Here is a 144,179-nt window from a genome sequence, read left to right on the forward strand (position 1 = left end):
TTATTAGAAGGAAACCTGGAACTTTCAAATTCAGGATTTCCCAGATGTGCCAGTATACCTACTCTAATAAAAGGAAACTTTGAGAAAATGCCTGTCTCGGAGTTTTTAATTGGAGTTGGGTTTTTCTGGAACCCTGACAGCAGGTTAGTGGGGTGGGGAGAGAATGGAGATTTTACAGTATTCTTTCCCTGCCACACCCACCAAGCCACTCCCACAAAACCGGTACTAAAAAAATCTGCATCCCACCGCTGGGCTCTATCTCATCAAAAAACCTGGAAAAGATCCAGATTATTAAGGAATCCTGTTATAACATTGTCCAACTTTCAGAATGAAGACTTCAAGAAGGAAGTGAAGACATCTTTGAAGTTGAGGTTTGTGGAGATGGTGATCTATTTTTGGGTAAGTCTATGCGTGCATATAAGAAGAGGATGTTTGCTTCCTAAAGCAACTTATATCGGATTTTCTATAAAACCTAATTATAGAAATTATATTTTGTTTTCCTTCCACTTGGAGGAAAATAGTCAAGAGTTTGTTGACTTAAGAAAACCTATTTGAGGATGTGTAATGCAATGCACCTGATGAAATGCCTCCTTTCCTGAGTTAAAGTCGCATCTGAGCATTTAAAAGAGCGCTCCGGAAAGAAAACTATGTTTTAGCATTTATTTAAAGAAGGGAGTGTATGTCCTGTATTAAAAAAAAAAAGCCCAAGATGTGATGAGATTGTCCAAAAGTTTCACACAATTGGCAACTCTTGTTGTACTGATTGGCCACTTTTACTGCCGTAATGGCCTTATTTTGCAGAAATTACTCTTCATTGTTATCTTTTGAGTATACTTTATTTGAATTTAAATGTTGCTAAAGGACTTGGTGGAAAATCTCAATCAATGGAAATGTTGCTTCGCTTACTGACTTGTTAAGATATTAGTTCCACATTAACACAATCAACATACTGTCACATAAAGTATAATACTTCTACTTCAACTAAAATAGAAATTTACCCTTTTGTTATTAACACGGAAAGCTAAGAGTCAAAAAAGTGTAATATAAACATTATAAATATTTTAGATTCCTTATTTGTTCAATGGCCTTTGCATTCTTCCTTCCTTCTTCCCTCCCTTCTCTCCCTTCCTCCTTCCTGCTTTCTTTCTCTCTCTCTTTGTCTTTCTTTCTTCTCCTCCTTTCTTTCTTTCTTTCTTTCTTTCTTTCTTTCTTTCTTTCTTTCTTTCTTTCTTTCTTTCTTTCTTTCTTTCTTTCTTTCTTTCTTCTCCTTGCTTCCTTCTCCCCCTCCCTCCCTCCCTCCTTCCTTCCTTCCTCCCTCCCTCCTCCTCCCTTCCTCTTTCTTTCTTTCTTTCTTTCTTTCTTTCTTTCTTTCTTTCTTTCTTTCTTTCTTTCTTTCTTTCTTTCTTTCTTTCTTTCTTCTCCTTCCTTCCTCCCCCCTCCCTCTCTGCCCTATTCCCTTCCCTTCCTCATCCTTATGACCACTGCCCCATCCCCACAGTCATGTGATCAAAATTTGAACTGACCCACATTTATGACAGTTGTGGTGTTGCAGGGGTCACGTGGTCACCTTTTGTGACCTTCTGCCAGGCAGAATAAAGCAGAAGCCAGATTCCCTGAGCAACCGTGTTACTAATTGTGCAGTGATTCACTTAACGACTGTGGCAAGGAAGGTCATAAAATGGGGCAAAACTCACTTTACAATTGTCTTGCTTAGCGATAGAAATGTTGAGTGGTCGAAGACTGCCTCTACTTCAGGTATCAATCAACAATTTTACACGACGTTGGTGCCGATCCCGGGCAGAATTCTCTTGCAGTGTTAAACCCTCGGAAGCAGCGCTCTGTGACTTAGATCCACATTTGTTTAGGTACATTATTAATTTTATCTCTCGCTTTTCTGCTTCTGTAACCAGCTTGCAATTAGACCGCAAGGCCCAGTCTCCAGCTTTTGAGGTGCAAGGCAGGGGTGGGATGCAAATATTTTTATGACTGGTTCTTTGGGCGTGGCTAGGTGGGCCTTGGCCATGTGACTGGGTGGGCATGGCTGGGCCTTGGCCATGTGACTGGGTGGGCATGGCTGCTGCTTCTTCTTCTTCTTCTTCTTCTTCTTCTTCTTCTTCTTCTTCTTCTTCTTCTTCTTCTTCTTCTTCTTCTTCTTCTTCTTCTTCTTCTTCTTCTTCTTCTTCTCCTTCTCCTTCTCCTTCTCCTTCTTCTTCTTCTTCTTCTCCTCCTCCTCCTCCTCCTCCTCCTCCTCCTCCTCCTCCTCCTCCTCCTCCTCCTCCTCCTCCTCCTCCTCCTCCTCCTCCTCCTTCTCCTTCTCCTTCTTCTTCCTTTTTTGCAGCACCCTCCTGGGCCTCAGGGAAGCCTCCTGGGTGAAGAAGTAAGACAGAGAGGGGGATCCCAGCACAGCTGATCGTTGGAACAGCTGATCGCCGGGAGGTAAAAAAAAAAGAAATACCTTAAGGGGTGACTGGGTGGGGAGGGGTGGGTGGGCGGAGAAGGGCGGGGCCAGCCAGGGGCACCATTTGATGGTTCTCCGAACTGTGCAGAATCGTAACAACTAGTTCTACAGAACCGGTCTGAACCAGTAGAATCCCACCCCTGGCGCAAGGCATTTGATCCCTTGGCTTGAGAACTTAACAACAGCAGAGTTGGAAGAGACCCTGGAGGTTTTCTAGTCCAACCCCTGCTCAGGCAGGAAACCCTATTCCATTGCAGACAAATAGTTGTCCAATCTCTTCTTAAAAACTTTCAGTTGTTGGATCACCCGTAACTTCTGAAGGCAAGCCATTGCACTGGTTGTTCTTAACAGTCCCAAAATTTCTCCTTAGTTCTAGGTTGACTCTCTCCTAGAATTGTTTAAACCCATTGCCTTCAGGTGCTTTGGAGAGTAGCTTGACTCCCTCTTCCTTGTGGCAACCCCTGAGATATTGGAACATTGTTATCATGTCTCCCCTAGTCCTTCTTTTCATTAAACTAGATATACCCAATTCCTCAGGGACGTGGTGGCTCAGTGGCTAAGACGCTGAGCTTGTCGATCAGAAAGATCGACAGTTCGACGGTTTGAACCCCTAGTGCCGCATAATGGAGTGGGCTCCCGTTCCTCGTCCCAGCTTCTGCCAACCTAGCAGTTCAAAAGCATGTAAAAATGCAAGAAGAAAAATAGGGAGTCTTTGGTGGGAAGGGAACAGCATTCCGTGCACCTTCAGCATTTAGTCCTGCTGGCCACATGACCACGGAGACGTCTTCGGGCAGTGCTGGCTCTTCGGCTTTGTAACGGAGATGAGCACCGCCCCTGAGAGCCAGAAATAAGTAGCACATATGTGCAAGGGGAACCTTTACCTTTAGCCAATTCCTGCAATCATTATTTACATTATACATTTTTGCCTCCGCTTCCCTAATCATCTTTGTTGCTCTTCTCTACACTCTTTCTAGATTCTCAACATCTTCACTCACTTTAGAGAGATAGACTTGCCAAGTGCCAGGATATTTTTTACGATATTCATCTTGGGAATCTGCTCCAGCCCTCAATATTTACTTTTCCTTGCCTGCTAGTTAAAGTTAACATCCTTTTCCTGTATCCTGGCATGAAGGCAGCTGATAAAAAGGGGCTGTGTTTCTCTGTGTTTGTTGATAAGCCCAAAGAAAGTCAAAAGTTAAGATTGGCCCCCCTCAAATCAACTGCGGCTCCTTCCCTCAAATTCACATGCAACCATTGCTCACACGGAGGTCCTCTGCGCTCTTTCACATTGTCATCTGACCCCTGACATTTCCATCAGGGCTGGGAGGGCCCACATGATAGACTTCCGCCCTTTGTTAGCCGTACCATGCCTTGTTCCAAGCTTCAGTTAAAGGAACGGGGCAAGGCAGGTTGAAAGAACAGACCGATCTGAAGACCAGAGAGGTCTCAAGACGTTTGAGAAGACCTGAAGATGCTAACTACACTCTTACTGCTTTGTGGGGCTGTCGGGCTGCTAAAATCAGACCCACATTCCAGGCATCCTGGTTATCACCCTCAGAGACCAGGGCCTGAACTTCCTCAGATGCCTGCACCTCCAGCACTATCTTCTCCAGCGGAAGAATTCTGGAGAGGAGAGTCCATCCAAGGCGAAACTGAGGCAGACGTGGAAGAGTTTTACCCTGCAAGCCGTGAATCCAGAAACGAGTAAGTAATCTCCATTGTAACAATCTGCGGTTGTTGAAATAGTAAGCAACTCTTCCTTCTGGAATTACAAAGAGAATAATAAGAGTTGGAAGGGATCTTGGAGGATCAACCTTCCTGCTCAGACAGGAAGCTATTTCACACAAGTGGCAGTCCAGCCTCTTCTTAAAAACCTCCAGTTTTGGAGCATCCACAACTGGGTGGACTAAAATATCATATTTTGGGGGTGGAGGGTGGGGAGAAGGGATGCTGTTAATTCCAAAACTTTTGATTGCATTTCTTATCCACAGAGCAAGTACAAACATATTGTGGTATGTCAGTCTCTTCATCTTGTAGCCTTATTAGAATCCCAAAACAAGGAGGTAAGGACCCAGAACTAAAACTCTGATTCTCAAACTATTTTTTTGTGCTGGTAGAAACTATCTGTATATTCTTGGTGGAGCTGGCAAATTACTGAAGAGCATCGCTTTCTGTCCCACAATCAAAACGCACACCTCATTCAAGCTGTAATAAGCATAGAACACTCTCCCTTTCCCTGACCTTGTGCCATCTAGACATGAAAACCTATGACATCCACCATCCTTGACCAATGCAGTCAGATGAAGGCATTTAAGCTCTACTTAAGTAGGTATCATGGAGAAAGTCCATTGCTGCCTTCGGATCAACGAAACAGAGCTTAGGTTTATTGGTCTGCAACAGATCATTTTCCTTTTCGTTCATTTGTTCATTTTTTTTTAAAAAAAGGGTTTGGTTGTTGTTTAACAGCCGATTAAGAACCAAAGGAAATGGAAAAGAGAATATGCAGTTAGGGCTTTAAAAAAAGAATCCACTAGATTCTTCTTCTTCTTTGATCAGAATTTGGCTACTGGTCATAAAGATAGCCAAGTGGAATCTGGCCACTGCCAGAGATGTAAAATTGTATTGATCTGCCAATAATAGTTGACTGTAAAAAAAAAAAAAGGCTTGTTTGTTGTGAGAAGTTCACTAAAAAGGGGGTGTAATTTTTCTGTTCTTTATATCCCTGTAGAAGAGACACCATAATAAAACATGGTTTAAGGATTCCATTGTCTTTAATCCACAAGGATATAATTGGTTATTAATTTATGAGAGATCTCTTTGAACTACCTTTCCAAGTCAGCAGGAGGCAGAGAATCAAAGCCGGACAGGCTTAGCAAACTAACATTTAGAATTTTGTTATATAGCAATAGCACCTAGACCTATATAGTGCTTTACAGCCCTCTCTAAGAGGTTTACAAAGTAAGCTTCTTGCCCCCAATAATTTGGGTCCTCATTTTACCCACCTCAGAAGGATGGAAGGCTGAGTCAACCTTGAGCCTGGTGGGATTTGAACTGCCAAATTCTAGGCAGCTGGCTGCAGAAGTAGCTTCTAGTACTGCACTCTAACCACTGCACCACAGAGGCTCCTATATGCGGGTAGTCCACTACTTGTGCCCACATTTGAGCCCACAATTTATGTTGCTAAGCGAGAAAGTTGTTAACTGAGTTTTGCCCCATGTTACGACCATTATAAATACGAGCCAGCTGCCAAGATTCTTAATTTTGAACGCGGGGCCATGGGAACTGCTGCAATAATTGTAAGTATGAAAAAGGTCATAAGTCACTTTTTTCAGTACTATTATAAGTTTGAACGGTCACTAAATGAAGTCAAGGATTTCCTGTGGTTCAGGTAGCACCTGGTTTCCACATAGAGGTGAGGTTGCTTAAGAGAAGATCTTTAGGTATGGCTGCAAAACCTAGCTGGCTCTTCCACAGTATATTCCAAGATGCATTCAATTATCAAATTTTCATACGTGTTCATTCAGTTTTTCACCAGTGTAAACATTCATATTAGCTGCTGTTTGCAATACTTAGGGAACCTGTTATTCATCTCTTGCCTTGAATTCAAGGCAGCTCACAGTGAAAAAGGAATGCAGGAACAACAACAGATCCAGCAAATGGCAGCCCTGTGCAACCGTCTAAAAAAAAAAGGATTAAATGAGTTAAAATATGTGGGAAATCTGAACTGAGAAAAATCAAAGACTTCTGTGTCTCTGTGGTTTGAAGATTGAAGTGCATTTTCGTTGATATCAGTGCTAAATTATGGGTCTGTAGACTTGGTGATGCGGTGGCTTCAGTGGCTAAGACGCTGAGCTTGTCGATCAGAAAGGCCAGCAGTTCAGCGGTTCGAATCCCTAGCCTAACAGAGTAATGGAGTGCCCTCCTTGTCCCAGCTTCTGCCAACCTAGCAGTTTGAGAGCATGTAAAAAATGCAAGTAGAAAAATAGGGAAACACCTTTGGTGAGAAGGAAACAGCATTCCGTGCGCCTTCGGCGTTTAGTCATACCGATCACGGAGATATCTTCAGACAGCGCTGGCTCTTTGGCTTTGTAATGGAGATGAGCACTGCCCCCTAGAGGCAAAAATGAGTAACACATATGTGCAAGGGGAACCTTTACCTTTAGACTTGGTGAGTCAAATCATGATTGTCATATTGGCCAGTCCTCGTCCGAGATGCCTTTGATGGGAATGTAAACAGGTTCCTTCGGAGTTTTCAACAGAGTACCTGTGCTTTATGTACTTTTTTCTACACTGGTTGTCTGTCCACCAGGACAGGACAATCCTACAAGGCATAGAGAACCTATGTACTGCATTAGTTCTGGCTCCATTATTTGGAGAACTTCAACCATAATGTTCGTGGTGACCATCTCTTCTTCCATAGTACCAACTATTTGATGCCCCTTATCTTCTGGACAGAATCCCTGAAGGAAGACACAGGAAGGATCAGATAAGTCGTAGCAATCACTTCTTCTTTCTGGTTAACCCTCAACAATTCTTGGTGCACTCTTCTTGACTAAAAAGTCGGGGCAGGTTAGAGAAGCAACAACGAGGTCCGAGACCTTGGTGGTAAGCAATGAATCTCCTCTTGGACTATGGGTCTTAGCAAGCATTTAATGGTTGAAAAAAAAATGGTAGGAACTATGGAACCCATATGGAATCCATATGGGACCACTAAGAATTTATAATACTGCATTTCCAGAACTAAAAGTTAGAGAAGAAAAGTTGTGCAGAGTTATCTTCAAGGCTCCTAAAAACTGTATATTTGAGACAGATTCTGAGCACGTCCATTGATACCTACCTGACAAAATATAAAAAAATCTTGAGGAAAGATGGATGAATGTTTTATTATAGCATGCTTCATTACCAGGCAACTCTCGGGAAACAACCCACTTCTCTGAATTTATGGTCTGTGCTAGTAAGGCTTTTGGGATTTCACTTTCAGAAGTATGAATTCTTATAACCAAATTCTTCTTTGATGGATATAACGGGCAGAAACCAGGAAGATATTATTTGCTTTCTTTTGGTCTCTGAAAAAAACAAACAAACCCAAAACATACTTCCATAAGTGTGCAATTTTCAGTCAGCACAGCTGGCTGGAGAATTCTGGGAGTTGAAGTCCACAAGTCTTAAAGTTGCCAGGTTTGGAGGCCTCTGATGTAGGCTATAATAACAGGATCTCAAAAGCTTGACACACATTCTCCTTTTTGCTTCTTCTATTTCTTCTATGCAAGAGTGGGGCTGAGAGGGGTTTTCTTATTTTTTACATGGCTATTTTTGGCCATTCAGGTCATGGTTGTCCCAAAGGCGCTTTTCAAAACGCAACTGGATTTTCTTGAGTTTTTTCTTGAAAACGTTCCTCTTCTTATCCAAGACGTTTCTTCAGTCACTTCTGGTTTTTTGTTCTCTTGTGTTGTCCTAACAGTTGCTGCATCTTTTCTTTGAGGCCATCAGTGTAGTTTCCTACAAGCACAAGATCCCACGGGATCGTGTCTTTCTCCTCTTGCAAACCGAAGCATTCCCTTTTAGAAACCTGCAAATATTAAAATCCAGTCCTGGTATCTCATTTTGTCTCATCTCTAAATTATTATTCAGCATGATTGTTGCCCTTGACATTAACCTGCATGGTTCTTTGCAGATTTTTATTTTTTTTTGCAATTTGCAGCACTAAAAAAGCCCAAGCTTCTTTTGTATTATTTATTCTTTTCTGATGACAAAAGTTGCCTTTCTCTGCACAGTAATAAAAAAAAAAGCTATAATTGATGGTATCATCTGGGTGTGAAGTTCCTCACACTTCTTTTCATGATTGAACAGTCCCACGGAAATATTTTATTCATACATTTCTTATTCTAAAGGACTATTGTGCTGCATATATAAAGTCTAAGCAGCTAAGCAATCAACACACAATAGATGAGCAATGACAGCCACATAATCATCCATACAATCTTCTGAAGCATCTTTTCATAATCCAGCTCCTTCCAAATTCTGCTGCTCATCAACTCCAGCCCTCAGGGTTAGCAAGCATGGAAAGTGTAGTCTAAAACAACAGGGGTGCCAGGTTGAGGAAAGCTAATAGAAATTTTCTTGCTTCCCTTTAACCTTGCGATATTTTATAGAATTCTTTATTGGCCAAGTGCGATTGGATGCACAAGGAATTTGTCTTGGTGAAAATGCTCTCAGTGTACATAAAAGAAAAGATACATTTGTCAAGAATCATCAGGTACAATACTTAATGATAGTCATAGGGTACAATAAGCAATCGAATCATACTAGGAAACAGTCCATATAAATCATAAGGATACAAGTGACAAAGTTACAGTCACACAGTCACAAGTGGGAGGGGATGGATGGTGAGGAGAGATGAGAAGATTAATAGTGATAGTAGTGCAGACTTTGTAAATAGTTGCACAGTGCTGAGGGAATTATTTGTTTAGCAGAGTGATGGCTTTTGGGGAAAAACTCCCCTTGTGTCTAGTTGTTCTGGTGTGCAGGGCTCTATAGTGTTGTTTTGAGGGAAGGAGTTGAACCAGTTTATTCTGGGATGTGAGGGGTCTGTAGATATTTTCACAGCCCTCTTTTTGACTCATGCAGTATGTAGGTCCTCAATGGAAGGCAGGGTAGCAATTGTTTTTTCTGCAGTCCTAATTATCCTCTGAAGTCTGTGTCTGTCTTATTGGGTTGCAGAGCCAAACCAGACATTAAAAACCAGACAGTTATAGAGGTGCAGATGACAGATTCAGTAGTTCCTCTGTAGAACTGGATGAGCAGCTCCTTGGACAGTTTGAGCTTCCTGAGTTGGCGCAGAAAGAATATTCTTGGTTGTGCTTTTTTGATGAAGTTTTTAATGTTAGGTGTCCATTTTAGGTCTTGTGATATAATAGAACCTAGAAATTAGAAAGTCTCTATTGTTGATACTGTGTTGTCTAGTATTGTAAGAGGTGGTGGTATGGGAGGGTTTCTTCTAAAGTCTACCACCATTTCTATGGTTTTGAGTGTGTTCAGTTCGAGATTGTTCTAATTACACAATTGTTCCAGTTACACTTTAAAGCAGGGGTGTCAAATTCAAGGCCTGTCGAGTGCTTAGATCTGGCCCGTGGGGTCGGCCTGGAAATAGCGAAGGACTGGCCCACGTTATCTCTGCCAGCAAAAATGGAGCTCTGGGGGAGGGGGGGAAACACCCCCTTTGTAGACCATTTTTGGCTTGGCTGGCCTCCTGCCAGCAAAAACCGATCTTGCGGGGGCGGCGTGCTGCACCCCAGGCCCAGTGTTTGCAGGAGGCTGTTGAGGCTGAAAACGGGGGCCAGGGAGCAGGGCCACACACAGCCCTCCTGAGTTCCATTTTTGTTGGCGGAGGGCTATCAAAACAAGCTAAAAATAAAACAAAAGGAGAAAACTGAGCACGCAAGAAGGGACAGGAAAGGAGAAAGGGAAAGATGAAAGGAAAAGGAGAAGAAGGAAAGACAGGAAGAGAGCAAGGAAGGAAAAATAAGGAAAGAGGGGAAGGAAGGGGAAAGGAGAATGAAGAGGGAAGGAAAAAGAAGAAAAGGAAGGAAGGAAGGAAGGAAGGAAGGAAGGAAGGAAGGAAGGAAGGAAGGAAGGAAGGAAGGAAGGAAGATTATAATGAGAGTAAGGGAGAGTCTCAGGGAAGTCCTGCCTTAGCGCTTGACCACCATCGACATGAGTCCTGTGTCATTCTCACCATGGTCATGTCCACCCCAGCCATGCCCATCATGGCCACACACTCTGGCCACACTCCATGCTCCCTGGCCCTCTGAGGTCAAACACAACCCCGATGTGGCCCTCAACGAAATTGAGCTTGACACTCCTGCTTTCAAGGAACATGCTCGGATCAAGCAAGGTGATCAAAGATGAAACTAGCCTTCCGATTGAAGGACTATGTTTACGTCGGACCACTGGCCAGGCTGCATTGCACCTTAGATAGAAATTCGTAATTGCAAATAGGTGCTTGTAGTTCCTCCTGGATAAGAGGCAGAAGCTCTGGGCTTTCTGTTTATGGGACTTTTCAAAATCTTTTCTCGAATTGGAGTCATCACCTGAGGTAAAGGCAACGCTCTAAATGTGGCTTTTCATATAGGAACATGGTGCTGGTGCTGAAATGGTCTCTCAAGGGTAGGCGTGAGAATATAATCAAAGGAAACAATTCAATGGCCAGATGGAGCCATCAACCAGCCCTATATAAATAAATCCGACCGACGATCACGTTTCCCCATATAAGGTCATATATAGCATTATCCTACTGACATAATCTCACCACAGGTGGTTTGAATGTATATCTGCAGGAGGAGAAGGGATGTCTATTATTTCTATCCATTTCATCTCGGTCTCACGATCACGGACGGACTATCCGGGAGATGCTAAAAAAAACAACAACTTTGTGATGTGACCGGATATAAGGAAGTTCTATATAGTAGCAAGCAGGAAATCTTTGAAGTTTCCCCTTCATGTCTATCACCGGAGTCTGCATTAAATCAGAGGTGCAAGGAAGGACTCTTAGACAATGAGGTTTTCCATCAACAATATCTTCTCATCTCACACCGAAAACAGTGGTGGGATTCATATGGTTCTGTGGGTGTGGCTTGGTGGACATGGTATGGCTTGGTGGGCGTGGCAGGGGAAGGATACTGTAAAATCTCCATTCCCTCCCCACTCTGAGGGAAGGTTATGCAAAATCCCATTCCCTCCCCACCCCACTAACCTGCTTTCCAGCTCCGTTCTCCTGTGCAGGGCAACCAAAGAAGACCCAGCCAATCAGCTGGGACTCAGTGGGAGGCAGAGGATGGATGGGGATGGGGCCAGTCAGAGGTGGTATTGACCGGTTCTCCAAACTACTCCAAATTTCTGCTACCGGCTCTCCAGAACTGGTCAGAACCTGCTGAATACCCACCTCTGAACGAAAACAGAAGAGAGCTCCAGTGGGCTGTTCTTCGTAGGACACCCATGGGCTCCTGTCTAAGTGTGTAGCTCAGAAGCAGAAGAGAACTTGATGGCTTCAGAGCAACAGGGATCTCTAGTCCATCATTTATTGAATCCAATCCAATGTAGTCAATGATGTCTGCTTTGCTCTCTTACAAGAAGTGTAAGCTACCTTCAGCCCTCTTACCTTCACAATCTCCCTGAGAGCTACCTTAAGCTGAATGCATAGACAGGTCAGCCACACTGAATGGGAGTAGAATAACAAGAGTTGGAAGCCCAAAGGTGCTTTTTCAGGAGGCAACTGGACTTTCTTTTATTTTATTATTTATTTGGTTTGTCAATTGCTTACAAGATAATAGGTATAAATAAAAACATAGTTATGAATACATAGATACATGTAAGAAAAAAAAAAAGAAACAGGGACGGTAGGCACCTTGTTGCGCTTATGCACACCTCCTACAGACCTCTTAGGAAAGGGGTGAGGTCAATAGTAGACAGTCTCAGGTTAAAGTTTTTGGGCTTTGGGGTTTTAGTTTAGTTTAGTGTAGTTTACTTTATTGTCATTGCACCTCGTACAATGAAATCAAACACCATCTTCAGTGCACATCATGACCATGAAAATAAACACAAACACACATCCTTCACACTCCACACATTGAATTGAAAACCCCTGACACTGCACCAACACTGCACTGTACAGTAGTATTCAAAAGAGCTACTGACCTGGGATAGAAGCTGTTTTTTCAGCCTAATTGTTTTTATTGTTCTGTACCCTCTGCGAGATGGTAATAGTTCAAAAAAAGGCTGCCCAGGATAAGATGGATCTTTGAGAATGTTTTGAACTTCCTTAAGGCAGCAGGAGCATTAAAGCTCTTCCAAAGAGGGGAGAGGGCAACCCATGATCCTCTGGGAAATGACGTTAACCCTCTGGAGTACTTTCCTATCTGCCACTGTGCAATTGTTTTGTTTTGGTTTCTTTGAAGACGTTTCACTTCTCATCCAAGAAGCTTCTTCAGCTTTGACTGAATGGTGGGGAATGGAAGGATTTATAGTCCTTGCAGACAGCTGGTCATTTGCATCCCTTTTTTTTTTTTTGGAAAAAAAGTTTTGTTAATTTTAGCCACAAACAAAAACACATAAAACATAAAAACATCATCCTCCTTCATAAATTTACAGACAGTGTATCGGTTGGTTTACCACTTTTTTGTGCATCCATTTCATAGTCTCCATTGTAATTATATTACATAATAACTCATATTATCAATAAACAATTATATAGCCTGATATCATTACTAAGCAATCATTTGACTATAATTTTGTTAATTCATACTTTAACGAGATAACTATAATTTACTTAATTTATTTTACAATGAATCATCAAGTCATACCAAGTCTATCTTAATAGAATTTTATAAAAATAGTATCAAAGAAATTTGCATCCTTTTTAGAGGGTTATTGAAGCACTTGGAGGTTGACCAGCTGTCTACAAAGAATATTTTAAAAAAAGTGTGAGAAAGAAACCAGAAATGAGGAAACTATGTGGACGAGAAGAGAAACATTTTCAAGAAAAACTCAAGAAAATCCAGTTGCCTCCTGAAAAAGCACCTTTGGGATAACCATGACCTGGAGGACTGAGAATCTCTTCTAATATAGTTGAAAGGGACCTTGGAGGTCTTCTAGTCACAGAACAACCACCTGCTCAAACAGGAGACTCCATACCATTTTGGGCAAATTGTTGTCCAGTCTCTTCTCAAACATCTCCAGTGGTGGAGCAAATCAAGATGTCTCCAGGTTAGTTCACCACTCAAAGCCCTAAATCAGAGCTCTCCAAAACTTGACAACTTTGTGGACTTCAACTCCCAGAATTCCTCAGCCAGATGAATTCTGGAGTTGAAGTCCACAAGAGTTAGAGTTACCAAGTTTGGAGACCCCTGCCTTATACCGCAGGTTCATTTGCTTCTTATTTGGCTCGAGAGTTGATAGACCAGTCTTGGTATATTTAGTCTGGGATTATTATTTTTTTTACTTTTGATCTTGGATTAAGGAAAGCAAGCAAGATGCTGACTCAGGAAGCAAGAGTTGGTTTGGGTTGGGGATGACCAAACAATTGCAGGAAGCGAGGGCTGTCTGAAAGGAGTTTTCCTTTCCTGAAAGCCAGCCTGTGCTTGTAGCTGGCAGGTTTCCCAAAACGCTAAACCTGTTTCAGAATAAAATTATGCCAGCCAAGTTGGCAACGTGTGTGTGTTTCCATTTCCATGAGAAAGTAGAGGTTATAAAATCGGGTGGGGAGAACTTAATGAGCATGGAAACATTTTTCAGCACAGGGTGAAGCACACGGATGCAACTGTGAGAGCTCCACTTGGGGGCCCATTTATACCAGAACTTCCTTTGTAAAAATATTGCATTTCTGATCACGCCCCAGGTTGTGTCATAAGCCAGGAGTCCTTCATTTATGCTAGAGGGGAGAGAAAGAGAGGCTGGTTGATAGATACATGCAAGTGGGAAATCGATGGACTTCACATTTTACTTCAGTTCTAATCACCATAAGTGCACTTGATTGCACTTGATTGGCAAGAAGGCATTGGGTAGGGTTCAGAATCTATGATTGATTTTCAATCTTAAATTCAGGTACATCTTAAATTTAGATCATTTTTCTTTCACTTTAATAAGATAAGAGAGATGAGAGGCATTTGTGTGTGAGGGAGGATGAGAAAGAAAGAGGAAGGGAGGAAGGAAAGAAAGGAGAGAAAGAAAGGAAAGAAGAGAGAAAGAAAAAAGAAAGGAAGGAAGAAAGGAAGGAAAGAAAGGAGAGACAGAAGAAGAAAGGAAGGAAGGAAGGAAGACAAAGGAAGGAAGGAAAGAAAGGAGAGAGAAAGAAAGAGGAAGGAAGGAAAGGAGAGAAAGAAAGGAAAGAAGAGAGGAAGGAAGGAAGAAAGGAAGGAAGGAAAGGAGAGAGAGAGGAAGGAAGGAAGGAAAGAGTGAGCAGGGGTTGGAAGGTTCTTCCAACTCTGTTATTCTGTTAAAAGAATATTTCTCTTGCATCGAACTGAATTCTGGATGACGACATGGACATGCAATTACTGAGCAAGGATATGCTCATGAAGTTCTTGGTGCTCTCTGAAAGTTCTTGCAAATGTTTCATGGCCCAACTAAGTAACATCTTCAGTGCTGTTGGGAGGGAGGTTTGCTCTTTGTTTATATACTACTTCCTACTAGCTTCCTCTGTCAGTGTTGGTGGGAGTTTCTGGTGATTCCTTGATTAGGCTATTTTTTACTGAGTTGGTAATATCCTGGGTCTACTGCTGTTTCCTGATGTTTGCTGCTTGGTGTTAATCTCTGTTTATAAGGGTGTTGATTATATGGTCTTTTAGCTTAATCAAGGAACAGCCCAGATCATTCCCACCAACACTGGTAGGGCTAGCTACGTGTGTGTGTGTGTGTGTGTATGTGTGCATGTGTGTGTGTGTATGTGTGTGTGTGTGTGTGTATACATACATATACTGTATATAGTTATGTCTTGGTTTTGGGTTAGTTTGCTGCCTGCTTACCACTTTCAGCTGCAAAGCTTCAGTCTCTACTACATAGCCACAAACACAACTCTGCTCCACCTCTGGTGTGATGTCCATTTCCCCTCAGGGGCTTTACACACTTCCCGTTGTTTCGTCCACTCCATTCCAAAGCAGAAAACCTTCCCATGTAAGGAGGTTATCAGGACTTCAGCTCCTCAACTCCCACGCCGAGAGAGTAAACTCCACCGACCATTCTTTGCAGGGTGAAGTTCTTTCTATTCTTAGGAGGCCCACACCCAACGTCCATGTGAGTCCTCCAATGCAGCCATGGGTAAAGGGGCCCCTGACCTTTCAGAGTTCCTCTCTGGAGGCTGGTGGAATTGTATGAGGATTTCTGTTTTGATTCGATCACCTGCTCTTTCAGGAGAAAAGAGTATTTATATCCGCACAATGAGAAGGGAACAAAATACCCCAACTTTCTTGGCATCTTGGCCACAGCTACTGATCCAGGACAATTCTGGGTGGAACTGCCTTCTCATGTTTTCCAAAACACCAACACTTTGGGTAAACAGAGATCCTAACACAATAGATTTGAGTCACTCCATGTGGGATCAGCTGAGGTAGAGATGGAGGTGGAAGCAGAATGGAGGTCAGAAAGTTGGGAGCTAAAAGAGCCAGTTTGTGTAGTGGTGAAGGTACCAGGCTAGAAACCATGAGGTCTAGTTCTATCTTAGGCATGAAGTCAGGCTGGTTGATCTTGGGCTAATCACTCTGTCTCAGCCCTAGAAAGAAGAAGGCAAGGTCAAACCACTTCTGAAAGTCTTGCCAAGAAAGCTGCAGATACTACTTTAGACAGTCACCTGGAGTCAAGTTGGACTCAAAGACCTACCATCACCACCACCGGTTCTGTGGGTGTGGCTTGGTGGTCGTGGCTTGGTGGGCGTTGCAGGGGAAGGATAGTGTAAATCCCCATTCCCTCCCCACCCCACTAACCTGCTTTCTAGCTCCATTCTTCTGTGCAGGGCAATAAAAGAAAACCCAGCCAACCATCTGAGACTCGGGAGGCAGAAAATAGATGGGGTTGATGGGGCCAGTCAGTGGTAGGATTTGCCGGTTCTCCAAACTACCCAAAGTTTCCGCTACTGGTTCTCCAGAACTGGTTAGAACCTGCTGAATTCTGTCAGGATTCCAGCAGTTACTCCAATTAAATCATGAGTCACACTCCCCAAACTTCAAAGGATTTATTAGAAGTTAACATGTCAGCATGACCTGGGTGTAGCCGACTCTGAGATACGTAATTCACTGTCACCCTTGACTCTGCTTTCCTCCCTAACATTTTAATACATGTTTTATAGTTGTCAAATACCACCTCTGACCACCATCCAAAAATGGTTAGATGCAGAAGGTCTCATTTTTGCATACAAGCTCAGTCTTTGGTATTTCAAGTTAGGCGTTGCTTCTCTGAAATTTTTGTTTGGTTGTTGACCCTTAGGACAGAAGATCTAACAGAATAACCGAAGGGACCTTGGGAATCTTCTAGTCCACCTCCCTGCTCAAGCAGGAGATCCTATACCATTCCAGACAAATAGTTGTCCAAGCTCTTCTTAAAAATCTCCAGTGATGGAGCACCCACAACTCCCGAAAGCTTTTCCCATCTTGAAGGTCTTGAGATATTTTGACTGGGGTTGATCCTGTAACTAGTTCAAACATACGGAGGAAATCAGGTTGAGGAGAGATGATGCACAGGGACTGGTTGACTCGGTGCTAGTAGATCTTAGTTTCTACTGGGTTTGTACTACTTCACCAGAGGCAGAGAAGAAGACTCTTGAATGGTCTTGCAAAGCAGCAAAATGACAATTCTCCCCTCCTTTTAATGACAGAGAATGTCATTAATTCTCTTTCTGGGCTGCCACAAAGAAGAAGGGGGGGAGTGTCAACCTATTCTCCAAAGCACCTGAAGGCAGGTCAAGAAACAACGGGTGGAAACTAATCAAGGAGAGAAGCAACCTAGAAATAAGGAGAAATTTCCTAACAGCGAGGACAATCAACCGGTGGAACAGCTTCCCTCCAGAAGTTGCAGGTGCTTCCATTACTGGAAGTTTTAAAGAAAAGTTTGGACAGCCATTTATCTGAAATGGCACAGAGTTTCCTGCTTGATTGGCCCAGAAGACCTATTAATCTATTAATGTGCTTGGATGAATGACTTGCCTGATTTCCGAGATCTGTCTTGGCAAATTCAATCCGTTCTCTCTTTTCCCTTAGGAACTGGTGCTCCTCCGTTCAGTATCGGCATGCCACCTACATTGTAGTTTGCAGGACAGAGAAATACATAATCAGGTCCCAACAACCATGTCCGAATGGAACTCCAGACTGCCAGAAGATCATGTACGTAGCACCATCTTTCTTAAGGGGGAGTCAACCCAACATCCAAAGCAGGCTTGTCTGTTGAGATCCAGTGTCAGGTGTCTCCCTTGATATGGAACAGAGCTTTTGTCCTCTCCTCAAAAAAGGGAATGGGACAACTTGCCACGGCCAACTCACCACGGCCAACTCACCACGGCCAACTCACCACGGCCAACTCACCACGGCCAACTCATCACAGCCAACTCACCACGGCCAACTCACCATGGCCAACTCACCACGGCCAACTCACCACAGCCAACTCACCATGGCCAACTCATCACAGCCAACTCACCACAGCCAACTCACCATGGCCAACTCACCACGGCCATCGCACCACGGCCACTTCACCATGGCCACTTCACCATGGTCAACTTATCACAGCCAACTCACCATGGCCAACTCACCATGGTCAACTTACCATGGCCAACTCACCACAGCCAACTCATCATGGCCAACTTGCTGCAGGACAACTTGCAGTGGGACAATTTAACAATTCTGTTTAATTATTTAAAATAAATAAAAATTATTTTAATTTTTGCCATTCACATTTCATTCTGTCTCTCCTTTTGTATCCTTTCTTTAATGATTATATTCCATCATTTCTTTGATATTAGTGTAACTCTTGTCCCTCAATGAGTTGGCCATGGCAAGTTGGCTATGGCAAGTTAGTTGTGGATGCCAAGTTGGCCATGGCACAGACCCCCTCAAAAAAAAAGGCTGCCCAATGCAGCTTGGAGATTTCTCAGGAGTGAGGAAATATCTTACCTAGCTTAGAGAAACTTGCCTTCTTTGGGAATTACACCTCATCAGATGATCCTTGCTGTAGAACTCAGCTCAGCCCGAATAGGAACACATGGGACACAACCAAGAAAGCCAAATTTGATGAGTTCATTACTGAAAACGTTTGCTATGTAAATGATCCCAATTTGATTCCTTAGCATGCAGCCAGAAATGGACGCTCCAGCCATGCTGAGAGGTTGATCCTCAGCTGCAGCAGCAGTTCCCATGCTAGAAAATGAGATCCGTTGCAAATGTTCAAAAGGGAATGTCAGAGGAATGTTACAGAATTTCCCAAGAATCCAGAGACAACATCTTAGTTCGGTCCAGGGATGGGCTTCAAAAATTTTTAGCAAAGGGTTCTCTGCCTGGTTTCTAGGTGGGTGTGGCCATGGTAGGCGTGGCCTAGTTGGCCTCCTGCACCATGGGGGAGGGGGCATTTTTGCCCTCCTCAGGGTGTGGAGGTCTTGCTTGAGCCTCTGGAAGGATGAAAACGGTCTCCCCAGGCTCCGGAGGCTCTCTGGAAGTTGGAAATGGGCCCATTTCTGGCCTTCTTGAACTTCCAGGAGGCCCATTTTTCACGTTTCCAGAGTCTCCGCACATGCCCTGCACTTACCTGCATCCCAAACAGGCCATGTGGGGACTCCTGGGAGGGGTGGGGTGGGCGAGGCCAGCCAGGAATGGGATTTGGGGAGGGTTCTCCAAACTGCACAGAATCTTATCTAGGGGCTCTCCCGAACCCGTGCGAACCCCCAGCAGCCTCACCCCCTGGATTGGTCTCTCTTTTATGGTCACAAACACCTTGTCCCAAAGGAGGGATGCTTCTCTCTTTAGAGGCATCCTAGGATGGGTTAAAACCAATGGTCTTGTTGACTGGCAGTTCTCAACCTCCTTGGGGCATATTTAAGCTTCAAGTGGGTAACTTTCAAGAGAAAGGAAAAGATGGCGCGGTCTCTGCAGAAGCCCTCCGAGCAGAGAACAGCCTTTTGCAGAAGTAGGTTGACAGTTAAAGAAACCTGCATTTTTTAGCAACTGGGCAGGGACACAAAATCAAATGAAGCCTACAGATGAAGACTAGATCGTAGCAAAGAAGTAGAGCGGGAAAAAATCATAGGGTCACCTGGATTTCTGCAGATAAATTTTGCCTAGCCAAAACGTCTGATAGGTCCCATAATTGCTATGGTTCTTTATCAAGACCTTCAGGGTATGAGATGAGGCTTAGTTCTAATCTATCATTTGTTCCCTTTCTTTTTCTTCTTCTAGGTACAGAACAGCTGTGAAGCCAGTCTACAAGATAAAAGAGAAAGTTGTAAGCTTTTTAGACTGGAAGTGCTGTCCAGGTTATGTAGGCAAGGATTGTGAACAATATGGTAAGAATACATCTTTAAGTAACCTTCTGTAGATGGGTGCACTCTGTGTTATCAACTAATCAAGCAGATTGGCCGAAGTCAGGTCCAAGAATTGGGAGGGTTAGGAAACCTAAAGGGATTCTTGATTGTTGAGAAAGATCTCTGCTGGGTCATTATGACCAAGGCTTCCTGAGACAGTACCAGTCACATGCTTAGTCCCAAAAACCTTTTTATTTCAACGGCTGTGAATTATATGCATTCACAGCCCGTAATGAGTCCCAAACGTTTATGAATAGTCCAACAGAAGTCTGCCACAGTCTTTTGGGGATAAGGCTGATAAGCACCCACCTTTATCTCCCTTGAAATTCTGCCAATAACTAAATTGCCAATAAGCTGTACAAGGCCAAACAGAGCACAAAGTCAACATGGAGCTTCAGAATTTAAACCGATCAGAACGAACAAAGTTGCTTCCTGCAAAGGCTCATGTCCCTTTGCTCCTCCTTTATGTCTTATGGGAGGGGCCAATCATCTCCAAGCCTTACTCCCAAGTTTCCCCATTTGTCTTAACTGTTCTTGCCTTCTGGCAGCTCTGCGCAAGCACGCACTGGGAATAGGCTCTTCCTGTTCCTCTGCCTCACTGATGTCAGATTCTGAAGCTCCAGAGTCTGCACATAACTCCTAGATGGTCCTGGCCCCATCTTTGTATTGGATGCAGATCCCTCATCTGAGTCCTCCCCAGACTCCAGGACTGGCCCATGTTCCTCCCCCATGTCCAACTCTGCTGCCAGCTCCACAGGCCTCCAGCAGACCACAACAATAAGTAGCAGAAAAGCGGAGAGGATTTCAAAGCCACAAAAGTCCTTCTTCCCATCTTCTCAGAATCTGAATTCTTACCTCAATCTCTAAGACTTTCTTGTCCCCTATAATATGAAGATCATCCCGACTTTCCTAATAAGTAAGGATGGTCAAAAATACAAGAGAACTATTTTGAAGGACCAGAAAAACCTGAATTGTAACTAGGTGCTCTCTTAACATTATTACATCAGTGCAGAGGTGGGTATTCAGCAGGTTCTGACCAGTTCTGGTAGTGGAAATTTTGAGTAGTTCAGAGAATTGCCAAATCTCACCTCTGACTGGAGATTTTATAGTATTCTTCACCTGCCACGCCCACCAAGCCACACCCACAGAACCCGTAGTAAAAACAATTGAATCCCACCACTGCATCAGTGCATATATTAGTATTAGGAAATGGGTTGCTCTGTGGGATGACACAGACATGAAAAAATTTTTTTTTTTAAAAGCTTAAATAATTTTGTGTGTGTGTGTGTGGGGGTGTTTCCTGCCATAAATTGGGGGCAAAGGGAAATAAATGTCTCATGGAATTGATTTTCAGATCCAGCTCAGTTTCCAGTGGGTACCAGTCAGCCTGAACACTGGGAAGAAGCATTCTCAAACCGCAGTAGGTTTCAGCTCATCTTTTATTTCCACAACTGGAAGAATGTATCTGTGAAGCTGTTAGTGATTAACTCCATAGTTGTACTTCACATCCTCATAGTATGCACGGAGAATATTTCTGCAGCTTCTTCATTCACAGTACCTGCTGCTTTTCAGATGTGTTAGATTTTCAACATTCTTCTTCTGCTATATCCTGCTTTTTAAGATGGGGGTTGCTTAATCCAACAGTGTCTACAGAGTCTTTAATTACCTATTAAAAACCATGCCTGAAAATTACAAACAGTGTTTATCACTTTCAACTGCTTATCTCTGGGTATTAGCAAAATATGAACAACGGAAGAGAAAGGCAGTAAGAAAAAATAAACAAAATAGGGATGAAGGCATTCCATGTGCCAGTAATTAATAAAAGCACAGATGATACAAACAAGGACTTTAAAGTGATCTGCCATCTAACATAAATCATATTGTTGATTTGAAAATGTATTTCTTAAATGTGTTTCATATTGATTGGCAACATCTAAGCTACATTCCTTGCTGTTTTGAAATTCCATTTCCTGCAACAAAAACCATCCTCCTTCTTCCTTCTTCCTATTAGCAACATACGTGCATGTTTGTTTGTTTTTTAAATGTGGACGTTCACCTTCCATACTAAAGTATATTTAGATGTGTTCTTATCTTGTCTTGCTTCTTTGCAACTAACGTTCATCTTTGTCAGACTCAGGAGATGTTGTAGAAGCCCATCAAAGTCATGAAGCAGTGCTAGAAGATCTGCAGAACGACATTCACCAGGCGGCAAACAGTTTGGGAATCTTACAGAAAGTCCTTCATCACAATAGCACCGACAGAAATGGAGGCACGGACCAGCACCAGTCAGGTAAGAGGGGTACTTCTCAACAGTACCAATAAAGGCACTGGTGAGATTCAAATAATTTAACAACAACTGCCCTAATGACCAGCTGGGTGGGCGTGGCAAAGGTGGGCATGGCCAGGGTGTGTGACAGGCAGTACTCGGCCTCCTGCACCCCCCCCAGGAGTAAAAACAGGCTTTGGGGGGAGAGGAAGGCACCCCCATGCACCCCATTTTGGGCCTAGTGGGCCTCCCTGAAGCCTCTTGGGAGGGTTACCAGGGCCTAAATAGACCATGGGGGTGCTTGCCACACACACCTCTGTGCCTCCTTATGGGCCTAGTAGGTCTCCCTGCACTTACCCTGGAGCCAAAACAGGGTGTGTGGGAACTCCTGGGAGGGGTGAGGTGGGGAGGGCCCAGCCAGCAATTTAACAACCGGTTCGGCTGAAGTGGTGCGATCCGGTTGAATCCCACCAGTGGATCAAGGAGATTATTTGTAGCTCAGGATCGAACTGTGGGATCTTCAATGCTGTGTTGCTTAGTTGTTTACTTGCAGATGTTTCATGACCCAAACTAGATAACATCGTCATTGCTAGAGGGGAGTGGGATTTGAGGAAGAGAGGAGGAGGAGGAGGAGGAGGAGGAGAACTGTGGTGTCCTTGGTGTTCTCTGAGCTTGGGTGTTTCCTTGCAGACATTTCAGGACCCAAACTAGGCAACATCATCAATGCTAGTCCTGATGATGTTACCTAGTGTGGGTCATGAAACATCTGGAAGAAAGCAACCAAGCTCAGAGAGCACCAAAGACCTCTCTCATTTCTCAACAGTGTGAAGCAATCAATCAAGCATAGGAGTAACTGCTAATGTATTTTTGGCTTGTGATGTGTTTCAGAACTCCAGCAAATGCTCTTTCTCCACATAAACAGTTTCCTGAAGGAGCATTTCAATCCTGTCTGGGCCAGTTTCAATAAAAGCCTCCAGGACCTGTCCGTTGCTGTGCAGAACCTTTCCCAGAGCGTGGAAGCTAATCGGAAGAGCATAGAGCGATTCCAAGAAAGTTCTGTGCCCAGAAAAGATTTCCAAGAACTAGGGACAAAGTTTGAATCCAAAGTCCAAGCAAATGTTCTGAGGGCCGACCAGATGAAGCGAGAAATGGATCATCATAATTATCTGCAACAAGCCGTCATCCATTACAATCTTACGATGATCAAAGCAGACACCGACCTGAAGCTCAAGAGGCACCACAAGCTGCAGCAGTCTTTTTTATTCGCTTTAAACAACAGTTTGGCCGACATGAGGCAAGAGCAAAACAAGCTTCGTGGGGAGCTTGAGATCCTAAACAGAAATGTTGCCATGTTCCCAAGGCAATCGGGCAATCAGAATGGGGTGTTTGCTGATACTGATATCCAGAACTTCAATCAGACCTTGGAAAAACATGCTCAGGAGCTAAAGATGCTTTATGAGGAGTCTGAAAAAGACTATGAAGAACTAACTGATTCTATCACAAGGTTAAAAGACAGCTCAAAACGTGACATAGAGGACTTCCGTGTACGATTAATAGAAGGGAGTCTCATGGTCGATGAATACAGAGAAGATGTAGAAAAGAGGATTTTCGCTCTTAATGATAGTCTGGCAGATATTCAAGAAAACTACTGGAGTCTACAGAAGTCCATGAAGACGTGCTGTTGTGAAGATCCGCCTTCAAGTATCCATGTGGAAGACTTAAAGAACACCACTCAGATGCATGGAGAACATCTAAAGCATCTGGAGGCACGTTTGAAAGACCTCGCTGCTGCTTTCCCACTTATCCATCAATCTTTGGATTTCCAGCAAGAACAAAGTTGGAAGCTACAAGATGGCCTCTCTCTCTTAAAAAACCATTCTGACATTTCTTCTGAGGAGGTTAATATGCTCAAAAAAGCCGACGAGAAGATGCGCGACCACGTGAGGTATCTCAACAGTTCTTTCAACTCGTTGCTGGTGGATGCATTGAGACACGAGAAGGCCCTTGAGGTCCTGCTAGGAGAGGAAATTTTGGAACACCTGTATGAAGAAGAAGTCATTCTACCCACAGATCAATTTCCAGTGATGAACATCAAATTAATTTCAGACCATCTCAAGAAGCAAAGTATGGCACTAGAGAATTTTAAGAAGAGAATAGACTTTTTGGAGGCAGATCATGAGGATAATCCACATGATCATAAATCTTTGAAAGAGCCTGATCCTGAGAAACAAACAGACCTCAATCCCCAACATGGTAGAGTAGAATATATGGAGCCAAACCATGAAGCTTTCATGGAGGATGCCTTAGACAATCCAGCATACCATGATATTACAACCCTAAAAAGAGAGATTGGACACCTTACCAAAGAGATGAAGAAATTTGAATTGCAATGGGATTATATTCATTCTTGCTGCAATCAAACTAAAGCCAACGTAGGGGACTTCCTCGGTGTTTCAGTCAAGGAGGTGAAGGAAGATCTTGTATCAGCCAAAAAAAACTTCGAAGAACATCTAGCGATCTTTCATAAATTGTTTGGAAATAGTAAGGACTTGGCTGCCTCAAATGTCAGCCTGGATGTAGCAAAACTTCAGTTGCTGATGAGCAGAAAAACAAGGAAGCACCTCAAGGAGAAAGAACAGCAAAACATGAGGGAGAAGAAAGAAGTCCATGGCCACAGAGAAGCTACTCTGAATGGAAGGAACAAGATAAATGCAGAGATACTAGAGACAGGTAGATTCCTCTAGTTTTTTGAAATGGTCTCATCGTGGTTTCCAAAATTTCGTGTCCAATGTTCCCACTGCATTTGCGAGTGGCTGTTAAGACTTCAGCAGACAAGGTGTTATTTTATTCTTACAATTAATAATTGCTCTGGTATATAAAAAAAATTAGCCACTATTGTGTATCATCTGGACCATGGGTCCCCAAACTTGGCAACTTTTAAGACTTGTGGACTTCAACTCCCAAAAATTCTAGAAGTTGAAGTCCACAAGTCTTAAAGTTGCCAAGCATGAAGACCTCTGATTGGGACTGTCACAGGACAGGTTCTTTTATTTAAATTAATTTAAAACTATTTTAAGAGAGGGATGGTGGATATGAAGAAAGCATAACCCTACAAGGTCCAGGTTGATCCTTACAACTTTTGAACACTTATTTCCTCACCTAGGTTCCTTCCCATTCTCTACTCCCTGCCCTGGACTGCCCTGGACTGTGATGGACTCCCTGCCCTATCTAACAAAATGAAAGTCAATGCAGACAAAATAAGGGTTTACACTTAGGCAAACCCCCACCCCCCAAATATTCAGGTACAGATTAGGAGAAACCTGGCTCAATAGCAGTAATTGTAAGAGGAATCTCGGAGTCCTAGTTCAATGGTCACTTAAATATTGTTTAAGTGTTGCAGGCTAACTCTGTCCACAGTATAGAGTTCGATCCTAATAGGGCTCCATTCTTCCAGGGTTGATGGGATGAGAACCTGGATTGTTGGGGGCAATAGGCTGACATTGTGAGCCTCGGTGGCGCAGTGGTTAGAGTGCAGTACTGCAAGCTACTCCTACTGCAATTTGGCAGATCAAATCCCACCAGGCTCAAGGTTGACTCATCCTTCCATCCTTCCAAGGTGGGTCAAATGAGGACCCAGATTGTTGGAGGAAAGAGGCCGACTCTGTAAAACCGCTTTGAGAGGGCTGTAAAGCACTATAAAGAGTTATGTAACTCTAAGTGTTATTGCTGTTGCTATTGCAGAGGGCTCGGAGAGTGCTCTAAAGCACTATGGAACAGTATATAAGTCTATCTCTGCAACGAAGATGATTAGGGGACTGGAGGCTAAAACATATAAAAAACGGTGCTGGAATTGGATATGCCTAGTTTAATGAAAAGGAGGACTCTAGGGGTGACATGATAGCAACTGTTCCAACATCTCAGGAGCTGCCATAATGAAGAGGGAATCAGGCTATTCCCCAAAGCACCTGAAGGCTATTCTCCAAAGCAATGGATGAAACTGAACAAATATGAGCCAACTGTGTCTGGTGGCCGCCAAAAAAGCCAATGTAATCTTAGGTTGCATTAACAGAGGGATCGAATCAAGGCCAGTTGAAGTATTAATACTGCTTTATAAAGCCTTAGTAAGGCCACACCTGGGATGCTGCATCCAGTTTTGATCACCACATTCCAAAACAGATGTTGAGACTTTGGAAAAAGTGCAGAGAAAAGCAATTAGGACGATTAGAGCAGGCTGGAAGCTAAAACTATGAAAGAACAGTTTCAGGATTTGGGTACGTCCGGTCTAGAGGAAAGGACGACTAAGGGTGACATGATAGCAGCAGCACGCCGACATTTGAGGGCTGCCACAAAGAAGGCGGGGGGTTCAACTTATTTTCCAAAGCACCAGAAGGCCAAGACAAGGAACAACGGATGGAAACTAATCAAGGAGAGAGATTCAACCTAGAACTAAGGAGAAATTCCCCGACAGAACCATTAACCAATGGAATGGCTTGCTTTCAGAAGTTGTGGGTGTCTGACAGGGGTGCGGTTCTACCCGTTCGGACCAGTTTCAATAGAACCGGTTTTTATGATTCTGCGCAGTTTGGAGAATTGACAAATCATGCCCCACCCCTCTCCCTGCCCAGTCAGTCCTTATCATGCATGCGCAACATTGCGCGCATACCCGACAGCACTGACTGCGTTCTTCCCCACCCAGTCACTTCTTAAGGTATTTCCTTAAATAGTTTTTTTCCCCCCTTCCTGAGCCCCAGGGAAGCCTTCTGGGAGCAAAAATGCCACCCCAGGAGGTCCCAAAAACAGGAAGAGGGTGCTGCAAAAAAAAAAAAAAAAAAAGCCACACCCACCTGTCACATGACCATGACCCACCTAGCCACGCCCACAGAACCGGTTGTTACAAAATTTGAATCCCACCCCTGGTGTCTGAAGGGGTACAGGGAGTTGGGCCGGAAGTCCTTCAAGGTCCTTTCCAACTCTTGTGATTCTGTTAAATCTGCTGAAGAGACTGATGGAGGGAGGAGGTGGACCTTCAGTTTTTGATTCTGGATGGCAAGGATCCGGAGTGCTTGGGGGAAATTCGGAAACCTTAGATGTCCATTGCCAAGGGCAGCAGGTTGCATTGAAATCTATGTTTTCCGTTTCCCAGGCTTGGGTACACCAGGCGTGTGGGACCAAGAGCTGTGGTAGGGGCATTTCTGGGAATGTTGGGAGTGGATTTGCACGCTGGATTTTGCCACTGGGTTTTGTCAAGATTATGAAATACTGAGCTGGATGGGCAGACGAGTTGGATGACCCCAACAGAAAAGGCTATCTGTAGCTCAGGGTTGAACTGTGGTGCACTTCAGAGGTGGTATATTCAGCAGGTTCTGACCAGTTCTGGAGAACCAGTAGCGGAAATTTTGAGTAGTTCGGAGAACCGGCAAAGACCGCCTCTGACTAGCCCCGCCCCCATCTATGCTCCACCTCCCATTGAGTCCCAGTTGATTGGCTGGATCTTCTTTGGTTGCCCTGTACAGGAAAACGGAGCTGGAAAGCAGGTTAATGGGGTAGGGAGGGAATGGGGATTGTCCAGTATCCTTCCCCTGCCACGGCCACCAAGCCACACCCACAGAACTGGTAGTAAAAAAAAAATTAATCCCACCAGTGGTGCCCTTGGTGCTTTTTGACCTTAGTTGTTTTCTTACAGATATTTCATTACTAGGTAATCCCATGGGTGCATTCAAGAAGCTAAGGATCCATGATTTATTTAATGACCACAGTGTTTTACTGATGGAAAAAAAAAAGTTGTAAAAACCAGGTGGAACTCACTTAATGTCTTGCTCAGTGAGGGAAGTTCCAGCCTCAGCTGTGACGTAAGTTGAGGACGAGCTGTAGTGCATCTCAGAAGGGAAATGCCGAGGAAATGATTCCGTTAAAAAGGAAAATTTTGTCAGAGACCTGGATCTATTTACCACTAATGCACATTTTCAGTTTCAATGTCCGTTTGGGGAGGTGGGATAGCATGATCAAGTACTATACAATCAAATATAAAGAGAACATGAGCCTTTGGATAACGCACAAATGCACTTTGCTTTGCTGTGATGAAAAAAGCCGTATTATATACAAAAGCCTGTTGTATCAGAGATTCAGAGTGAACGTTGTCCCCTATGCCCTTGGTTAGCTTTCAGTATCTCTCTCTCTTAAATATGGAGAGTTTTCGAAAAGCTTAGGAAAATAACTATTCCGTTTATCAAAAGAGTTGGAGCTTATCAATAAGATGGCAACAGCTAAAAGGGATCTTCAGGAGTCTGAGTTTCAAATATTTTCCTTTTCTGGTGAAGTTATTTTCCTTTGTAGCAGCGACATCTCCTGGCCATCTTCCTATTCCTAAGCTGAACTGCTTCCCAGAAGGGGTTGCAGGAGGCTTTGTTGCAATGCAGAATGGATGCCACCTTCTGGTGTCCACATCCTTCACTGAGACAATGTTGGGTGGGAGCTTTTGAGGACTCCTCACGCTTCGCTTTGATGGTTGAGTTGTGTGTCTAATCCCAGAAGTAGGCTGTGTTTTGTCTGTTTCGTAGAAGCCTTTGTTCTTCTCCTTCATAGAATGAGGAAAGGAAATATCTCTTTTTTCACCCTTGGGATAAGAAAAAAAAGTCCTCTTTGGACATGGTTGATCTTCTTATGGATAAGTCCACCTCTACAGATCCAGAGAAGGTGCGGTAAATTGTTTATTCATCCACTGAGCACCAATAATTGTGCTTTGTGCATCATGTTGTCCAAACAAACTACTTTAACAGGCGTGGCTTGTATTGTTGGGAGAAACCTATTGTCTAAACTGGAGAGGGCCATCAATCTTCACTTATACCCATTTCAAACCCCTCGATAGCTCCTTATTTCTCAACTCTCCACAGCAAAGGTCTCCCAACTTGGCAACTTTAACTTAAGACTTGTAGACTTCAACTTCCAGAATTCTCCAGCCAGCTATGCGATGTCTTAAAGTTGCCAAGTTGGGGACCCCTGCTCTACAGTATAGGGGGGGCATTTAGGACAAACACACAAAAGATGAAGAATTATTGTATTAATCAGTAATGGAAACTGTGCCAAGAGCAGAATCAACTGGAAAAACTGAGGTTGATGAAGCTGCGAGGCCTGCTGATGCTAGGGTGAGATGTTACAACTCCTTGTGACAATGGAGTTCTTGACATCGCTATTAAGTTAAGATGTAGAATATATTTGAAGAGGTAGCAAGAGGGAGACAGACTGCAGACAGTCTTAGATGGCTGGGGAAAACTGAGAATGAAAATCTGGATCAGAGAAAAATTTGGGAGTAAGATTTATCTTGAATGTTGGCCTCTGCTACATGTCCTACTATTCATTTCCAAGCTGGTTTGGAAGAACATCACTTGAATGTCTACGGTTACATCAAAGGTGATACAACTATGTGGAATTCTGTTCACATCCCCTAATTTTTTCTTTTTCTTATCTCCAGACACAGCGGTGGCTTTTTATGTGCAATACGCCGAAGATAAAGAGGAACCCTCCGTCTTTAACCGCACCTACATTAACTATGGGGGAGGTTACTCTCACGAACATGGCTACTTCAAGGCATCTCATAACGGGGTTTATATGGTGGTGGTCGGTGCAGAGTTCCCCCCAGGACCTGCTCTGGGACAACTGGTTTTCAGCAATGGCCACAGAATGACTCTAGTAAACAACAAGAAGAAGAAGTCCAGTGGTGGTTATACAACGGTCTTCGCCCTGGTGGAGCTGGAGAAGGGAGACTTCATGTGGTTTGAACTAGTGCAAGGGGCTGCAGTGAGACAGAACACCGTTGGACTGAGCATGGCAGGATTCCTGCTACTGAAAACCTGAGAAGGGACATCTTGGTGCCAGGGATCTTCCGGTGAGCACAGCCAGCTTGATGTTTCAATGAATGACCTGTTTTGTCGGTGTGAGGACATTAGCTCAGCAATGCTTTCTAGAAGGACTCCAGTAGCTGCTTAGCCACAGCTCAAGCGAGGTGGAGTTGTAGAAGACAATCAGTTATGTGGCCGGTGCTTGTGACATTTTTTTCCCCCTTTGTTGTCCTCGACATTTTTCTGTTGTCAACCACCCCAGAGCTGTGGGATGTGAGATGGGTGGCAAATAAATTGTATAAATAAAATCGCAAGTCTGATCTCCACACCCACAATTTGGAGAGTCAGGCTGTGAGTAGGAAGAGAGAGTAATGCTACTAAAACCCATCCATGGGGAAAAAAAAAACCCAGCTTTGTGCATCACATTATCCAAACAAACTACTTTGTTTAATGGCTTGTTTCTTCCTGCATCACCTATAGCAGGGTATCATACTCACGGTGTTACGTTGTCATGACGTGATGTATCACGATTCCCCCCCACCCTCTTCTCTAAACTGGGTGTAAGTGTGGCCAGCATGTGATGCATCTGGCCCGTGGGCCACAAGTTTGACACTCCCTGATCTATAGTCTACCTGGAGAATTAGAAACTTGGTGCTTGTGACTTTTTTTTCCTTTAGTTGTCCTCAACATTTTTGTGTTGTCACCCATACCAGACTTGTTGGATACGAGATGTGATGACCCGGGGCACGGCACAAAAATAACAAAATCACAAAAGTAGAATAAATTCCCTTTAATGCCTCCAACTTGGCCCCAATGTCCAATTATTCTCGGCTGGATAACGAACTCTTCAAAAAAAAAAACAACAGTCAACGAAGGGCAGAAATGCAGTCTGAACCCAAAGTAAAGATAATTAGAAATTTAAAAAAAACAACACAAACCACACTGAAGTAATTAACACAGCAGGCCAGGAAGATAAATTGAAATAGATTTTCAAAAAATAAGGCAACACCCACAGTTGGGAGATAAGGCTCGACCAAGATAATGCACACTCTGCTTCCAGCAAGGAGCATTGACCTACTTGAGCCAGCAACTTTTTTTTTTAACATCCTGGATTAAAATGTACCTGGAGTGATTATTTCCAAAATTCATGCGCTGAAAACTGTGGGATCAAACTTACTCAATGAATGGAAATCATTTTTCTTAAAAAAAAAAAAAAAATCCTTTTCAGGACAGGGTTCCAATTTATTACTAGTAATGTTTTTAAAAAAAAAAAAAAAGCAAGGATGAATAAAATTGGGGGGTTTGCAAATATACATTAGGAAATAAGAAGCTATTTTTGACGCAATTAATTTGCCTTTGGCCAAAAATGGAAGCTACGCAAAACTGAACTTACCGTAGTTGGTCTTTATATCAAGATACCTCCAGAGGATATCAGGCTACAATTAGGATGGGATTTTTTTAAGGTAATTGGAAAAAAAAACAACCCTATAGATAGTCCTTAACTTACACTATTTATTTAGTGACCGTTCAAAATTACAGTGGCATTGAAAAAAGTGACTTATCATAGTTTTTTCACACTTACAACAGCTGTAGCATCCGCACAGCCACGTAATCAAAATTCAGATGCCTGGCTACAGATTCATATTTATGATGGCTGCAGTGTCCTGTATTTGAAATGTGGATTTATAGGCGGCTGTTCCGTATAAGCTGGGTTGACAAAATCAGAAATGAGGTGGTGATAAGCTGCCTGGGAAAGCCAAGGGAAGTCATCCAAGCCATTAAAAAGTGAAAATTAGAACATTTCGGACATGGGATGCGACACCCGGGAAAAATACGGCATCCTTCACTTAATCCTCTGAGGAAAGACTGAAGACAAATGAGGGCCAGGCAGAAGAAGAACCTCAGGGCTTCAGAATCTAAGGGACCAGTTTGAACAAAGCTCAACAGGACTTTTTCGTGCGGCTGTTGATAAAAATAGGAATTGCCAACATGATCACCAACATCCGATGACGGATACGGCACAGGAAGAAGCAGTGTTCACTTTATAACCTTGTTAGTAACCTAACAACTGCAGTGATTCGCTTAACAAGTGTGACAGGCAAGGTCATAAAATGGGGCAAAACTCATCTAACAACTGTATCATTGAACAGCAGAAATTTTGTGCTCAGTTGTAGTCTTAAGTCAAGGACTATTCCCTACAGATATATAAATATATCTGTGATATATGTAGACTATTCCCTACACTATATAAACTCCCCCTCCCCCCAAATCTCTATCTTTTAAAAAAAATAGTGAAGCATGTACTAATGGAATCTCTGTACTCTTGGCACACCAAGAGATAGGGAATGTTTTTGGGTAGGAATATTGCTGTGATGACCCAGGGCATGGCACAAAGGCAACACAGTCACATAAGCAAGAAGAGTCCCTTTAATATCTCCAACTTTGCCCCCCAGTGTCCAAGGTTACCTTCGGCTGGAAGAAAAAACTCTCCCAAGAACAGCCTTTAAGTGGAGGAAATTCAGTCTGAAAACAAAGTACATGTAAATAAAAATCCACACAAACCACACTGCAGCAATAACTGGACAGGTCAGGACAAGGAATTCCAGACCTGAAAGTCTAGCAAAACATACACAGTTGGGAAGATGCCAGGAACCCAGCTAAGCCTCGACAATAACAGAGAACTCACAATTTGTTTCCAACAAGTTGCTGTGTGCAACTTCCCCTTTTAAACACCGTTCCCAGCTGCAGCTAATGAAGGGAATCAGGGCCCATTCCTCCCCCGTAAGCCACGCAACTCACATTGCTCCCTTCTCCGTTCCTTCCTGCATGCCCGAGGATGAAGAGGGGATGGACCTGGATCTTCCTCTGAATTCCCTCTGCCTTGCTCTACCTCTCCCCTGCTCTGCCCAGCTGGACTTTGCCCTTCCCCAATTTCTTCCACAGCCAACAGAGCCACACTCCCACTCCCTGTCGGCTGTTTGCCCCCCCCCCCTCTGAATCAGATTCCAACAGGGGCACGACAATTGCTTCCATATATGCATTACATAAAATAGCAAATACACTAGCTAGCCCACCATTGAGAATCATTACTGTTTGTCTGAAAATTGTTATCAGCAACACCACAGATGTGTAATATGTTTCAGTCACCAGGGGACACATAAACATGAGGATAAAATGTTATTCTCATATCCCTTCGTAATGTTATTGCGCCATTTCTTGGCAATATACAATGTCCTCCTTGATTCTGAGCCATAATAAATGTGATTACTACACCAACTGAGAATAATCTTTATTATACATGCTGAAGATTACTTTGGGTGTTAATTTCACTGTGTGATGCAGGGCCAAACAACTCCTAGTTGGATTCTGAATTTAAATACATGGACAGCAACTTAGCAAATAATATAAGCAGCTGGGAGTGAAACGGGCACACAATTTTAAGCACCTTCTGTGTAAAATACAGGACTGGGATCCAACTGCTATCTCTTACCGATTTCTCTCTGCTGCAATGAATACCAGGCAATTTAAAAATAAAGAAATTCAGTAAGGGTTCTCTGCATAAAACTGAGTAAATAAAAACTCAGAATTAGCCACACCAAGTTAATAGTACTCGTGTTTTAAGTCCCGTTGAAAGCAAGACTGTGTCTATGACTCAAACGTTTAAGAATCATACCCAGCCAAATTGTCAGGTTTAATTTTTTTGTAGTAAGTGTGACATATTTAAATCCTATGATTTTAGTGACTGACATTGGCGCTGTCTGAGCTTGGTTGTTTTCTTGCAGACGTTTCATGACCCAAACTAGGTAACATCATCAGTCACTGATGAAGTCATGAAACCTCTGCAGGAAAACAATCAAAATTAAAGAGCACCAAGAACCCCACATTTCAATCTTGAAGTATAAATATTCTCCATCAATTTAGCGTCTCACCTGTAATTCTTCTTGGCACAAGACACAATTGGGAGAATGGCAACAATCATCACTGATAGAAAATTTAACATTTATGGTCAATTATGTGAGATCTCCAACTTTCAAGTTACCGCAATAGTATTATATTGAAACATCCCAGTATATCTTTGTTACATTCTTAGTCACCTTGATGGCCTCAGGATTGTGGCTTTTAAACAAAAACACAACATGTTGACATCATGTTTCAAATGGCGTGTTAAGAGAGATTAGCCTCTTCATACCCTGAGCCTCTGTCAAAAGGTTCAATATGGCCTGGAAACTCGTTCCACAAAACATGGATTCTTGTGTTGACCGCACATGAGGCTCTTAGAAATTCCAAAGTTTTTATAAGGATCCCAAAATTCGGAGCAAACATAAAGGACTTTTGAGTAAAAGGGGAATAAAGAGTAAGATTGAAGAAGTGGGTGGGGAGAGAGAAAATGGTCAATCGGATCAGGGAATGAGCTTCAAATGAAGTTGCCAGGATAAAATCCTGCTTGCAGCCTTCTGGTAAATGGATTGTGGGAACACCAACTGTGGAAGATGTACTAAGATCATCATCCATCGATCGATCGATCGATCCACCCATTAAACCAACACTTATGCACATCTAAAGTTTAAAGGTAGATAAAAGCTAACGTTATTGACAGTTAAGCTTTATGGGAAGGCAAAGAATGTTTTTGTGGTATTCTGACGAAATGAACAGATCTGCTTATTTTACATTTTAGAGCTGTTGTGCACATGTGCTTTCCCTTGGTAGCTTTCTTAGCAGATTATCTTGAGATTTATTCTCTGTTTGGGATGGTTATCCAGTGCCCATGGAAAGGAAATCTCCATTTCTCTTCGCTGCATTTCTGGGTATCTCTACCCCTTCATCCATCCTTCTGTTTATCTATTTATCCATCCCTCCCTCCACCCATCAATCCATCCATCCTTCTCCTTCCATGCATCTTCACCATTTTTAAAAAAATGTAACTGGAACAGCTGTGCTTTTTTTTTCTGAACAGACGCATTTTCTTCTACTTGAGCATGAATTTTTCTCATGCTCATTTTTAAAAGCAAGAGAGACCACTGTAGATCTGGAATTCTGCAGCCACCCAATATTAAAACTGCTCAGGAACAAATATATTACTAACGTTTACTAAAATAAGGTTATTTACTAAAAAAAAAAAAAGATACAGTGACATAAACTTGTGTACAGAACAAAGCAATTCATGATAAACATAAGGCACCTTTTAAAATGGATGTGATACAAAATAAAATAAAATAAAATTAGCCCAGTACATTTTAAAAACATTCTACGTCTGGCATCTGTAACAAAAGGAATATAATCAAGCTGCTATTTTCACCCTCTCTTCTTTATTTACATGATCTCTAAAGTCAGCTACATTATTCTTTCTGTTTACAATATAATACAATTTTATATAAGGCAGGAATAAGCCAGAGCATTTAAGAGTAGATGAAGTGAACTTCTAGACTGCATTCAAGGTCATTAGACAAAACTATGATGAGATGATTTGAGTTTGGACAAAATGCATTGTTCATTCTACACATATTACCACCTGTAACAAGTCTTTAAACTGAAGAACCCACCTGTTTTTTAAAAAATGAGGCAAGCCAGGGAAATTTCTCTATTATGAAGGGTTTTTTTTTAAGAAAACAAAAAACGTGGCAAATCCTTTCCAGCTCATGGAGATGTCTGCAACAGCCCATTTTCTGGAGATCTCCCTGGCTCATAAACCAGCATTTGCCACCACAATGGGCTGTGAGAAGATTCACAAGCACTGAAAATTCAGTAAAACATAAGGCAAGGTCAACTTTATATTTAACCGCTGTCACCAGACCAGAATATGGATCAAATCCAAGACGGTTTCCCCGAAGACCATTCCAATTTTAAATCCTCCCAGGCACCACCAAGTGGAATTTGGCACTTTCTCATTTAGGAGCAGTTGACACTTATTGCAAGCTGATTTTTGCACGCTTTTTCTCTCTTTGACTATCCCAGTGCTTGTGAGGGCAGGAGGGGATTTTTCTGCCCTGCCGTGCTTTAGGTGGTGTTAAACAGAACCAACTGGATCCGCTGACAAATGACTTTAAAAAAGGAGCCCAACAGAGTGAGAAGCACTGAGGAAATAAGTATGAGAAATTAAAGGCATCCTTTAATACCTTTAAAGGATGCCTTTAATTTCTCGTACTTATACTCCTAAATACCTTTAAAGCCTCATTGGTGCAGCGGTTACAGGGCAGTATTGCAGGCTACTTCCGCTGCCTGCCGGCTGCCTGCAATTTGGCAGATCGAATCTCACCAGGCTCAAGATTGACTCAGCCTTCCATGATTAGTAAAATGAGGACCCAGATTGTTGGGGGGAAATATGCTGACCACTTAGAGAGGGCTGTAAAAAGCACAGTGAAGTGGTATATAAGTCTAAGTGCTATTGCTATCACTGAGATGAGTGAAAAGACTTTGATGGATTAATTGAAGCTGAGCATTCTTCTTGAAACACGGAAGGCTGATTGACACCAGCCCTTCAGGACAGGCAGACTTTTGATGGCCTCTGAGGCTCCTGGACAGTTTAATGGCACCAAAAAGATTCATTCTTTTTGTAAAGGGGGTTTTGTCTCTGAAATTACGGCGACATTTTGGCAGCATTATGCTAATAGAGATATAAATCTTTCATTTACTACTCCGTAATTGAGGTCTTATCCCACAGAATGAAAATTAATATACAATGTCAAGGAGCAGAAGGCTCGCTGAGCAGATCAAAATAGGAGAAACATTTTAGAGTAAGAAAAGTGAATCTTGCATAGGGTTCCACGAATGGCCGGATCTTTCTGTTGCTTCTAAACACCGTTCATTCCCCAAGAAGGAGCAAAATATATGGAAATCATCTTCCCCTACAATCAGAAACATTTTCTTCTGATGATTTCATATTAACCTCAAGGCTTCCATGCACATAACACTTTTTAAGGTGGAAGGTTTTCTTAAAAGCACAGTCCAAAGGCACAATTACCTGTTGGCCAGGCGTCAATCTGCACAACACATAATGGAAGACATTACAAACCATTTTTGAAGAAGAGGCCCATACTCCCTAATAGCGACTGTACTGAAAAACACAATATACTGCTATTGAAACTCTCCAGATTGGGGTGGGTTATAAAAATAAGGCCATTACATAAGACGGTCATTAGTTTAAACAAGGGGTCTCCCACCCTGGTGTTTTAAAGAATTGTGGACTTCAACTCCCCAATAGACTTCAGTGGACTTCAAGTCCCAAATAATCTGGGAGTTGAAGTCTGCAACATGGCTGGCTGGGGAATTCTGGGAGTTGAAGTCCACAAGTCTTCAAGTTGCCACAGTTGGAGACTCCTTGTTTAAAACAGAAAGCAAAACAGTATCGAATTCTGACCACCTCTGCACAATTCACTCTTGCTATCACGAACATCCTATTTCTATTTGCTTGCAATATCTAATGGCAGCTGAAACAAGCACACAGCACAATTTTGTGTAGTCCAGCCTGGCCATCTATTGTTAGACCTAACGTGTCCCAAGAAGAGTGTCATTATCCCACAAGAGACAGAGAGTGTCCAGTCTCCTTCGGACATGAAAGGAGGAGATTCTGAATTATCCATCGTCTTAGGACAACCAGTTGTAAGTCGCAAATTCAACAAAAGGCATCTGATCGTTGTTTCGCTCAGGTCCACAAAGTGACCTGTGATAAATGTACACTTCAAAAAAAGGCAACGTGGTTTGGAAGATGTATCAATAAAACTAGTGCGCTGGAAGACACCTGTTGAATTACATACTAAGTGACTAACAACATGGGGTATATTAAGGAGAAGTTATGCTTTTTTTTCAGTTAAAAGAACCAAGGCTGTGAGGCAGGTTCCACACAAACATACGCTGAAATTTACTCCCGTGTACTATGAATCGATAGCAGCAACAAGCTAGTTGAAATAAAGATAGGAGTAAGGTAGAGTTAGTAGTAGTCGAGTAAAGGGCATCACTTTCTGGAGCAGAATTAAACTAACAAAATTAATCTCAGTTCTGACTGTAAATTTTTCACCTACCGCTAAATTGCAAAGGAAAAATTGGTGTGTTGCTTTGATTACGCCAACGTGGGCGATTGTGAATTGAAGGAAACTGTGTTACACAGCTGTAATCCACTCTGGAAACTGTAACCCCTATCCTATTGGAGATCACCAGACCAGAAAAACTGATCTATACTAAGGCATGTTAAGAAAATGTAAAACACATTTAACAATTCATAGATATAAAAAACAAATTAGGAGGCCTACTGGATCCAAAGAGCAATGGTTCTGACCAAATATGACATTGAGCAGATTGTCTTTTATTCTAAAGCTTTTTAAAAATGTGAATATTAATGGTCAGCACTTACAATGCTACTAGAAGTTAGCCACCCTACATGGCACTTTAAAGCGGAAATACACCGGCCTAATAAACCGACATATTCCTCACCAAAATTTCCAAAGAGCCATTGATATCTTTTGTAAACAAATATTGGCTTAAATTGAATTTTAATTTAAAATAATTTGGCTAGACTGGGGGTTTCTTATCTGTATTCTCAAGAAGCCCGAGGCCCCCCTCGGAAGATCTCTACAAGAAGATTATGGTTGCTGATCGTTACAGAGGTCGCTGCAAAATTAAGAGAAAAATCAGAAAGTTGGGTGTCTAGATCTCTAGAATGTCATTGTTGTGGCCTGCCGGCGGCTAGCAGAGCTGGCAGCAGAGTCGGATAGTGAGGAGGTTGGGGAGGAACATGGGCCAGTCCTGGAGACTGAGGAAGGCTCAGACAAGGGCTCTGCGTCAGAGGTAGAGATGGGGCCAGGGCAGTCTGGCAGTTGTCAGCTGCCTTCGGAGTCGGGCAGCAGTGAGGTGGGGAAGCAGCTGGAGCCAGGTCCCAGCCTGCGCATGCGCAGAGCTGCCAAAAGAACAATTACAGACTAAGGGTTAATGTGGGAGTAAAGTCACAGGTGGATGGTAAATGGCCCCTCCCATAGGGATGAAAAGGGGGAGGGGGCTTTTGCAAGAAACAATTTTGTTCGTTGCAGAAGTGTGAAGATTTGTCTGTGCATCTCAGAGACTCTGTGCTGAGCCTTCCTTGTCAGCACTGTGTTTGGAAATATTTACTTGGCAGCTCTCCAAGCTAGATAAGGCCTGTGCTCCTCATTGCACCCTTGAAAGGCTGTTTGCCAGGCCTTTGGCGGAATGCGAATGCAAGAAATTCACCTTTGTTTAATAAAAGGGGTTTTGCTAGGACAAAAGGACCGCTTAGTGCTTTTGGGGGAAGCCTAGGACAGAACAGTCATTGGGTTGTGAAACATACTGGTGTGGCACCTGGTGGATGAGCAGCCCTTAGTAGACATAGCGGTATGGAAGGTAGAGAGAAATCTCAGAACGCACAGAGCCCGAAAGGAAAGCTGGATTACATTAATAATTTGGTTTATCCCGAGTAATCTTGAACTGCTCCCGCAAAACAAGACCTGAGGTAAGTTTCAGAACCTTACACTACCTTCTTAGCGATGGACAGAAGAATGTGTCCTTCGCTAAGGACCGGTGGCAAACCATCGTCCGCCGTTCGCTTGCCTTCCCAATAAATTAATCCATAGCTTATGTACCTATTATCCGTTTGGAGGAATATGCACTAATACTTAAAGGCATTGCTGAGTAGTGAACAAACGACTTAAAAGAAATGTTAAATAAAATTTTGTACACCAAGTTATAAATTAAACGAATACTGCTATGTGTTGCCTGACCCCAAATCCCTTCCATGCCATTTTGGTTGAATTCACACTCAAGTTGCATTAAAGCAGGGGTGTCCAACCTTGGCAACTTTAAGACTTGTGGACTTTAACTCCCAGAATTCCTCAGCCAGCTTTGCTGGCTGAGGAATTCTGGGAGTTAAAGTCCACAAGTCTTAAAGTTGCCAAGGTTGGACACCCCTGCATTAAAGCAAGAGTATCCAACCGTGGCAACTTTGGACTTCAATTCCCAGAATTCCCCAGCCAGCCAAGCTGGCTGGGGGATTCTGGGAGTTGAAGTCCACAAATCTTAAAAGTTGCCAAGGATGGGCACCCTTGCATTAAATTTTCTACCGAATGCTTCTCAAAGGGAAATTAAAACGCTTTGTGTAATATCCGTGCCACCTATTCCATTCAAAGTGTCACATTTGGCAGGTGTGTTTCTAACGGGATCTGATGACTTTTGAAAATTATTTTCAGGTCTCTGCACGGCATGTTGACACCTATACAAAGAGCAGGCAATAAAAGCACACCGTGTACTGCATAAATAATTTCCCTTTTCGAAAAGAAAAAGAAAAAAAAAACCCAAACCAAAAAAAAAAAATCACACCAGCTAGGACATGGTTTACAGTACAAGATTATAGGCACTTAAAATTATCAAAGCGATTCTGCGGTTTGTTCTGGCGGACTTGGGGGGGTCTTTGGAAACAGCCTGCGATTTCGATCTTCGCCTCAAGCTTGAAAGGAAGCCGCACGAACTTTTACAGGAGCTGTTGGATTTCAGGTCATCCTTTTGATGCAAACACAAAAAGGAAGGTAGATGTAACTCTTCTTCGCATCTCGTAGGCATTGTGAAAAAAAGAAAAGAAACGGGTAGCTATACACAAAATTGAATGGCTTCTTTAAGTCCTCCAAACACGGGAGAAAAAAAAAATTCTGGCACAACATCGTAGAAGACTTAAGGGACTTGTCTGATTACTTTAAGTGTCCCAGACACACAGGCTATTCTGTCAAGTCCTGGTTAGGTAACATCAGGCAGGAGACAAAAAGCTTGATTTTTTCCTTCCATTCACTGCTGTGTTGCATTCATTTAACTTAAGGCTTTCACAGAAAGCGCGATCCATCTGAATGTTCAATTCAGCACTGAAGAAACCGATGGGAACCTAAAACTGGGATGAAAATCTTAATGCAGTTCAAAATTAAAACTAAAAAGAAGACGACAAGGCCATCCACGCATGTATCGTATTGTGTGCGCGGATCCCACCTTCTTATTAAAATGTAAGATTTATTAGCAGCCTGTAGAATTAGCGAGGAAGTGTGGGCTGAAAGTCAGATGTCCCCTCCTGATCCCACCAAACCTGCTCTGGGTTGAGTGAAGAGTTCTTAAAAGAGTTCCCAAATTCACTCTTCCTGCGACGTTTCTTTGTCAAATTTTAACGTCTTGCGATTCCACCATCTTGCCCAGGGTTTTCTTAATCCTCAAGGCGGTCAGTCTAGAGGCTGGGTTGTGGGCCCAGCATTCGCACATTAATTTCAGTATGGCCCTTAAACACTGGAAACAGAACAGAACAGGAAAATCTCATAGAAAGGAATACACTGAAATAATATTAACCAACCGTGTAACATGTGCTAGCCCCATTACGCCCAATTTAAAATTGGTCGCACAAAGAAAAATAACAATAAGCATAGAAAAACTCTGAAGTAGATGAGTTGACCAGGAATTCAATAATAATAATAATAATAATAATAATAATAATAATAATAATAATAATAATAATAGAATTATTCCTGGGCTTAATGAGAGAGCAGCACAGATGGAGAGAGGAATGAGAAAAAGGAATGCCAGAAAACTAGTAACAGAGGACTACACAGCGTAAATTAAAGGATGAAACTACTGTAGCATCCTTTACTTTGGAGTTAACTACTGTAGTGTCCTTTATTTTAGAGCAAGGGTCTTCAAACTTGGCAAGTTTAAGACCTGTGGAATTCAACTCCCAAAATTCCTGGAGCTAAGAGGACTGGAGGAGGAATTCTGGGAGTTGAAGCCCACAAGTCTTAAATCTGCCAAGTTTGAAGTCCCCTGTTTTAGAGTAAAGGATAAATAAAAAACAGAGGCAATAATAATACAAAGAGGCAAAGAACACAAAAACTAATTAAAGAAGGTGCCTTTTCAAAAGAGAGTCTAGTAATTGGGGATGTATACATATACTGAGAAACCAGATTTTAGGAAATTAAAAACATTTTAAATATCTACTCTTAGTATTTTAAGGCCTAGCAGTGCTTTACATGTATGGATAATCTATCAGCAAAAATATGAACAAAGTAACCAATTTTAAATGTGCTCTTTGAACACTATTATATTCAAAGCTCTTTGATGTTGCATTAATTGTTCACCAAAACAATTTCTCAGAATAACATGATGTGAACGAGTTCTCCAGCATGGTTTTGTTCTGTTCTAAACATGAAAGAAAACCATTTTTGTGTCTACTCTAAATTTGTAGTCTTGGATGGATGAAAAGATCCCAATTCGAAGCCAGCCAGAAAGCATGGAATTTTTTTGTAAGAGAGATTAAAAAAAGAAAAATCTGAATTCACCCTGCGTTCATTCCTAGTGTGGTGCTTACCTCATCGCTATTCCATCGATTTGACACCACCGGGCGCAGATGTTTCATGCAAACCACCTCTCTCATATCCTCAAACGAAGGATCATTCGGGACCATATCGTAATAGGGCAGTTGGTATTCTTCGACAATCCCTGCGAGAAATTCACAGCTGCTATAAATATTGGGGTGAGACCAGAGGTCACCGAAAATGTGCCTTTTATTCAAGCTGCAGTTAAAGTTCTCACAGGCTTGATTTTCCCAGTTTGGAGAATGCAGTGAACAAAAAGAGAGCCCATTGGTGGCTGTCATGCCCGTCAGAATCTGATGAAGATGACGAACAGCTGACAGGGAATGGGAGTGTGGCTCCGGTGGCTGTGGAAGAAACTGGGGAAGGGCAAAGTCTGGCTGGGCAGAGCAGGGGAGAGGTAAAGCAAGGGAGAGGGAATTCAGAGGAAGATCCAGGCCCACCCCTCCTTCAACCTAGTGCACGCAGGGAGGAAAGGAGAAGGGAGCAATGTGGGTTGGGTGGCTTATGCGGGAGGAAGGGGCCCTGATTCCCTTCATAAGCTGCAGATGGGAACTCAGTGTATAAAAGAGGAAGCTGTGTGCAGCAAGATGTTGGGAGCAAATGTGAATTTATCTTGTATCTTCGTGGCTTATCTGTGTTTCTGGCATCTTCCCAACTGTGTTGAGTTTTGCTGTGCTTTCGAGTCTGAAATTCCTTCTCCTGCCCTGTCAAGCTGATTACTGCAGTTTGGTTTGTTTGGATTTTAAGTTACAGTTTGTGTGTCCCTTGTTTTGGGACTGAATTTTCTACAGTTACAGGCTGATCCTGGGAGAGATTTTCTCCAGCGGAAGGTAACCTGGACATTGGGGGCAAAGTTGGAGATAATAAAGGGACTTTTATTGCTTATTTGACTGTGTTGCCTTTGTGCCATGCCCCGGGTCATCACAGTGGCTTTCTCTATTTCTGGAGCAAATTCGATCAGTCCCAAAGAACATCAGGAGAACAGCACTTAGAGAGCCCACCTGCGTTCCATTCTATTCGCATCCTATTTCTCATGCAGAGGGTTTGCCAAAATATACATAAATTGCCTGACAACTACAGTTACACTGTATAAAAGGACCTCTGGAATGAGAGATTCTAAATTATCCCGGGTTGTTCAGATACCACGTTTAGTATTTAACAGAATAACAGAATACGACCTTGGAGGTCCTTCCCTTGCTCAAGCAGGAAACCCTAGACTATTCAGACAAATGGTTGTCCAGTCTCTTCTTAAAAACCTCCAGTGATGTGGCACTCACAATTTCTGAAGCCATGCCGAATCACTGGTTGATTGTTCTTACTGTCAGGAAATTTCTCCTTAGTTCCACGTTGCTTCTCTCCTTGATCAGTTTCCATCCATTGCTTCTTGTCCTGCCCTCTGGTAATTTGGAAAAGAGGTTGACCTCCCCTCTTCTTTCTGGTAGACCCTCAAATATTGGAAGACTGCTATCTTGTCACCCCAGGTTCTCCTTTTCACTAGCCTAGACACGCACAATTCCTACAACTGTCCTTTACCACGTTTTAGTCTCCAGGCCCTTAATTGCTCTGTACATGAGTCGGCAATCTTAAGCACTCAAAAATCCATTTGAATTTTCCCACAGAAAACACCAGGAGCCACAAAACCTACTTAGGGGGGTTGAAAAGCTCAATAAATCATGTGCCAGCGGGTGTCGCACATGGGCGGTTGTGACACATATTTTGAGCGACAGAGAGCCACAGCAGAGGGATGAAAGAGCCACATGCGGCTCCAGAGCCACAGGTTGCTGACTCCTGGTTTAGTACAAAAGGATTCAGGCAATGAGGAACACAGAAAGTTCCACTTGGGGGTGATCTAGGAGGGCTTGGGAGTAATTTTTTTTTTTACCTCCTGTGATGCATCGCCGAGCCATTTCCCAAATGATCAAGCCGAAGCTGTAAATGTCGGCCATGATGTATGGCTGGAAGTGATTCTTGTTCAGAGTTTCATCCAGGACTTCAGGGGCCATGTATCGTTTCGTGCCCACCCTCGTATTTATAGGGACATCGACTTCATTTGTATCGCTAAAAGGCGGCAAAAGATAGGAAACAAAGTAAGACAGAAGACGATGCAATTATGGTAATAACCATACAGAATGTTTACGACGGTAAATTTTTTAATGCAAACGCACCGAGATTAAACTCATTTACTAGTGATTTACCATTTTCAACCGCCTGCTTCTAAGATGGAAATTATACTAATTTACTTCTCAAGCATTAATAAAACGGTATGATTTCTGAAGATTCAGCGTTGAAAGGATTTCTTCATTGTAATGGAAATATTTGAAGCTGCCAAGGAAGAGCAGAATCAACACTGAAATATGCCTTTTGATTTGAAGCCAGAGATAGTTTTAGCTTGTGTTTTTAGAACGTCAGTCTAGATACGTTTTGACATTAATGTTTTGTTTCGATTATCCCTTTCATGTTTGTTTTACGAAGAAAACACTGAATTGCCTTAGTTTGTCAATGCTGAGCACCTGTTCCTCTGATACAAGTCATCCATGGGAAGGAACAATGCTGTTTAGATCTGTGGGCAAGCAACCCAGGGTATGAATCTTATCAGCTGCTCTAGCAAATGACTCAGAAGGTGATTGGCTCTCCTCGGCTTGAGATGTACGAAACTAGATGTCACCTGATGGTCAAGGTGGTGTTGTGGTCCGCCGGCAGCCTGCGGAGATGGCAGCAGAGTGGGACAGTGGGGAGGAACATGGGCCAGTCTGGGATTCTGGGAAGGAATCAGACAAGGGGTCTGTGTCCGATACAGAGATGGGGCCAGGGCCATCTGGGAGTTATGTGCTGACTCTGGAGCCGGCAGAGGAACAAGGCAACAGCAAGGCAGAGGAACAAGGGGAGCCTGTTCCCAGTGAGCGTATGCGCAGAGCTGCCAGAAGGTAAGAACAGTTAAGACAAAAGGGGCAACTCGGGAGTAAGGCTTGGAGGTGATTGGCCTTCCCATAAGACATAAAGGAGGAGCAAAGGGAAAGGAACCTTTGTAGGGAGCAACTTTGTTCGTACTGGTCAGTTTGAAACCTGAAGCTCTGTGTTGAATTTGTGCTCCGTTTTGGCCTCGTATGACTAATTGGAAATTTAGTTGTTGGCAGCATTTCAAGGAAGATAAAGGTGCGTGCTTATCAGACTTATCCTGAAGGACATTGGTAGACTTCCACAGGACTGTTTACAAACTCTGTGAAAGTTATTATGGACTGTGAATGACTAAAATTCACAGCTGTTGAAATAGAGAAAAAAGTGTTTGGGGACCAATGTGTGTTTGCTAGTGTCTCAATAAGTGTTGGTCAGAACAGCTGTTGACCTAGGTGATCTAACAGTGACAATACAATAGAGTCAGAAGAAAAGTTGGTCTTCTAGTCCAATCCCCTGCTCAAGCAAGAGACCCTAAACCATTCTGGACAACCTCTTCTTAAAAACCTCCATTGATGGAGCACTCACAACTACTGAAGGCAAGCTGTTCTCCTGATGAATTGTTCTGTCAGGAAATTTCTCCTTAGCTCTAGGTTGGATCTCTCTTTAACTCATTGCTTCTTGTCCTGCTCTCAAGTGCTTCAGAGAATCGGCTGACCCTCTTCTGTCTATGGCAGACCCTCAAATATTGCAAGACTGCTATCAAATCGCCCCTCATCCTTATCTTCTTTAGATTAGACATGCCCACTTCTTGCAACCATTCAACAAGTGTTTTATCCTACACCCCCTTAATCATCTTTGTTGCTCTTCTCTGCGCTCTTTCTAGAGTCTCAATGTGTTTTGGTATTGTGGAGACCAGGACTGGATGCAATATTCCAAGCTTACTAGTGCAGCAGAAGTACTAACCCTTTCTCTAACCTAGATACTATCTCTACGTTGATGCATCTCCAGGTTTCATTGTATATGAATACTGTATTTACTTTATTGATGCCTCTCAACTCAGCAACTTTAAACTGTGTGGACACAGAGAAACCTGGCTGTGGAATTGTGGGAGTGGAATCCACACAGATTAAAGTTGCTAAGGTTGAGAAGCACTGTTCTCTATAAAGCTGTGTTGGCGCAGTGGTCAGATTGCAATACTGCAGGCTCCTTCTGCTGACTGCCAGCTGACCGCAATTTGGGAGTTCGAATCTCACCGGGCTCAAGGTTGACCCATCCTTCCATCTTTCTGAGGTGGGTAAAATGAGGACCCAGATTGTTGGGGGCAAAAGGCTGACTTTGTAAACAGCTTAGAGAGGGCTGTCAAAAGCACTGTGAAGCGGTATAGAAGTCTAAGTCAGGAGTCAGCAACCTTAAACACTCAAAGAGCCATTTGGACCCATTTCCCACAGATCAGAAAACACCGGGAGCCAAAAAACCTACTGGGGGTTGAAAAGCTCAGTAAATTGTGTGCCAGCAGGTGTCACCCATTGGCAGTTGTGACACATATTTTGAGTGACAGGGAGCCACAGCAGAGGGATGAAAAGAGCCCCATGCAGCTCCAGAGCTGCAGGTTGCTGACCCCTGGTCTAAGTGCTATTGCTATATCAGGAGGACTTGATTGTCTACCTGTTAAATTTGACAGCGAGGCCCAAATCTGCAATGCAGCAGGACCCGTTCCTCTTGATCAAAATGTTTTTGCTCTTCAGGTCTCTGTGGGCAATAGCAGGCTTCCCTTGAGTCCCATAGATTTCCGTGTGCAGGTGGCAGAGGCCACACGCGGCAGAATAAGCCAGTTTCAACAACGCTCTGTTGTCCAGCGTGGTATACTGCAGGAAATCATACAAGGATCCCTTTTCGTGGTAATCGGTGATCAGGTAGAGATGAGTCCAGGAGCCTGTGCCTTTAATGTCTGCTGCGATGAACCCTGCAGAATTGGGAACAGAATGGGGGGAGGGGGGGTTTAAGTGCTTCTCATTAATCATTCAACGGAAGGCAAATTTAGAGATGAATAATGAATACATTTAAAAAGCATTTTGGAGACACAAGGCAGGCGTCTTCACTCAGGGAGCTGTCACCCAAATCCAGTTATTCAGCTTTGAGGAGAATAAAAGCCAAATGTTGCCCCTAAGCAATGACTGCTGATTCATTTTAAGACGGCTCGTTCCCCCCCCCCCCGCCCCCACAATTTCTGAATTTCTGATTTATGTTTTCCATCGTGGTGGTTCCGGGTTTGCTAATGTTAACAGTCAGGTGAAAAAAGTAAAATATGAAGGGTTTTCTCTCCCCTCCTTCCCCTTTTGGACATATCAAAATGTTATCTTAATTGAAACACTCTGTAAGGGTAATGTGATTTCCAACAGTAGTATGAAAAATTTGACATTTGCAACTATTGATTTCACCCAAAATGAACAGATTTTCCACAAATCCTCCTGTGGAAAAATTTAAGTATGCCTTTGGCTCTAATTCCTGGTCTCATGGCAGAAACAACCTCAAGTAGGCATTGCTCCTCACTGTCGACCAATCTCTTGTCTAAGATGATTTTTTTTTCAGCAATGCATCTTTTGAAGGATTGTTTGCATGCCTAGCCAGTTTTAAATCATCTCGTAGCATCTCAATGGGATTTAAATCTGGGTTTTGACATGGCCACTGGAGACCTACCTACCTTCCTTCCTTCCTTCCTTCCTTCCCCTTTCTTTCTCCTTCTTTTCCTTTCATTTCCCCTCTCCATTCTTTTTTTCAGCCGTTCCTTAATGCATTTATTGAAATGTTTAGTGTCCTTGTTGTATTGCAAGGTCCACTTTCAGTTCGGCTTCATGTTTGCAGCTGATCTGGTGCACTTGATTTTAATTTTAGGTATCTGAGCTAGTGATCAATGTAGGAGCACGCTTACTTTTTCCGCAGGTGAAATTGTGCAGTTACGTTTATTTAAATTACAGATTGGAACGCAAATTGTAAATGTGGCATGATCTTCTGTTACATTATATTCCCCCTTATCAATATGATCGAAATGAAGAACTAACATTTGTATGCTAATAATAAGTTGAAAAGCTAAAAAAAAAAAATGTAAATGGGGTGTACTTGTTTTTTTTCCCCAACAACTTTATACAGAAATTTACACACTCGGCTAGCTGCCAATCCAATGGAATACATTGGCTCACTCTGAATTTTAGGAATATAGCAGGCGAGGTGAGGGATTTTCATCTCATCCAATTTTCACTTTACTGGAGAAAATGTTTCAAAGCCTTAACAACTAACAATGCAAATGGAATTCAGTAAAAAAAAAAGAAGAAAAGAAAGAAAAACACTCAAGAAAGTGTTGGAGAAAACTTTTTTGTCATCTTTTCATATTCTGCTAGAAACATTGCATTATGTATGACATCCTTTCCATGACGAAACACAATCACAGCGTGAGCCTCTTCACTTACCGAGTATATTTTCATGGCGCATAAGAACCGTCTGGTAAATCTCCGTTTCCCGAAACCAGCTGGCTTCTTCGGGGGTGGAAAACACTTTCACGGCCACCTTTTCCCCTCTCCATTTACCCATCCAAACTTCACCGTACCTCCCTTTTCCAACCTGCTGGATCATCTGAATCTGTTTGGCGATCGTCCGTTGCACCTGACAAAAAAAAAAAAGGGGGGTGGTGGAAAAAGGCACCTGAGGATTCTCAAGTTGCTGATGAAAGGTTTTAACTGTCAGGATTCCAGGCAGTTACTCCAATTAAATCATGAGCCTTGAGCCACATTTCCAAAACTAAAAGGGATTTATTAGAAGTTAACATGCCGGCATTAGCCTGGGCGTAGATGACTCTGAGATACGTAATTCACTGTCACCCTCAACCCTGCTTTTCCCCCCACCCCTCTGGGTGTATCATCCAATGAAACACATCCATAGCCAAGAGTCATCAATCATGCTCTCCAATTAGATTTTTGCCCCGGCAGAAGCTTCAGTCATCGAATCAGTCTTTGAAGAAAATATGAATGGAATGTACTTTCGATTCCACACTGCTGCCTGCTCTTTGAAACTTCCACCCCTTCTTTTTGTTGTCAACTATAAAATGTGTATACAAAATGTTTTATGAGTTGAACGCCTGCTCTTTGAAACTTCCTCCCCTTGTTTCTGTTGTCAACTATAAAATGTGTATACAAAATGTTTTATGAGTTGACATCATCATCATCATCATCATCAAAAAGGATGTGAACTAAAAAGGCAATGACCTCTGAGGATTTCATAGATTAGGCATTTAAAAGGTTTATTCAAAAACAGCTATTTTTTTACATTAAAGTAGGAGGGATCCAACTGGATTTCTTGGAGGGCCGGATCAGCATTGTAGTTGTTCCCTGCGGGCCGGGCCGGGAAGAGATGAGAAATGGGACGGACACACTCTTACAGCGCCCTGCCCACTCAAACAGGGTACGAGAGGCCCACAGGCAGTCCCCTTGGGCCCCATTTTCACTAGCAGAGACACCGTGGACCCGTCCTTTGCTACTTCCGGGCCATATTTAAACACCCTGTGGGCCAAATCCAGCTTATGGGCCTTGAATTCGATACTCCTGTCTTAAAGCATGTAATAGCTGAAAAGCACAGGATTGAACAATATTGTAGCAACTGAAATTCTCCGCCCCCTTTTTTTCTGTTTTGTTGCATTACCGATTGAGGAACAACAGCACAAGCTGTTAACCTCACCCAAAAGTAATGCTGTTTCTTTACCCTTCCACGACAACTTCCTGGGCCATCGGAAAACGGACCCAACAAGTGCTTTTTGAAGGGAAGCAACTGAAATTCTTGAACTACCCTGTTTTCCTGAAAATATGACCTACCCTGAAAGTAAGTCCTAGTTTGATTTTTTACATGTGCGCCCAATATAAGCCCTACTCCCAAAATAAGCCCTAATTAAGGTCCCGCCCACTCCAGAGTGCACAGGTAAAAATTAACCTAGGGTGGGGATGGGGGTGGTGGAGGAGCTATCCTACTACTTACCTTTGGACAGTTGTATCCAGGCCTCGCACACCCTGACACCCGCCTTGCCAGCACATTTCTTCTACAGCCAGCAAGGCTGGAAAGGCTTTCCTGAAGGCCTCTGCAGCTGATAACAAAGCTCCGGATCGATCCGGAGCTCTATTATCGGCTGCAGGGGCATTCAGGAAAGCCTTGCCGGCTGCAGAAGAAGTTCCTGAAGGCCTCTGACAGTGAAAAGGAGGCTGGGGATGATGCATGCAAGTGAGGTTAGTCAGTGGATGACATCCCCCGAAAATAAGACCTGGTGCTTTTTTTGTGGCAAAAAATGTAAGACAGGGTCTTATTTTCAGGGAAACATGGTAAATTAATTTTGCTTGCTTTTCTCTTCAAGAATGCCTGAGGCTGTAGGAGAAGGAATGACAGAGCCAGGGATGGGAGTGAAAAGAGGGATCCCTACGTAGCCAGAAACATACTAAGTCCAACTGCTTTGTGTGCTGTTGAATTTTATCTAGATCTAACTAGATGCTGATTGTTAGTTGAGAAGATTCCTGTACATGGGTTATTAGCAGAAGAAATAAGTTTAATTGATAAAATCGGTTAAATTGAACCTTCATGCCTGGACACAGAAACTTGGACAAGTCTGCTATAAATCATGTAACTCCTAAACCAGGAGCTTACCAACAGAGGCAGTCCTGAACCACTGCCAGAGCTGATCGACTGGTCAATAAGATCCTTTAATGATTCCCCAGCTGGGATGAAGGCCTCATCCTGCTCCAAATCACGATTGTAACGTCGTCTCTTTGTTACCCCTTTGCAGTAATGTCTGGAGAAAAAAAGATTCAAATTCACGCAATTCTGATTTGTCAAAAGTAATTTCAAAATCGTATGCCACAGACTTCCTCCATGTTTACATTAGTAAGGGTTTTTTTTAGTTTACTTTATTGATTAGCTCTTAGGCCATATCAAAGTGCAGTTCCAGACATAAGTTATTACTAAAATCTGATAAACACAACTTAAAATGAAATTAGAATAAAATACATTTTAAAAAGAAATTGGAAAAAAAACAATAATTTCATATATAGATAAATAAAATGTGATAAAACTATATTTCAGTGTCAGCCCTACAATCTACCCTAATCAGTCCCACATATGCCAATCTCAACCAAACCATTTTGCTTAAGTTCTGTGCTGTGTTAAATGTTATTTTCAGATTCTGGCTGCACATACGATAAGTTGTTTTGATATGGGGGTCCTAATAAGTCATTCATTTGGTATATAGATGGAGGTACCTGTCTCTTAACGTGAAATGGCCGAGCAAATACAAATGTACTTTTCAAATAGACAGCTATTTAAAGTTGCAACTGCCAAACATCTTAGAGAGATATTTACGCAAGCGAGATTCGAACATTAGTAAGTAATTTCCTAATTGTTCATTTTATGCGATCATTATCTTGAAACAGAATTGAATAACTGAACAGAGAATCTGTGCCTCACCTTGAATGGAGGGTTTACGTATAAGTGATACAAGTGAGTTCAACATTCAATTGGTAATTTCTATCTCTGGATAATAATATATCTTATAAAATATATTTTCTTCGTCTTACTATGAAGTTATTTAATTTAGATCAAGCTAAATAATTTAAGCTAAATTAGATGAATTTTAATCATCCTAGTTTTTCTGTAAATATCTTCAGGATCCCATATAAGATTATACGATGTAAAGGAATATATTAACCATAAACATTAAATGTGCAGATAGGCAAATACAGGTATCAAATCATTAAAAATATTTTATATCCAGCACAAATAAGACCATGAATCTTGAAAGTTTCTCCCACATTCCACTACAGATTGTGCAGTGGGGGGTCCTGAGTATTCTGCCACTTTATACAATTTTCTACACATTTAACCACCCAAAGTGATGCAAATCAAATTGGGCTCAACTCTAAACTGCATTTAAAACTGCCAGTCTATCCTGTTTTAATGCAACACATTAAAGCTGTAAATATCCAACATGATTTACCTGTAGCAGAAGCAGCCAAAGAGGGCAATCATGGCAATGATGCAGACTGCCATGCAAATAAGCACAGCTATCCAACGTATGCTGCCATCAAACAGGTTAACTAAACGAACAAACAAACCAACAAACAATAAATAAATATTAACATAGAATTTCTCAGCCTTGGCCTCTTTAAGATGTGTGGACTTCACACTTCTAGAATTCCTCAGCATAGCTGGTTACAGAATTCTGGGACTTGAAGTCCACACATCTTAAAAACTGTCAAGGTTAAGAAACACTGCATTAATGTAATCATAATTAAATGCAGAACTCTCTCACAGAAAATATCAGACAAGATTTAGACAAACCTTACTGCCATCTACCTTCAGTAATGCAATTTTGCAATAGTTGTTGTGTGCAAACTTTATGTGGAATGTCATTACCTGTGGTTCGATTGTTATTCCACTGGTATCTTACTCCCCAGAGATTATAATTAAGAAGATGAAGAGCTCTAAATTGAAATTTTTTGAAACAGGGCAATCTGTCTAGCACCTGATTTGATGTCCATGCAAAGAAAGAGTGTTACCTTCCCCCAGAGTTTTATACTATGTTTTACAATGCTCAGAACTAATTGATGTCAACATTGCTACCGCCCCAGGGATCCCACCCACTGAATATATCAACAAGCATGGTACTTTTTGAAGTAGGGGGTAGAGTGGGCTGCAGATCTTGATTGCAGAAGTCGGTCCGGCAACATTCAATGGTACGGCGTCGTAGAACAACTCGGGAATCCTACAGGAGAAATTGGACACTGAAGCAGTGCTGAAGCACTCAGCTATACACAAAACAGTTACACATCAGTTATTAGCATTTAGAGAATGATGAGAACGTGGCAGAAGTGAAGCAAACACACACATATTTACATAGTCTGCGTGATTATGAGTAAAACTCTACAGGGGGTATGGCAGTGGTCTCACAACTGAATGTCCAATTCAGCTGCCCAGGCGATGGCCTCTGGCATTACTTCGTGTAGATCATCTAAGGAACCAGAGAACGTACTTCATGGGCAATCTTGCACAATATGCTTAATAGTTTGCAGATCAGCACCACAATTGCACAATTGTATCCCCACTGGTACAATTCTTTCCAGTATCACATCTAATTCTGAGACAGGTCACACCCAGACGATTTGGTAGAGGGATCACTAATGGTCAGGCCACAAGAAAGTAATTGCATTGGACCATCAGCTAATCATAGGTATTTTCACAACCATGTACGCATGTTCCAGGATCTACAATGAAGAACTGGAAAGCAGGCATTTATGTAGATTGTTGTTTTCCAAACAAAACTGATAAGCAGGTTTAGGGAACGCAAACTGTCAAGAGTATATTCATGAACTGGAATAGAGCTTGGTAACAAGGTCAGCCAATGGATAGGCATAGCAACTAAGTCAGCCAATGAGGACTGTTTGGAAACTGAAACTGGAATTAGCCTAGGCATGGCTCTGTATTAAGCTCTGCAGCTCTGTTGAGCTCAGAGTCTGTCTATTGAAAATGAAACTGCTTCTCTCCTCTGCTGTGTGTGTCTTGCTTGCCTGCTGAACTAAAGTGAAACTGATGTCTGCTTCTGAGCTCCTGAGTTGTTGTTCTGCTCTGAACCTGTAACATGTCTGCTTCTGTGTGAGTTTGCTCCATGTTGGAGAAATCTACAACTGGTATTGTAAAATTTACTGTATATGTTTATAAAGAAGTTACATGAAGCATCAGCCATCTGTGTTTATTTTTGTGGAGCTGAATTCACCCTGCAAAAACTCTGAACACGAATAGCGATGGCTTCCCCTTCTTTATTTCTGAAAACTGCTTAACAAGACTCAGCCGTGGGGTACCTTGCATTGGAAGTCTGAACCTTCATATTTCATGCAGCCGGAAGAGAGGGTTTTTTCTCCATTTTCGTCTTCCTCAATGATGGCAAAACAATGTCCGTTAGTTCTGAAAAACAGATGAACTAGCTCCAGTCCTTTGAAAGCTGCGTTCAGCCAGCTTGTTCAGTAAACAATGGTATTTTTCTCCTTCTAACACAGGGGTTCCCGACCTGTGCTATACCCCGCACCCAAGAACGCTTCTGATATATTTCCGCACCCCTTACAAAAGTAAATAATTATATGCATATAATTATGCACAGAGTCTATAATTTTGAATCTTCTAAACCTAAGTTTTTGCACCCTCTGGAATATCATCTTGCACCCCCCTGGTTGGGAACTGTCAAGAGTGTTTACAGTGGGACTCCTATTGTAAGACAACCCAGGAGTAAAACACAGGACACAGAGGCTTTGTCTTTTAACAGTGGTTTACATACAAGACTTCTATATACATATATACACGTGTTAGGCAAATACCAGACAAGCAATCAATCTTCAACTCTACATGGAGAGCTACAATGGAAATAGAACATGAGAGAGAGAGAGAGAGAGAGAGAGAGAGAGAGAGAGAGAGAGAGAGAGAGAGATATGCCCTCACATGGCCTCCCTTATATAGACAGCTTCTTAAAGCGGCAGTACCCTCATCATCTTGGCTTATAGCCTTACAGAAGCCGGTCAGCTATTAAATCTTCATTACCTTAACAGGAACCCCTGTTCTAACACTATGAGTTCATGCTACTCTGATGGGAAATGAAATTAGCTGCAAATAGAAAATATTGAACAGAGTGGCAAGTAGAAATACTGCTCCATTTTATTTACACACACAAACACACACACAACACAAACCAGTCCTATGACTGCAAAAATAACTGGTCTGGGAGTCCATTATGTGGCATGAAGCTGGCCCAATAGATTTTTCTTTTTTCTTTAAAGAACAGTCCATAGTTAGAGCACAAAACATACAAGCTGTTTTCCTATCGCAGAGTTGGCATTTAGAAAGGCATTTTTCTTTTTTAATAAATAAATTTTATTGATTTTACAAGTAAAACAAACCGACAACACATACACAAATGAAAAAAAAAAAAAGAGAAAAAAGGGAGAAGAAAATAGAAAGAAAAAATAGAAAACAATTAAAAACATTCTCATCTTCAACAGTTTGTAAGACCTCTTTTTTCCCTCTTAATTTATGCCATATACACACACCTAATCTTTACATATATCTGTGTATCACTACTATGGATCTATCCTATCCTCTTTTGCCTTTTACTGTGAAGTCTATCTTTGGTCTATCCATTTGTACCAGCAGTTCCAGCTGTTGTAGTATATTGAGGTGTCTTTATTTTTTAATGCTAAAGTTAATTTGTCCATTTCTGCACAACTTGAAATTTTTTGAATGATCATCTCCTCTGATGGAACATGAGGCTGCTTCCAACATCGGGCAAAAGCTAATCTGGCCTCTGTCAAAAAGTGTATTATTGTGTATTTCACTTTTTTTGATATTTGTTTATCAAAGATTCCCTAACAAAAAGGACTCTGGTTTGTATTCGATCTGTTCTCTTGTCATTTCTTCCAGCCAATTTCTAATTTTCTGCCAATATTTTTGAGCTTCTGTACAGGACTACCACATATGGAAAAAAGTTCCCTCTTTTTTTTTGCATTTCCAGCAATTCGGACTCATATTGGGGTGCATCTTCGCTAATCTCGAAGGAGGAAGGTGCCATCTATAAAACATTTTATAGGCATTTTCTTTATATGCTACCGATTTTGTAATCTTATTATTTCTACCCCACACCTTTTCCCATTCTGTTAGAGTGATGCTACGTCCTACATTCCTACTCCAGGCTATCATGTTCCCTTTTACAATTTCTTCTTCTAATTCTACTTCTAATAAATAATTATAAAATTTTGTTATTTTTTGTTGTCTTGTTTATGTCTACTTTGAATTTGAAGGTATACCCACTGGTCAATTTTTAGTCCCCGCTCTTGAAGTTCTTGCCGCGATTTCAAATTTCCTTATAGGTCCTTATATTTAATCATTTTAGTAATATCCAGATTATTTGGGTGAATCATCGCCTCCACTGTTGAAATCCAAATTGGTACTTTTAAATAATGTTTTTTCTGTATTTTCTTCCAATTAGTTAATAATGAGTCTCCGATTAGGTGTCTATGGAAATATTTCTAGCTAGTTTTCCCTACATCTCATAAAAAAGCATGCGACCCCCTCTGCAAATCATGGCCTTCTAAAAATAATATTCTCTTGTTAGTTAAATTCACCCATTCTTTCAACCATACTAAAGAGGCAGCAATATAATACAATGCCCAATTTGGAAGTGCCAGTCCTCCCCTGCTCTTCATATCCTGCATTGCCTTTAAATTTATTCTAGGTTTTTTCCCTTGCCAAATAAATTTAACAGTTATTTTATTAAGTTCTTCAAAAAAAATTTTGTGTACTTGGGATCGTCTGAAATAGATATAGAAATTTTGGAAGAATATTCATTTTAATGGCAGTGATCCTGCCTAATAATGAAAGTTGCAGCTTACCCCATGTTTCTAAATCCTTCTTTACCTGTTGCATCAATTTATCATAATTATTTTCCTTAAGTGTCTTACAATGTGCTGTCAACCATATTCCTAAATATTTAGCTTTCTTTATCACTTTATCACAAATAGTAAGAACATTAAGTACTATTTAATTAATAAGTACAGGGTTTCATATATTAATATTACAATTTATTGTGTGACCGCAATTAATCTACTTGGGACAAATGTAATATTGTTTGTGTTTAAGAATATTTAATATTTAAGAAAAGGTTAGATAAATACACATATATATTTATAATATTTAAATATAGTTGGATTTGATATAATATTTATTATATATATATATTTATTACATGAAGTGAAGTATAGAGGTTGAGCACAGACCTTACAAAATTATATATGTGATTTAGAATTTGGATCTAAAATAATATATATACTCCAGTAACCAGTTAAGAACACAGCTACTATGTTCTAGTTCCAGCTACCCAGCAGATAGATAAAGTAATTAGATATCGGTCAATCCTAATACAGAGATTATATCACTGAATGTTAATTTGGGATAATATAGTTAATATAGTTCATCAACAGAAACAAATCTTAAAAGAAATGACTTCCACAACTACTACAGCTCTGAAAACCGGAAGAAAGGCCACCCCGACATTAACAACTACGTTGGCAACAGCTTCGCCCATGGCACAAAAAACCATAGAAGAAACATTACCAGTGGAGAAACAAGCTAATATCTTGAATGCCAACATCCAATCAATTTTGCTGACTTTACAGGAATTGATGACGAAGCTGCAAGAAACAATGATGAAAAACCATAATGAGAGGAGAGCAGATACCAATGAACTAAAAGAGGAGATGGGGAAATTAAAAGCAGAAATGAAAGCAGATATCTCCAAAGTAGAGGACAAAGTTGGATTATTACAGCAGGCCTTGGAGAAAAATGAAGCAACAACAAAAGAGGTAGAGAAAAGGACTGAATGAACCAAAAGGAAATTAGAAAGGGTAGATGAAGAATTAAAGAATGCGAGTAAAGAAATGGAGGACTCACTGGTCTACCTAGAGATGGACAAGGCGGCTACATACTTGAGATTCAAAAATGTAGTGGAATCCAAAGAAGAAGACCTGGAACAACTAATGGCGGGAATACTGGCTGGATTATTGGAAAAGGATAAAGATGACATCTTAAGGGAGTTTGATGAAGTTTATAGGGTTAGCACTAACTATGTGAGACACCATAAATGCCCAAGAGAAGTCCATATATGATTTACAAGGAGTGTCCGGAATATTATATATAGGATGTCCAGAGATGAAACCATCACGTATAAAGGTAAAGAAGTCTTGATTCTCAAATACGAAGAAGAGTAAGAGAACAAAGGCAAGACTACAAGTTCTTAGCAGCTTATTTAAATCAGAAAAGAATCACATTTAAATGGCTAATCCCAGAGGGGATGTTAGTGTCTTGGAACAAAAGGAAAATTAAAATAGACTCCATGGAAAAGGCCTAGGAATTCTATGAGCGGCTGGTAGGTCCGAAAGACCAAAGCAGTAAGGAGGAACTGGAAACAAACTCCCAGAAAGATCAAGGTTATCACAAAAATAAAAACGTAACTTTAGGAAATCAAGGAAATACTCATTTATATCAGGAGAGAGAAGAAACTACACATTTTCAGGCACAAGGAGAGACCGAAGTCATTACAAGACAAAGAGCGAAACAGAATTAATTAAATGGAAGAAGAAAAGAAACTACTATCAATTAATATAAATGGTTTAAATTCGATGATAAAAAGGAAGAGGATATTAGCTAAACTAATCAAACAAAATGCTGATATAAGCATGTTATATGCCTACAAGAAACTCATATAAAGAAAACAGATGAAAAACACCTGGAATGTCCGAAATTAGGGAAGCTATTTACCGCACCAGCAGACATGGGAAAAAAGAAAGGGATTGCAGTATATGTTAAAGAGGATTTGAAAGCAGATTTAATATGGTCAGATTCTGAGGGAAGAACTCTGGTTTTGCAGATCTGGATTAATGCTATCCGAATTCTCTTAGTGGTAAGCTACACCCCGAACGGAGATCAAAAAGAGTTTTTAAAGCATCTTTATGGAAAAATAATAGGATTGGAAAAAAGAAATATTTGTATCATAGGAGACTTCAACTCTATTGCTGATTATCAAAAAGACCACAGTAATGGGGGGAAGAATAAAGGGGGGAAAAGAGAGCTTCCCAAGATATGTAGGGAAATGATGAAGGAGTTAGATTTGACTGATATATGGAGAAGATTACATCCTGAGAAAAAACAATTTACATTCTACTCAAATCCGCATCAAATATGGACACGAATTGACATGGCATGGATGAATGGGGAAATAGCAAATGAGATAAAAGGGATTGAAATTTTACCTAATGAATGGGCAGATCACAATCCAATTCAGATAATATGGAGGGGTAGGGAAAAACCAAATAAAAGATGGATGTTAAAAACTCAATTAATAAGAGAAAAAGAATATACTAACAAACTCAAGGAGGAATTAAATTATTTCTTAAAGGAAAATGATAATGAAGTAACTACGAAACAAAACATCTGGGATCCAATGAAGGCAGTAATAAGAGATATAACAGTCTCTTATAATGTCAAGAGGAATAAGGAAAAATATGCCCAGCAAAACAAATTACAACAAAAAATTAAGGAACTAGAAACTCAATTACAGAGTACCCCAAAGGATTCAAAATTGCAAAATCAGATAATAATAACTAAACATAAACTGAATTTAATTGAACAAGAGAGAATGATTATAAATTTGAATACAACTAGACAAACATTTTGAGCATGCTAATAAGCCAGGAAGATGGCTATCTTACAAACTAAAAAAAGGAAAGAAAAGAGACTGATACACCAGCTAATAGATGGAAAGGGGGATATACAACAGGAGATAGAACAGAAAAAAGAAATTGCCCATGAGTATTTTGAAGAGTTATATAAAAAGGAAGAAGTTAATGAGGATAGAATAAGAAACTATTTAGATGAAGTGAAGGATAAAGCAATTGGGGAAGAAATGGTAGAACTATTAAACAAAGACATCACTTGGTTGGAATTGAAATCAGCAATAGAGAACCAGAAAAACAATAAAGCCCCGGGGCCAGATGGGATTCCAGGGGAGCTGTACAAGGCAATTGCAGAACAAATTGGACCTCTTATGGTGGAAGTTTTTAATGACATCTTATTGGCAGCCAGGATGCCGGACTCATGGAGGGGGGCATTGATTTCGCTGATCCCGAAGGAGGATTCGGATCCCTGATATATAAACAATTATAGGCCAATTTCACTGTTAAACACTGACTACAAAATATTTACTTCTATTATAGCAAGTAGACTAAAAAGAATGTTAAACGTGCATATACATGAAGATCAAAATGGATTTCTCCCGACCAGACAAATTAGGAACAACTTAAGAATAGTACTAGATGTCTTAGAAATTTATGAAGCCCACCCTGAAAAACAAATTGCACTTATGTTTTTAGACGCAGAGAAGGCCTTCGACAATTTAAATTGGCAATTTTTAATCCAAAAAATTTATAATATGAATTTAGGCACCAAATTTGAAAACATTATAACAACTATTTATGATACACAACAGGCTAATATTATAATAAACGGGGAATATACCCGCCCAATAAAAATAGAAAAAGGAGTCAGACAGGGCTGCCCACTCTCACCCCTGCGCTTCATATTATCATTAGAAACATTATTAATGCGAATTGGACAGAACCCAGATATAAAAGGATTAAAGGTTAAGAGAGAAGAATATAAGTTGCAAGCGTTTGCGGACGATCTGATTTTTTTCATTGAGGAACCAATAGAAAGAGGACAAAAGTTTATGAATGAATTAGAACAATTTGGAGCACTAGCAGGGCTCAAAATTAATAGGAAGAAAACTAAATTAATGACTAAAAATTTAACAGAAAAACAGAAAATAGAATTAGAAGAAGTTATGGGAGTAGAAAGGCATTTTTCTAATGTAAAATTTGGATTCCAATCCTCTATAGGAACAACCACCTTGTATGCCTTCAGAATTATGATGCATTTGAAATGTGCGTTCACCGATGGTTTCCGCACTACATGTTCAATACCGGCAGAGTTGATATACATGTGACCACTAGAGGGCAATAAAAAACTGCAAGTCTAGGATGGCCAAATCACAACGTTTTACTTCTGTGAACTGCGCTGTTCAAAAGCTTCTAACGTGTTGAAATGTTACATCTTGAAATTTCTGAAATGTTTCAAAATAAGAAAGCAATTATTTAATCACCAATGTGCAGGGAGTGAAGAACTAGGGAGGGCAAAGGATTTCGAAGCCTCTCACCTCACTTGGTCTTCGTTCTGTCTGCAATACTTACTTGCACGTGTTATTAATGGCATTTTCTGGACAGTGACCGGAACAGTAGCACTGTAAAAAAGGCATTATATCCTCTGGGGCTATGGTCACCCCATCTTCCTGCTTCTGCTGGCCAGGATCTGTTTTTATACCTGCCGCATGGATCATGCCGTCTTGGTTCCAGCCTGTGGGATAAACCCAAAGGAAGTTAGTCTATTTTGCTGTAAATCCAGGTTTAGATGGCATTAAAGCCACTGGATCTTTTCGGCTTCTCATTTCGAAAATCCTAACCTAAGAAACACACATTTCCTGTACGAAAGCAACGCTGAGCCACAACAGAGCCGAATTCCAAGCGTAATTTGAGGACAGTCAGAACAACAAATTGAACAGAAATAAATATGAACTTCTAAAGGCAACCTGGTTAATTGTTCTCACTGTCAGGAAATTTCTCCTTATTTCTGGGTTGGTTCTCTCCTTGGTTAGTTTAGATCCATTCACTGCTTGTCTTGCCTTCAGGTGCTTTGGAGAATAGCTTGACTCCCTCTTCTTTGTGGCAGCCCCTCAAATATTGGAACACTGCTCTCGTGTCTCCCCTACTCCTTCTTTTTATTAGATTAGACATACCCAATTCCTGCAACTGTTCTTTACATGCTTTAGCCTCCATCCTCCTAATCATCTTTCTTGCTCTTCTCTGCACTCTTTCCAGAGTCTCAACGTCTTTTTTTATATTGTGGAGACCAAAACTGGATGCAGTATTCCAAGTGTGGTCTCACCAAGGCATGATAAAGTGGTACTAACACTTCACGAGATCTTGATTCTATCCCTCTGTTAATGCCATCTAGGATTTTAACATCAGTCCACAATCTCTGTCGAATCTATGGAAATGATCTCAAGGAAAAAGAAAGAAAGAAAGAAAGAAAGAAAGAAAGAAAGAAAGAAAGAAAGAAAGAAAGAAAGAAAGAAAGAAAGAAAGAAAGAAAGAAAGAACACTTTCATTTTATCAGCTGTGTCACAGATGGGGCTTTGCATAGTACTCAGTGCTACTGACAGATTATGATCAGGGATGTCTAAGTAATAGATGTGTGACTCTGATGTTCTTTGAGACAAACTAGTAACCACGGGCACAATGTGGAATGAGAAGCACCTACATTTCGTTCTGTACCTAATTTTATAACAGAACGCGACAAGACTATTTTGAAAAGTTTATGGCAAGGGCAAAGGACTCTGGTCCAGCAATTTCATTTTTTCTTGCCTAAAAACATCTCCCCTGCATCCCAAGGGCAGAAGCCAGAATGCAAAAAATAAATCTCAATGCCTGTACAAATATTAAACAGGCAAAGTCTAGTTTCAGAGCAAAGTTCAGTCTAGGGACATTTTCTCCATATGTCAAACAAACAAGCGCATGTTGAGTTTCCAATTTAAAATGCAGTAAAGATAAAAGGTTTTCATTGTTTTCGGTGCATGGAATAAAACTGTACTTCTCAACCATGTCAACTTCAAAATGGGTGGACTTCAACCAGGGCTGGGATTCAAATCGTTTAACAACTGGTTCTGTGGGCGTGGCTTAGTTGGTGGGCAAGGCTTGGTGGTCATGTGACTGGCTGGGCGTGGCCCACTCAGCATCACTCACATCGAGGCACACATCTCCTCGCCTGGCCTCTCATGACTGTGGGGATGCTGCAACAGTCGTAAGTGTGAAAAATGATCATAAGTCACTTTTTTCAGTGCCATTGTAACTTTGAATGGTCACTCCACACAAGCAAAGTACCAGCAAAGGAGGGGGGAAAAAACTCCAGAGATGTTCCTGAGACAGGAAGTCTAGTCCTGCCAAGAATGTAATAAGAGTTAACGGAGAGGCAGTTTCTGTAAGCAACACCAGAATGTTTCCTTCCTGCCTTCCTTACAGGATTAGGCCAGTAATTTCTTCTAACAACTGGTTCTCCAAACTGCTTAGAATGTTAACAACCAGTTCTAGAGAATAGGTGCGAACCTGTAGAATCCCACCCCTGACTTCAACTCCCAGAATTCCCTAGCCAGCAAAGCTTGAAGATACCAAGGTTGAAAATAAAGCATATTTGAAAGAAACTGGAGTCCTTAGCTCTAAATTACCACCACTATTTCTACAAATGGACAAATCTATAATATAAAACATATTCTCCTCTCCTTTATATTACTATATACGTTTTCCTTTGGAGTCAAAGCACTGATTCAATGACTTGTCACTTTAGAACAGGGGTGCTTAAGTTAACCAGTGAACAGCTTGTCTTCAGAAATCATGGGCGCTCCATCGCTGGAGGTTTTTAAAAAGAGACTGGGCAGTCACTTATCTGAAATGGTATAGGTTCTCCTGCTTGGGCAGGGGGCTGGACTAGATGACCCTCAAGATCTGTTCCCGTTCTATTCTGTTGTATTGTTTGCATTTTCCTCTTCCTGTCTCAATGTTTGTTGATAAGAAAATCAGCTGCAATAATTTAGTACTTCAAATGGATTTGGGATCAATAGGGCTCATAAGTTTCTAAACATTGTTCTTGATTTCCCAATAACTGCCACGACTGAAAACCAGGGAAATCATTAAATCGCCCCGACTGAAAACAAATAACAAGAAATGGCAAAAGAAGCACTTAAATGGGCTGACACAAACCATAAACATCACACAGGCATACATGCGTGGAAACAGCCAGGAAAGAAACCAGAATTAATATGTTACAAATAACTTTGGTATTCCTGTTAAAACGATATACAACAGAATAGAATAGAATAGAACAGAACAGAACAGAATAGAATTCTTTATTGGCCAAGTGGGGTTGGCTACACAAGGAATTTGTCTTGGTGCAAATATTCTCAGTGTACATAAAAGAAAAGATACATTCGTCAAGAATCATAAAGTCCAACACTTAATAATAGTCATACAATAGGCAATCAAATCATACTAGGAAACAGTCAATATAAATCGCAAAGATATCAAAAGTCAAGTGAAGTTAGTGCATATTTAAGTAGCACGCAGCTCCAATGAGTCCACTACCAGACAGCTATGGGAGACTTAAGTATACCTAAATATTGACAAATGAGCAGCATCCCATGTTTCGATCACATGATCACGGGGAATGCTGCAATGGTTGTAAGTGTGAAAAACGGTCATAACTCACTTTTTTCGGTGCCACTGTAATTTTGAATGGCTACTTAACGAACTTTTGTAAGTTGAGAACTCTCTGTACAGAATCTTGGAAAGTGCAGTGGGACGTTTCAACCCTCACTTATAGGGACTTCATTAAGATTTTTTCCACCCCAGATTTCTGGGCACCTGGACGGAAAACTGCTATTTATAAAGTGAATTTGTCAGTAGCCTTCCCTGCTAGCTCTTGAATGCTTTAAGGTCCAGCCTCTGTTCTGTTCCTTTCTCAGACTCTTCACAACGGCTCAAAAGTTAGATCTTATCATGGGGAGACACATATGCTAATGTAGTCCTGGCATTTTAAGATATTATGATGTTAAGTATTCTGTGCTTTATTCTAAATTTCATAGTGTATATTGCCAGGACTTCATTGGGAGCATGGCTGTAACTTTTTATTTGCATATGTATTTAAAAGCAAGACAACCAACATATTATTTCTTAAAAATTCTCCATAAATGTTAAGAAATGAAAGTCTAGCAGTAATTTTGTTTTAAATAACAAAAAAAATCCTTACTGCTGTTTTCCTGTTCATCACCCATTTTCACAAATTCTACTTCACATTTCCTGTATTTATGGCAACGGAAATTCCTAATTTTATATCTAATTAAGAAGCACATGCCAATTAAACTAATTTGATCTCAAAGCTCCAGCTAAACAATATAAATACGTATATAAAAATAATTTTTTAAACACAGGCTAGCAGGCGTCAGCTCTCATGCCAGATTCCTATATTATTTTGTAGCTTTTAGTTTTTTTAAAAAAAGAACATTAAAAGTTTGGAAGCTTGCAGGAGCTTATCACTGTATTTCAAACTGCAACCCAAACACAATAGTGTCTCTATTGTACGTAAACTTTTCAGGCATCAAGACCGTTTCGTAAAACCTGAAGTTTTAAAAGTGCGACTTTACCTTGAAAAACAAGGAATGTGTAGAACCCCAGCAAGCTGATGGAAACTTTTGAACTGATCATGGCTTGTAATTAAAGTCTTTTCTGCACTGTCAGGTTTGGCAAATTGTTCAGCTCTTGATAAGCTTTCAAGCCGGACTCTTCAGAGAAATCTGAGCAGTTTGGCCGTCAGCTGAATCAAAAATTTAATTCTTCCAGTTTTTCTTCTGAAAAAGAAATGAAACGAAATTTTTCAATAGATAGATAAATACTATCGACTAAAAACAAAACTGAAAGGTTAAAAAAATAAACATTCCACATGGCTAATGCATAACAAGACCTTAAAATAAATATATATAGACAAGACGAACTAAAACAGCCCTTGTATTTTATAACTAGTTACTTGCTGATTGAATTTATACCAGCTGCAAAGGACAGAAATGAACTTACAGGCTTCTATGTACACAATCAATGCACCTCAAACGGGTCTTTCTCTAAATGAGGGGGGGGAAAGGATTTTCAAAGGTTCGTGACCACTTATTCTACCATGCTAACAAACTCAAAACTGAGTGAAGACTTTCATTAAAGAGAACACATCTTTTGCAAGAGCCTTTGAAAACTCTGAAGTTTTATGTCATCTCATGCTAATCCACATTCAAAATAAAAATGCATTTATTAAAAACGACGTGTTTTAAAACTCCATGTTTAGGCCCACAAAACAAATAAGGGGTATGGGGAATTAAGCTGCACTTCTGCTTCAAATCATCCTATTGGATTAAAGAAGGCAAAAATGACCGTATTAAAAAGTTGCAGCCGATCCGATTTCTTCAACCATTTTAACAAGAGGCAAATGTGGTCTACAAGGAATAAGCAGCCACTGGAATACCTAAAAGAATTAATGTGGACAATATAGATTCTGTGTTCAGATATGGATTTTGCCTTTTTTTTTCTTTTTTCTTTTTCTTTTTGGCCTCTTGTCTGAGTGAGTCTGACCCCTGAGCCCTGTCAGCCTGGCCTCATTCTTGAAATAAAAATCTGGATTTGTGCAAGGATGTGCTGTAATTACTACTGATAGCTGCTTCTGCCATAAATAATTCAATCTCAATTTGGGCAGGAACCAAGGACTTTGGAGTTTAAGGACTGCTTCGTAGCCATTTAACAGGGCAGCAAATTACCGGGAAGGCTCAGCGGCGTCTGCACGCCTAATTTGCACATGGAAGGGGCACATGGCCTTCAACCTATGGCCTACTTTTCACACATCCATGACTTTAGTAATCAAGAAACCAAATACCTTCCTGACACAAGGAATAAGCCAATTTATCTGATGATTGCTTGGACCAGCTACCCTTAAGAATGCCCAAATCTAGCCCTATTCACAGGGCTACGGAGTGCACAAAAACACGAGAACAGAGAATAATAGAGTTGGAGACCCTGTCCCATTTCACATGAGTGTCCCAAAGGTGCATTTTTCAAGAGGCAACTGGACTTTCTTGGGTTTTTGGGGTGGGTGGGTGGGAGATGTTTCGCTTCCCATCCAAGAAGCTTATTCAGCTCTGACTGGGTGGTGGGGAACCATTTCATGTGAATCGCTTTTTGCAAGCCTCCAGTAATGGAGCCCCCACAATTTCTGAAGGCAAGTTGTTCCATTGGTTGATTGCTCTTACTATGAGGAAATGTCTCCTTGTTCTAAGTCGCTTCTCTCCTTGATGAGTTTCCATCCATTGTTTCTTGACCTGCCTTCATGTGCTTTGGAGAATAGCTTGACTCCCTCTTCTTTGGGGCAGCCCCTGGGATGTTGGAACATTGCTCTCATGTCTCCCCTAGTCCTTCTTTTCATCAAACCAGACATACCCAATTTCAGCAACCAGCCTTTATATGTTTTAGCCTCCAGTCCCCTTCATCATCTTTGTTGCTCTTCTCTGCGCTCTTTCTAGAGTCTCAACATTTGTTCATATTGTTCCATTGCCATTCTAAAAAATGCTTCACTCCAGGTAGAATCATACATGCCAATTGTTTATTATATTTAGATACATATTCATATTTCTATGCAACTGTTAATGTTTGTGTCTGTCTGGGCACTTAATTTTCCCATTTTGCTTTGAAGTTTTGTTTGCTCAATAAAAAACAAAACACAAATTAAAAAAAAAAACCTTTAGGCTCCACCTCACTATTTGAAAAACAGCTGGAAAAATATTCAGTAGCAAAGTATTGTACTTTCACGTCAACACTGAGAGATATTAGCTAGCTGGCTATTATTTATTTATTTATTACAAAAACTGTTATATTTGAAAAGCATGCACACGTGCGTTTGGGTGTGTTCCCAATTTATAAGCAGCCAAGGTTTAGCATATACAAAAAGCATTTTTGGAACATATCAGCCCTTATGGGAAGGTGAAAATAATGTTGAAAATTAGGAATAAAAATAAGCAGGTGGCTTGGAGGCCTAACAAGCCCCCAAAATGAAAAACCAAAACTAATCAGCAAATAAAATAAAGTGTTGATTTTTATTCCTTTTAATAAACAGTGATTTAACAAACATGCTTTCAATAGTTTGACTTTTTGCTGCTTCTTTTGAACAGCTAATTAATCTTAAGCTTCAAATCATGTTTTCATGGTTTTTTATGGGTGATTGTGGATGATAACTAGTATTTGACACTGACACAAAATCTGTACGCTGCTCACTTCTATAAGCACCCAGAATTCAGCTGGCTGACCTTATCTTTCCAGATTGGTGGGCTGTGCTCACTTATATCCCTTGTATATTGAGTGCTAACACACTTGATTTATACCCTGTCCTATCAACAAGGACAAAACACACAGGCTGAAATAAACTCTTGCTTATCTCCTGGCCATTAAAGGCTTGGCCTAATACTAAAGTCTTACATCACATTTGAAAGATGGTGAAAACGGCTATTATACAACTCCAACTCGGGACCCAAAAAGAAGAACAAACGTTTTGCAAGAATTGTTCCCTGTGTACTGTTAAACACCGCCACGTTTCAGGAGATAATTCTGTGTTTTGGGATCCCAGTGGACAAAGTACCAGTTATTCAGAACTTCAGCAAGGAGGTGCATTTGATTTTTTGGGGTGCCTTTCCATCTTCTAAACTCTGCAGTTTAAAAAAACTTTCCATTGATACTGAGCACACAGAGGTTCACTAAAAGGATGTGTTTAACCTGTGTAAAACAGAATGCCACACCAACACCATTTGTGATTTTCAATATAAAACCCAGTAGATGGTCAAAGTGTTAGCACCCAAGAACCCACAAATATAGTTTGAGCTCTCTCCTCTGGCGTGCACTTAGCCAAGTGTAACCAAAAGTTCTCCAATCTTTCTTCTTTTTTTTTTTTAAAGCCTCCTGGGATCCAGTAGAGATCCAGACAAATAGCGCACTGGGTATGTTTAGTCTGGTGAAAAGAAAGACTCAGGGTGACATGATAGCAGTCTTCCAAATCTAAGGAGTAGAGTAGAGTAGAGTAGAGTAGAGTAGAGTAGAGTAGAGTAGAGTAGAGTAGAGTAGAGTAAAATAGAATGGATCTCTCCTGGATTAGTTCCCACCCGTCTCTTCTTGTCCTGCCTTTGGGGACTTTGGAAAATAGCTTGACCCCCCACCCCACCCGCTTCTTCCATCACACTTGGCCAATAAAGAATTGAATTCTATTCTATTCTATATTCTATATTCCATTCCATATTTTCTATTCTATTCTATTCTATTCTATTCTATTCTATTCTATTCTATTCTATTCGACATTCCATATTTTCTATTCTATATTCTATTCTATATTCTGTTCTGTTCTGTTCTATTCTATTATTCTGTCCTATTCTGTCCTATTCTGTCCTATTCTATTCTATTCTATTCTATATTCTATATTCTATATTCTATTTTATTTCCTGACAGTGAGAACAATTAATGAATGAAACACTTTGCTTCCAGAAGTTGTGGCTGCTCCATCACTGGGGTTTTTTAAGAAGAGTTTGGACGGAATGGAATAGGGGCCTCCTGCTTGTGCAGGGGCTTGGACAAAGAGATCTCAAAGGTCCTCCCAAAAAACTCTGTTATTCTGTTATCACCTCCTTTTGCTGGAAGTATTTGAGAGGATTGGAAAAGATGGAAGCCACTATATATGTATACACACACACATACACAAATTGTCCTGCTGTAGGGGACCCCTTGCTTCACGGCTTAGGGTGGGGTTGAAGAATTATTAGAATCTGAGAGGGACATCTCAGTGGTGACCACTATTTTAAGGCCAACTTTTGAAGTCTGGGTGGAGGCTGGACTTATTCAGTCCTGGGGAATGAATGAAGTTCTGTGATCTGTTCACCATCCTCCTCTCTGACATGTGGGCAGCCGGCTCTCTGAAGCGATAGGCGACAATCCTTCACTTCTAGGCCTGCAGCTAAGGAAGTGACTGGGATGGTGGCAGGAAGGTTATGCTCTGACCAAGGCTTAGTCCAAATAACTCTTGTTTTATTTCAACGCTGGGAATTATGTGCATTCCCAGCTGGTAATGAATGCCAAACTGTTCCTTGAGATAAGCACCCACTTTTCTCTCCTTTGAATTGCTACCAACAACTAACGTGCCAAATTAACTGTAAAAAAAACAGCCGAAGTATAAAGTCCACACAGAGCTTCAAGGTTTAATCCAAGCAGAGCGAATGACTTTGCTTCCTGCAAAGGTTTCTCTACCTTTGCACCTCCTTTATACCTTAGGGGAGGGGCAATCACCTCCAAGCCTTACTCTCGAGTCTCCCCTTTTGTCTCAGCCGATGTTGCCTTCTAGCAGCTCTGTGCACACGTGCACTGAGAACAGGCTCCCCTTGCTCCTCTGCCTTGCTGCTGCCAGACTCTGAAGACTCCAGAGTCAGCACCCCACTCCCAGATTGTCCTGGCCCATCTCTGCATCGGATGCATGACCCTCATCCGAGTCCTCCCCAGACTCCTGGACTGGTCCCCGTTCTTCCCCACTGTTCAATTCCGCTGCTGTCTGCATAGGCTGCCAGCGAACCACAACAGGTTATGAAGCTTGGCTCAATGGCTGCTGAAATCCCAGGTATAGCAGCCCCAATGGCTGAGGACTTTTTTAATTTTTGCAGAAATCTTGCAAATAACGGCTAGGGTGTTAAATAGTATTAGCAATTCTTCATTAACTGCAGAATAATGAAGAGCGACACACTGATCACAGATGGCAAGACCAAACAAAATAGTGGGTGTTCTCTAATTTGTGGATTCTAGAAGATCATTTTTTGGGGGGTGGGATTTGTCTGCTATAGTAAGAAGAAACCAATTAAAAATAAACTTCAGTTATAGTAGGAAACTGAAGCATTTTTTTAACTCTGTCAAACTGTGTATTCCACTATAGTGTGGAATTATCTTATTCCTAAGGAGAAACTTGTAAAATCCTTCATTTTCCATATTTAGGAAAAAAACCCTTCCCATCTGTCAGCTGGTGCAAAGTTTGTATCTGCAACCTATTTCCCCAAAATACCACAATGACTTTTCTATTATCACTTAGAAAAACAAATTTAGTTAGCAGAAGACCTACTGCTACTTTTTGCTAATTAAACATGTTAGCATTTCAGTCATGGATTTTGCATAAGGAGAAACTTAATGTCTCCTGAAAATTGTTTTTTTTTTTTTTTGCATGAAAAAATCCAAACCTATGATTGAACAGGTATGAAATACGCACATTTGACCTGCCCTCTTACAAAGTAGGGGACTTTGAACATTATCATCTAATAGCCATTTGGAGATTTTAAAAAAAATTATTTGCATGCTGCTATCTTGAGAGTTAGACTTCAGGGAACATAGAAAAACTGAGCAAGAGAAAAAGCTCGCTAATTAAATATCTTTTTGCATGGTTTCAAGACTTAAATAGTAACAGATTTCTACTGATATGGAAATGACTGCTACAGTTACTCATTGGAAGGATAGGAATACTTGACTCCTTCTGTATTTAATAAAAGTCTGACAATTTATTTTATGGAGGACTGACATCACATCCCAAGGTTTTTATTTGATATAAATGAGCAGGTTCTAAATTAACATCACGCAAAACCCAACAACTGCCAACAAATCTGTCTAAAATAGATCCACATCACACAATGTTATAATAAAAGCAGCAACAGTAACTATTTTATGTTACCAGGCAGTGCAAAAATTGGAGCTATCCTCTTAAAACAATTTATTGTCAGTGTAGCAATTGAATTCATGCTTGGAGATGAATCGAATAAAACAACTTCTGTTAGTTGACTTGCGTCTGTTTTATCTGAATCCTCAAACTTACTGATAAGATGCACAAAGGATAAGCTGCAGCCACCACTGCATCCAAGGTTGATGGCTTGTGCCCACTGGAATAAAATAGCCTTTAAAAAAAAACATTTTCTTTCCTTGCAATCTTGACACTTCCACCAACTCTGACAGGGCAAGCTACAGTATATAAACAAGGTAGCAAACTCTAGTCCCTTCTAGAACTGATGTGTTACCTAGTTGGGTCATGAAATGTCTGCAAGAAAACAACCAAGCAGCCAGGATTCCACATTAATATACGGATACAGATTAACAGAGCTGGAATGGACCTGTAGTTCATCTAATCCAAGGTGCACCATTTCTGACAGATGGCAGCCCAAGTCTCTTCTTGAAAGCTTCCAGTGATGAAGCTCCCACAACTTCCAAAGGCAACTTCTGATCCATTAGTTAATTTCTCCTTATTTCTAGGTTGAATCTTATTCAGTTTCCATCCATTATTCCTTGTCTGGCTTTCGAGTGCCTTGGAGAATAGCTTGACCCCTTCCTCTCTGTGGCAGCCCCTCAAATATTGGAACATTTCTATCCTGTCTCCCCTGGTCTTTCTCTTCACTAGACTAGCCAGGCCCAGTTCCTGTAACTGTTCATCGTATGTTTTAGTCTCCAGTCCCCTAGTCATCCTGCTTGCTCTTCTCTGCACTTTTTCTAGAGTCTCAACATCTTTTTTATAGTGTGGTGACCAAAACTGGATGCAGTACTCTAGGTGTGGTTTTACTAAGGTTTTATAGAGTGGTTCACTTGATCTTGATTGTATCCCTCTGTTAATGCAACTTAGGATTGCATTGGCTTTTATGGCCACCGCTGCACACTGTTGGCACATGTTTGTTCTCGCTGGCTGCAGCTCTATGTTGGCTGCACTGATTTGATGACCCATCAGAGGTTTATGATCCTATAAAAAAAAAATCTGCTGCCACATTAGCGGATATTTTATTTTTCTTTTCATCTTTCGTTCGCCTGTCATTTCTAAATGCATCTGTGGATCACCAACTGTATCTAGTGGGCACTTGCATTTTTAAGTTCTACTTCAACATTGGCCACAGGAGGGACCAAAAGGAGAATGAAAATTCCTAAAGGATAAATTTCCTAACACTGGGAACAATCGACCAGAGGGAGGGCTTGCCTGTAGGAGCTGTGGGGTGCCCCATCACTGGAGGTTTTCAAGGAGAGACCGGAGAACCATTTGTCTGGAATGGTATAGGGACTCCTGCTTGAGCAGGGGTTGGACTAGAAGACCTCCAAGGTCCCTTTTCAACTCTGTTATTTTGTTATCCAAATAAAGCATCTCTCTTCTTCACCCTTTGCTTTTCCCCTTTGACACAAAAAGAAATCTCCATGTCTGGCAACTTTATCAAAAGAGCAAAGTATCACGCCACTGAAATGGAATGATATCTGACCACAGATTTCTCCCTTCCGTAGCATCCAGTGTTGTCCCCCACTCCAATTTTTTTTTCACTATTCCTCCTCCCCTTAAGACTACTCCCTAAAGCCATCCCTTAAAACAAGCTGCTGCCTGGTTCTTACTGGTGTCCCGTTATCCTGTTCAGCAATAAAACCCGTCATTCAGAGGCCAGGCTACAGAGAGGAATAATCCACTTGGCATTCAAAGCGATTTACAATCTGCCGCAACCTTAAATCCCCTGACTTTTAATAAAATACCTCATTCCCTCTGCAAGAAATGCAAAGCCACTGCTCTAAATGCAACGCTGTCGTCCCCAAATATGAATCACCAGCTAATCAGCCTAAGTAGTGGAAGGTAACGTTCACTGCTTCAGCCATAGGGAACTCTTAAAAAAACGACACACATCCGCTGGAAGGACACGTCTGAATGATATTCCTGAACTGAGTGTGCCAGTCCATTAGTCCGTGCGTATCGATATTTTGCCTAATTCTTTTCTTTTCTTTTTTTGTGCTTGTTGAGGTGACCATTTGAACCCAACTCAAGGGTTGGCCGATCCATCCATGGCGTCTTCATTTCGGAAGACGCTCAACGGTGGGATTGATGGGCTCTGATTTAATTGCAGCTAAGGAGTTGATACAAGCAATGCCAGGAACTGGGAAGAGGAGGGGGGGGGGGGAAGAGGAGGAAGAGGAGGAGGAGAATGTGGTTCCCCCTCTCTGGTCCCCCATCCGACAGTTCCCAGCTCTGGTTCTCTGCCAGTTCCATAAAATAACTTGGAGGGAGTGCTCCCCCCTCCTCTGGGGCCCCTCCCCTTCAGCAGCCCTCGGCACCCTGCCTCATGCGCTTTCCAAGGCGGGCTAGACTGTGCAGCAGACTTTCTGGCTCCACTTCCATTGTGTGCATGTCTGGATTAGCATAAGAATAGCGTCTTCTCTCTCTCTCTCTCTCAGCGAGAGAGCGGGGCTCTCCTTCCTTCCTTCCTTCCTTCCTTCCTTCCTTCCTTCCTTCCTAGGCAAACCTTGAAACAACTTTCCAGAGAGAAGGCTGCAAGTATTCGATGCCCCTGCTTTTGTATAAAATATTAATAATTCAAAAGAATCAGGCAGAGAAATCTGGCATTAGCATTTGGGGGGGTGTTATATGGCAGGGACACTGCAGACAAGCAGGCATCAGACTTACAGGATGGATAATGGAAGCTCAATTAGCTTGAGCTGGGAAGGAGGAGGGGAAGAGGAAGGGAAAGGGAGAAGGAGAAAGATAGATAGAAGAGAGGGAAGAGAAGGAAAAAGGAAGGGAAGAGAAGGGAAGAGAAGGGAAGGAGGAAGGAAAGGGAAGTAAGGGAAGGGAAGGAGGAAGGGAAGGAAGAAGGAAAAGAAAGGGAATGGAGGTGAAGGAGGAAGGGAAGAAAAGAGGAAGGGAAGGAAGAAGGAAAAGGAAGGGAAAGGAAAGGAAGGGAATGGAAGTGAAGGAGGAAGTGAAGAAAAGAGGTAAGGGAAGGAGGAAGAGAAGGAGGAAGGGAAGAGAAGGGAAGGAGGAAGGGAAAGGAAGGAGGAAGGAAAGGAGGAAGGGAAGGGAAGGAGGAAGGGAAGGGAAGGAGGAAGGGAAGGAGGAAGGAAGGGAAGGAGGAAGGGAAGGGAAGGAGGAAGGGAAGAGAAGAGAAGAGAAGGAAAGGAGGAAGGGAAAGGAAGGAGGAAGGAAAGGAGGAAGGGAAGGGAGGAAGGGAAGGGAAGGGAAGGAGGAAGGGAAGAGAAGAGAAGGGAAGGAGGAAGGGAAAGGAAGGAGGAAGGGAAAGGGAAAGGAAGGAGGAAGGGAAAGGAGGAAGGGAAGGAAGAAAGGAAGGGAATATGGAAGGGAAGGGAAGGAAGAAAAGGAAAGAGGAAGGGAAGGGAAAGTGGCAAGCAGAAGAAACAACAGACGACCATGTCAACCGAACTTTAAGAGTGGCTAACATTAGATAATGCAAGGTAAGAGATCACCTGATCCTTAAAAAATACACACACACACACACACTCACTAGCCCTTATGCTCTTATTCTAATCTAGTGTTTCAGAAAGGGGAAGCCCGAGTCACACGAATTCATTTTCCAAAAGCCTTTTCGGCTTCGTCAACAGTCAGGTTCTTGGGAAAACAAATGCGCCGTGTGAATGATGAAACTAGGATGACAAAAAGTGTTGGTTTTATCAAGAGGCCTGCCTGGCGGGGGCTGCGCAAGCTTTTGCAAAAAGAGGTGCTGCCTAACATGGTGGAGTCAACGTCCTTTTATATTTTTATTTTTTTGCATTGTTAAAGCCAGCCCCGGCTCTTTCAGATGCTGCTCCCAGGTGTCAATTCAAAGCACAGGGCTGGTTCAGGTACACACATGCAGAGGCCATCAGAAATCAGCACTACAAACAGCCATGTGGGCTTCACAAATTGCTCAGCATTTTTAATGACTGCCCCCACCCACCCACCCCCCAAAAAACCCACGAGTTTTATAAGCTTATTTTAATGATTCTGTGCAGTTCTAATATTTACTCTCAGGATAACAATGGGGAAAAAAAAAACCTGGTCATTTATTAAAGATGAATTAAACTAACAGCAAAAGTCAAATTAACATAATGAGGCCGTCTTTCTCTCTCTTATGGCTTGTTTTAAGAGCCAACAGTTAAGTAATTGCCCAGAATTTCCAGAGGGGAAAAAAAAAATCTGGGCTTTAAACACATTTCATCTTTATGCCTTTCACCTGGCTTGATGTTCAGGTTCAGAAATGTACCCTCATTTTACCGAGTAAGATAAAAGTGAAGTCGTGTCCACTGAAGTTAAACTCTTTCTAACATCTCCTTCTTCTGAGACTATGTCAAAAGATGGAAAAAACAAGGCTGCCTTTGATCCACCTTCTGCATAAAATGGCTAAAATATAGCTGGCCCACAAATTATCCATATTGGTTGTTGCTGAAATCCTGCTGGTGTGTCCTCAGCAAAATGTTTTATTGGACATTCCTGAATTAGATGGATAGGACAGGGAGAAGAAGGGATTAGTTTCAGAACAGGAAATCCACCACTGACCAATAAGGGAAAAGTAAGGGTTCCCCTCGCACATCCATGCTAATCATTTCTGCCTCTAGGGGGCGGTGCTCATCTCCGTTACAAAGCCGAAGAGCCGGCGCTGTCCAAAGACGTCTCCATGGTCATGTGGCCGGCAGGACTGAACGCCAAAAAAGGCGCACGGAACGCTGTGACCTTCCCACCAAAGGGGTCCCTATTTTTCCACTTGCATTTTTTACGTGCTTTCGAACTGCTAGGTTGGCACAAACTGGGACAAGTAATGGGAGCTCACTCCGTGACGCGCCGCTAGGGATTCGAACCGCCGACCTGCCGACCTTTCTGATCAACAAGCTCAGCCTCTTAGCCACTGAGCCACCACGTCCCTTTCACCACTGATCAGTCCCCGAGCTTAAAGCATCTAGCAATGACATATCTACAAGGTTCTCATAAGTAGCTTGTGTGGATTTTGAATCAGATTTTGGACTCAATGTTGAAAGGGAGTTTGAGATGAAGGGCTGTAAATCACAAACACAGAACAGCATCTTCTGGCATTGAAGATTTGGCTTGTTTTGTTTGCTTACGTGACGCTAGAAAGCAGCTTCTTCCAATTTAATAGTATTATTTAATATTATTGTAATAAGAGAAGGTGAACAGAAAGAACTGGGTCAACATGTTCAGATTCTTTTGAGGTGAGAGAGCAAGAGGGAGAATCTTGATAGCATGGTATTAAGATGGAAGGGGGAGTTACGCGCAGACCCCAGATTGACAACTTCCGCCCAAAGAAGGTAAGATTCGTTAATACTTGGAGAGATTAATAGTCCCGCCTCTCTAGGGCTGAGAACAACATTACGGAATATGCAACTTTGGAATCCAGATTCTACAGCAACCTCCAAGATTACGCCGAAGGTAAAGGTTTCCCCGGTTCAGTCACATGTCCAATTCTAGGGCACGTTGCTCAGCTCCGTTTCTTGGCCAAGGGAGACAGCCTTGTCTGAAGACAATTTTGGCAGTCACCTTGTCAGCATAGTTTTATGCCAAAGGCGCACAGAATGTGCTTTCCTTCCCACCAAAGTGGTACCTCTTTATCTACTTGCATTTGCTAACTGCTAGTTGAGCAGGAGATGGAGCAAGGAACAGGAGCTCACCCCAAGGCATGGAGCTCGGGTCTCGAACCGGGACAAGTTCAGCATCTTTAATCACCTCCCCCACGTTAAGAATCAAGTCACATGTATCATGTTAAGAGACTGAAAAGCAAAAAGCAAGACAAAAATGCACAATCTGCCAATGACTTGTATCAGAGGTCTCTAAAGCAGCGGTCGCCAACCGGTGGGCCGCAAGAACATTTTGGTGGGCTGCAGAGAAATCTCAGCCCCAGAGCACCCCCCAAAGCAATTAATCCAGGCTGCGCTGCCCACATGGCCCGCGGGAACCCACCCCACCCACTCACTCCTTACCCTGCAAACTTGCCTGCTAAATTGCTATTTTTCCTTTTTCTGACCATCAGCTGTTCTGCTGTGCCAGGAGATTTAGATTAGCCAGGAAGCAGGAAATGGTTGGATTTCTTGCTTTCTAGCTAATCTTTAGATCTTCGGCTTTGCTTTTAAGCGCAGCCAAACCTCCCTTAGGACTGAAGATTCTATTATTCAGTGCAGACCCACGGCAAGAAATTTTATGTGACAGACTGAGCTAGCTGATGGCAGATAGATAGATCACTGAATGATTCTGTGAGCAACTCAATCTGCCTGCCTGCTTTGCCTGATTTTGGGTAAAAGTTGCTCTCTTTTTTATATAAAAAAATTAATATTTATATAAATATTTATAATATTTACATACAAGCCATGCCCACCCAGTCACATGACCAAGCCACACCGACAAATTAGGCCATGCCCACAAGAGCCAGTTAGTGGTCCCTGGGATTTAAAATTTTGAGTTTGGTGGTCCCTGAGGTCCAAAAGGTTGGCGACCGCTACTCTAAAGGAATAGCGAGGCTTTAAAATACCCACAGTATTTCACTAAGGGGCTTAAGACTCCTTTACATTAGCAGAGGGAGAACTGAGCTGGGCTGTCCTGCAGGTATGGGTGAACTTTCTATGTACATAACGATACCCACTTACTTGAGGCCAATAAGAACGAAAAAAGAAATATATGTAATGGTTCCAAATTGCTATTTTAAGAGCATTGTCACTTAAATAACCCATCTTTTCCTAAATGAGAGGAATCTGCTCCTTTCTATGTTTGTGGACAGGTAGGGAAGGTGCTGCGGTGAAGATCATTAGATTCACAGCACATGTGACTGTGGCAGATTACTCATTCCAGCTAATACTATTCCTAAGTGCTATTGGAAGCAGCTGTAGAGTAAAACAGCACCGATGCTCTCATGCGTGTGAAATTGTGTGTACAAACCGTAAAACATGACATTTCAACTTCAGCTCTCTTTTCATCTTAAGGGAAGTAAATGAAGAATATGACTCTGTATGGTCTCTCATCAAAAGAGAACATTTAGAGGACAGAGAATAATAGAGTTGGAAAGGAGCTTGGAAGTCTTCCAGTCCAACGATCCTCACCCTTTGCAGCTTGGCAAAGAGAGGGGAACTGGCCCACACGAGTGGGGGGCTAGCGTGCAGATACATACACACACAGCCTTTGCGTGAATGGTGGGCCGATGTGCAGACGCACAGCTCGACTTGTGTGAGCAGTGCCTGGCATGTGTGCACAAGTTGAGGTGTGCATGCATGCTCCCGCCACCCACTCATGCGGCCCAATTCCGAATCGGCTATGGCCTATAGTAGGCTGTGGACCCCTATTCTAGTCCAACCCCATGCTCGATCAGGAAACCTGTTGAGGTAATTCCCCATTAGGAGAATAAGCGCATACAGGGAGACGCATTTGAGAGGAGTGTTTGAATAATACACACAGAGCACACAGTAAATGTAGGTTTTTATTTCCAGAAAGGTTTAAGCAAAGTCCAAAATAAGCAATCCAGAAGTCATTCCCAGGTAAAATCAGTCAGTTTCATCCAGGGATAATCCAAGTATCAAAGTCCAGTGTCAAAAAACAGTTCAGCATCAGACTTACATTAAATCCAGTAATATCAGTCAATTAGAAGAAATGGAGCAACGGCAATACTTTCCAACAGAAGGAAACAGAGATACTTACTCAGACACACTCTCTTCTGAGACTAAGACTAAAACAAACCAGGTTTCTGGCTCCATCTTATGGCTGTTTGAGAAACCACACCCAATTGCCTGCTCTTGCATTCCCTTAAAGATATAGTACTAAAATGTTTATCCTGGTTTACATACTTCTAACCCAAATAGCTGTTAGGTGACTCATATTCCTAACAAATCCCTCTACCCATCATGGTGAACCTATGGCACGCGTGCCACAGGTGGCACACAGAGCCATTTGTGTGAGCACGCGAGCCCCAGCCAAACTTACCTGCACTGTGCATGCATGCACCTCCCAACTGATTTTCATCCCATGTGAGCCCTTTTTCGGCCTCCCAGGGACTCGAGGGAAGCCTCTGCAACCTTTGGAGGCCGAAAAACAGGCCTGTTTCATCACTTCCTGTATTTCTAGAAATATAGGAGGAAGTGACAAAACGGGCCCGATTTTTGGCCTCCAAAGGCTGTAGAGGCTTCCCTCGAGTCCCTGGGAGGGCGAGAACGGGCTCCCCCAGGTTCCAGAGGCCCTCTGGATGCTGAAAATGGGAACTTCCGTGTATTGTTGGAAGGCCCGTTTTTTTGCCTCCCGAGGCCGCAGAGGCTTCCCTTGAGCCTCTGGGAGGCCGAAAAAGGCTTCAAACGGGCCGAAAATCAGCTGGGAGGCACGTGCATGCACAGTGTAGGTAAGAGGGCAGCGGAGGGTTTTGCACATGCATGCACAGGGGGGTCGGGGCTCATTGCATTGTGGGTGGTGGCATGTGCGCACGCTTTCGGCACACCACAACAAAAAGGTTTGCCATCGCTGCCCTATACCATTTCAGACAAATGGTTGTCCAGTATCTTCTTGAAAGCCTCCAGTGTTGGAATACCCATAACTTCTTGAAGAAAAGCCATTCTACTGGTTAATTGTTCTGACTGTCCAGAAACTTCTCCTTAGTTCAAGGTTGCTTCCCTCCTTGGTTAGCTTCCATCCACTGTTTCTCATCTTGCCTCTTGGTGCTCTGGAAAACAGTTTGACCCCCTCCTCGTTGTAGGAGCCCCTCAAATACTGAAACACTGCTATGAGCTTAAGAATTCTGGCTTCTTCCAAGAAAATAAAATTGATGATGAAAAATAGCCATTAATTCGCCTGCCTCTTGCTTCTTCACGCAGTGTTAAACAAGGGATAAGCTATCTTCTGCCCCCAGTTTGCACACTTGGAAATATGAGAACATGTCATTAATCTTTGAAAAAATGGGAGGCACGGTGGGAGGATTACCTAAATACACACTGGCTGACAAGGTGGGCAGAGCCAGTGGCAAAGCACCCACCTGTCAGAAAACATAAGTGAAACTGATTTATGCCATCCACTCTAGCCTTCCTTATCTCAACTTATCCAAAATCAGGTATATCATTTGTCATGGTCAACTCAATAGGACTTTGACCTATTTTGATATACAGCAAAGTAAGGGTTTTTTTTTTACACTTGAGCAAGAGAAATGTACAAAGAGATAGATTAGGTGAAACTTGGCTCAGTAGCAGTAGCTGCGAGAGGGATCTTGGAGTCCTAAGGGACACTTAAATATGAGCCAACAGCGTGCGGCAGTAGGCAAAAAAGCCAACACGCTTCTAGGTTGCATTAGCGGAAGGATACAATCAAGATCATGTGAAGTGTTAGTATCGCTTTATAAGGCCTTTGTAAGACCACGCTTAGAATATTGCACCTAGTTTTGGCTACCACGATATTAAAACAAATGTTGAGACTCTGGGAAGAGTGCAGAGAAGAGCAACAAAGATGATTAGGGGCCAGCAGGCTAAAATATACAAAGAACGGTTGCAGGCATTGGGCTTGTCTAGCCCACAAGATAAATTGCCAGGAAATATTCAAAGCTAAAATTCTCCGAAAACAAACCCGGATAGACCGAACTTCCATGATAACTTGAAGTGCAAGAACTTCTTTGCTTCCTGCAAAGAATCCCACCTCTGAGGGCTGGCTTTTATCCCTTAAGGGAGGGGCCATCACCTTCCAGCCTTACTCCTGAGTCGCCTGTGCTGCTTCAGCTGTTCTTTCCTTCGAGCAGCCCTGCACGCACACGCACTGGGCACAGGCTCCTCGGGATCCTCTTCATCACTGCTGCCAGACTCCACAAGCTTCGAAGGCAGCCTCCCACTCCCTGATAGTCCTGGCTCCATCCCTGCATCACATGCAGGCCCCTCATCCGAGTCCTTGCTCTCAGAGACCTCAGCCTTTGGCACCTGCTGCCGGCGAACCACAACAGATATGATATAGAAACTTCAACCTGGAAAGCATACAGATATTTACGATGCTAACACAGAAAATAATGGGCCCTGATGTTCACTATATTTCAAATTAATACGGATCATGCCTTCCTTTCTAGGGCAACAGTTAAAACCTTGTGAGGTCAAGAAAGCAGATTTTGCAATTCTGAATCTAGCCAGGACGAGAAAGAATATGACTTTCTGTGATTAAGTGGCTTGCGTAGCTGCCCAGCTACTGCTTCTCAAAGCTGTTATTTACCTTAAAGGCCCACACTGCCACCTCTGTCCTCGCCAGCCACAAGCTGAATGTTTGTAATTAAATAGGTATTACACAAACATGGTTAAGTCTCTGACAAGAAAATAACCCCTCTATGATAACACTTGGGATTGCCCTGGTTCTTGTGAAAATAAGGACCACAGTACATTACAGTGAGTTTGTAAATAAGAAAATCCTGGCCGCAGATGCCTCAGATGTTCCACAGCAATGCCCTTTTCTGGTTAGGACCCAAGCACAAGCAGCTGCCATCCAACTCATGTACCTCCAAAAGCCATCCATGAAAAGCAGAGCCACGTCTTTCTTTCATGGTAATGCCATTTCAACGTCGAAGACAGTGGTGGCGAACCTTTTTGTTGTGGTGCGTCAAAAGCAGGTGCGTGCTCCCCCCTGCGCATGAACGTGCAACACCCCCAGCCCGCCGCCTTACTTGAACTGCGCATGCGCCCACATCCCAGCTGATTTTCAGCCTGCTTGAGGCCGTTTTCACCCTCCCAGGGGATCGAGGGAAGCCTCTGCAGCCTTGGGAGGCTGAAAAACGGGCCTTCCAGAAATACCGGAAGTGCCGAAATGGGCCTGTTTTTCGGCCTCCCGAGGCTGCAGAGGCTTCCCTCAAGCCGTGAGGGCGAAAACGGCCTCAAGCAGGCCGAAAATCAGCAAGGAGGCGCGTGCATGCACAGTGCGGCTAAGTTTGGCTGGGCTCATGTTCCCGCACAAATGGCTCAGCGTGCCACCTGTGGCATATGCTTGCCATAGGTTCGCCATCACGGGTCCAAGACTCCAATCCCCACGCTGCGGCCCACTAGCAGGCTGTGGCCTATTCTCAACCAAGCCGTGGGCCAGCACAAACACACGCGCCAGCTTAAATCGCACAAGAAGTGGACCGGTGTGCACCCACGCACGTGCAGTTCAACTTGTGCAAAGGGCAGGTCGACACGCACCCACATGCATGCCGGTCTGTCACTTGCATGAGTTGAAACTGGACCCACTGGCACGGCAGCCCACTCACTTGTGAGCCTCCTTCTCAGGTTAGATCCAATTTGAACTGCGCCGGCTGTTTGGCCAGCTCTTTCTCCTGGTGGCTACTTAGCTCCAACAATTGCTTCCTGTTGGGGCCCTAAGGAGCCCGGGAGGGCAGGCGAGGAGGGGCTGGTAGGGGAGGGGCGAGGAGAGGCCAGTGAGTGACATTGATGTGAGTGACATTGAGTTGGCCACGCCCACCCAGTCACATGTCCTCCTAGCCACACCCACCCAGCTGGTCATTAGGCAGATCATATTCGTGGTCTGCGGGATTTAAAATTATAAATTTAGTGGTCCCTGAGATCTGACAGGTTGGTGGCCCCTGGACTAGATGACTTACAAGGTCCCTTCCAACTCTGCTATTCTCTTCTATTTCTATGTATTTCTGTTTCTGTTTTGTTCCTATTTTTATTTTTCATGCTTTACAATCGTTGCCTGTGGGTTATGTGATCAAAATTCAGATGCTTGGCAACTGTCTCATACTTATGACGGTTGCAGGGTCGCAGAGTCATATGGCCACCTCTTGTGACCTTCTGACAAGCTAGCTAAGGCAATGGGGAAAGCCAGATTCACTTAACAACAATGTTACTAGCTTAACAACTGTGGCAAAAAAAGGTCATAAAACAGAGCACAATTCACTTAATGGCTTTGCTTAGCAACATAAATTTGGGGCCGTAAGTTGAGGAGGACCACTTGTGAATCATAAAAGATTGGATGAATTAGAGAAAAGTCAAAACATTTTCCTGAATTAAGAAAAATAAGAGTACTTAAATTTTTCTTTTAAAACAAACAAACAAACAAACAGCTTTTCTCCTTTACTACCATTTCCCCGGAGTTGGAAATGAGGGATCTTTTTTCATCACTCCTGAAAAAAAGAAAAATCCTCCTAGGCGTCAAACTGAGGCGTTTTTTGGGGGGGCTCCTACTGTAACTGTGTGTTTAAAAACTAAGTGATTTAAAACTGAATTAATACACGCAAACAATTCCTGCCTCTGTGGATATAGCGCATTCTAATTTGTTGGCTATCTTCACGGCACCGTTTCCAACAATAAGCTGTATATTTTTTCAAGCCATAATCAGGACTGAGGTAAATTAAGACAGGAAAAAGCGCTTTCCTGATTTATCCATTTCCCCCCTCCAAAAAAGAATAGGCGTTCTTTACACGGTAAGATAAAATGTGTGCCTGTGTAAAAGTGATAGATCTATCTCTGATGCTGCATTTTTGCGGGGCCAGATAATACGTATATCTCCCTGAGAAAAGCCGACTAAACAATCCCTTACTTCCTTTCTAACTGGACGTCCAGTAATTACTTCATTGTTTATTTGAATCATGGTGTGAGGTGGTAAGATTTGCAGCCTCTCAAACGGGGGGTGTGAAAACTCAAGGCCTGCGGGCTGGATTTCGCCGGGGGTGGGGTGGGGTGCTTAGGCCCTGGAAACAAGCAAAGGACCAGCCTGCTGTGGCCCCCCCCCCTCACCTCCCAGGCCCTATTTTGGGCTGCAACAGGCTCCTGCAGTCCCTCTGCCAGAGAAAATGGAGCAACCCTCCTGGTAAAGGGCTCCAAGGAGAATGTTTTTGCTGGCAGAGGGCTAGCAAAGCAAACTCAAAACGAAACAAAAGGAGAAAAAAAAAATCGCCCCCCTTTTGCACTTGAGCGTGCAAAGAGGGGACAGGAAAGGAGAAAGGAAAGAGGAAATATGGGGGGAAGAACAGAAGGAAGGGAAGATGAGAGGAAGGAAAAATAAGGAAAAGGGGAAGGAAGAAGAAGAAGGAAGAGAGAAGGGAAAAAAGGAATAAGAGGGAAGGAGGAAGGAAGGAAGGAAGGAAGGAAGGAAGGAAGGAAGGAAGGAAGGAAGGAGGGAGGGAGGGAGGGAGGGAAGGAAGGAAGGAGGGAGGGAGGGAGGGAGGGAAGGAAGGAGGGAGGGAAGAAAGGAGGGAGGGAGGGAAGGAAGGAAGCAAGGAGGGAGGGAGGGAAGGAAGGAGGAAGCAAGGAAGGAAGGAAGGAGGGAGGGAGGGAAGGAAGGAAGGAAGGAAGGAAGGGAAGGAAGGAAGGAAGGAAGGAAGGAAGGAGGAAGGGAAGGAAGGAAGGAGGGAGGGAGGGAGGAAGGGAAGGAAGGAGGGAAGGGAGGGAGGAGGAAGGAAGGAAGCAAGGAAGGAAGGAGGGAGGGAGGAAGGAAGGAAGGAGGGGAGGAGGAAGGAGGGAGGAAGGAAGGAAGGAAGGAGGGAGGGAGGGAGGGAAGGAAGGAAGCAAGGAGGGAGGGAAGGAAGGAAGGAAGGAGGAAGGAAGGAAGGAGGGAGGGACGGAGGGAGGGAGGGAGGGGAAGGAAGGAAGGAAGGAAGGAGGGAGGGAGGGAGGGAGGAAGGGAAGGAAGGAAGGAAGGAGGAAGGAGGGAGGGAGGGAAGGAAGGAAGGAAGGAAGCAAGGAGGGAGGGAAGGAAGGAAGGAAGGAAGGAAGGAGGAAGGAAGGAAGGAGGGAGGGACAGAGGGAGGGAGGGAGGGAAGGAAGGAAGGAAGGAGGGAGGGAGGGAGGGAGGGAAGGAAGGAAGCAAGGAAGGAAGGAGGGAGGGACAGAGGGAGGGAGGGAGGGAAGGAAGGAAGGAGGGAGGGAGGGAGGGAGGGAGGAAGGAAGGAAGGAAGGAAGGAAGGAGGAAGGAAGGAAGGAGGGAGGGACAGAGGGAGGGAGGGAGGGAAGGAAGGAAGGAGGGAAGGAGGGAGGGAGGGAAGGAAGGAAGCAAGGAAGGAAGGAGGGAGGGAGGAAGGGAAGGAAGGAGGGAGGGAGGAAGGGAAGGAAGGAGGGAGGGAAGGAGGGAGGGAGGGAAGGAAGGAAGCAAGGAGGGAGGGAAGGAAGGAAGGAAGGAGGAAGGAGGGAAGGAAGGAGGGAGGGACGGAGGAGGGAGGGAGGGAGGAAGGAAGGAAGGAAGGAGGGAGGGAGGGAGGGAGGGAGGAAGGGAAGGAAGGAAGGAAGGAGGGAAGGAGGGAGGGAGGGAAGGAAGGAAGGAAGCAAGGAGGGAGGGAAGGAAGGAAGGAAGGAAGGAGGAAGGAAGGAAGGAGGGAGGGACAGAGGGAGGGAGGGAGGGAAGGAAGGAGGGAGGGAGGGAGGGAGGGAAGGAAGGAAGGAAGTCAGTCCTGCCTTAGCACTTGGCCACCAGCTGACAGCAAGGCTCCTCTGGGGTTTGGCACTTTCCTTGGTCTCACTTTCCTCCACTGGAGACAATGGATCCCCCCGTCCTGCCCAGGCCACCACAGGTACCCCCAACAGGAATGATGTTGAGCTGGCCACGCCCAACCTGCCACACCCCCTGTGGTCAAACACAACCCTGATGCAGCCCCTCAACGCAATTGAGTTTGACACCCCTGCTCTTAAAGAACACACTGGCAACTGATTACAGGCAGTTTATTAGTGGACCAGTTACAACGGCGTTGACAAAAAGTGACTGATGACCGCTTTTCACACTTACAACCGCTGTAGCATCCCCAGTCACACGGTCAACATCCAGAAGCTTGGCAAATGATTCATATCGGCAACCTCTTTTAGCCACCTTCTGACAAGCACACTCAACCACTGTGTTATTAACGACTGCTGATTCACTTAACAACTTGGGCAAGAAATGGGGCAGAACCCACTGAAACAACGGTCTCGCTTCGCAACAGGAATTTTGGGCTCAATTGTGACCGTAAGTTGAGGATTGCCTGTATCTCCTTCCTAAAAAGCCAAAACGAAGCAAGGGAGTTTCGCTGACATTGGAAAACAAAAACAGAAATAAATTTCAGGTGCAAGCAAATCTAAAACCCGGCAGAAGTTTGTAATAAGCGCACTTAAAATGCCACCGGGTTAGAAGAAGAAGAAGGGGCAAAAAAAAATATTAAAAAATCGGTTTTTCCCTTTGCAAGGCCTCTTTGAAAAGAAAAATCTCTTTTTGGTCTGTCCTGAGTAGAGGACAAGGCTAAAAGAGGATTGGATTGGCAACTGCTTCTCCTAGCCAGCATGTCTCCAGCTTTCAAGGGTAGTGGTAGTCTCTGGAATGCAGAATGGGTAACATGATCCTTTTTCCCTTCCCTTCCCTTCTCCTTCCCTGCAACATTTTGAAAGTAATTTAAATGGCATCTCTGGTTCCCGGTTACTCCGCTGGAATCAAGGAACAAAAAAGCACTTTGAGATGTGTTCTTCCAACTCTCCTTCCCTTTAAATAAACCTTAGATTTTAGGTACGCACGCACAAATGCATTTTGTCCCCCCTTTCATTGTGCGTTCCTGCCTTTAGGAAGCAGAACTAGCTTCGTTTCACAATAAACTCAAGGCTGCTACTGATTTGAAACAGAATTTCCCCTCCCACCTAATATGCCCAGATTTGTAGTTTGACATCCATACGATCTCTCCCCCCCACTCCAAGTCAAATACTTTCATAAGCTAAGAAGGCCAAATAAAACCATTGTAACAATAGATGAAATATTTCATTCTGGCAATGCATTTAAAAAAAAAAAAACACGGACGTTCCCCAAGGCAGGAAGAAGGATCAGCTCTAATAGGAGATACTCCGGTTTTGTTCTTTTTAATTCAATCAAAATGTGGAGAGTCTGTTCCTTAAAATTCAGGAGAATTGTTTCTTGGCCCCGTTACCGAAAATATTTAAAGGTACTTTTGGAACAAAATATGAAATTTAGAACTCGGAAATGCGACAGGTTTGAGAGGAGCGTAGTTTGAGGTTAACAATAGAAATCTTCAGACAGGGTTGAAACATTTTGTCACGATCCATAAAGCTAGTTTTTTTAAAAGGTTTTATTGAACGTCACCTATAAATGCAGAACGGTAAATTCAGCGAGAAACAGAACGTCCCCAAAAGTCTCGTGACATGCTAGAATTATTTGGCATCCCAGTAAAACTGTGGGTTTGGGGCATACTGCAGTATAAAAATAATCCAGTTTCCATCTCATGCTTAGTTTACCTTTAAGGGAATGCAACACACTTTAAGTGTTTCCATAAGGTGGCCTTTTTTTTTTTTTTATTAGGGAAAGCCGTCCCCTTCGGCATCTTTGCAAATAAATTAAGAGGAAACAGATGCATTGGCAGAGGTGCGTGGAAAACATGCAACCCATGTCAGGGATCCATTGTGCTATAAATACACCCTGCAACCCAAGGAGGCTTTTTCTAATGAGACACGTGTGTCTTTTCCATTAAGAGCAGCAAGCGTGGATTGAAAACGTTTATTCAAAAAGGAATAAAAACGAAGGTGCCCCTGGTTACTGCTGGAACAGAGATCTGTGCCAACGAATTTTTAACCACAATTGAAAATACCCAACTATATAGAATAATCCGTCTGGGGGCAGAGTAATAAAAAATCTGTGAGGCAGCCCATATGTTCTTTTAATACAGCAAAAGCACATTAAAACCCAGAGAACAAACCAGCAAATGTTAAATTTCTTTTAAGTTCTATTGAAATAAATGAAAATTGGGCCCCGGGCTGCAGCCAGAGATAAAGTTTCCTTTAACTGTGTTTGTATTCTGCATTTATTCCTAAATTGACATGAGTACTGACCAAACACATGTATGAATTCACTGTTTACAATACTTAGATTTGTCTAAAATCTAAGTTTGTGGCGCAAATATGCCTTTTCCCGGAGGGGTTTCAAGCAGATGGGACTCATATGAAACAACAACTACAAAAAATACTCAAAGTTAAAATATAGTGCTTTTTATTGGTGAATAACCACACACTGCCAGGTTTTTCAAAGACGTAAAGCCGAACTTGGCAACACATGACACGGTTTTGTATGCAATTTTTTTGTTTTGCTTCAAAAATGTGTGAATGTCAAGAAGGGGATGGTTATTTGAGCCCGAACAAAGTGTAAATTTGGAGAGATTTATGATGGGGTGGGAGTGGGGGGGGAAGTGAACGTCCAAAGGAATTTTCAGAAATCATTTCATAGGACAAATGTATAAATATATATTGCCAAAATGTTTTTTAAAAAGTAATATAAACCACAGAGGACTTTTTTTTACATATGTTAGTGCATATGGGCCATCCTTTTTTGCATGCATACTTGTAGCACTAACTTCTCTCAAGACCAGGATTGAACCTGCAATGTAAGTAGATCTTGTTCAAATACTTATATAGGTAGTCCTTGACTTACGATCATAATTAAGTTCCAGAATTTCTGTCACTAAGCAAGACAGTTAAGGGAGTTGAGCTCCATTTTATGACGTTCTTGCTGCAGTTGCTAGTTACACACACACACACACACATATACACACAGAGACACACGTTATTATTTACAACTATAAGAATACAACACAGTGCAACCATTTTGGCGTTACATTTGCCAAACATACAAACATATTACTAAGACCATTAACATTCATATTATTGATAGAATATTTACTTTTTGATTCTATTCATCGTAGCTATTTTGTTCCGACCTTCCCTTCTTTTTTGCAACCAACCAAGCAACCAAATTTTGATCACGTGACCAGGGGGGATGCTGCAATGGTTGCAAGTGTGAAAAATGGGGTTTTTTTCCAGTGTCGTCGTAACTCTGAAGGACCACTAAACAAATGGTCGTAAAAGTCAAGGAGTACCCTGACCTGCATTTTCCCATCCCATGACCTGCAACATATCAGAATGGTACATACTAGCCGAGTATTATGGGAGCTGCAATCCAACAACGTCTGACATGACGCTGCAGGAGGCTGAATTAATCCACACTTATCTTTCTTTTTTTAGGAGAGTTTATTCCAGTTGCTTTTCTACATTTATAGGACCAAAAGAGTTAAATTTCTCCCCAACCAGGCTCTGAAATAAGAGAAGGTAGCAGATGGGTCAATCCTCCACTCCCGTGATGGCGAACCTATGGCACGTGTGCCACAGGTGGCACGCAGAGCCATTTGTGCCGGCACGCGAGCTACAGGCAAACTTACCTCACTATTCATGCATGAGTCTCACAGCTGATTTTCTGCTAGTTTGAGGCTTTTTTCCGGCTTCCCAGAGGCTTGAGGAAGACTTCTGCAGGCAGAAAATTAAGTCCGTTTCATCACTTCCTGTTTTTCCAAAAATACTGGAAGTGACGAAACGGGCCTAGTTTTTGACCTGAAAAGCTTGCAGAAGCCTTCCTCAAGCCTCAGGGAGGCTGAAAAAGGCCTCAAACTCCTCGAAAATCAGCCGTGAGGTGCAGTGCAGATAAAGGGGCAGCAGGGGTTGGTGGGGATTGCACGCGCATGTGTAGGGGGCATGGGGGGGCACGCATTGCCTTCTTGGTGCTGGCACACGAGCGCAAGCATGCAAGCCCGCGCAAAATTTTTGGCACAGGAGCCCAAAAAGGTTAGCCACCACTGCTCCACCCCATTTACAGGAAGGAAGGTATGCATGATGCTCAGAGTAAGGGAAGTTGGTCTCAGAACTTACCTAGAACAAAAACCAGAACTGCCATTACTAATATAGGTGCTGATGAGAAATTTAGTACAGCAGTTGTAACACTTGCTCTATTTAAACTTGACCACTTTAATTTCCTTTTGCAGGTCACGCAAAGCATTGTTTTGTTTTTCTGACACAGATGTACATCTTTGATTGCACAGGAATGTCAGTTTTATACCGATAATAAACTGAATAGGGTTGGCTTGTAAAAAGGAGGTCCAGGATGGTAAGGGTTTATGTAAAACTAATGGAAATACTTTTTTGTTATTTCATTCTAGCTTTGCATAAGATGAGTATCCACATGTTTCTATTAATATCTGCAAATTATTTTTTTTGGAAACTCTTATGCTCATGGAATGCACCTCTCTTTTGGGAAGAAAAAAAATCGAAGATACATGTCAAATCTCACGAAGTACAATAACATTTTCTAGTACTTCTTGATCCGTCTTTTTATCTGGACAATGTCAAATATGAAACTGCAAAAGATACAAAGAAATGTGGCATTCACTGTATTTTCTGTAATTCATGTCTGAAATGCCAGGTTTTTTTTAAAAAAAAATATTATTATTAAAAATCAAGCAATAAACCACTAGCTTGGAACAGTAGCACAAAGGACTGACTGTTAGTTTCTTTTGCTATGTAATTGTCATTTAGAAATGATTGACTGGATCAATCACAAGAATAATTTGTCTTTCAAACAACTCAAATATGCCTCCAAGCAGCACACATTAAACTTATTTGTAATGTCCTCTCTCATCAAAATTGCAAATGACAACCAATATCTCATTCACCCTTCTTCTTGATGATATACTACAAAATGCATGCTTAAAGATTGCTTATACCCATATGCGTATATAAACTGAAACAAAATTTGCTCGACTCTTCTTGTAATTTTCTGGGGAAATAGTTCGCATTCCTCTAAGATTGAAATATATAAGCAGATAATAGAGATAAAAACCAGGTCTCTGCAGCTTTTCAGATCCTGGGTTCTGCCAACAAAAGGGAATAAACCACACGAAGTGATTGATGGCCCAACTCTGCAAATAAATCTAAGCAAGTAAGCTTGGGGTGCTCTCCCAGCAACAGAGCTGGCCAAAGCCCCCAAAGGACGGGGACATTCCCCATGTGGAGATATGAAACCCCTCCCGCACAGATAATTATTTCTACCAACAAAAATATATTCTCAATTCCACTAATATGCATGCAGCCATTATACAGATACTCCTCAACTTACAATGGTTCAGTTAGGGACCAAAGTTAGGGCATTAAAAAAACTTATAACTATTTTTCACACTTACGACATGGTCCCGTGATCAAAACTCAGGTGCTTGGCAACTAGTTCATATTCCTGACAGTCGTAGTGGTCTGGGGTCATGTGATCTCCCGTCATGACCTTATTGGAATCTGATTCTGAGGGAGAGGTGGAACAGCCAACCGGGAGTGGGAGTGTAGCTCCGGCGGCTGTGGAGGAAACGGGGTTAGAGCCCAGTCTGGCTGGACATTCAGAGGAAGACCCAGACCCATCCCCTCTTCATCCCAGGGCATGCAGGGAAGAACAGAGAAGGGAGCAATGTGGCTTGCGAGAGAGAAGGTGGCCCTGATCTCTGCGCAGGCACGTGAGACCCCCCCACACGGCGTGCATCTCTTCTTTTCTCCTCTATGGTCTCCTGCCATCATCATTTTTAAATTATTATTATTACTCCTATTATTATTATTATTATTATTATATTATTATTATTATTATTTTGAATACTTCCTACCACTTCCCTACGCTGGGCATAATAGCAATAGCACTTAGACTTATATACCACTTTATAGTGCTTTACAGCCCTCTCTAAGCAGTTTACAGAGTCAGCCTAAATCCCCCCAACAACCTGGCTTCCCACCTCGGAAGGATGGAAGGCTGAGTCAACCTTGAGCCTGGTGGGATTTGAACTGCTAAATTGTAGGCAGCTGGCTGCAGCAGAGGTAGCTTGCGGTACTGCACTCTAACCACTGCGCCACAGAGGCTTCTAATGTTACTTTTCCAAAAGAGAAAGAAATCACGGGCATTTTTAGGTTCGCACAGCCGACCCTCTCAGATTGTTCTTTCTTCCCGCCTCTTCTTAATGAGTTGGGGGGAAGAAAAGTTGCTGCTTTTTTGTGAGTTGGCTTTGCGAACCAGGCAAGCACGACCACTGATGATCAAAATACCGCTTCCTAAATTATGCTGGGATGGCTACATGGTTTCAGTGCTCAGCCAGTAGGCTCTTTCAAGAGCCAGAAGGCATCGGGGCTGGGATGGAGCTATTTTGGAGAGGCAACGTTCATCTCTCCCAGCTAATAAACCCTCAAAGGAAGCAGGGGAAATAAATGAAAAGACCAGACATGTGTCTGAAAGGGGTGATACAATAGAGGTTTTATATATATAGGTACTAAATTCTGCAGGAGATTCCCCAAATATATGATAAGGTACTCCTCGACTTACAACAATTTGTTTAGTGACTGTCCGAAGTTACAATAGCACTGAAAAAAGTGAGTCATGACCAATTTTTATGCTTATGACAGTTTGTGACATCCCCATGGTTGTTCTGACCAAGGCTTCCTGAGACTGTAATTAAGCACACGCTTAGTCCAAACAACCCTCTTTTTATTTCAAGGGCTGGGAATTATGTGCATTCCCAGCCAGTAATGAGTCCCAAACAGTCCCTCGAGATAAGCACCCACCTTTCTCTCCTTTGAATTGCTGCCAACAACTAAAGTGCCCAATTAACTGTAAAAAGCCAACCGGAGTACAAAGTCCACACAGAGCTTCAAGGTTGAATCCGAACAGAGTGAACAAAGTTGCTTCCTGCAAAGGCTCATGTCCCTTTGTTCCTCCTTTATGTCTTATGGGAGGGCCAATCACCTCCAAGCCTTACTCCCAAGTTGCCCCTTTTGTCTTAACTGTTCTTGCCTTTTGGCAGCTCTGTGCATGCGCACACTGGGAACAGGCTCCCCTTGTTCCTCTGCCTCGCTGCTGTCAGATTCTGGAGGCTCCGGATTCAGTATCCCACTCCCAGATGGTCCTGGCCCCATCTCTGCATCGGATGCAGGACCCTCATCCAATTCCTCTCCAGACTCCCGGACTGGCCCATGTTCCTCCCCACTGTCGCACTCTGCTGCTGTCTCCGCAGGCTACCAGCAGACCACAACAATGGTCACAGGATCAAAATTTCCAACTCTTGCCAACTGACTCATATATGATGATGGTTGCAGCGCCCCGGGATTGTGTGATTTTCCCTTTTGCGACTTTCCAACAAGCAAGCAAAGTCAACGGGAACGCCAAAACAACCCATGTTACTAACTTCACAAAGGCAGTGATTTGCTCAACAACCATGGCAAAATAGGTGGTAAAACGAGGCAAAGCCCACTTAACAGTTGCCTTGCTCAGCGACAGAAATTGAGGTTGTTAAAGTTGAGAACTACTTGGACATTGCTAAAGTGATGATTCAGTGTATCTCCGTTTTGGGAAGCGAACAATGGCAAAAGCCCTGTAATTCCCATTGAAAGCCGGAAGGCAAATGGCATATATCCAGCAGTTAGCAGGTAGGTACGTATTACTTTGAGGAGAAGGCCCTTCTGCAACCAAAATCTTTGCACCTTGGGTAAGAAATGGGGTAAGGCCAGAATAGCTTTAAAGCCAAGCCTCCCACCATTTTCATTTACAAAAAGAAGAAATTAACAGTGGTGCAAATAACAGAGCTGCATAGGTTACAGGCAGAAATGATTAGCTATTTTGATATCCTTACACTTGTGTCATAACTACAGAGGGTGAATCATTAAGAAGGTATTTATACATATGTGAAGAATAAATAGGACGGTTGGATAAAGAAAGCTGGAAAGGAAATCCAGGCCAACTGATATAAACTAATAAATGATCAGAATGAAATGGATCTAACAAAATGGATTCCACGATGTGACATGTTGAGTTTTCAAACCGAATGATTTCACAGCTGCAAAGCAGATGTTTAATTTCACTGCTTAGATTCTCTTCCTTTTAGTTTATTTTCACAAATCCATCTCAGACTTCAAAGTTGACATCTGTTCTTTGGCCTTCCACAATTCAGTTGACGCTTTGTGTTCATATTCATTAGAGCCGAATATTTCTCTATACAGCAAATTTTTTTTCCACTTTGAAAGGTATGAACAGGAGAAGTAGTAACAAAAGCACAAGTAGTTCAGAAACTCAAAGAGTAACTGTGTCAATGTTTGCTTAAAGTTTACTAGCAAACCCTACCTATGTTTCCAATACATTCGTATTTGTTAGCAAAACACAAACCACTCTTCTCAAATGTTTTAACACAGTTATTATTTTTGATGAAGCCCTGCTGGTGCTTGTCCGTTCATGTAAGTATGTATATACACCTACATCAATTGAATGTGTAGCTTAGGTCTTCAACCTGTAACCGTGATGGCAAACCTATGGCACGGATGCCATAGGTGGCACGCAGAGCCATTTGCACTGGCACGCGAACTGCAGGCAAACTTACCTCACTGAGCATGCAACGCAAGATAGTTTAAGACATGATGTGTCATAATTGAGATGATTATGGCTTACAGCTCATGAAAACCCCAAATCCACAATCTCAGAAAATTGGAATATTGTGAAAAGGTTCAATATTCTAGGCTCAAAGCGTCCCACTCTAATCAGCTAATGAAGCCATAACACCTGCAAAGGGTTCCTGAGCCTATAAATGGTCTCTCAGCCTGGTTCAGTAGGAATCACAATCATGGGAAAGACTGCTGACCTGACAGTTGTGCAGAAAACCATCATTGACACCCTCCATAAGGAGGGAAAGCCTCAAAAGGTTATTGCAAAAGAAGTTGGATGTTCCCAAAGTGCTGTATCAAAGCACATTAATAGAAAGTTATGTGGAAGGGAAAAGGGTGGAAGAAAAAGGTGCACAAGCAGCAGGGATGACTGCAGCCTGGAGAGGATTGTCAGGAAAAGGCCATTCAAAAGTGTTGGGGACTTTCACAAGGAGTGGACGGATCCTGGACATGGGCTTCAAATGTCGTATTCCTCTTGTCAAGCTGCTCCTGAACAACAAACGTCAGAAGCGTCTTACTTGGGCTAAAGAATAACAGACCTGGTCTGTTGCACAGTGGTCCAAAGTCCTCCTTTCTGATGAGAGCAACTTTTGCATCTCATTTGGAAACCAAGGACCCAGAGTCTGGAGGAAGAATGGAGAGGCACACACTGCAAGATGCTTGAAGCCCAGTGTGAAGTTTCCAGAGTCTGTGTTGATTTGGGGAGCCATGTCATCTGCTGGTGTTGGGCCACTGTGCTTCATTAAGTCCAGGGTCAACGCAGCTGTCTACCAGGAGATTTTGGAGCACTTCATGCTTCCTTCCGCAGACAAGCTTTATGGGGATGCTGACTTCATTTTCCAGCAGGACTTGGCGCCTGCCCACATTGCCAAAAGCACCAAAACCTGGTTCAATGACTGTGGGATTACTGTGCTTGATTGGCCAGCAAACTCGCCTGACCTGAACCCCATAGAGAATCTATAGGGCATTGCCAAGAGAAAGATGAGAGACATGAGACCGAACAATGCAGAAGAGCTAAAGGCCTCTATTGAAGCATCCTGGTCTTCCATAACACCTCAGCAGTGCCACAGGCTGATAGCTTCCATGCCACACCGCATTGAGGCAGTAATTGCTGCAAAAGGGGCCCAAACCAAGTCCTGAGTACATATGCATGCTTATACTTTTCAGAGGTCTGATATTGTTCTATGTACAATCCTTGTTTTATTGATTGCATGTAATATTCTAATTTTCTGAGATTGTGGATTTGGGGTTTTCATGAGCTGTAAGCCATAATCATCTCAATTATGACAAATCACGGCTTGAACTATCTTGCTTTGCACGTCATGAGTCTATCTCATATATTAGGTTCGCCTTTTAAGTTGCATGACTGAAATAAATGAACTTTTGCACGATATTCTAATTTTTCGAGTTTCACCTGTATAACAATTGCATTCAGTGAACACAGTTACAAAGACACTGAAAAAAGTGACTTATAAACTGATCCTCACTCTTATGAATACTCCGATATCTCCCTAGTCATGGGATCAAAATTCAGACTGATGACAGAGAGCATGTATCTTTGAAGTTTGCAGCTGCTGGGTTCATATGATCAGCATTTGTGACCTTCCCAACTGGGTTCTGACAAGCAAAATCAAGATTTGCCTAATGGCTGTATGATTCACTTAACAACCACAGTGAGTCGCTGTTGTGGCCTGTTGGCCGTTGGCCCCTCCAGCAGCCGAGGAGGAGGAGGAGGAGGAGGAGGAGGAGGAGGAGGTGGTGGTGGTGGTGGTGGTGGTGGTGTGGGAATCATCAGACCAATCTGAGAGCTCAGAGGGGGAAGAGGAAATGGAGCTGGCAGAGAGACAGAGTGGGAGTGTGAGCGTCTGTCAGCCCTCAGATGGAGAGTCAATAGCCCCCAGATCTGGATGTGGCTGATGAGGAAGAAGAGGAACAGCTGAGTCTAGTGCCTGACACGCGGCTGTGCAGAAGGCAGAGGAGAGGAGAGCAGTGGAAATCTATGGGCCGGTCCTTGGGACGGGAGTCACCACTGCTAACGAAACCCCACCATAGCTCTGGAGGTAAAAGACAGGGGGGCGGAGACGAATGTATGTGGCAGACAACCTATTCATCTTTGGGATGGACTTGTTAGCCTGCGTTGAAAGAGAAACGTTGTGCCGGGGCTGCCGGCACTCCTAATAAAGGAATCTTTGAGTTCACTTCAGAGGGTTTGTTGTGTTTGGGGAGCTGGGTCAGAACAGTCGCTTAGCAGCCACATCTCAAAAAAAAAAAAAAAAAAATTAATAAAATCAGGCGCGACTACTTCACTCCCTTGCTTAGCAACGGAAACTTCGGTCTCACTTGCGGTTATAAGTCGAGGACTACCTGTATCAAGTAAAGCTCGCACGGAACAAACGTTTGCATGGCTTAGGCTTCTTCACTGAAGCACAAAAAGACATGTGTAAAACTCAGCTCAATGGTATCACTCTAAGCCAGTGATGGTGAACCTTTTTGTTGTGGTCTGCTGAAAGCACACATGCGCGCAATAGCGCGTGCGCCTGTGTGCTGGCACCCACAATGCAATGCATCCCCCCGCGCATGCGTGTGCAATACCCCTGCCTGCCCCCTTACCTGCACTGCGCATGCATGCGCCTCCGAGCTGATTTTTTGGCCCTTTTTTGCCCTCACGGAGGCTCGAGGGAAACCTCTGGAGCCTCGGGAGGCTGAAAACAAGGCCTGTTCAGTCACTTCCAGTCTTTCTGTAAGGCCCATTTTTTGTCCTCCCGAGGCTACAGAGGTTTCCCTCAAGCCTCTGTGAGGACAAAAAGGGCCTCAAACGGGCCGAAAATCAGCTGGGAGGCGCGTGCATGTGCAGTGCAGGAAGTTTGGCTAGGGCTTGCGTGCCCGCACAAATGGCTCAGCGTGCCACCCGTGGCACGCGTGCCAAAGGTTCGCCATCACGGCTCTAAACATTCATCATTTCTATCAGACATGCCTATTAGCCAAAATGTGGATTAGAAAAACAGATCAGATCAAATCAGTCCTATTCCAGGGATGGACACCCAAGTTTTTACCGGTCACCAAATAAAAAGATGCTCGAAAGGTCAACCAATATACCATGTCTGGTGAGGTGGGATTGATAAAGGAAAGAAGATAGCAAGAAGGGATGGAAAGTGTAGAGCAGAATTAAATAGGTAAGTCAATTGCAGAAGGAAAAATTGATGGAACAATAGGACATACAGGACGTTCTCAACTTACAACAGTTCATTTAGTGACCAAAGTTACAACAGCGCTGAAAAAAATGACCTATGACCGTTTTTTACACTTATGACTACACGCTAGACAATCGACTCATATTTATGATGGTTGCAGTGTCCTGGGGTCATTTTTGTAACTTTCCGGCAAGCAAAGTCAACCGGGAAGGCAGATTCACACAAATTTATGTTGCTAATGGAGACATTTGTTAAGTGAGTTTTGCCCCATTGTCAACCCACTTAACAAACGTCTCCATTAGCAACATAAATTTTGGGCCCAATTGTGGTTTGTAAGTGGAGGGCTACCTGTAGAAGATACCCTAACCATGAATACATATTAATGAAGTTTCATTAACATAAACAACTGGCTTTCAGTGAGATCACATATGTCCAATTTCTAACAGCAGTAATTTCCTTCTAGAGAATAGAGTTTTTAAATATGTACTCATTCTAAATTGAGAAATATTTTGAGAACTGTAAGAGCAAATTTACATGATAAATGATTAAAAAGGAACAATAAAGCAAAGATGAAAGAGACTGTAATAGCCACTGCATATTTTAAGCTTTTGGCTGAAAACGAGTTTGATTATTTGAACATTAAAATACTCCCATTTTAAGTGAAAACTCACTTCAATAATCATAATCAAGCTTACATAACTATGCCTGCATATAAATGAACTCTTAAAAATTGAATTAACAATACACTATCAAACACATTGGCCCCGTTTGTATGCTCCAATCACACATAATCAGTCAAAACAACCAAGCCCTTTAGCTACACATGCAATTTTCTAATTCTTCCCTTTGTGCAAACAAACATAATTATTTAGTAATCATTTCTGCCTGGTCCCAGCCTTGAAACTCTAGTTAATTGAAGACTTCCCAGCTCAAACACCTAAATTTTCTGTATAAAAGAACAAAGCAAGAACATAAACTGTTTTGATTTTTGTTTTGAAGACAACTAATAACAATAATATAGACTGGAGAGGATTATTTAATTCTGTGTGGACCATGAATATTTAGAGACATAATATACAGTCACAAGGTTTTACCGACATGTAAAGAGTATACAGATGCCTTTATCTCAAAAGGCACAGATTTAGTTCCTCCCTTTTTGAGAAAAATCGATTTAGTAACTTTCATATATTGCTTCTTAGTCTGGACATTTAGTTCTTAAATATGTATTCTCAAACGTTAAATCTTGAATTTCCTTCTTGAGATATCCTTAATTTTAGAATAGTTTTTCCTTAGGGTAACAGCCATAAGGAGATGTGAATTAATTTTAAAAGCCACATGGCTTTCTTAATAAAAATAATATTAATTCTTTAGTTGCTTCTATTTGCAGTGAAGTCATCAATGCATGATGTGATGGAGTATTTGGGGGCTGGGAACGGCCCAAGATCACCCAGTTGGCTTCTGGGCCTATAGAGACTCTCACCATAATACGATGGATCTTTTAAGTAAAATTACCCTACATCATTTCGTTACAAAATCATTGTTTTGGATGAAGGAAGGAGAGTGATTTCTTTGGATTGCTCCAACCACGATTCTTTTTTTTAAAAATCTTTTTCGTTTAAAATAGCTTTGCTGGGAGCAACTGCAAATAGTGTAGGAACATAAGCAAAACCTCTTTCTCCACTGAGATCAGAGCACTGCAAAACGTCCCAAGGGTGCTTCCCCCCCCTCCCCCCCCGCCCAAAAAAATATAACATGTTGTCTTTTCCAAAAAGCAACTGGAGTTTCTTCCATTTCTTTCTTTGAAAACATATCATTTCTCATCCAAGAAGTTTCTTCATTTAGAACCGAGAAAGTGCTTTCTACAATCCTTGTTGAAATAAAGTCATACTTCTAGACTTTAAGAACCAAGGAAGTCCAGTATGGGACAACCATGACCTGGATGATTGAGGATTTTCAGACATCAAGTAATGCAAAACTTCTTCCAATCAATTTATAATGAATCTGTTCACTAATATGAATGTGGGCTCAAAGTACTAATGAGAAAACAGAAAAAGTTGTTTTAAGTCAGCTTCCACCTCAACTTTCATGGATGCATCCACACTGGAGTGGGGACACACACATTCAGAGTTAGGGAACTGACAAATCCTTATAAGAAAAAAAAAGTCATACTTCTACATCCAGTCAATTATGGTTTGGCTGTAAAATTCAGTTGGAACTTTTAAGATTACAAATCACGAGTCTAGACTACATGGGAGACATGCTGTTTTTATATGCCACATTAATGATTGCAAGCATGTTGGTCAAAGTTACACAATTCTGGAGCTTTTCTGGGAATTCTTAAGTTCGTATTTCAACCTCAATAAAGTCAACTCTGCCCCAATGCAGATTTAACCAACCAAGTTTACTGATAAAGACATTAGGGCTGTGCAATGTGTTCAGAGCCCAAAAGCAGGGCCACAAAGCAGCTATTTAAAACCACCATGTCTTTAGGGTAATGTGGCCGCTGCGAAGGGGACTCTGGCACGCTCCAAGGCTGTCTTTGAAGATTGAGCTCTCCAGCCAGATTTATGCAGACACACAACTACTTCTTTCGGAAGACCCAAAGTTTTCCCAGTGGAAAGATCCTGAACAAGGGGGTTTGAATGGAGGTAAAATGACAATATAACACAAGCTCCACCCATTGCGTATGTGCGTTATGATGTTACAGAAACGTGAAAGGGGCAGTGATGTGATGGTAAGGCCCTACTTTTGTCGTAAGGACAGAAGCGCTGGATCCTGTAGACATCTCTGGCCCTGAAAAATATTTAAAATTGTGAAATTGTATTCTGTATAATAGCAGACAGTCCTTAAGACTCTACTTAACACTGTCCATATAGGTTTCCCTTTTCTGTACAGTTGATAAAGCTCAGCTATTCATTGCGAAGTTTCTTAGATCGTAGTACGAGATGAGGTTTCCAGCAGAAACAGATGCTGGAAACCAGCCTTATATCTCCATAAAAAGGTTCTTTTCAAGCTTAAAGATTTTGCCTACATACTAAATAGTTTATCACAGCCCAGGTTCTGTTTATCATCAAAGTTTCTGATGATATTTTAATACATTTCTGAGTTTGCTTGACAATACAGTGAAAATCACAATTCTGGTGGGACTTGAATGAAATAGGAACTAACAAAACTTGCAGATGTATACATCCATTGTGACGGTCTGCAGAAAGCCATTTCCCATGTGACATCGATCTATGTCATTTTTATATTATCTGCAGCAATTTCACTGTCATTTTGGGATGCAGCAGACCTGGCTGTTATTTGGGGACTGGGGAAGGCCTGGATGGAAATCATGGTTCATTGCATGTCAGCATCTAACTTGCAGATCCATTGTACTCTGCTGGTGCAGACGCTCACACTACCTCTGAATTTCTAAAACACACTTGGTAAATTTCATTATACCTGCTACTGTATTTGAACTGAACAGGCCAGTCAATTTTCTTTACAGCAGCTTCTAAAATCAAGGATTCTAGGAGCTGAAGTCCACAAGCCTTAAAGTTGTCAAGGTTGGACATCCCTGATTTAAATAAACATTTGATTGTTTTGCAAACCTTCCCTTAAAATTAAAACCTTGTTCATAAATTCTGGGGGGAAAAGGCTATACACTGAAGTTTATGCTCTAATCAAGGAGAGAAGCAACCTAGAACTAAGAAGAAATTTCCTGACAGTGAGAACAATTGAGCAGTGGAACAACTTGTCTCCAGAAGTTGTGAATGCTCCAAAACTCAAAATTTTTAAAGAAGAGGTTGGAAAAACATTTGTCTGAAATGCCTGAGCAGAGGATTGGACTAGAAGATCACCAAGGTTCAAACTCCAACTCTGTTATTCTGAAGTCTTCTGTGAAGTTTTTTTTTTCTTTTGCTTTTAAGAACTTTTATTTATATCGTTCAGGCAGCAAGATAGCTTTTTATCTCTTTAATTTCATACTTTCTGCATGCATCAGTATGCACAGCACATGCCAAGGAGGCATCAATCTGGAAGAACAGGTTTTCATTTTTTGTTTATTACTTTCTTTGCTGCAGAATTGCTGCATCTGCATTTTTCTTTACTGGAGATGGCTTTGGATATCTTTTTCTTGCCATTTTCTTCTTTTAACAATCCTTAATAATCTTTTATATTCTATCCTCCCATTCAACTGTTTTGGTTTCTCTACCATCATCTTGTCTGGGGCCAAATCTTCTTGATCAATTCTTAATTAACTAGCATAAACAAATATTATCAGTGAAGGCACAAAATGGAATAGTTTCCTAAGAGATCCTTAATTCTCTATTTTTAATGGTATTTATACCATGAGGTTTCCCTAACCAAGAAAGAACCCTATTAGATATTTCAGCTGCAGTCTCCAGGATAAATGTGTATATATAGCTGTTCTTCTGGCTTTTAAACAAAGTTCTGATAACATTAGGTTTTTAATTTAGTAATCACTTTTAACTCCAGAGAGATAATCACTATGCTTTTGGAATGTCCAGAAAAGTGTTCATATGATTTTATAGAAGGTCTGTAAGAATTTTCCAAAGAATTTTATGTATTCTCTAGAAATGATTGACTTTGGTCCAATCATTTGGTGACAATAATGTATGCATAGTTCCAAAAGTATCTTTTTTGCACTCTTTCATTTAATGTCAAGGTGCTCTTTAAAAATGACATATTTTTTTAATGGCTTTGAAACCTCTTCCTTATGCTGAGAAAAACCAAAAATATTAACACTATTATAGTACTGAGGTAGACATTAGGTATTCTATATATACTGTCTTTATGTTTGATAAATAAATTGTTATACAATGTATTTCTTTAGAAGTTGGTATACTATCTGGTTGTTTTGGGGGGAAATCATATTGAATTGAGGGAAATCAGATTTAAAGCTAGGAATAACAGTGATATATTTCGAGCTTGGGTTATGTCCCTATTTTCTATATCTAACAGTAGCATAATGAATTTTGGAAAACCTTCTCTATTTGGAAATTTAGCTCTATTTGGAAATTTGGTGTGAATGACAAATAGCCCAGAATTTCTCTGAGAATTTGTGGCAAGAAAAAAGCAGTTGTTGATGTATGATTTTAATAAGAAGCCTATTTATTTTTTATACTTTTGTATTATTTTAAGTAAATATTTATTTTATTTATTTTTTGTTAAATTTGTTTGCTGCCTATTTGGCAAAATCATCCTTCTAGAATCTCACTCAAAACATTACAATTATCTGCTGAGAAAATTGTTTTTAATTCTTCACATTTTCAGTTATCATTTGGGTTCCAGAATTCAGACATTTAAGGTGCCTTTAGTCTCAGGTTTGACAGATATTGAGATACTTATTGATTCTTGGATAATGCAGCAAGATATAAACTAAATATATTAGGTTAAAAGGTATATATTTTCACCCATGAAAAATTTTCTACTTCGCAAAAATCCTGAATTCTAAATAGCTGGTAAACTGATTTTCGCTGGTAAACACAGGACTGAATTACCTTCTTGACATTTTATTCTATTCAAATTAATAAATTTCTTATTTGAACGTTGTTGCGATGCCAAAGTTCCCTTAGAAGCCTGTGTTTCCTAATAGAAGAAATAACTGGGGCGACCACTAAACCAATAGCCGATAAAGAAACTGCAAAAAGTAAATTGAATTTATCTCTTCAATCTATGCAATAACTAAATACGATTAATACAACAAAACCAGGTGTCTATATATGGAACATTAAAAAGTACTTAATGTTATCACCGATTTGTTGTTGTAATTCAGACCTTTTTGGGCTCATTCTGCTGTGACAACACTTTGGGGTAAAATTCACAGCATTTTTAATGTTTCTCAGCAGCACTAAATCTGCATTTCGGACTCCTGTGCCTGAAATGAATTATTATATAAGGTCAAAAAGATAATTCCACATCTGATTTGCAGGTTGCCGTTTGGTACTATTTTAAGTCGTATTTCAGAGCAATCTAATCATTTTTTCCTTTGCCTGTGTGCGCCCATTTTCATTTTTATACGGTACAAGCTGTTCATACTGAAGTGCACTATCATTTTTTTTTCTATTTACCTCCTTATCTCAAATCTCCAAAGCTCCTCGCCTTGCCTCGTTTATTTCTGCACCTTTCATCTGCTCCTTTCTTGTCATCCAGGCATACCTCAACTCTCTTTTACTCCCGCAACATATGGATTTCCCTAGTTTTGCACAACCCCAGCTATTTTGCCTCGCTTCGTGCCTTCTTCTCTTTTCTCCACAGTGTCCTGCGAGTGCCATCTTTAGCGCTGGCCTCTCCTGCTTTTATTTATTTTTTCTCTATGTGTCTCCTTGCTTAGTTTGGCATCGTAGCTGGAGTCAACCATACCAGATGCTCTGACTGCAAAAGGCTGGAAAAACAGCTGACATCTCCACCACGTACCTCTGAATCTAAAAAGGGGGCGGGGGAAAGAGAATACTGGATATAATGACGCACTATTTTCCCAAACTCTTTACTACTTTTGAAATGCATGGGTAGCTTTAAATGTTCCCATAAACCTGCGAGAAAATGAGGTGGGGAGGTCTTCTGGGAATGGCACCGTTTCCTCATAACTTACACCATGCAGGCCCCTTCAAATGTGACTAATATAATGAAATGTTGATTAAAATGTCATTTTTCACTTTCAAGTGATTCGAATTCCCCTACTTTTTTTTTTTTTTTTTTTACCATCAACCTTTAAATTATCTTAAACGAAATTTTGGTGGAATTAAAGCATCGGTGCCTGACATACATTTTTGTCTTTTATAAATGTGTATCTTATGTAATTTTTGCTTTTTATTGTGCAACAGAAGACTTAGCATATTCAAGAGACTTTCATTTGGACGCCCTGTTTAATTTCATTTAGGTTCTCTCCAGGTGGATTCCGAGCACAATATATCAGAAGCAATTCTGAGATCAAAGGGGTTCAGAAGGTGCGGTGTTTTTTTTTTTTTTTTTAAAGGAGTCGCCAATACACTTGATTAAATTATAAACAATATGCTAATTTCCTCTTTGTGGAGGGGAAGAACTGAGGAATCTTCTTGTCGAGGCAAATTCCAAGGCAAACAGCCAGAAGATAAGCTTATCTTTGGCCCTGAGTGAAGACAATCCAATCTTGAAAAGGGCAAGTATATACCAACCCCAGGGGTCTCCAAACTCCAACTTCTTAAGGCTTGTGGACTTCAGCTCCCAGAATTCCTCCACCAGCCATGCTGAGTCTTAAAAGTTGCCAAGTTTGCCTGCACCAACCCACCATTCCATTCAAGCATCCCACTGGCCCAAAATATCTGTTCCAGGGATTTATTTTGGGCAAGGGTCGCACAAAGGCGCTAAAAATGTTGGCCTTCCCTTAACAAGTTATGCGCATGCAGACCTTTGTGGCTCGTGATGCTTCAATGCATCGTGTAAATCCAGGCTTGAGGTTCGTGTTTTAAAATAATTGTCATTTATTCAAGGCTTTTTACAGAGTTGGAAGGGACCTTGTAGGTCATCTAGTCCAAGCCACCCACCCTGCCCAAGCAGGAGACCCTACACCGTTTCTGACAGATGGCAGTCCAATCTCTTCTTGAAAGCTTCCAGGGATGAAGCTCCCACAACTTTCAAAGGCAACTTCTTTTCCATGTCAGAAAATTCCTTCTTATTTCCAGGTTGAATATCCGTCCTTGATCAGTTTCCATCCATTATTCCTTGTCTGGCCTTCGGGTACCTTGGAAAATAGCATGACCCCCTCTTCCCCTCTGTGGCATCCCCTCAAATATTGGAACACTGCTATCATGTCTCCCCTGGTCCTTCTCTAGACTCAGGTGGCTTGAGAGGGGCTACTGCCCCTCTAACCCTCTCCGCCCCAATACTTCAGAGAAAAGGAGAGAGACCTGAATGGCAAAGAAGCAGAAATTGCCCATTCCAAAGAGAACACCAATATGGTTGTTGTTAATAACAGCTTTCCTTTCTACTCTTATCGGTCACCAAGCTCCCTTAGCGGCCGGTGAGGAAGTCTTAATGCATAGGTTTTTTTTCAATTCCTTCTTACTCTCATTGGAGGTGGGGCAGAGGTTGCCTCAATTTAGCATGGGAACAGTTTTCTCAAATGAAATGAAATAAAACAAATTGTGCATTTAGACCCAGAAGTCAGGGGACCCTTGAAGGAAACTTAGTAGAAAAAAAAGGCTTGTTCACGTCTCTTCAATCAATCTACGACCTCCGTTAACTTTGACTAAAAGGCCTTCTGGATGTCTTTAAAAGCTAAACTGTCCATAAACGAGCTGCTAACCATGATAGCAAACCAAAGATACCGTAAAAGCTGAAGTGAAAGATGGGCACGCCAATGAAACCATCTGTTATATACCTGTTTGTACTTGCACCAGGCAGATACTAGGAATACAGCTACTGTGTGCCAATACAGGTAGTCCTCAACTTTACGATCACGATTTGAGCCCAGCAGTTATGTTGCTAAGTGAGAAATTTGTTAAGTGAGTTTTGCCCCCCTCCCCATTTTACGACTTTCCTTGCCGCTTTTGTCCACTGTGGTTGTTAAATTAGTAACCCCGTTGTTAAGCGAATCCAGCTTTCCCATTGACTTTGCTCGTCAGGAGGGTCAAAAAATTGGGGGGGGAGGGAAAAAAACTTTCAGGTGAACCTGGGACCCACCAACCATCGTAAATGTGAATCAATTGCCAAATGCCTGAATTTTGATCACGTGACTGTGGGTATGCTACAACGGTCATTAAGTGTGAAAAATGGTCACGAGTCACTTTTTTTCAGTGCCGTTTTAACTTCGTGAACTGTTGTAAGTTGAGGAATACCTGTAAAAACCCTTGGTTCACTGAGGGCACTTGCTGGTACAGAGTGAGGGAGAAAAAAATGAGACAACACTGTAGTAGCTGTTGGATTAACATCTGCTGTAAAGCAGAGGTGTTCTAATTGAAGGATAAAAGAAAGAGACCTTTCTTTTGAATTCTTGCTGGCTTCATTGACCTTGCTAAGTAGTTAATTCAATAATAACAGGCAAGTAATTTGCTACCGATTCTTTATGGGATTTTTTTTTTTAAAAAAACTGCTAATTTCTTATGGCCTTTTGTTCATATTCCTGGGTCCTGGATTTTGGGTGCATTCTGTAAGTTAGTATATTTGAGATGTCGTGGTTCAAAAATTGTAGTCATAATAAACACAGTTAAAGATTACAGAATGAGAGCTTTAGTGGTAGATAAAAGATGTTTTATTAAGTTTGCCCAATTACAATTTCCATAGTATTTTTCCTATCAAGTCGTGAAAATCATGTTTTTAAATTATCAATTTAAGATTGAATAAATAAAAAAAAATGGTAACAAAATGAAAGACAGTTTATCTGGCCCAAACGAATTGAAGCATTGTTTCTAAAGGCAGACTATTTTCTACACATAAATGCATATTGCTTCTGGCATTTTGAATTATTTAGAGAAAAAAAAGAGCAATCCAATCAATCTCTTAAATAACCCTATCACTCAATCTCAATTACTGTAAGGTATGGCCCCCTAAACCTGTAGCTGTAATCCACAAATTTAAGATAACAAATTTAGGGGCTAAACTTTATTGATCACAGTTGGATTAACTTTCTGATACAGCAAGCAAACATAGCAATCTACTTTAATGAAGAAGGCAATATTTCCCATGGGGCATTTTGAGGATCAAAGTTAAGATTGTGAAATACTTCTAATAAGAATGGAACTTCAAAGACATTTCAAATTCAGTTCTACCTTACCATCTGGCAGCAGATTCTAAAATTTCACCAGGAAATTTATTCTACTTTTACAAACACCGTACACATTATGCATTTTTCTTCCACTTAAACTTTGTTTTTCCATTTACATTATCTTGATGATGGCCTTCAAAAAGTCCCCTTATTTAATATGTTGTAAATACCTAATAAGGTTTTTCTAAAACAAAAATTATATTTTGGCCCTTGTTTTCTCCACTTCATTTCTGCTTCAAAATTCCAAGTGATTATAAATTAAAATATACTGGGGAGTATCCAGTGGCACACAAACAGTGTGATGTTCACATAGCAAGGCTCTCTATCACTTCTATATTCCCAAAATCTGCACCCGAAAGACTTCTAACCCTCCAGAGGAGAAGAGGAAAGAATAACAGAAGAATTTTCCCAAGTGTTGGTGACCACATTCAAATATTTATTTATACATACATACTAAGCTTATATGATGATCTGATCTGAACTGAATGGCTTACAGACCTCCAGAACAGGAATAAGATGAAAGACTATAAACATAAACATAATGCAATAAATAATAGCCCAAGCATTACAATACAGTCATTTTCTAGGGGAAATTAAGATGATCCACAGGGCTCTCAAAGAAATAGCCAGTTCAAAGGTGCTTTGAAAGACAAGCAGGATTGTAGTCTGTCTGCTCTTAGGAGAGCATCATTCCAGAGATGGGAGGTAGTGACTGTACAAGCCTAACCTGGGATTCAAGCAGGTGACATTCCCTAAGGGACAGGATGCAGAAGGAACCTTCTAATTCGGATATGACAGTATTTTTATTGCCCAGCCTACTGGCATCTTGTGTTTGCATGGTGCAAATGAGGGGTGGTTTTTGAGCAGGCTTTCCAATATGGCTATTCAAAAAAGAAGTTTCATACTGCATATCATTTACCGAAGTCAGAAACCTCACTCTCACTTATTGCCTGTTTCAGAAACAATCATATGGTTAACACAAGCACTGTAACTACTGACATACCACAGCAGGTTCAAAACTGAAGCAATGCAGGTCTTGAACAAATAACATTCAGCATATTCCTAAAGATTAATACAAGAGCAAGATGAAGACTTCAAACTGCTCTTTAATACCTCAACTTTCTTACTAACAGATAAATAACTTTCAATTTCCTGAACATTTTAAGCAAGACCCATGAAACAAGTGGAGATAAACAGTTTAACTAGCAGTGTACATTCCAGTCTCACTATAAATGTAATGAATTATTTTTAAAAGATGTACTACGTTGGCTGGGGACTTGCTAGAGAATGCAGAACCCAGTTTTAAGAAACCCATGTTTCATTTCAAATAGATTCTTAAACTGCACGCAACAAGGACCAAAACAATATTTTTTTTGGATGCAGGGCAAATACGTATTTTCTGGACTGCCATGCAATTCAAGTCATGCCATGGATTTTCTGGAGGAGATACACCTGTTAAAACATCTCATAAATGTTACTGGCAAACTTGGAAACAGTGGGGGGGTGGGGATGGTTGGTCCATAAGTGCCATTTCACGTGATAATCTTGTGTAAAAGAAAAGCTAAACGCAGTGGAAGACAGTAAGAATTATTGGCCAATCCCCCTGTGGAAAATTAGTCACAGATCCTATTTGCTCTCACAGCACACAGAAGAAACAAAAGTACAGAGAAACTTCAGACAAAGTTTAAGGATCCTTGTCTTACACATCTGACGATTCTAGAGCTTGGGCTATATCAAAATTATCCTGGTGTTTTTGGGGGGGAAAGTTGGACTACAAAACGTATTATCAGTCGCAGCATGTATTATGGCCCAAACATTTGGAAGGGGAGAAGTTTAAAGACAAAGATTAAAAAAAGAAACAACGGTATTTTCCCAGTGAACACAAACCACAGTAAAAACAAAATACGCATCTTCCAATCCCAAACTTTGTCGTGTAACTTTCTTTTTCTGTAGCCTTTTACGGAAATGACCCTCTCTCACCTCTGTCATCAAATGGCTTCACTAGATTTATTTTCTTTCCTTAACCAAGAAATGGTAACTAATGAATGAGCAACAATATAACCAACCAGGATTTGTAGCAAAAGAAAACAACTGAGCCATCAAACAACAATCCAGCGAAGAAGCTTTATGTAAGCTAGCCCATGGCAATCCATCCCTAAATATAGATCTCTTTTTTGGGGGGGGGAGAGGAGATCTACCAAGAATCTCATTTCTCGGTCCCCTGCTCTCCCAACCAAGTGCAACCGGATTACCCACGAATTTAATTTGGGGTGTCCTGCAGATGAGCCGCATCAACTCTGGCTTGATTAAGGCTGCTAATTAGCCGCTCCTTTGATCCTTTTTGTTTACTTCGAGGGGTGCAGTCGAAGGGACCAGCAACCACCCCCTTAATTAAAAAGGAAGGAAGGAAGGAAGGAAGAGAAAGAAAAATAGGAAAGGAAGGAAGGAGGGAGGGAGGAGGAGAAAAAGAAGGAAGGGGGAGGGAGGAAGAGGAAGAAAATAGGGAAGGAAGAAGGGAGGAAGGAAGGTGGGAGAAAGAGGAAAGGAAGGAAGGGGAAGGGAGGAAAAGAAACATAGGAAAGGAAGGAAGGAGGGAGGAAGGGAAGGAAGGAGGGAGGAAGGGAAGGAAGGAGGGAGGAATGGAAGGAAGGGGGAGGGAGGGAGGAAGAGGAAGAAAAATAGGAAAGGAAGAAGGGAGGAAGGGAAGGAAGGAATGTGGGGGAAAGAGGAAAGAAAAAAGAAAGGAAGGAAGGCGGGAGGGAGGAAGGGAGGGAAGGAACAACAAAAGGAGGGGGAAAGAGGAAAGGAAGGAAGGGGAAAGGAGGAAGAGAAAGAAAAATAGGGAAGGAAGAAGGGAGGAAGGAAGGTGGGAGAAAGAGGAAAGGAAGAAAGGGGAAGGGAGGAAAAGAAAATAGGAAAGGAAGGAAAGAGAGAGGAAGGGAAGGAAGGGGGAGGGAGGGAGGAAGAGAAAGAAAAATAGGAAAGGAAGAAGGGAGGAAGGGAAGGAAGGAATGTGGGGAAAGAGAAAAGAAAAAAGAAAGGAAGGAGGGAGGGAGGGAAGGAACTACGGAAGGAGGGGGAAAGAGGAAAGGAAAGAAGGGGAAGAGAAGAGAAAGAAAAAAAGGAAGGAGGGAGGGCGGAAGGGAGGGATGGAAGAACAGAAGGAGGGGGGGAAAAGGAAGGAAGGAGGGAAGGAGAGAAAAACGAAGAAGGGAGGAGGGGCAGCCCTTCCCGCCCCCTCCCCAAGCCCAGGGAGACCCCGGCCCTTTCAGCCCCCCACTGGGGGTTGGTCTCCGATGCCGCCCTCTCCCCGCCGGGGCAGCCCAGCGCAGGCAGCCCCTTCCAGCCCGCCCCGCTGCGCCCGGAGCCCCGCCAGGCCCGGCCAGGAGGGCCTCCCTCGCTCACCCGCGGGGCATCGTCCTCGGAGCGTCGCCCGGGATCGGCTGGGTCCGAAGCGCGTCCCCCGGCCGAGGGAAGCGGAGGCCTAGACGGGGCAGAGGAGGCGGCGGCGGCGGCGGCGTCTGCTCGCTTCGACGCCCGGGCCAAGTGGAGCCGCCGTCGGTCCTCTTACGGCGCCTTGGGATGGCCCACGCGCATGCGCGGGAGAGAGTTGAGGGGGGAGAGAGAGAGAGCGAGCGAGAGAAACCGAACAGAAGTATGGGCGCTCTCTCACTCTCGGCGAGGGAGGGGGCGCGCCTTGGAGTGGTAGAGGTGGCTCCAATCACGGCTCGGGAAAGGAGGCCGACGCCGCCCAAGGGGCGTCGAGGCGTCCAATCAGAGGCGGCGGAAGGAGCAGCTTGTGGAGAAGAGAAATTAAGAGTCCCGGCCGTCGAGGGACGCTTCTTCGCCCTGGCTGGCGGAGGCTGCCGAGCGGGTTCGGGAAGCTCGTTCCCCACTGTTTTTGTTTTTTTTTAAATTCTCCGCCCTAAACGCACCTTTTCTAGGGATGGGGCGTGTCCATCCCAACCCGAGCCCTCGACGGAAATTGACGAAGGTGGTTTTCGCGACGAGCGCGAGGTGCCTTTGCTTTCCCTGCCTGGCACATTGCGGGGAGGGAGGGGGTGGGGGTGGGCGGGAAAAGAACGTCCCTCTCGCCTCCTCCGCGCATGCTCTGTATTCTTTTCAAGCCAAAGGGGGCGAGAGCAGAAGAGACGGGGGCTGAGGAAAAAAAACCTCAGCTACCGTCCTTTGCAAAACTACATTTACTCTATAATATATTATAGAAATATATTACATACTGGTGTTTTATTAAACCACGATTTCATAATATTTCCTGGCCTTTGTTACATTTTTATTCTTTTGGTTCCCAGCATAGGATTAGGGCAGATTAGAAACGCTTTCTCAGAAATAATTTCCCTATCTCTGACCTGAGATTTGTGGAATGGGCGGCCTAAAAATATTTTTAAGGAAGCAAAGCAAATAAATAAATGCATAAATAAATGAGCCATATGGTCTCTTGTAGTGGATTTTCATGTTTTGTTGTTGGATGGGAACATAGTAAAAAAAAAATCAGAAATGCCTCCCATGGAAGAAAATTCCCACGTTTTGCCTTGAGTCGGGTTGCCCGATGCCCAGTTTGGTTGGAACTGATGGCTATTCTTCTGCCCCTTTCATTGGTGTAGTTTCAGTGTGGGAGATAAGAATTTATTTTATTGTACGTGATGGTTTTAAATAAGGCAAACTGCAAACTGTGTGTGTGGCGGGGGAGATGGAGGGAGAGAGGGAAAGAGGAGAGGAAGGGAGGGAGATGGAGGGAGAGGGAAAGGGGAGGGAGGGAGAGGGAAAGAGGATAGAGGGAGGGAGAGGAAGAGGAAGGGAGGGAGGGAGAGGAAAAGAGGAGAGAGAGAGGGAGGGAGAGGGAAAGGGGAGGGAGGGGAATGGAAGAAAAGAGGGAAAGGGGAGAGAGGGAGGGAGAGGGAAAGGAAGAGGAAGGAGGGAGATGGAGGGAGAGGGAAAGGGGGAGGGAGGGAGAGGGAAAGAGGAGAGAGGGAGAGGGAAAGAGGATAGAGGAGGGAGAGGAAGAGGAAGGGAGGGAGGGAGAGGAAAAGAGGAGAGAGAGAGGGAGGGAGAGGGAAAGGGGAGGGAGGGGGATGGAAGAAAAGAGGGAAAGGGGAGAGAGGGAGGGAGAGGGAAAGGAAGAGGAAGGAGGGAGATGGAGGGAGAGGGAAAGGGGGAGGGAGGGAGAGGGAAAGAGGAGAGAGGGAGAGGGAAAGAGGATAGAGGGAGGGAGAGGAAGAGGAAGGGAGGGAGGGAGAGGAAAAGAGGAGAGAGAGAGGGAGGGAGAGGGAAAGGGGAGGGAGGGGGATGGAAGAAAAGAGGAAAGGGGAGAGAGGGAGGGAGAGGGAAAGGAAGAGGAAGGAGGGAGGGAGATGGAGGGAGAGGGAAAGGGGGAGGGAGGGAGAGGGAAAGAGGAGAGAGGGAGGGAAAGGGGAAGACGAAGGAGGGAGGGAGAGGAAAAGAGGAGAGAGAGAGGGAGGGAGAGGGAAAGGGGAGGGAGGGGAATGGAAGAAAAGAGGAAAGGGGAGAGAGGGAGGGAGAGGGAAAGGAAGAGGAAGGAGGGAGGGAGATGGAGGGAGAGGGAAAGGGGAGGGCGGGAGAGGGAAAGAGGACAGAGGGAGGGAGAGGAAGAGGAAGGGAGGGAGGGAGAAGAAAAGAGGAGAGAGAGAGGGAGGGAGAGGGAAAGGGGGAGGGAGGGGATGGAAGAAAAGAGGGAAAGGGGAGAGAGGGAGGGAGAGGGAAAGGAAGAGGAAGGAGGGAGGGAGATGGAGGGAGAGGGAAAGGGGAGGGCGGGAGAGGGAAAGAGGATAGAGGGAGGGAGAGGAAGAGGAAGAAGGGAGGGAGGGAGAGGGAAAGAGGAGAGAGAGAGGGAGGGAGAGGGAAAGGGGAGGGAGGGGGATGGAAGAAAAGAGGGAAAGGGGAGAGAGGGAGGGAGAGGGAAAGGAAGAGGAAGGAGGGAGGGAGATGGAGGGAGAGGGAAAGGGGAGGGCGGGAGAGGGAAAGAGGACAGAGGGAGGGAGAGGAAGAGGAAGGGAGGGAGGGAGAAGAAAAGAGGAGAGAGAGAGGGAGGGAGAGGGAAAGGGGGAGGGAGGGGATGGAAGAAAAGAGGGAAAGGGGAGAGAGGGAGGGAGAGGGAAAGGAAGAGGAAGGAGGGAGGGAGATGGAGGGAGAGGGAAAGGGGAGGGCGGGAGAGGGAAAGAGGATAGAGGGAGGGAGAGGAAGAGGAAGAAGGGAGGGAGAGGAAGAGGAAGGGAGGGAGGGAGAAGAAAAGAGGAGAGAGAGAGGGAGGGAGAGGGAAAGGGGGAGGGAGGGGATGGAAGAAAAGAGGGAAAGGGGAGAGAGGGAGGGAGAGGGAAAGGAAGAGGAAGGAGGGAGGGAGATGGAGGGAGAGGGAAAGGGGAGGGCGGGAGAGGGAAAGAGGATAGAGGGAGGGAGAGGAAGAGGAAGAAGGGAGGGAGGGAGAGGGAAAGAGGAGAGAGAGAGGGAGGGAGAGGGAAAGGGGAGGGAGGGGATGGAAGAAAAGAGGAAAGGGGAGAGAGGGAGGGAGAGGGAAAGGAAGAGGAAGGAGGGAGGGAGATGGAGGGAGAGGGAAAGGGGAGGGAGGGAGAGGGAAAGAGGATAGAGGGAGGGAGAGGAAGAGGAAGGGAGGGAGGGAGAAGAAAAGAGGAGAGAGAGAGGGAGGGAGAGGGAAAGGGGGAGGGAGGGGAGGGAGGGAGGGAGGAGGCAGAGGGAAAGAGGAGAGGAAGGAGGGAGAGGGAAAGGGGAGGGAGGAGGGAGGGAGGGAGAGGGAAAGAGGACAGAGGGAGGGAGAGGAAGAGGAAGAAGGGAGGGAGGGAGAGGGAAAGAGGATAGAGGGAGGGAGAGGAAGAGGAAGAAGGGAGGGAGGGAGAGGAAAAGAGAGAGATGGAGGGAGAGGGAAAGGGGAGGGAGGGGGATGGAAGAAAAGAGGGAAAGGGGACAGAGGGAGGGAGAGGGAAAGGAAGAGGAAGGAGGGAGGGAGATGGAGGGAGAGGGAAAGGGGGGAGGGAGGGGGAGGGAGGGAGAGGGAAAGAGGAGAGAGGGAGGGAAAGGGGAAGAGGAAGGAGGGAGGGAGATGGCTGGAGAGGGAAAGAGGAGAGAGAGGGACAGGGAGGGAGGGAGAGGGGAAGAGGAAGAGGAAGGAGGGAGGGGGATGGAGGGAGAGAGGGAAAGAGAAAGAAAGAGGAGAGAGAGAGAACCAGAATCAGGACTACTTGATTCTGTGACAGCTTTGTTCCCAAGCCTAGGGCTAGGGCATCTGTCTGGTAAATTTGCAAGATTTCATGTATACATCTGAATTACACTGTTGTTTCTCCGTGTCATATAATATATGTGGGTATATGCATAATTTTGTGTTTATTTTGTCATGATTATGCAGCGTATATTGGAGGTGGGGACCCTTTGAGAGCTGTATGCAACGAAATTTCATTTTAATATATGCCAATTGTACATTCAAAGTGACAATAAAGTTATTCTACAGATGAAACTCGAAAAATTAGAATATCGTGCAAAAGCCATCACCATCACAATTATGACAAATCACGGCTTGAACTATCTTGCTTTGCATGTAATGAGTCTATCTCATATATTAGTTTCACATTACTGAAATAAATGAACTTTTGCACGATATTCTAATTTTTCGCGTTGCACCTGTAAGTCCAAGTCTGAGAGAGAGGAAGAGAGAGCGAGAACACGAAAATAGCCTTTGCATCTACAATCTCTGCAATGTCACAATGTAAGTTTTGCAATCTGCTAATTTTATCTAATTTTTCAAGGTGTCAATAGATGGATAACCCCAACAATCTTTCACTTCAGGGGTGACCAGCTGTGTCTCCCTATACGATCCGTGGACTTGAAGTCCACAGGGCGTAAGGAGGCCATAGCTGCCCACTCCTCTTCCACGGATTCAAACTGCGGATTGCACTCCCGCTCTGTTTCTCTACATCTCCTTAGAACATCCTAAGCTGTGTTTATCCATAGTTATTAGAGGCTTAATTTGCATGTGTGTGAAATTCATAATAAAAATTCATAGTAATTCATAGTATTTTTAGCATCTTGGTAGATGAACTCCTAGCCCAAACAAACTTTACCCCCGCCCCTTCTCTTGGGTCATTTGTCCTAAAACCCCAGATAATCTTCATGAAGGAAAATTGCAACGTGCAAAACCTTGCATTGCAAAATCCAGGGAAGGATTCCACCCGTGGCTGGACTGCAGGTGAACGGGAATCCTACCAGAGTTCTGGATTAGCTGGAAATTAAGTATCCACTCCTAATATACTTCTTCCAAGTAATGTTTTATTTTCTAGACTGGGAGATTCCACCTTTATAGGAAAGTGGTTTTTTTTTTTTTTTTTGGCATCGTCAGTGTTCTGCTTAAAAACTTGAGAACATTTCAAATTGCAAACTGGTCACCCTGGATTGTCCGTGGGCAAAGTTCCCCAGTCAGTGGAATCTGTGATTGGCAGAAGGAAGAGCTGAGTTATAAATGAAGCTTTCTCACTGTGTGTGAATGAATGTGTGCCTTTTTCCAGTGGCTGCCACAGATGCCTGCGCTGGTTTAATTCCAAATATCCCATTTTAGGTGAATACCTGCTTTGTTTAACAAGGACTGTCAAACATGGGCTGCCATGATACACAGGGGGCAGCAAAGCAAAATTTAAAAAAGAGTGGGATATTGTGCCTTCTATTGGTGGTCCAGATTTTTGCAGCTTAGAACAGGCAGCTGTAGTTTAACATAAACGTATGGCCAGTTTGACAAAACATTCTAAAACCTGACAATTGTTTGCTACACAATCTAAAACAATTTAACAACTGTTACCAAGAGTGATGAAGATGCCCAGCACATTATTATATAAAAGCCAGAACTCAGATTTTTTTTTTTTTGCACTGAAAAAGGACATTTTAGCTAATGAAATGAATAAATGGGTGACTATGAATGGATTTGTAAGTATGCATTTAATGAAATTATCTATAATGGGTTAATTCAAATCATTGGTGGAAGACATACTCTGTTTGTTATGAAGATACATACTTCTTTTAGGAATTTTGCAAATCCCATCTTTTACTTTATTTTTTTATGTATGTTATTTTTTCTTTGTGTACACTGAGAGCATATGCACCAAAGACAAATTCCTTCAATCACATTTGGCCAATAACAAATTCTATTTCTATTTCTATTCTTTCTGTCTAGCACAGGGGTAGGATTCAAATTTTGTAACAACCAGTTATGTGGACGTGGCTAGGTGGACATGGCCATGTGACTGGGTGAGTGTGGCTTTTTTTGGCAGCACCCCCCTTTTGGGGGGGTGGCCTTCTGAGCCTCAGAGAAGCCTCCCGGGCAAAGCAGTAAATAAGCGAGGGGAATTCTGGCACAGCTGATGGGGTGGGGGTGGGGAGAAATACCTTAAGGGGTGACTGGACGGGGAAAAAAGAAGTCAGCTATGTCGGGCATGTGTGCAATGTTGCGCATACGCAATAAGGATAGACTGGGCGAGGAGGGACCAGCCAGGGGAACGATTTTCCGGTTCTCCGAACTGCACAGAATCATAACAACCATGTCATGCCCCTGTTGGAATCTGATTCCGAGGTAGAGGTTGAGCAGCTGACAGGAATGGCAGTGTGACTCCGATGGCTGTGGAAGAAACTGGGGAAGGACACAGTCTGGCTGGGCAGAACAGGGGAGATGGAGAGCAAGGGAGAGGGAATTCAGAGGAAGACCCAGGCCCACCCCCTCTTCATCCTATGGCACGCAGGGAGGAATGGAGAAGGGAGCAATGTGAGTTGCGTGGCTTACGGGGGAGGAAAGGGCCCTGATTCCCTTCATTAGCTGCAGCTGGGAACGCAGTGTTTAAAAAGGGAAACTACGCACAGCAAAGTCGCTGGAAGCAAACCGTGTGTTATCTTTGTTTGTCGAGGCTTATCTGGGTTCCTGGCATCTTCCCAACTGTGTGTGTTTTGTTGGCCTTGGAAGTCTACAATTCCTTTTCCTGCCGTGTCCAGTTAATTGCTGCAGCGTGGTTTGTGTGGATTTTTAGTTACAGTTTGTATATGCTTTGTTTTCGGACTGAATTTCCTCCACTTAAAGACTGTTCTTGGGAGAGTTTTTTCTTCAGCCGATGAAAACTGGACATTGGGGGGGGAAATTGGAGGTATTAAAGGGACTTTTCTTACTTATGTGACTGTGTTGCCTTGGTGCCAAGTCCCGAGTCATCACAAATCGGTTCTATAGAACTGGTCTGAACTGGTAGAATCCCACTCCTGGTCCAGCAAAGGAGAGAAATGTTATTCATGTGAAGTATTAGTACCCCTTTACAAAGCCTCAGTAAGGCCACACCCAGAATATTGCATCCAGTTTTGGTCACCGCATTAGAAAAATGATGTTGAGGCTTTGGAAAAAGTACAGAGAAACAGCAACTAGAATGATTAAAGGCCTGGGGACTAAAACATATGAGGAATGGTTGCAGGAATTAAGTATGGCTAATCCAGAGAAAAGAAGGACTGGGGGTGAAATGACAGCAGTATTCCAGTATTCCAGAAGACTGTGGTAAACCTATTTTCCAAAGCCCCTGAAGGCAGGACAAGATTAGATGGAAACTAAGGAGTGGAACAGCTTTGTCTTCAGAAGTTGTGGGTGGCTCCATCCATGGAGGTTTTGAAGAAGAGACTAGACAGCCATTTCTCTGGAACGGTACAGGGCAGTGGTGGCTAACCTATTCGGGCTCCTGTGCCGATAATTGCGTACGCGCTTGCCTGTTCGTGCTCGCATGCCATCACCCAGAAGGCAATGCGTGCGCCCCCCCATACCTCCTGAGCATGCGTACACAACCCACGCAACCCGCGTGACTCGTGCTTCTGCGCATGCGCGAGCGACCCCCACGCAAGCCATGTGCTTCTGTGCATGCGCGAATGTCTCTTGCATGACGCCGTACCCCCGCACATGCACACCAGACACCCGACAATCAGCTGTCGGGCAGGCGGCACACATGCATGTGCAGTAGAACTTTTCTGGGTGAGTGCGCGCGTGCCGACAGTAATGGCTCTGCGTGCCACTTCCGGCATGCGTTGCCATAGGTTTGCCACCATGGGTATAGGGTCTCCTCCAAGGTCCCTTCCAGCTCTATTCTGATTGATTGATTGATTGTTATTGGACAAATTGCCCCTTTGAAGGAATACGAGAACAGCTGGAATTAATTGGAACGGGCACCCCAGATGTCTTCTTTTAAAATTTGTGTTTGAAATCCAGCAGTAAGTAAAAACAGCAGGTTTAAGAAACACCATGATTTGTCTTTATGAGTACTGACTGAAGGTAACCTTGGACTGTGTATAAATGTTAACTGTCAGTGGAATAAAATGTCACTGTGGAAGGTCTGTTGAGAAAAACAATCCGTTGCCTGTTCCCTTTTCAAGAGCCTGAAGGATTTCAAACCCTTAGAGTTCAGTTTCCCACCCCAATGGTTTTTTTTTTAATTTTATTTTGAAATTGTGTTTATCTCGGATTTTTCTTAAGATTCCTATGGTCTCCTGGTGGCATTTGAAATGAACTTGTTGCAGCATTCAGACACTCTAAAGATCAGCATCCACAAATCAACTCAGCTCACATCCTGGGAGTTGAAGTCCTCAAGTCTTAAAGTTGCCAAGTTTGTGGACCCCTGTATTAGGGGATCATTAGGGTATGATTAGGGGACTGGAGACTAAAACATATGAAGAACGGTTGCAGGAACTGGGCCTGGCTAGTCTAGTGAAGAGAAGGACCAAGTGAGACATGATAGCAGCCTTCCAATATTTGAGGGGCTGCCACAGAGAGGAGGGGGTCAAGCTGTTTTTCAAAGCACCTTTAGGCCAGACAAGGAACAATGGATGGAAACTGAACAATGAGAGATACAACTTGGAAATAAGGATAAATTTTCTGACAGGGAGAACAATCAACCCATGGAGCAGAAGTTGCCTTCAGAAGTTGTGGGAGCTTCATCACTGGAGGTTTTCAAGAAGAGTGTCAGCTCATAAAATATTTCTATGGTCTTTTTAGACTTGCCAACAGAAAGGGAAGTGGGAGCAGTGTGTCAGCGTGGAAATCAAAAGTGCATTCCATAAATAGTTTTCAAAGATAGTAACTAGGTGACTGAAGTTTCTGTCGTGCAAAATTCTAACTGGAGAACATGATTGATGACTCTTGGCTATGGATGTGTCCCATTGGAGAATATGAATTATGATATACCCAGAGGGGTGGGGGAAAACCAGGGTCAAGGGTGACAATGAATGATGTGTCTCAAAGTCGGCTACACCCAAGCAGCACCTGACATGTTAACTCCCAATAAATCCTTTAGAAGTTTGGCTCGAGACTCATGATTTAATTGGGGGTAACTGCCGGAATCCTGACAAAGAGACTGGACTGCCATCTGTCAGAAATGATGTAGGGTCTCCTGCTTGGGTGGGTGGGGGGGGCGAGGTTGGACTAGATGACCTACAAAGTCCCTTCCAACTCTGTTAATCTGTAATCTGTACCTAATTCAGCAATGATTTGCATCCGAAGCATTTTTCAAATTGCCCAGGTGGTCCTCAATTTACGACTGCCAATGAGCCCAAAATTTCTGTGGCTAAGCGAGTTGGTTGTTAAGTGAATTTCACCCCATTTTACGAACTTTCTTCCCATGGTTCTTAACTGAATCACCACATTTTTAAAGCAAGGAACACAGGTGTTAAGTGAATCTGACTTCCCCAGGGGTGGGATTCAAATTTTGTAACAACCAGTTCTGTAGGCTTGGGTAGGTGGGTGTGGCCATGTGACTGAGTGGGTGTGGCCTTTTTTGGCAGCAAACAACCCCCCCCCCAAATTTTTGGGGCCTTCTGGGCTTCAGGGAAGCCTCCTGTGAGAAGCAGCAAGTAAACAAGGCAAATCCCAGCACAGCTGATCATAGGAACAGCTGATCGTTGGGAAGGGGAAAAAAAAATACCTTAAGGAGTGACTGTATGGGGAAGAACACAGTCAGCGATGTCGGGCATGCGCGAAATGTTGCACATACGTGATAAGGACTGACTGGGCGGGAGGAGGAGGGCCAGCCAGGGGCACGGTTTTCCACTTCTCCAAACTGCACAGAATCAAAACAACCAGTTGTATAGAACTGGTCCAAACCGGTAGAATCCCAACCCTGGGCTTCCCCATTGGCTTTGCTTGCCAGAAGTTTGCATAAAGTGATCAGGTGACCCTAGGACATTGAAACTGACATGAGTCAATTGCCAAGCGTCTGAATTTGAATCACCGGCCATGGGGCAGCCGCAATAGTTGTAAGCATGAAAAACTGTCGTAAGTCACTTTTTTTTCAGTGCCATTGTAACTTTGAATAGTCATTAAATGAATTGTTGTATTGAAGACTACCTGTATCAGGTACACCTTTGGTAAAGCAACGTTAAGCGCAGGGAGAAAATGATCAGAAATCCTAGGGACATTTTATATTCACTGAATTGGATTTAGTTCGTGCAAAACACAGTGGGATTCTGCTACGTTAACTAAAGGTTTTGCCTGGTTTTCAGACAATGAATGACAAATTCTGCATCTTTCCCTCACTCTGCTTGAGTGCCTGTGTTGAGAAATAAGGGTGATAAAACCCCAAAAAATCAACCTTTGCAATGTCCATTAAAAAATAATAATAATCAGCGCAACGGAGTTTCAAAAATCACAAAGCAATTCCAAACTTTAAACAATGATTGCCGTTGCACGCAAAGCCACAGGAAACTGAGCTGGGCTTCTCTTGCAATTAATTGCTTCCGCTGTATATAAAATTGAAAGTATTGGTTATTCTGGGGCGGAAAAAGGATATCCTGAAAGCTTGTTCCCACTTCCTGAGCAAAACTCTATTGCGGAAACTTTCACCCTGAATACATTTATAATAAATTATCCAACGATGACAAAGAAGACAGCGAAAAAAACCCCAAGGCTTACTGGAGTTTGTGTTATTCTTTCTTATTGTGTGTGTGTGTGTGTGTGTGTGTGTGTGGATTGTTTATGTATTTTGACCTTGGTACTAGCAGATTTAAATTTTAATTCTCTGCAGACTTCTGCACTGCCCCCTGCAAGCATGAATCTCTTGTAATATGTAAAGCTGAAGATATGAACTGCTAGGGCCAACAGTCTCAAGAAATCACTTTATAAAAAGTAGGTAAATTGTAATTTGCCCCTATTATAATCTGGCTTTGCTTCCCTCGGTGCAATCACAGGTAATGCTTAATTTATAACCAGTTGCTTAGCCTTCAAAGTTGATGATTCCTTGATTCAGCTGCTGTTTACTGCTTGATGGTTTATTTTTCTGAGTTGGTAGTTCCTTGATTTGAGGTGTTGTTTACAACTTGGTTCTAGGTATACTATTAACCCTGATCTCTACTTAGGAGCCACCAAGAACCCTCCCACCAACACTGACAGGGCAAGCTCCTGTATATAAACACAGATCAAAGCCCACTACCTTCTGGCACTGATGCTGTTACCTAGCTGGGTCATGAAATGTCTGCAAGAAAACCACCAAGATCAGAGAGCACCAAAGCCGCCACAGTACTACTACCCGGTTTCCCCAAAAATACAACCTACCCTGAAAGTAAGCCCTAGCTTGATTTTTTTACACATGCCCTACCACCCCCACCCCCAAATAAGGCCAAATTAAGATCCTGCCCACTCCAGAGTGCACGGGTAAAAATTAAGCTAGGGTGGGGATGCGGGGGAGGTAGAGCTGGCCTTCTACTTACCTTTGGACAGTTGTAGCCAGGCCTCGCACACCCCAACACCTGACTTGCCGGCCCATTTCTTCTGCAGCCAACAAGGATTTCCTAAAGGCCTTTGTAGCTGATAACTGCTATTGGCTGCAGAGGCCTTCAGGAAAGCCTTGCCGGTTACAGAAGTTTCTGAAGGTCTAAGACAGTGAAAAGGAGGCCAGAGGTAACACGCGCAAGTGAGTTAGTTGGTGGATGACACCCCTGAAAATAAGACCTGGTGCTTTTTTGGTGGAAAAAATATATATAAGATAAGGTCTTATTTTCAGGGAAACAACACCTCCTCCCTCTTCTTCTTCTTCTTCTTCTTCTTCTTCTTCTTCTTCTTCTTCTTCTTCTTCTTCTTCTTCTTCTTCTTCTTCTTCTTCTTCTTCTTCTTCCTCTTCCTCTTCCTCTTCCTCTCCTTCTCCTTCTCCTCCTTCTCCTTCTCCTCTCAATAAACCCCACTCCCTTCTGCACTGCATTTTAAGATCTCTTCTCCTTCTCCTTCTCCTCTCAATAAACCCCACTCCCTTCTGCACTGCATTTTAAGATCACCCACAGAATTAGATTTCAAATACAGCTTTTCTTCCTTGTAAGAAACTCCACACATTTGTTCATGCTAGCACTGCTAAATAGAACAAGATCAGAGAGAAGACCTAATTGAACTGAAAACATCAGATAAGAAAGGGGTATTTAAGAAAGCATATAAATTCTAGTTTCAATGGCTGAGATTCCAAAGAAGATGTTTATTTGACAAAAGTATTTCTGGCTGTTGAACATTCTTTCTTTTCTCACATAAATTCAGGGGTGGGGGGTGGGAATCATACTTTTAAAAAATAGTTTATTAGTGTCGGCACCGATAATCCATGCAAGATATATCAAGTCACACTTCATGAATAAACACACTGTATGCTGAGCAACTGAAGAAAAAAAAATCACATGATGATCTGCTTCAAACCTTATTTAAAAGTAAGGTCACTTGTGGTATCATATCAATATTTCCGTACAGGTTTTTTAAAAAAAATCAAAGCAAAAGCTTAACAAGACTGCAGTAGAAAGCAAATCACTCAATCACAGAGGTTAATAACTTTGTTTAAAAAAATAGCATCTATTAGAGGGACATCTTATCTCACCTGAGTCCCAACATCATTTTTATTTTGTGTTTTAGCACTGAATACAAAGAAAGTTTTAAATAGAGTGTATTACCCAAGAAGGACCAAAGGAATTTCATGGATGGATAGAGTAATTGTAGATAGATAGATAGATAGATAGATAGATAGATAGATAGATAGATAGATAAATTTTTTGATTCCAGTGATTAATTGGTTGTGGTAGACTTCCTTTCAGAATTAGGATTTAAGCAAAATGCATCGTCCTAAGGCTAAATGGAAGATGGAAGGCAAGCCACAAATTAATCAGAGTTTTATCACAAAATTCAACAGAATCTGTGTTATGTCCCAAAAACTTTTCAACTGTTTTCTGCCCATTTCAGCTAGACCAAAAATATTAGCTACAATATGTAGGATCATGCTTCTGTGGGTCTCTTGATTTCAATGGATTTGCTTCTTCTTTAGGCGATTCAATATCTAATCGTCATTGACTTGGATGTCACTGATGTAACCTATCAAATTTTCCAAATCAGTTAATAGGCAAATTTTATTATTTGGTCATTCACAGGTACAGTATTAGGAAGAAAAAGGCAAAAGGTAGAAAAAAAAGCGGAACCAAAGGATAACAAGTTTAGTTTAGCATAAACAATGGTAATTGTTACATCTGTCATAAAGATAAATTTGGTATGTAGTCCTCCAGTGTTTCTCCTGCTGTAGAACAACAAATTTACTATGTGTCTAGGACTATTGTTCTATATAATTTAAAAAAATGTAAGGATACATGGCTGGATTCTACTCAAATAAAAATTGATCATAAGAAAATATACTAAGCAGCCCAATGTCAAAAATCAACAGTCTACTTGGAGTAAGAGACCTAATCTGGAGCAATTATTTTGCTGTAGCAACTTCTATTTATGTGTAACTTGGGTTGACAAAATCAGAAATGAGGAGGTAATAAGGTGCCTGGGGAAGCCAAGGGAAATCATCAAAACCATTAAAAAAATGAAAGTTAGAATATTTTGGACATGATCGCCAACATCTGATGATGGATATGGAAGAGGAAGAAGAAGGAGAAGGAGGAGAGGAAGAGGAAGAGGAAGAGGAAGAGGAAGAACAGGGAGAAGGAGAAGGAGAAGGAGGAGGAGGAGGAGGAGGAGGAGGAGGAGGAGAAGAAGAAGAAGAAGAAGAAGAAGAAGAAGAAGAAGAAGAAGAAGAAGAAGAAGAAGAAGAAGAAGAAGAAGAAACAACAACTTTTCTCATTTTGAGAATAAGAATTCAATTTTTTTTCATATTCTGGCAGGGAAAATATATCATATAAGATCTTTAAATCATTTATTCCTTTCTTTAGAACAGTGCTTCGAAACGGTCCAAAGTAAGAGAATACTGCTTTGGAGTGCTTGCCCCTTAAAGAGGATTGAGTGGTTACACAATTCCATATCTGCTTTCTCTTCTTCCAGGTTGGGTCTATCCGAAAGGAGATAGCAAACATCTACACCATCAGAATAATCCCTAAAATTTGTTGATGGACTAATCCAATGCTGGGCTATGCCACTGCTCTTTTACCATGGCTTAGTGAATAAATAAGAAAGGAATAGCCACAATGGTTCCCACCACGAGATGTATTAAACTAAAGCAAATCCCTTTTACGGCTGAATCCCATGCATGAATGTTTTCAATGAATAATGTTGTGCTATCTTTGTGCATGAAGCTCACCGTCCACAGCTGAATCTGACCATCCTTCTGCTGGATGCCATAAATGGAATTCCCTCTTGGAGCTACTGGTGGACTTAACCAGCTGAAGATAATTTGAATTAAAATCTATCTCTGTACTCCGTTGACTCCTTGGATTATAGGGAGCTATGCTACCACTGGCGATTACATTTTGCACTAAGTTACTAGCTTGGAAATGTAAGAACACGAAAGCTTGTCTTTCAGAAAAATTAAAAGGTTGGCCGAAATGCTGCAGAATCGTGTAAGAATAATTCTGAATGACTTCTGAATAATTCTGAATTTGTGCCTTCCTTGTTACATTCCTTCCTTGACAAGACAAGCAAGAGTTAAAGTGCTACAGACATGCATAAACAAGAGTTCAGATTTGCTTCACTATCCAACGCAGGGACTGAAAAAAATGTTATATGCAGAAAAATAAATATTGTACGGTGTGTGTTCCATTCTTTGCAGAACTCAAAAGAAGACTCAGTCCTGGTTAAGCATTTTTTAAAATCTAGTTAGTGCCAGTGCATCAAGAAAGCATATTTTATTCTTCCATGGGATACAAAAGGGATGTTAAAATAAAGCATAGAACTTTTGAGAAGAAGCCGTGGTTATAATGCAGCTTTTATTTTAGCTTTGAGCCTGAATGAGGTCGGGATTCCAGTCAAACAGCAAACATTATGAAAATCAAGCTGCTTTCTTTTTCCCTCTTGTTTTCCCGCCCCCCAAATGAATAATAAATATTGTACATGGTTTTCAATAAGAAATCATATTCTACTGGAGTAAACGGCTTTTATCTTTATGACAGTGTTGCCCATTCAAATGAGTGCCAAACAATGTTGACATAGAGCAAGTCTAAATTTAGGATGGTTATCTGAGCAGATATAAGCCAGTGGCTTCACCATATAAACAATTACCTGATGCTTAAAGGATTAAATACTCAAAATGCCAGCCAGAATAAATACAGGCTGCCCAACGCAAGAGGACAAAAGCTTCAAAAAGTAAATACTTGCAAAAATGCTAAATAGCATTTGTTCAAAAACTTTAAAAAAGAAAAGAAAGGAAAATTACTCAAGGTATCGCAGGCTTCTTTTTTTGTGTAGCAGCAAACACAAACACACTTTACAGCAGAAGTCTCCAAACTTGGCAATTTTAAGAATTTTAAGAACATCAACTCCCAGAATTCTGAGAATCGAAGTCCACCAGTCTTAAAGTTACCAACTTTGGAGACCTCTGCTTTTAGAGACACCATCTTTAAAGAATTGGAAGTCTCTCACTGAAGGTCTGTCTGGTGAATGGCACCAGATTTAACCAAACAAAATGTCACATTCTTGATATCAAGGAAATAATAATAATAATAAAAAATCTGGATATCCCCTCCCGTCTCTATATCTTCTTTTGCAATTGCAGCAGCTTTCCACAACCATCAACAAAAAGAAATAACTGCCTTCCCTATTACTGCTATTACGAGTAAGAGTGTTCAAGAACTCAAAGTAAGGGTTCCTGATGGACTATCCAGCCAAATCCTCGTCCATCAGTTGGCCAAGAGTCACAGATGGAAAGCAAAGGTTTGACTTCCAGATATCCAAAGATTACTGCTTCTACTACCCATTGCAAGTAATCTCAACCAAGTTGGAGGGTCTCACACTTGGGGAAATTTCTTACTAAGTGTTTCCCTCTTGGTTAGTTGGCTTGATAGTGAGGTGACAATGGCACAGTGAACATACAACTCAACACTTTTTCCTCCAGAGGTGGTATTCAGCCAGTTCTGACAGGTTCTGGTAGAGGAAATTTTGAATAGTTCAGAAAACCAACAAATAACACCTCTGACTGGCCCCGCCCCCATCTCTTCTCTGCCTCCCATTGAGTCACAGCTGATTGGCTGGATCTTCTTTTGTTGCCATGCATAGGAGAGCGGAGCTGGAAAGCAGGTTAGTGGGGTGGGTAGGGAAGGGAAGAGGGATTTTACAGTATCCTTCCCCTGCCACGCCCACAAAGCCACGCCCACAGAACCGGTAGTAAAAAAAAATTGAATACCACCACTGTTCTCCTGCCTTCCACAGTAGCAGATGAAGGACAACTGATACTCTTGAGTTAACTCTTCACTCTTCCATGCAATCCTTCTTATCATTTTGCCCAACCTATCTACCAACGATCAGAAGCTCAAGGTCCACACACATCCGGAGTCCTTTGAAAATCATTCTCTAACAGTTCTACTCTAGGGGGATGTAGTCAATCTAGGAATGAGACTTAGGAAGAGCCATTCACGATTATTGGGGAGTGTCTGATATTATCCCCAAAATTTACCAGCTTGGGGGAAAAAAGCACATTTTTTTTAAATCGAGGAAAACCACACCTATATACAAGAAAACCTGGTAATTAGGGAGAATTACCAGAGGGGTTTTTAGTTGTGTTTTGGATTCAAGCTTTGATTGGGTTCAGTCCATGGCGTGTTTTTAGTAAATTCTATCTGGCCTACAATTTTTTTTTAAAACCTAAAAGTTATGCCACATCTAAGTAAGTGTGAAGAAGAGTCACGACATGTAACAATGGAATATCTCTCTGTTGGCTTGGTAAGGAATACTTAATTGACTCATCACAATGGACTCTGACTCTACGTTACTTTGCGTAAATTGGCACTTTTGAGTTGTATTATAAGAAAGGATTCTATTTGTTTATTTTAACAGTAATGTTAATGTGTTCTACTAAGGTAAACCTTTCCTGGTCAATAAGTTTACACGGAAACTTCCCCGTTATTTTGTTCATTTTGCTCAAGCATTTGCAGCCCAAGTTGGCTGTCAAGCTATTCACTCTTTTGTACACCAAATCTCTGCACACACAAAAGCATAATTCAAAGTGTCCATAATTTGTGACCTCCCCTTCCCCTTCCCTATCTTCCAACATCCATAGGGATCTATATTTAATCTGTTGAATCAACCTCCGCGCTTTTTTACTTCGTTATTCCCTTCTGGATCTTTCTTTAGACGTTGATGGCGTGGGCATGTTTCTTGCACAGAGGTTTGTCTTTCTTCGAATAAAATGGTTGACCTTCCAAATTGACATGGCAGACCTACAAGTGAAAGACACAGGAAGTTGGAATTGCATCAAAGCAGGTGCGATTCTGAGACCCCAACATTTCAGCCCATTCTGTGAAATCAGCAAAGTTAGAGCAATCTAACATAAGACGTGCTGAGCAGGAGTGGGATTCAAAACCCCCAGCAACTGGTTCGCTGCCCAGTTGCTGGATGGGTGTGCCCATGGTGGGCATGGCCTACCAGAACTTCCTGTTTCCACTTCCGGTGGGCCTCCAGAGCCCAGGGAGGCCATTTTTGCAATCCCAAGGGTCCGGGGGCTTCCCCTGGGCCTGTGGGAGGGCGAAAACAGCCTTTTCTGGGCTCTGGAGACCCACCAGAAGCCAGAAAAAGGCCTGTTTGTGGATTTCCAGAAGTCCCATTTTCCCCCCTTCCAGAGCCTCCACGCAGACCCTGCACCTCCATCGAAAATGGGCTGAGTGAAGACTCCTGGGAGGGGAGGGATGGGATGTGTGGGGCCAGCCGGTCAGTTCAAATACTGGTTCCGCAAACCAGATGTAACTTTAACATCCGGTTCACCTGAACCAGTCCAAACCGGTAGAATCTCACCCCTGATACTGAGCCTCCATTACTGATTCAAGCAATGAGAGAAAGAGAGAGATTTGTGCACACGGATGATATGATTCCTTGATTCTGTTTCTTTAGAAAATCACTGACAATCAAGGAACATCCTTTAATGTGTTGACATGAAACACACAAAACAGTTTGGGTTTTGGTGCAGTCAGTCATTTCTTTCCAAGATGATCTACCAAACTGAGCACAGATGAACATGATCCAGATCTACTTCCAAGAATAGAACCAGAATATGGGTTCTTCTACATACATGTTTTGAAGAACATCTCATATGATCTCTCATCCCTAGCAGGTTGGCCATACCTACAAGGTGTTTGTTTCAGTATGAAACATTTAGAAGCCCCCCTGGACCTCTCGGGGTATCCAGAGATGGGCTGCTGCAGGTTCGGACTGGTTTGCCCAAACCCCTTGTTCCGATTCTGTGCAGTTCAGAGAACTGGCAAATTGGACCACCGACTGGCCCCACCCCTGCCTATTTTTCAGGCCATTTGGATGAAAAACAGCCCGAAAGAGGCCCCAAAACAGCTTGAAAAACAGGCCAGTTTTCGAGCTGTTTTCAGGCCGGTTTTCTAGCCAAAATCAGCCTGAAAACAGCCCCTCAAAAGGCCTGGAAATGGCTCAAGAACAGGCCGAAAATTGCATGGGGGCAGGGTCATCCAGTGATGGGATTAGCCCCAACCAGCTGAATCCTACCCCTTCCTTTGAAGCGAGTGGCCAGGAGGCAGGGCTGGGTGTGATGAGTGACGTCACCCACCCAGTTGGAATCAATTGGAGATTATGCTTGTCTCGGAGTGATTGATTACTATGGATAATTTCTGGATGCCTAACGCCAGTCACATGACCAACCAGCCACGCCCACCCAGCCAGAGAACTGGGTTGTTAAAAAAAATTGCAGCCCACCACTGGGGGGTATCTATCTTTGTTGTGACACCCCCGCCCGTCTTGGGAAGATACCTACAGCACAAATGAAGCATGTATCATGCCAGGTGTGACCAAGGGCTTCAATGAACTTGTCTCCAGCCTCAACGGGGAAGTCGCATCCATGGCATTTGGTGCTGAACAAGGCAACATAATCTAGAAGAAAACATACCAAAAATAAAAAAATTGAGGTTTTCAATATAAAGAGCACTAGGATAAATATATTAAGTCTTCTCTTGATTTTTTTTGTGATGTCATAGATACACACATGTAGTTTTGGGACAAAAAGACAACCACGGAGTTTGAACATCTTCTTTAACGGGTTGCAAAATTGTGGGTTTATTGTTGCTTGCCTTCCTCCTCAGCTTTGTGAAAGTTTCTGGAACGGGCTTTGAAATGGGTTGACTTGCCTGGTATGGCACAATATTTGGAGCATTAGACTAGGAGCAGGAAGAACTAGTTTCAAATCCTGCTGCCTTGCAAACGACAAGGTGGGGGTTTGGGTGGAGATCAGCCAGCTGATCTCTCTCTCTCTTAGCCTGACCAGCCTTAGAGTATTTCACAGTTATGAAAGCAAATAAGGGTGCATGGGGAACTCGTGGGAAGGAGGGCAAGACTAAACATGATCAGTGAGGCATTCTGACATGAAGCAATGCCAGAGTCTAAGCTGCAAATGCAACCATTTATAGAATGAATATTGTATATTATATGCTTCTTCTTCTGCACCAAATATTAGTGATGCTTCAGCAATCATTAACTTTTTAAAAATCTCTAGATTTGGCACACTTTGATTTTTAAATGAAGGATTTGTTTTCCTTACCTAAATGTGCTTATTCCCCCCCCCCCTTTTTTTTTTCTTTTTATCTTAGGCATGCTCAACCAGATAGAAGCCAATCGGCTGTTTGCAAAAATGAAAACAAATAAACAAGAAAAGCCAAACAAGATTGAGTCTTGGGAGGAAATGTCAGGACTGAATCTGCAGAAGTTGAAAAAAAAAAAAAAACAATTGCAGGAGTAAGAGAACGACATATCACCGTCGAGAAAATTGTACGACTGTGTCAAAGTAGTTTCTGGGAATCAAATTTTTCTCTACTTCACGCTGTCTTCCTGGAAAGTATCTACGTTAGGACTGTGAACTCAAAGTAGCAGTTGCTTTTCAAAGTCATTGCGAACAAAAGAAGACCTCAAAAAGCCCAAAGCCCTACAAATTTGGGAAAGGGGAAAAGCAAAAAGAGGAAAGTTGCCTTTTTGAAGCCATCCCTACGAGAACATGGCTGAACATGAAAACTGACTGGCAAAGACTTGCAAGAAGCATGAATGAAAGCGGTAGAGAAGGAGGGGATTTCCAAGCTGAGGGTGTTTTTGTTGGAAAGATCCAAGACTATCAACTGATGGAGGAACTTCGCAGCACCTTTCTCACAGTAGGGTTCTCCATCCTCCATGTGGAAGAGGCTGTTTCCAAACGGCTTCCGACAGGCAGCGCAGACAAAGCAAGTGGTGTGCCAAGTTTGCCTCAAAGCATGCATCACTTCCTGGAAGAGAAAGGAGAAGTGGGTGATTTTTCCAGAAATGTTCTCCTTTTGGTGGGGGAAAGGAACATGGGGGAGGCCAGCTCTTATCCCAGCTAAATAATTCAACGATTGATTATTATTTCCTCTTGTCAAGGAGAGGTAATGTCTGAGCAACTCAGGTGGAACTCCCGCAGGTCATTGTGGGGTTATCCCAAGATGTTCTTCAGATGTGGTGAACCTCAACTTCTATCATGCCCAGTGAAGCAGCTGAGTTGTCTACGGTTCATGGAGTTTTCAGGTAGTCCTCGAATTATAACCATAACTGAACCCCATATTTTTGTTGAGAAGCGAGACAATAGTCAAGTGAGTTTTGCCCATTGGATGACCTTTCTTGCCACCACTGTTAAGTGAATCACTGCATTTGTTAAGTGAATCTGACTTCCCCGTTGACTTTGTCTGTCTGAAGGTCACAAAAGGGAATCACACGACCCAGGAATGCTGCAACCATCATAAGTATGAACCAGTTGCCAAGCATTTGAATTTAGACCACATGATTACAGGGATACTGTTATGGTTGTAAGTGTGAAAAACAGTCATAAATCACTTTTTTAGTGCCATTGTCATGTCCCAGCATATAACTTTTATATACTGTTGTTATATACTTTCTAGTGGCCAGAAAGACAAATACCAAGTATATTGTTTGATGCTGATCCAACCCCTTTCCCCATCAGCCCACACTCTCAAAACAAGTGCACGATGGGAAGCCAGACTCCATTTAAGAGGTCCTTAAAGGGGGCGTGCATAAGCATACCAGCGTGCCTACCATCCCTGTCCTACTGTCTCCATTTATCTGTATTTACTTCCTTCATTCTTGTTTATGTTCATACTTATACTTGATATCCTGTACATTTTTGACAAATAAAATAAAATAATAAAATTTCTTTTAGCATTTGGAGAAGGTGGAAGCAGAAAGAAGAATCCATCTTAATCTGTGGCATATGGTCATTCAAGGACAAACCCACATCCCACACAAAGAGTATCATTGGTGAGATTTAAATTGCTTGTATTTATTCATTGCTATGTTCAGCAGTAACCCAATACTGCCTATCTTGTATTTGGTTCTCATTGAATGTATCCCTATTTTCCCCAGTTTCACCATATCCTGTTCTTTCAATAAAGCATTCAGACCTATGCACATGATGCAGAACCGCCGTTGTAACTTTAAATGGTCACTAAACAAATGGTTCAGAGGTGGGTATTCAGCAGGTTCTGACCAGTTCTGGAGAACTGGTAGCAGAAAGTTTGAGTAGTTCGGAGAACTGGCAAATCCCACACGACTAGCCCCTCCCCATCTATTCTCTGCCTCCCGAGTCCCAGCCGATTGCCTGAGCTTTCTTTTGTTGCCCTGCACAGGAGAACGGAGCTGGAAAGCAGGTTAGTGGGGTGGGGAGGGAATGGGGATTTTGCAGTAACCTTCCCTTGCCACACCCACCAGGCCACGCCCACAGAACTGGTAGTAAACTTTTTTGAATCCCACCACTGAAATGCTTATAAGTGGAGAACTACCTCTACAGTCAAACGCCCCAGGAAAGCATTAGGAAGAGGAAGGTGGTGTGACTTTACTTCAACCTTTAAAGAGTGTTGCTGGATGCCTTTATCTAAAGGGTATTGGGGATTCAGATCCCCAAGGGGGGAACCTTGGACTGGAAATGCAGTATTGTGTTAGGCATTTCCAATCATCCCATAAATATCTGCTTAAAACACAAAAATGTCAGCTGTGGAAGTTTAAGTCATTCCAACACATCACTTTGAAGTAGCCCAACTCAAATGACCAGGGAAAAAAACCAGGACTGGGATAATTGGTGTACAGGACTTTGCCGACCACTGCTCATTATCTGTTGAGCCATTTGTTCATGAGGTCTCTTCTCTCTATAATTTTTTTTTTTGAATTCCTAGTTTCCAAGGTGTTAGCTAATTTAATCTGACGTTCCCTTCTTCTCACCTACTCTTGACAAAACCCAATGATCATTCTATGTTAACGAGCTGCCTCACTGGTGAGTCACTGTTAATAAATCTAATTAACCTGAATGAGTGTTTGCATAGCAACCTAGATGATCAGTTTAAGTTAAGTTTGCAGGTCATCCTGCTTAGTTTATGGGGAAGTCAATACAGGAAAAGGGAGCTCACGATCTCACAGCCAATGGAAGCTAAGGTCTGATTGGAATCTCAATTAATACACGGCAGAGCTTCTTCATTTCCAAGCCACAGTCTACTCTTCTGTCTTTTCTAACAGGTATGGCCAGTGGTGGGATTCAAATAATTTAGCAACCGGTTCACCCAGTTGGCTGCTGGGGAAGGCGTGGCCGATCCCCATCCTCCAGCTCTGCTGTACATGTGGGATGAGTCTCCTGCAATGGCCACCCTGACCCTGGGTGAACCGGTTGTAAATTACCCACTCTCCCCGCTATCAGCATGGATCCTGGGTGCTGCGCTGCAACGGACCAATGGAAAAATTCGGCACAAGGGGAGGAGGAGGAGGAGGAACAGCTTCCCTTTTCCTCACGCTGACTGCTTCGTGGTCCATTTCTCCATTACAGCACAGTGCCCAGGGTCCACTTTGATAGTAGGGGTGGGGGTGGGGGGGTATGTAAGAACTGGTTCGCCTGAACCAGTACAAACCGGCTGTCAGCTTTGGAAGCCATATTAGCACCAGATGCTTCCAAGCTGCCACATTCCTGAGCCTGGGAAAATGGAAGGAAGAGATTTCTCGGAGCGTATGTGGTTAGACACAACAACATTCTTCTTCTAAGTCAAGGTCATGTTATTTCTGCACCTGGTGGAGAGGACGTCTCAGGTTGGGACGGATGGTGATTGGGGCATGTGATGCAATGATGGGTGCAGGGGGTGGATTTGTAATGTTTTACTTATTGCAAGGAAACCCGGAGCGTTCAGATTCGGGATTTCCCAGATGTGCCAGTTTACTATTCTAATGAAAAGAACCTTTCAGACGATGTCTGTCTTGGATTTATTTGTTGGACTGGAGGTTTTCTGGAACACTGACACTGGCTGAATCCCACCACTGGATACGGTTCATGTTTATCAACTGATATAGAGATGATGAGACTTCAGAGACATTCTGTGCCCACTGTAACCGAAATTTTACATCTGGGCTTCAAAAGGATAGGTGACCATTACAACTGGAGCAGAGAGCTAGAGTTTTCTTTGTCTCTTCAGTGCTCCCCGAGGGTCATTCAAATTCTTGCAGCCCATATCTGGTAGTTGGGCTCTCCCCCATAGACATGATTTGGCCAGGATTCCTCCCAGTAGGCTGGTGGACTTACCCCCATGATCTTGGCATGGCATCTGGCACAGGTCGGGGCAAAGAACTGTTCATAGCAATGCTCACAGTAGACGCTGTTCTGTTCTTCAACAAACCCCACATCAGCCAGAGAGGTCTTGCAATAAGCACAGTAGAATTCCTCAGGGTGCCAAGAGCGACCCATGGCTACCAAGAACGGCCCTCTGTAAGAATGAATCAAACACATTCAGAAAGATATTGCTCTTCTATCCCTTGCTTTTCTATCTCTTGCACATATGGATCTGTTCCAATGACTCCTAGGAATTAGCTTAATAAAACCCAGAAAAACCTCTTTAAAGACTTAACAATTCAAAGCTTATTGAACTATTATTCTGAATCTCCCCATTACCAGCCCACACGGAGAATTAATAAATTTTCTTCCGAGGGGATCTGAACACAATGTCAAATCCAGCCAGCGACCAAGAAGCCCTGGGAGCAACTGGAGGACAAATTTCTCTGCTGCAAGAGGAAGCAGCAGAAGCCGACTTGTTAGCAGAACTAAATCTTGGGGAAAAACCAGCTGTAAAACCCAAATGGTCCCTGGGAGTCGGATGGAAGGATCCTGAGGAAAAGCCTCCTCCAGGAGTGACCACTACCCGTCGGCGTGGAAGAGAGGAGCCATGGCAGGAGAAGGAAAGAAAGAATTTTCTACTCACTCAAGCCATGCATCTTCTAAATGAAGCTACCGGAGAACCTCAAACTGATCAAAGGTATGAGGGAGAGGAGGGGGAGGCAGCCCCAGCCAGAAGAATTAGAGCAGCCACCCCCATAAATCAACCTAGCACAACAGGCAGCAGCAGCCCAGGGCCCCCCAGCAGGAGGAGTAATTGCCAGAAGACATAGAACTCCAAAGGTGCCCCCATTGGAAGTAAAATATGGAGCGGGTCCCAAGGAATAGGATTCTTCCTGGCACAAGTCTGGAGCCATATGGAGGAAAACGGAGGGGATTTTTCCTCAGAAGCAGCCAAAGTCAGATGTGTTACCAGGGCTCTGGAGGGAACCGCTGCAGAGTGGATGGTGACTTTGCATAATGATAATGCCCCTCAGCTGATGAATTAAGACCTGTTCATGACTGCACTGTGGGCCAGGTTTGAAGACCCACTTGCTGAACGTAAGGCCAGAGTTAGGATGAAGACCATAAATCAGGGGTGGAGATAAGGGGCCGACTACACCCAGGAATTTAGAGAGCTGGCGTGTCATGTTCGAGGCTGGTCCCAGGGAGCCCTGATAGAAGCTTTTAAAGATGGATTGAATGAAGATGTATATCGAAGCTGTATTACCAAAAGAGACCCCAGTGAGCTGCAGCTATGGTACGTGCTGGTGGCAGAGGTGGAAACTGATCTGACCTGAAACAGACGCGGGGGGGGAGGTGTTGATTGGAGCAAGTCCTCCCCCACCAGCCCTCGAGAAGCCTTAAAACCTCAAAAGGGAGGAATGGCGGCAAAACCCAAGACCACTGCATGCTTCCGATGTGGGAAGGAAGGTCACCGGGCTGCAGATTGCCGTACCAAGCTAGAACCAAAGGGGTCGCCAGGAGGAGGAAGAAAACCTGAAAACCCCCCAGCAAAGCTTCGCAAAGTGGTGCTTAAAGCAGAGGAGGTTGTAGAGATCGTCCCTCTGAAAGGAGAGGAGCTGGGAACTCCAACCTCTTCTGAAGAGAGTGAATCTGAATCGGAAGACGACTCACTGGTAAGTCCAAACAAGGGCTCTATGACCATTCCAGTGAGATTAAGGGTACCCACGTTGGGAGCCAAAGGGGAAATGCCGGCCTTGTTAGACTCTGGGTGCACAGTCTTTGCTGATTTAAAACATAAGTAATGTCTGATAACATTCTCTTTACAGCCAAGAACAGAAATCACTGTTGTCTTTGGAAATTATATACAGCCCATCCTCAAGGTATGAATCATTCTAATAACTTCCATTCTTCTAGGAACCTCTTAATTCATTTATATAGAATAGAATAGAATAGAACAGAATAGAATAGAATAGAATAACAAGAGTTGGAAGGGACCTTGGAGGTCTTCTTATCCAACCCCCTACTTAGACAGGAAACCCTACACCACTTCAGACAAATGGATATCCAACATCTTTTTAAATGCTTCCAGTGGTGAAGCTCTCACAAGTTCTGGAGGCAAGTTGTTCCACTGATTAATTGCTCTCACTGTCAGGAAATTCCTCCTTAGTTCTAAGTTGCTTCTCTCCTTGATTTAGTTTCCATCTGTTGCTTCTTGTCCTGCCTTCAGGTGCTTTGGAGAATAGCTTGACTCCCTCTTCTTTGGGGCAGCCCCTGAGATATTGGAACAGTGCTATCATGTCTCCCCTTCTTTTCATTAGACTAGACATACCCAGTTCCTGCAACCGTTCTTCATATGTTTTAGCCTCCAGTTCCCTAATCATCTTTGTTGCTCTTCTCTGCACTTTTTCTAGAGTCTCAACATCTTTTTTTAAATCGTGGTGACCAAAACTGAATCAAGTGTGGTCTCACCAAGGCCTTATAAAGCGGTATTAATACTTCACGTGATCTTGATTCTGTCCTTCTGTTTATGCAGCCTAGGGCTGTGTTGGCTTTTTTGGCAGCCGCTGCACACGCCTGTCTCATATTGAAATGGTTGTCCACTAGGACACCGATTTCCCCCTACCTGAAAGAGAATGTATTTACAAAGAACTCTATGCTAGTTTGGGATGGCCACTAGTGAAGTTTCTGTTTCTCCAAACTGGATCCCACCCGCTGTGTTGGACGTCATCAGCCCTACTGGTTGGGGATAATGGAATTTGTAGGTCACCAGCTTAGGAGTGATCAGATTTGGGGGGGAAGATGTGTTAGCCATTTGCAGTATCCATCCTGAATCTAGGATGTGACTCGAATGGAATTTCTGCTTTCCAAGGACTGAATGGTGAAGATAGACACTGTACACAAAAGACAAGCTTTTCTCTCTAGGAAAGCTAATGTTAGGTGAAAAAAACATCAGGATCATAGGTTAAGAGGCAGTGCAGAAAGATTTACTGCTCAATCCTATGCACAAGATGAAGAATGAGTCCACAGAAATCTTTACTCCTTTAAGAGGTGTTTATATAAGGCTGACATTATAGAGGGTGTGTTCTCTCTCCTTGTGTCCAGTATTCATTGCAGAGTACTCCATGTAGAGTTAAGAAGAAGATGGATTGCTTGTAAAGTATTTTGCCTACCACATATATTTCTGTATGTGTCTTGTATATAAACCACTGTTCAATGTCTCTCTGTGTTGTGATTTGCTTCTGGGTTGTTTCACAATAATAGTCATGCTGCAAATGCTGTAACACAACTAATGGCTAAAATTGGTGCTCGAGAAGGGCCAATGGAATCCAAGGAAGCTGGACTTGGATCTCTTATGGCAGTGATGGCTAATCTTTTCCTTGTCGCGTGCTGAAAGAGCACATGCATGCCTGCACCCATAATGCAGTGTGCACATGACCCTCTGTGCATGCACGTGTAACCCCCCCCCGGACATGCATCTCCCACATGCGTGTTTCCCCCCCCCACATGCCCGACAATTGGCTGGCTGGGGGCGTGTGCACATGCGCTGTGGATCTGTTCTGGGTGACCTCTTGCATGCCAGCAGAAATGGCTCTGTGTGCCACTTCCGGCATGCATGCCATAGGCTCGCCATCACAGTCTTATGGCAATGCAAGGACTCTAAACTGATGATGCACTTAACTCCACCTTCCCACCTCTGCCTGCCTTTCTCCTACACATCCACCATCTTCAGTCTCTGGCATAAATGTAAATGCACTCCACTAGAAGTCCTTTCCACAGAAGGATACAATGGACATACCTGATGATGCTGTTACAATGTCCACAGAGCGGAGTTCGGCTACCGGCGGGGCAGCGCTCTGCTCTTTGGATGGTTCCCCGTGCGATGGCAGGAGCCTGGATGGACGCGGGAATTGAGGGAGGTGGAGCAGAAGATGGAGGCACCGGAGCACCCTTTGGCAGAATGTGCTTGGTGACGGTGGTTGTACTTTTCCCAGGAGCAAACTTTTGGGAGAAGGAATCATCTGTCACCCAGGGGGGACGACTTGCAGGCTCAGGTTGGCTTGGAATATAGGTATGTGTGGACACCGACGGTGGGGCGGGTGCTGGAGCTGCTGTAAATGAGAAATTTGCACATAACAATCCTCATTTTTTCCCCTGCAAACCAGAAGTGGGATTCAAAATTTTTAACAACCAATTCTGTGGGCCTGGCTTAGTTGGTGGGCATGGCTTGGTGGCCATGTTATTGGCTGGATGTGGCCAATTCAATATCACTCACATTGAGGCACGCATCTCCCCGCCTGGCCTCTCATGACTGTGGGGATGCTGCAAGAATCATGTGAAAAATGGTCATAAATCACTTTTCAGTGCCATTGTAACTTTGAACAAGCAAAGTACCAGCAAAGGAGGGGGAAAAAACCTCCAGAGACATTCCCGAGACAGGAGGGCTAGTCCTGCCAAGAATGTAATAAGAGTTAATGGAGAGGCAGTTTCTGTAAGCAACACCAGAATGTTTCCTTCCTTACAGGATTAGGCCAGTAATTTCTTCTAACAACCGGTTCTCCGAACTGCTTAGAATGTTAACAACTGGTTCTAACAAATAGGTGCGAACTGGTAGAATCCCACCCCTGCTGCAAACTACAATATTTATCAGGACATTCATACCAGAGCAGCCTCAGATAATCTTAATGCTGCTTTCGAAGCCTGCTTTCAAAATCCGATGCTGCAACAGAGCTAAAATATTGGATAAGCCTTGGTCTTTAGAGTCAAATAAATTGCAAGAATCATTATTTAGTTTGTTTTGGTAGGTTGTCTATATCAACCCTGTAGTCCAGGATAGCAGTCAACAATTGCATAATGTTAACAATCCAGGGTGCAATTCAACCGGTATAACAACCAGTTTGGTGAGCGCGTATGTGCACCAAATGTGCACTGTGCACGTGTCCCCACCCCTGGCTGACACCCTTCCATTATCAGCTGGAAGTTGGATATAACATAGCCCTGTACATGGAGGGTCCATTTGGATGCTAGTTAAGGGGACCCAGGCTTTATGGAAATGTCTAATTTTGCAGATCCCAGAATTTAATGGCCTTCCTTTCCCTGGTGGAATGAAGTAGAGTTTGCGTGGCAAATTCAGTAGTAAGCAGAAAGCTAAACTCAAAAATCTTCTAAGATGTTTTTCAGGCCTAACTTTCAAGACTTCATCGGCTCCAAAAGACAGAGAATTTGCAAACTAATCCTGAACCGCATGTTATAGTTTTTAATAATAAATTTCAGAACATCATTCTTCTCTATTCTTCCTTCTGTTCTATGTTTAAAAGAAAGTTTTATTTTAATTTCCTGTTTAGCTTTGTTTCATTCCTTCATACCAGCTCCCGTGCCTCATTCCATTCCCACCTTAGCCCAAGGCCTCGTTCTTTCATACAAATGTATATTTTTTAAAAACTTAAAAATCTATAAACTGAGGCCTTTCCTTGTTCTCAACCTCCTGATGTCTTATGATATTAAATCACTCACAGTTTTGGAGGCAAATATCTTGCCGCTTAATCAGAACGCTAGCTTAAATGTTCAAGCTGCTTTGGCATCATTTTCTTGGTGAAAACTGTATAGAAATAAATAATCTTGAGCATCTCACGAAGAAAGGTTTGCAGGTGTACCTTCCTTTGCTAAGCGAGTTGCTGATTTTCAGACGGGGGAAAAACAGTGGACAACTCAAAGAATACAGTATTCCAAAAAAGTAACCTCCTATTTCTGAAGTGAAATACGATAGACTCGAGACCGGAGTTGAGTTCAGCTCTTTATTTAACTGTCAGTAACTTCAACTAAACTCGAGCCGTGGCAGCCTCTTTTATAGCGGCTGCTCGCGGCTCGCAACCAATGGCATCATTTTAAACCTCCCGCCGTTTAGGTGGCCAATCATAATCAGTTGTTAACCACCAATCGCTAGGCGGTAGTGATTGTCCAATCGGACCGTAGTTTTATGAGTATGCAAATGTCTATATACAACACCCCTCCCCTCTTGGCACGGTCCAACTTTACGTGTTGTATATAGACATTTGCATACTCGTAATACTACATTCCGATTGGACAATCACTACCGCCTAGCGCTTGGTGGTAGTGATTGTCCAATCGGAACGTAGTATTACGAGTATGCAAACGTCTATATACAACACATCCCATCTGGATTCTGCTGCTTTATTCTGTGGAGGGCTTCGATAAAACATGGAAAGGCTTAAGTCTTCTTCTGGGATGCTACCATAAGGAAAAGAGTGTACCACACAGAGGCCTGTAGACATCTGAATTGGCTCCTCTGCTTACTAGGAACAGAAGGAGCTTATTCTCAAGATGCAGAGGTAATCGTGGAGGGAGGGGGGGAACCTAGAATGTCATGCCATCTGCTGACAGTTTTGGGGAACTGGCATCCCGTGAACAAGGACTATATTTCTGGTTTCTGAAAATGTGATTTATCTCCAGACAAAGAAGGACCGTGAAGTTGTTTTCAGCAAGTGCTAAGCAGTGTCCTTCAACAGCGGAATGCAGAATTTTCCTAACCGTGTTTATACATCAAGGCAGCTTGTTAGGCTACTGGGAAATGAATGAGTGTCTATGGCTGTTGTTTTATAAAGACCTGTTCTCTTCAGAGGTTTCAATCAATCAGAATAGAGCTGGAAGGAAGGGACTTTGAAGGTCTTCTAGTCCAGCCCCCTGTGCAGAGTCCTTCGGGGGGGGGGCAGGAAATGCTGGCAAACGGAGCTGTGCGCTTGTCACATTTTCCCTCATTCCAGAATAAGGTTGTACCTAATTCCAGAATCTTTTTCTGTTTTGAACCCCCAGCTGAATTTCAGTGATAAATCAGGTCTTGGCTGACTGAAGAAAAAGCTAGCATGCTACCACCAGAAAATCTGAGATATGTGTACCCAACTGGGACATTAAAAAGACTTTTTTGAGGATGGCAAGAGCAAAAATTCCTGCATTGTTCCCATGGAAACTACAAGCACGTTCACGAAGTTATCAAAAGTGGATCTTAACTCTAAGGAAACTTTAATGTTATAATATGCATAAAAGTGTATCTAAAAATCTTTCTGCGGTTTATTCGAAAAAGCAATGAAAAGACCCACCATCCATCCAACCGAAGGGGAGAAAAACTAACATACAGGTAGACCTGGACTTACAACTACAATAAGGACTGGACACTTCATTGATAAGTGGCCCGGTTGTTAAGTGAAACACCGCATGACCACACCCAATTTTATGACCTGTTTGTCATGGTTGTTAACTAAGTCTCCTGTGGTTACTAAGTGAGACATCACATGATGGCAACTTGTGATTTCCTGATGGCTTCACAAATGACATTTGCTCATTAGAAGCTGGCTGGGAAGATGGCGGATTGCGAATCAGATGATACAGCATTGTAAACGAGCAATGGTTGCCAATGATTGCATGGTAGCGGGCAGAGGTGGTATGCTGCCGGTTCGCACTGGTTCTAGCGATCCGGTAGCATCAGCCAGCAGTTGGCCTCACCCACCCCACCCCTTTCCTGTCCTATATTTCCTTTGTTTGTAGCTCAGCTGATACGTGCGCCAGAGTGGATTCCCATGCCTCAGCTCTTTTACTCACCAGCACAGACAGTAAGTTTTCATGCTTAAAATTGCCCGTTTTAAAATACTCCACAAGCGCTCCCATAAAACCGGTAGTAAAATATTTTGAATTCCACCACTGGTAGGGACATGTTGCAATGGTTGTAAATTCAAGGACAGTTCAGAAGTCCTTGATAAGCAAGGACTACCTGTGCTTTCTTCTTCCTAAAGAAGTAGTAGTAGTTGTTGTTAATGAGCATTATGGGATGCAGTGAAGGATACCTTCAAATTCACCTTACCTGGCTGATAGACCGAGGGCCTTATGCTTGCAGTGGTCACAACTCTTGGCTTCGGAGCAGGTGCTGGGGCTTCACTGTAGCCAGTGTAAGGAGCTGGTCCATGGGGAGCTGGTCCATGGGAAGCTGGTCCATGGGGAGCTGGCCCATGGGGAGCTGGCCCATGGGGAGCTGGCCCATGGGGAGCTGGCCCATGGGGAGCTGGGGCTGAGGTGTAGGTTCTAAAAACAAAGCAGATCATGCATTTGTCAGAAGGCAGAGCAAACAGCTGGAGAAAGATGGTTCCCCTACAAGATGACAACTCTTCCTTGGAAGCTCCAGAGGAAAGCATGGAGATGCTACCACCCAGAAGTCTCACACAGTTAATACACACTTTCCATATTTATATCGGAAAGAAGAGGGAAACCTTTCGTAAAAAGAGGAATCAAATGCTTAGGCACTGTTAGCACCTTTGTAGAGTGTACGTCCGAAAGCCAGCCCCATGGCTATTTGGTTAAGATGGTGAGATGGTTCAGATACCAGAGAAGACAATCCTGGTGGTCTTATCCTGGCTTTGATTCCAATGGAAAGAAATCTGGCGTGCATGGGATAGGGAGATATGGTTGATACACCAAGAGGAATCTCCTAAAAATGTCCTTCGACAGAATGACCAGTGGAGGCAGAAGATTTTACATCTAATCCCAAAGGTACTTTTTCAAGAAGCAACTGGACTTTCTGGTTTTTCTTTGAAGATGGTTCACTTCTCGTCCAAGAAACTCCTTCAGCTTCTTGGATGAGAAGCAAAATGTCTTCAAAGAAAAACAAAGTCCAGTTGCCTCTTGAAAAAGCACCTTTGGGACAACCATGACCTGGAGGACTGAGAGTCTCCATAGATGTTCTAGATCTAGCAGCATTTTCTTCTTAATGGGACATCCCAACTGCTCCAGCTTCTTGTTGAAGGCCGATGCCCCCGTTTTTACCAAGGCTGAAGATATTACTGTTTTCCATCCAGGAAAAAAAAAAAAAAGAGGACATGGTCTCAGAGTCATCCTCTTCTTTGGAAGTTGCTTTTCTTCCATGGTAGAGGAAGCTCATTGGCTGAAGGCCAGGAGAGCTACCCCAAAGCCTGAAGCATCAAGGGATGGTTTGGGCCTAGCCTGGAAGACCCCAGGTTTAGGTCTTTCTAGAATTCTTTCTAGAATCTCAGGCCAAGGATTTAGTTGAAAATACCAGGGTGCTTTAGAAACAAACAGTACTTTCTACCCTTATTTATTTATTAGATTTTTTAAAAAAATATTTGCACTGCTGTTCCGATTTCCTAACAATCTGTCCAAGATTATTCCTGCAGCACACCTGCAAACGAATCATTTTTTCCCCAGAAACTGCCTGTTTTACTTCCCCATTAGACTCACGAGGGGAGCACTTTGCGATGCGTGACTCCATTAAGAAGCTAGCGGTATGTCTGGGCTTCAAAAATTTCAGCAATAGGTTCTCTGCCCGGTTTCTGGGTGAGAGTGGCCATGGTGGGAGTGGCCTAGTCAGCCTCCTGCACCATAGGGTGGTGGTGTTTTCACCTTCCCCAGGCTCCTAAGGCTTTCCTCGAGCCTCTGGGAGGGTGAAAACAGCATCCCCGGGGCTCCGGAGTCCCTCCGGAAATGGTTCCAGCCTTCCAGAACTTCCCCAGTCTCCGGAGGCTTTCCTTGAGCCTCTGAAGGCCTTCTGGAGGGCCTCCACACGGGCCCTACACTTAGCTCGCATTCAAAGGGGGCCATGTAGAGATTCCTGGGAGGGGAGGGGTGAGAGTGACGGGGTGGGGCAGGCAGGGCCAGCCAGGGGTGGGATTTGGCAGTTCACCGGCCTCTGGGAGGGCTGAAATGGCTTCCCCTGGGCTCTGGAGGGCCTCCACGTGGGCCCTGCATTTAGCTCGCATTCAAAGGGAGCCATGTAGAGACTCCTGGGAGGGGAGGGGTGAGAGAGACGGGGTGGGGCAGGCAGGGCCAGCCAGGGGTGGGATTTGGCGGTTCACCAAACCATGCAGAATCTTAGATAGAGGATCGCCTGAACCCATAGCAGCCCACTCCTGCTCTGAGCATACATCGAGTGTTTGTTTCCTTTACCAAAAGCTAGAGGTGTGTCACATCTGACTATTTTTGGGGAACCATTTTCTGTTTCTTGCAAGGTCTTATGAC

General features: G+C 42.8%; 3 protein-coding genes and 1 non-coding gene across 13 annotated transcripts in view; 1 reads left to right on the plus strand and 3 right to left on the minus strand.

The window, feature by feature from the left end:
• The first annotated feature begins 3,626 nt into the window (after positions 1–3,626).
• Positions 3,627–30,409, plus strand: MMRN2 (multimerin 2). The gene is made up of 7 exons (XM_026711064.2): positions 3,627–4,162; positions 17,200–17,322; positions 19,381–19,487; positions 20,860–20,925; positions 21,637–21,795; positions 22,660–24,501; positions 29,240–30,409. The coding sequence occupies exons 1-7, from the start codon at positions 3,930–3,932 to the stop codon at positions 29,620–29,622; spliced, it is 2,913 nt and encodes a 970-aa protein (XP_026566849.1). The 5' UTR covers positions 3,627–3,929; the 3' UTR covers positions 29,623–30,409.
• Positions 30,410–40,121: 9,712 nt separating this feature from the next.
• On the minus strand, positions 40,122–110,772 carry BMPR1A (bone morphogenetic protein receptor type 1A). Of its 2 annotated transcripts, XM_087932216.1 has the most exons (13): positions 110,509–110,772; positions 90,894–91,056; positions 64,764–64,967; positions 60,706–60,868; positions 53,722–53,824; positions 52,532–52,628; positions 51,861–51,960; positions 50,516–50,660; positions 48,304–48,496; positions 46,505–46,802; positions 43,827–44,002; positions 41,938–42,068; positions 40,552–40,865 (listed from the first exon to the last, which is right to left on the minus strand). In XM_087932216.1, the coding sequence occupies exons 3-13, from the start codon at positions 64,822–64,824 to the stop codon at positions 40,740–40,742; spliced, it is 1,593 nt and encodes a 530-aa protein (XP_087788342.1). In that variant the 5' UTR covers positions 64,825–64,967; positions 90,894–91,056; positions 110,509–110,772; the 3' UTR covers positions 40,552–40,739. The 2 variants fall into 2 exon arrangements, with proteins under 2 accessions (XP_087788341.1, XP_087788342.1); XM_087932215.1 differs by lacking the exon at positions 90,894–91,056 and having other exon boundaries at positions 40,122–40,865; positions 110,509–110,702.
• Positions 49,515–49,649, minus strand: LOC113443083 (small nucleolar RNA SNORA21). Its single transcript, XR_003375065.1, has one exon. It is a non-coding gene; the product is annotated as a small nucleolar RNA SNORA21 (small nucleolar RNA).
• A 14,510-nt stretch (positions 110,773–125,282) lies between the features above and the next one.
• The window catches only part of LDB3 (LIM domain binding 3), a 137,112-nt gene continuing 118,215 nt past the window's right edge, over positions 125,283–144,179 (minus strand). For all 9 annotated transcript variants that reach the window (XM_087932224.1, XM_087932222.1, XM_087932218.1 and 6 more), the window contains 6 exons: positions 142,015–142,232; positions 137,941–138,253; positions 134,112–134,292; positions 130,671–130,791; positions 129,300–129,415; positions 125,283–127,746 (listed from right to left, as the gene is read on the minus strand). In XM_087932224.1, the coding sequence (XP_087788350.1) occupies positions 127,657–127,746; positions 129,300–129,415; positions 130,671–130,791; positions 134,112–134,292; positions 137,941–138,253; positions 142,015–142,232 (1,039 nt within the window). In that variant the 3' untranslated portion in view covers positions 125,283–127,656. The remainder of the gene's footprint in view (positions 127,747–129,299; positions 129,416–130,670; positions 130,792–134,111; positions 134,293–137,940; positions 138,254–142,014; positions 142,233–144,179) is intronic.

The sequence above is a fragment of the Pseudonaja textilis genome, chromosome 4 (assembly GCF_049901715.1).
Source record: "Pseudonaja textilis isolate UNSWEBS1 chromosome 4, rPseTex1.2, whole genome shotgun sequence".
NCBI lineage: Eukaryota > Metazoa > Chordata > Lepidosauria > Squamata > Elapidae > Pseudonaja > Pseudonaja textilis.

Coding starts and splice junctions, on each gene's coding strand:
- MMRN2 (XM_026711064.2), top strand. CDS start 3,930: ATGCTAACTACACTCTTACTGCTTTGTGGGGCTGTCGGGCTGCTAAAA. Junction 21,796..22,659: donor CACGGACCAGCACCAGTCAG/GTAAGAGGGGTA, acceptor GATGTGTTTCAG/AACTCCAGCAAATGCTCTTT. Junction 24,502..29,239: donor TGCAGAGATACTAGAGACAG/GTAGATTCCTCT, acceptor TCTTATCTCCAG/ACACAGCGGTGGCTTTTTAT.
- BMPR1A (XM_087932215.1), bottom strand. CDS start 64,824: ATGATCAGTTCAAAAGTTTCCATCAGCTTGCTGGGGTTCTACACATTC. Junction 53,825..60,705: donor GCCATTAATAACACGTGCAA/GTAAGTATTGCA, acceptor TCTGTTTTTCAG/AACTAACGGACATTGTTTTG. Junction 42,069..43,826: donor TCGGCGATGCATCACAGGAG/GTAAAAAAAAAA, acceptor AATTTCTCGCAG/GGATTGTCGAAGAATACCAA.